The 120,936-nt window shown below is 38.2% G+C and overlaps 2 protein-coding genes across 3 annotated transcripts; one reads left to right on the top strand and one right to left on the bottom strand.

Moving 5' to 3' along the window:
* Positions 1-5,206: 5,206 nt before the first annotated feature.
* COL4A4 (collagen type IV alpha 4 chain) lies at positions 5,207-64,154 on the bottom strand. Its single transcript, XM_079315601.1, has 47 exons — positions 64,044-64,154; positions 60,752-60,935; positions 59,852-59,891; positions 58,194-58,271; positions 49,067-49,201; positions 48,126-48,170; positions 46,367-46,483; positions 44,509-44,577; positions 44,256-44,291; positions 43,465-43,527; positions 42,970-43,005; positions 42,761-42,802; positions 41,759-41,839; positions 41,082-41,135; positions 39,882-39,941; positions 39,223-39,267; positions 38,175-38,228; positions 36,746-36,815; positions 35,160-35,264; positions 34,455-34,619; positions 33,850-33,942; positions 33,359-33,522; positions 31,366-31,438; positions 29,990-30,096; positions 29,454-29,637; positions 28,790-28,858; positions 28,554-28,658; positions 27,912-28,130; positions 27,166-27,327; positions 26,362-26,532; positions 25,064-25,207; positions 24,589-24,696; positions 24,151-24,329; positions 23,020-23,083; positions 22,433-22,507; positions 22,191-22,298; positions 21,778-21,885; positions 17,890-17,961; positions 16,965-17,093; positions 15,067-15,174; positions 14,420-14,575; positions 13,863-13,961; positions 12,021-12,152; positions 9,921-10,037; positions 9,015-9,203; positions 6,949-7,235; positions 5,207-6,351 (listed from the first exon to the last, which is right to left on the bottom strand). The coding sequence occupies exons 2-47, from the start codon at positions 60,805-60,807 to the stop codon at positions 6,088-6,090; spliced, it is 5,037 nt and encodes a 1,678-aa protein (XP_079171727.1). The 5' UTR covers positions 60,808-60,935; positions 64,044-64,154; the 3' UTR covers positions 5,207-6,087.
* A 47-nt stretch (positions 64,155-64,201) lies between these two features.
* Positions 64,202-119,787, top strand: COL4A3 (collagen type IV alpha 3 chain). 2 transcript variants are annotated; one of them, XM_079315602.1, is made up of 52 exons: positions 64,202-64,403; positions 75,128-75,184; positions 77,833-77,922; positions 78,923-78,967; positions 79,442-79,486; positions 79,781-79,843; positions 80,549-80,602; positions 81,398-81,424; positions 81,971-82,048; positions 82,944-83,006; positions 83,482-83,517; positions 83,633-83,674; positions 85,023-85,100; positions 86,503-86,565; positions 86,819-86,875; positions 89,090-89,134; positions 90,488-90,541; positions 90,933-90,974; positions 91,663-91,750; positions 92,113-92,148; positions 92,466-92,630; positions 92,833-92,925; positions 93,652-93,747; positions 94,094-94,164; positions 95,352-95,540; positions 96,379-96,547; positions 97,426-97,518; positions 97,951-98,055; positions 99,403-99,500; positions 99,881-100,031; positions 100,148-100,261; positions 101,036-101,203; positions 101,515-101,604; positions 102,214-102,348; positions 103,048-103,146; positions 104,215-104,304; positions 104,657-104,796; positions 105,799-105,925; positions 106,201-106,281; positions 106,833-106,931; positions 107,840-107,890; positions 108,653-108,838; positions 109,490-109,620; positions 110,058-110,130; positions 111,411-111,482; positions 111,604-111,723; positions 112,512-112,610; positions 113,181-113,393; positions 114,046-114,223; positions 115,261-115,375; positions 116,675-116,847; positions 117,097-119,787. In XM_079315602.1, exons 1-52 carry the CDS (start codon positions 64,323-64,325, stop codon positions 117,179-117,181), a joined length of 5,013 nt encoding a protein of 1,670 aa, XP_079171728.1. In that variant the 5' UTR covers positions 64,202-64,322; the 3' UTR covers positions 117,182-119,787. The 2 variants fall into 2 exon arrangements, with proteins under 2 accessions (XP_079171728.1, XP_079171729.1); XM_079315603.1 differs by lacking the exon at positions 117,097-119,787 and having other exon boundaries at positions 116,623-116,761.
* The last annotated feature ends 1,149 nt before the right edge of the window (positions 119,788-120,936 follow it).

Here is a 120,936-nt window from a genome sequence, read left to right as displayed (position 1 = left end):
GGTCAGCAGTAAATGTGCTTGCCTTGGTGCAGAATGTTAGATTAGGTCTGGTCCTTTACCAAACCATTCTTTCCAAGAATCATTTAAGAGAGATTGGTGTGCAGCCATTTCTGTGAATCTGTTTTCCTTCCTTACCCATGGAACAATTGAAAGAATGGCCCCTAAATCTGTACAATATTAGTGAGTATGGAATGACCTCTTTGCTGACTCAAAAATTATGAAGTATTTATGTATGAAGTTCAGCAGCTGAGAAGGCTGCTGTGACATCATTTATGCAGAAATACAATCTGTCTGTGGCCAAAACTTCTGCAACATCTGGTACCATTTACTGCATCTATTTCACTTCTTTACATACATCTTAAATGTTTGAGATCAATAGAATTACAACATTCTAAAATATTAATTTTTTTTAGGTTTTAAAATGCAGATGTGCAGAGTCTAACAGACTACAGATACAACTTCCTCAGAGTAGCCATTCTTAATTTTTTACTTCCCATCAGGATTTTATTGATTTTCTATGACAGAGTTTAATCTTCACTTCAATGAAAGCACTCCTTTGGAGTGGTGTTTGTCATGTGCATGGAAGACTAAATAGTAGAAAAGTTCTTGTTTTCCTGTATACTGAAACTTGCCAAGCTGAACCTGATGTCAGTTTGGGACTTGAGTGCTTCATTCCCAATCTTGCTATAAACCAACCAGGAGTAACACACAGGGACACAACAGAGAGTCTGTAGGGTGGTACCTTACTGCAGGTCTTCTTTAGAACTTGGTCAGGATTTTGTCTCACATGTTCTGCATTTCTACTTCAGTGAATCTGTGGAAAACATTTAAATATGTGGAATTTCAAATCCCATGAAGCTCAAGGCTGTCTTTTGTGAAGCAATGGGACAGTGTGTGGTCAAGCACAAGGTGAGCTGTGCTGTGAGGTGTGTGAGCTGCTTCACATGGAGGAGCTGTTTGTTGGACAGGTTCACTCCAGAATGATAAATATGGAGTTGTTTTTACTTTGCACTTGTAAAATGTTACCTCTAATTGAACTTCCAGTACCTTCTGGAACATCTGGATGAAGCGACTAGGAAAGGGGAAAGCTGCTAAATATGAATATGGAGCAGCATCTGTTGGAGTGTTGCTGGGGATTTTTTTTCTCCACCTGGCTAGTCTTCCAGATGGTTCAGGTGGCAGAATTTCAGCAGCTGTTTTTGTTGTTTGGTCAGTTTAAAATGCTGATTTCTGAAATCAGATCCAGTCATGAAATAGATCCCCAGTTTGATGAAGCAATTGCTTCACCTGCTGGAAAGTTCTTACCAGAGCTGACAGATTTTTTGTTTTGTTTTGAAGACGGATGGGCTCTGTCCTTGCCTGACTGTGCTTCCACAGCTGGCCTTGGAGAGATCCTTTTTCTTGCAAACAACTGTTCCCCATTACAGCTCCTCCCCATGGCCTTGGCTGGTTGTTTTCGGTCTCGCTCAGTTCTAATGCAAGTCAAGCCTTAGAACAGAAGTCCTGATCTGTGCAGCATTTGTCTGTGGATGGCCACTGAGTGGAGTGACAAGTTACTGAAGCATTGCTTGTGAGCCCGGGCCGGGAGTCAGTCGGTCTGAAGCGGCCGTGTGGAATAGCAGAAACAAACTCCCAGATGGCTGTGGCTGTTCTGAATCTGGATGGTGGTACAAGGCAGAGCATTGCTCAGGGCAGCTTGTGTGGTCCCACATGTTGTGCTGGAGCACTAGCTCTGTCCCTGCAGGCTGGCCCTGTGTGCCCAGAGCAGGTGTGGTGCAGAGCACATTCAGTGTGCTCCAGGCTGTACTTTAAAGCTTTAGGAGGATTATTTTTCAAACAAGTGAGCTGCATGGTTAATGGATAAAAGGTTTGCTTAATTTGCCTGAAATAAAGGCAAAAAATGTAAGGAGTGTAGGAATTCTGGGGTTTGACTGTTTGATACTACTTTTGTTTTCCTCTAGTGATCATGAACCAGTCAAAGTAGGAAAGAGGTTTTTTTGGTTAAGAGTTTACTGCAGAAGAATTATTATTCTTATTATGTTGCACATAATAATGTGATTCTGGGAATGACACATGCCAGTGCAGGTACTCCCACAAAAGGGCTGCAGCCCAGGAAGAATAATGTCAGAGCACAGGAGAGTGAGAAAGAAGGTGCAGCACAGAGAAGCCACTTTGTACCTGGAACACCCACTCCAAGAAGCTTCTGGCTGCCTCCTGCCTCACTGAAGGGACTGACTGCACAAGGGAGCAGAGCAAGGCCTGGAGTGAGTTGACCCTAGGAAACTTGGAGCAAAGTTATGTTAAGGTTTGTCAGCTTTTTCCCCAAAATAATAAATTGAATTCCCTGAGCTGAGTCTGTTTAGCCCCCAACAGTACTTGGTAAGTGATTTCCCCATCTATATTCCGACCAATGAGTTTCCTCCTGTTTTCTCTCCTGTCCTGCTGGGGGGTGAAGCAGCAGGGCAGATGTGTGGCTGCCAGCCAGGGCCAGCTCCCCACCCTTGACAGCTCACAGCAAGGCCTGGCCATGGCCCCTGGGCTGCTTCTGTAGGATGTGTCAGCTCACACCCCCAGCCAAGCACCACCTCTGTCTGGAGCTGAAGCATCTTTGCTGAGCTCTCATTCTGATACCTGTTCTATGCATGTGGATTGTGGACTCCAAATCCAGCAGCTATGTTGTACACAGATGAATTTGAAGCACTCTTTAAAAATACCATATTTACAGCATAGCACCATTATGATAAAATGAGTGATACCTGTTTCAAGTTTTGCTTTTGCCTCTCCCTTTTGACATGCCCTCTATACACCAAAGGATGACATTCAAGAGACATTTTCAGTACTGGGCTTGTGCATCTCCTTCCTTGTAATGAAAAACATCAAATGAAGCAGAAATAGCCACATTTCTAGTGAGCATATCAGGTTTCAGGCCATGCAGTGTTTTTCTTCCACTTATCCTCTAGAGGAATTTGCCACCTGCCCCCAGGATTTGCCTTGAGTTAGAACCAGGACCTTCCCTGTCCTGGCCATGGTTTGCCAGGGTGATGGGCAAGCAAATCTCATTGGAAATCACTGGTTCTGAATTTAATTTCAGGGCAGTTCACCCTAAATGGCTCCAATTTCAGTGACCTCCAAGTGCAGCCAGCATCATTGTCTGTGTTGCTCTTAATATCTTGCCTGCTGTTGAGGATAAAATTTGCTTCTTGACCGGGCTTACAGAAGATCCAAACTCTATGGAATGCAATAGTAAGGGTAATTTGGACTTCAAGGGCCAGCACAAGGCCATTGCTTTTAGGAGTGCTTTTAGTCTTAACAGTTTCAGCAATGTCTTTTCACACTTAATTTCATTAATAGGTTCTCTATAAATAACTTACCAATTATTTTTCTGCTTATAGTCACTGGACACATGATTGCAGAGTTAAAGCATCTGCTGCTTTATACTTTGATCTATTGTACTTGCTGTGTAATACTAAGCAATTTATCTGCAATTTTGTTTTGAATTAGTAAAATATTTTTGACAAATGCCTTATGGAGCATGGAAAAGGGATTTACACGCTTATGAAATATCTGACCTCTCAGTAGTAGCCTAAAAATACATTTCCTATATAGGTTCTTACAGACCATAGTAAAATGGAACTGGCACTTGCAAAAACTCTGTATCAAAATGATACACAAAAATGAGGGGTTTGTGTGATGTTTTTAAAGCAAACAAAAGAGCAACATGCTAAAATGCTGTGAAATGGCCTATTTAAATTATTGGTGAGACTTTTTGCTGATATTTTAAATTTTGGTGCATTTGTTCAAGTTAGGTGGACACAGGTGCAATTCCAAAGCCCCTTTTTATCCCCTTGTTTTCACCTTTTCCCTATGACTCAGTTTGCAGTAACACAGTATATAGAGTTTTGCTTATTGTTTACCTCAGTGCAGTTTATAGCAAAAGTCCCACTTTGCTTTCCAGGAAAGCCACAGCCCCTCTCCAGAGTTTCTCACCTGGAAAGAGGCTGCAGATGAGTGAAGGAGGAGCTGGTGAGCACTGTCAGGTGAGGCTCATAAAGGAGACCTCATATGGAATCAGCTAAATCCACTCAGGAAATGGGGCATCACCTGAGGCACTGGGTGTTGGTTGCTGTGGCTGAGCAGCTGCAGCTTCCAGCCCCATGGGACTTTAGCTGAGACCTTTTTGGAAACACAGCTTGCACACCTTGGAGAACAGGTGGCCTGAGCACTGGTGCTCCTCTGCACCCTCTGCTTTCTTCCTGCAGGAAGCTGCTGAGCTGTTCAGCACCTCGGAGTCGAGGCTTTGGGGTTTATGTCAGACTGGAGAGCTGCTCTCCCCTGCTCGTGGGATGTTGCCTGGACCAGGAGGGGATGGAATTCCAAATCAGTGGCAGGGATTGGGCCCTGCTCCAGTGTCAGATCTGACATGTGCAGTCAGGATCCCAAGGTGTGCTCTGTCCCAGCAGGCACAGGACTAGAGGGAAATGTTCTCTGGCACAGGTGAGAATGGCACATGCCCCAGGAGGGCTCCTAACCCCTGCCCAGTGCCAGGGCAGAGTCAGTTGACCCCCATGTAAGCACAGCACATCAGAGAGGTTTGGTTGGTTGTGTCAGGAGGAAGTTGCACAGTCAGATGTATTTACACTTGACTGGACTTATCCTCTGTCTGTTTTATTTTCCTCTGACTGAGCCTGGAATGTCTGTGTTTCCTGCTCTTTGAGTTTGTGTATCCAGCTTTTAAATTGGCTGATCAGCCTGTTGTACTCGTGATGGCTTCAGAGAGAGTTTGCTTTGAATTAGAACCCTTGGATGAGGATGGCAGTTTCCTTGAAAATCCTTTTGCTGGGGGCACCTCACTGAACACAAATAGAAAAGAAAAATGCTGGAAAAAGCATCTGATTCCATTCTAGTAAAATGTAGCTTATTTAAGTGGTAGAAGGAGCATTTGTGGCTGTTCTGCACATGATGGATTCTCCATTTGCACTCTGTGTTTTCAGACGTTTCCCCATGATATAGAACCATGGAATAGTTCTGGTTTTACAGATGAATGAAATAGGTACAAATATATTTTCATTTTTTCAGAAGGTGATTAGTGCTTTAGGATATGAACATTTTTTTAAAATATAAAAAGGGTCTTCAGAGCTGTCATTCCATAAAGATCTTAATGGTGATGGTTTTTGGTTTTTTTGTGGTGTATTTAGAAACAAAGAAGTAAAAAATTAACACAATTTATTGTCCTAACACTGCTTATATTCATCACTTAGATAAGTTTTCCCATTTTATCACCATGTCACTGTTTCTTTTAATATTAGAAATTGCTTTGTTTCTTCAGCAACTTGGATTAGAGTTTAATAATTTAATGTAACTGCTCTTAGAAATTAATTGTAAATATAAATACAGGTTTTTAAGGATTTGTTATCTCAGTTAATTTTATTTTCTTACATAATCTGCTGTTAAATGGATTTGGAGCTTTTTGTTGCTTATGAAAGCCCGATTAACAGTTCTTTTAGAGTGTGGTTCAGTACTGCAGTGGTAAAAGACTTTGATCTTCATTATTTTTATTATTAGATTATTTTTTAACAATTACATTTTTCCCTTCCCTCGGAAACAGCAAGTGCAAAGTTTCTTTAGCTTGGGAAAATCAGCTACAGGGCTTTGACACTTGTATGTTTGCACATTTCTATTGGTATAGATAAATATTTTTAATAGGCCATGTAAATGCACATATTCTTTCTGCTGTAAATGCCATTTCTAACAAGAAATCCACTCTCTTGCACAACATATATGGTGCCCTTGGTCTTCCTAGCTTGACTCAATCCTCCAATCTCACCTTTTCCCTGTACTTTACAGAAGTGGACTCCAATGGGACAGAGTTTTGTATTGCTTAATTAATTATTTTACACGAGATTTTACAGCCTATGTGTGTACATGGGTGGATGAGGCTAAACAGATCCCTCATCTTTGAGTTTTCCATTCCAACAAAGAGAACAGTGCTGCACACTTGCACACAGATGCAAACATGAGTGGCTGTTTAAACTTTTAGCACGTTGCTCATCCTCCCACAAGCCTCTTTTACTGCTTTTGGTTTGCTCCTTAGCCATGCTTCAGGCATACCTGGCATCTACTGATTTTCTTCCTCTGCTCTTGTCCTTCTTTAAGAGTCCCTGACAGGGGGGCTGATGCAAACTGCAGCTCAGGCATCACAGTGGTCAGCCAGAAACTGTATTCATTAGCAAAGAACTGACACGTTCCCCGCTGGCCCTGGCACTCAATGAATGGTGCTGATCTGAAGTCTTCCAGGCAGCTTCCGGGTGACATAAGGGACTGTCCACCTCCCTGGTCACCAGATCCAGTGTGCTGCAAAGAACAAAGAGACAACTTGGTAACTGTGCATGAAAAATAGGTAAATTATGTTCATCTGTCTTTTTTTCCCCCTACTTGATTTTAACTGTGCTGTTTTTTGTAATTTTAAATTGGAGTAAGCTTCTTTTGCTGGAAAAAAAATCTTGATTTGCTCTGTAATAAATTTATCTCAAAGTCTAGAGCTGGCCACTTAATTTTCAGGTATTTATCAAACTGAAGGAAGGAGTAGTCTGGGTTGATTCAGAACGATGCTGTTATCCAAAACTGCTGCAAACGTAACTTGAGGATGGCATTAAAAAGACCTGGAGTTCTAATCCTGAAAATTATGTCTTTATACATGAAAATTCCATTGTTTATTATAGACAAGGAGGCAAAACCTTTGTAATTTTAGGAAATATGTATCTTAAGTCTCTGAGTACAATATATGTAGCTACAGCCAGGTTCTGCAATTTGTTTCTTGTGAATTTTCCTCTTTAATGTTTGCTAGACATTGAATAATTTACTTTTCAGAGCTGAAAATCCTTGAACCTTTAGAATACGCAAGCTGGATGAAAGAAGCATCTCTATATAATCACGCACCCACTTCCTTACCATCAGGAAAGAGTACCCTATCCAAAGGCTCCTCCAGTTGGGTGGGCAGGGAGGAATGGACTGGTCCTGGCTGTGCAGTGCCACTGCCTGTGCCGGGGCCTCGCACACGGCACACCTGCTGATGTAGGGCTGGATCTCCTCCTCGGGCAGCGGCGCCGTGGGCAGCGGCGCGGCGCTGGACAGCCAGTAGGACTTGTCATTGCGGCTGGCGTAGTAACACACCTGGTTGATGTTGCAGTAGGCAAATGGCATGGTGCTGAACACAGGCAGGCAGGATCCTGCCAGCCCTGAAATAACAGCAAGTGGTGCCACTTATTACACTTCCTAGGTAAGATGAAGATGGTATTCTGGCCAATGTTGCTATAAAACTATGTATTTTAGCAGGACTTAGGTAATCCACAGATGTGAAACCTCCCGAGCCCTTTACCAAAACGTCTACATGAAAAGCAGAGACCTGTTAAAAGTAAGTATCTTCCTTTAACCAGCAATATTTAATTGTGTCAATCTGATATTTAAACATGATGTAGTTTGTCACCATGAGAAACAGTTATGATAACAAATTTCTTAGCTGTGCTAACACTGAAAAATAAATTAGGCAAGAGGTGGTGGCTGGTTTAAAAGGAGATCAGCTATTTACAAACTCATTAGGAGCAGTGAGAAAGCAAATGACAATGCTGATAAATAGAAACATTTTTGTAAAGTATGACAAGCCGTTGCTAGCAGTGCATTAAGCTGAAATCTCAGCAGCTGTCCTACTGCCTTCCAGAAAGGTTTTACAGACTCCCAAAGTGAAATAAAAGGATTGAGGGATTTTGCAGAGCCAATCCTGCAAAAGTCTCATCAGGCAGACATCAGTGGGAAACAAGAAGTGACCAGTGCATACTTCTGTGGTGAACTTTTTCCAGAACTGAATTTAGAACAGTTTCATGATGGCCTATTTAGTTGGTAATAATCACTGCACAAAGTTCTGCCTTGAACCTGCTGTGTGAAGTGTTATTTCTGTAATGCACCCAAACCCAAATACCTTCATTAAAGACATGTGGCATTCTGTACAGAAGCCAGTTTTGTTTATCACTGATAATATTCCATTCCAGGACTAACAAAGGATCTGGAGCAGCCTAAGTAGGAAAAATGCCTGCAAAATCACACAGGAGACAAGGACTCTGTTTTCTCTGAATCTTATTTTCACTGCTGTTATAGAGGCATTCTGTTAGTAACTGGCTCTCCTGGGGAATGCCAAAGACACAATAGTGAAAACATTCTAAATCATCACTGCTATTCTAAAAATAACTCATTTTATTGCTCTTTTAAACACTTCTTTTTTGTTCAGCTTATTAGGTTCTTGATCTTTCCTCCTCAGAGACTTCTCTGACTCTTGTATAACAAGTCAACAAGAATTTAGGATTTTTTTTCTGTGCAAATTGCCACCAATCAGTTCCTCAGGCAGTTTATTTAGACATCTAATTTTAGTCAGAATTGTACAAGACAGGGAAGAGATGACCCAAGACACCTAAAGGAGCTGTCTCTGGAAGAAATTTGGCTTTGGCTTTTCCAGAAAGTATTAGCTTCTGACTCTGAAGAGCACAGGATTCTGCTGTGCACATGATGCATAATTTACTTGTAAAGCTTACTTATACTGTCCAATTTATAGTTACCCAACTTAACCAGCTCTTTCCCAAGCTGTATCTACAGTAGAAAAGGAACAGATCCTCCAGGGAGTTATTTCAGAGTGGCCAAATGAGATTTCTGACCTAGGAAAATCTCTCCAGTGACTTCAAAGACAGCCTAAAATGAGCTGGGATAAGTGAAATAAACCACTTATCTCTCCAACTTCAAGTAAAAATTACTCAGAAATACTTTTCTATTCAGTTGCAGAGCAGCAGAAACCCATTTTAAATGGGTGACAACAGGGCAGCATAACCAAGTTCATTATCATCAGTGTAAATTAGTTATGAGTCCATATAATAACTGACAGTTCTATAGCTTGCTCAGTGTGACTTGTCTTTCCTTGTACAGATAATACAGTACTATCCCTTGGCTGGAGAGCAATTATGTACAATACATACCAAGATCTTGATTGTGGGCTTTCTCTTGTCCTTCCAGGTACAGCAGACTATAGCCAGTCCATAACTTTGGCATCCCCTGTGGGCAGAGTGGTTCTCTGTCTGACTGACTGTGCAGGACGAGCAAGAATCCACTTGCAGATCTAATTTGGGGGCCTGGTTGTCCTGGGACACCAGTCTGGCCAGGTGGGCCTTGGAGAAAGGTAAAAGAAATGTACTTGTATAACATACAGTAAAAGTTCACACCAGCTGCATGTTAAATGTTCAGTAAGAAGATCCTAGTTGAATATACTACAACTTCAAGGCTGTCATAGGCAATAAAGACACAAGTAGACTTCTGTTATCCTTCTTCTGGGAGAGAAATGAACTAGATTACTACTGAATGCTTGGCACTTGGCTTTTCTATTGTGCCTCTGTCTTGTGCTGTATGGATTAAGAAATGAAGTGGGCAATGATTTCCCAGATTTACTCACTAGGATGAACAGCATGTCTGGACTGAATTTGAATCCTTGCAGTAACAGTCAATGCCCCTTGCCCACATAGGTATTAAGCACTTAATTTTTTAGAGAGCAGTCACAGTTAAAATACAGCTTTAATTACTGCCAGACAGTTGCCCCATTAGCCCTGGCTCAGAGATGCATGCCTATTGATATATGCCACCTGAGCATAGGTGCTTAATTGTCTTTCTGCTAAACACTGAATGCTGAGATAAATTTTCTTCCAACAGGTTTTGTTATGAAGTAATTCACAAATGTCACTGTCAGTGCTTGAACTGAGAGGGGGCAAGAGGTGTCATGGAATCTCAGGCTAGAGGTGGATGTATCCATGGGGAAACTGGGGGAGCAGAGGGAAAACTGAATCCCTGTATCATGTCACACATGTCCCCCAGAAGTCCTGCTCCATTCTTACCTTGTGGCCCAGCATATCCTTGCTCTCCTCGGCTCCCTTGGTCCCCTGGTGGTCCAGGTGCCCCAGGTAACCCATCCTGACCTGGCAGGCCACATGATCCTTCTTCACCTTTCATGCCTAGATAAATACGAAGTATGTGCTTTTCCTTCATAGGGCTGCATTCAAGGTTCTGCATTGTGCAAACACAAAGGGCCAGCCAGAAAAATGGACACTGGGACAGGGAGGTGCAGAACTGCTTCTGCTGGGAGTTATCTTCACCACTTATTCACCCCGTGACTATAGCAGTAGCTCTGAGACATGATTTAGGAACAGCACCTCCTGATAAGGTTTTCCATCCTCTCCAGAGATCTTGTGTGATTTACAGTTTAAATCAAAGTGCTCCCCATGCAAGCCTTGTGCAGAATTGCCATCAGGATTCGTACCATGGAATGAGTAGTAACTCCTCCTGAGGCAAGCCAAGCTGTTAGCTTTGAGAACCCCATTCACCAAAGTCTTTGAAAGCAAAGTGACCTCCCTTTGAGGTATTGGATGTATTGGAGTACTTAGAGATCAGGGAGGAACTGCAGAATTGGGTATTTATAGGCTCCTGATGGCCTCACCTTTTTATATTTCTCACATGTCCATGCATTTTATACATTAGCAGGAAAGGTGTGGCCTGACAGTAAAAGATACATCTCATGTAGGGTGCAGATAATTATGAGCCTGTTCACTGGCTACTTAAAACATAATCTGAATTGAACTAAGTAACACTTATCAGGTATTGTTGCACTTAGAAATGGTTTTCTCCTTATGAAAAAAAACAGGTTTCAGATGAGGGTATTTCTCTGGCACCCACCACAGTTGTTTCTCAGTAATGGTGTTTCATTCCTTGCATACTTTTATTTAACCTGCAGACTAAGTAATTCAAGGTTGTCTTGCAACATTCAAGCTTTCCCCTGTTGCTTTTTACTCCGAAGGTCTGAACCAGTTAAAAAAATTAACAGCTTTTCTATGTTGGTTGCAGAGTTATTCTGCCAAAGCTTAAGCATTCAGGGGTTTTAATAAAATCCATTGCTTTCACCAGTAAAACTTCTAGTTTGCTTTCCAAGCCAGGAAAAAAATTGAATTCTTCTATATTAATGAAGGAAAAAGCATTACTATTTCTTTATTTCTTTCATAAACCCACTGTAAATGTGCATATCACAGTATCACCTAGTTTTACAGAAACCCTTAATGACGTATACAATGGAAATGCAGCTGTGTAACCCCAGAAACCCCTTTTAGCTGGCAAATCAACTAAGATCCTAGAGAGTTAACTGACAACTGCATTGTTTCCTTTCATGATAGGAATGACTGCTGCAGGGAATCTCTTGGGAGATAATTACGGATTTTTTTTCCTCTGGACAAACTGGAGCAGCCAACACAACAAACTTTGTTTTCCCAAGTAGGAAATACCTAAACCACACAAGGGATTTCACCATCTAAACTGAAGATACTGTGCAGACTACAGCCTATGCTGTGTTTCCATGAAGGTGGCCTCTCTTTTGGGATCACCAGTACCAGCATCACCCTTGTTTTCTTTTAATCTGTCAAAAGAACATTTCGGACTTTCATCACATCCTCTTAAGACCTCTTTGGTCAGTTTTCTTTGGTGGTAACTTTTTCATGTTGTAGCAGATAAAGACCTCTGTTGTAGCTACTTCTCTGACTTCAGTCCTTTTAGGGCTTTGGGATTCATTTCTGCTAGATTTTAAAGCCTGCATATTTTAAACATCCTCCAGATAGGCCTAAACCACAGGGATGATTTGAGGCATTGTTTTATAATTTGGTGGGGAAAAAGGAAAAATACCACTTGAAGAACTTTTTTTTCCTCAACAGTGCCTTATGCTTTTGCCCTGCCTGGCCTAGGAAATGGGAATGCAGGGCAGGCAGGCTCAAACAGCCTGGTTCAGATACATTTATTCTCAGCATTAAGCAGCCCACTATGTGTTTCTGGAGACTGTTAGTAAGTGTTTAAGGAGAAAAGAGAGGGTAAAACAGAGAAGTAACTCTGACACTGACCCTTTTCAACTTGTTTTCTAAATGGCTGAGAACTTCTAAGCTTTCAAAACATGAACTTACCTTGGGGTCCAGGGTGGCCTATTGGCCCTGGTAATCCTGCAGAGCCATCCTCTCCTCTTTGTCCTGCTTCCCCAGGAGGCCCTGGGATTTTAGGGCATGAATCATCTAGTTTTCCTGGTTCACCAGGGTCACCTGGAATGTGTAATGCGAAAGTGAATTGCAAGACTGGCTAATATCTCCCATGCAAAAACTCAAATGTTAGCTGATTTAGGTCTTCAAGAGTATACTTGAAGTACTTTAAAATCTTGAATTATTGAGTCCTACTGCTTTTAATTTGAGTATTAACATCGTGGCAAGCTAGTGTTAGCAAGTGTATGTTAGCTGATATATGATCTTTGCCCAGGTGGGCAAGAAGGCCAATGATATCCTGGCCTGTGGCCAGCAGGACCAGGGCAGTGACTGTTCCTGTGCTCAGTGCTGGTGAGGCTGCACCATGAATCCTGTATTCAGTTTTGGGCTTCTCACTCCCAGAAAGACATTGAGGTGCTGGAGTGTGTCCAGAGAGAGGCAGTGGAGCTGGGAAGGGTCTGGAGCACAATTCTGGTGAGGAGCAGCTGAGGGAGCTGAGGGTATTTAGTCTGGAGGAGGGTCAGGAGGGACCTTATTGCTCTATTAGAGTTACTTGAAAGGAGCCTGTAGAGAGTCTCTTCTACCAAGTAACAAGAGGAAATGGCCTTAAGTTTCCTCAAGGGAGAATTATACTGGAATTAGGAAATATATCTTCATGGGAAGGGTTATCAAGCCCTGGAACAGGCTGCCTAGGGAAGTGGTGGTGTCACCATCCCTGCAGGTATTGAGAAGATGTCTAGATGGGGCACTTGGGGACATGGTGGAGAGATGGCCTTGGCAGTGCTGGGTTAATGGTGGGATTTGATATCTTGAAGGGCTTTTCCAACTTAAACAATTCAAAGATTCTATGTTTCACATATTTTATGTCTTAATGTGCCCCAAACTGATCTGAGTTAAAGCCTAAACTCTACCTACCCAGCTTCAGTGTAAACACCTTAGCACATGGAAAATTTTGCAGTATTTTGCCTATTTTGGTTCTGCAAAACCATCAATAGGCAGGCTAAAAACGCTGGCACATAACAGCCTTTTGAAGTAATTATAATACATAATAAAAAATAATAGTCACATTTGATATATTGGAAGTTACTGGCAGCTTTTGCCTGTTTGCATTTTGGATCAGCATTTAGTCAAACAGAGAGTTCAGTGTTTGTAGTAATCTTCAAGCTTTTGCTATGATTTTGGTTAGAAAGCATGTTGTATGAAAACAAAAAAAACCCAAATAAGAACTAGAAACAAGTGTTTCAGAAGTCGAACTGACATCCTAGCATGAGAGTTCTCAGCAGAGTATCCTCATGACATTGGTGCTGTTTATGTGAAATATGTATTAGAACTATGTCCTGCTAGCAGTACCTACTATTCCTAGAAACCACATCAAGGATACCTTCTAATAAGAGCTGAATGTTTCTATACATAATGGAGGTCCCGTGAAAAGAACAATAATCAAAAGTCAGTAACTTACCTATGAAACCTGAAGGATTTGAAAAATGGAAAGCAGATTGTGGCCATTGAGGTGCAGGTGGAAGCAAGTTTCAGGCATGTAAATTAGAGTAAAGAATGGAATGAGAACTGAAATCACTTACATGAGATGACATTAGAAACAAATAGTTCAGAAATTTTTAATCAAATGAGAAATCATTTAAGTTGGCAACTGCAGGGGTCTTTTTCCTGAGATTTTTTAAATTATTTGCATGCAAATTAACATTAGTATGATTATATATGAATAGAGGGATCACAGTTGCAGTTGAATGACTGAGTAATAGGTTCATTAAGTACCTGTGGGACCTCTGGGACCAGGTCTTCCTGGAAAACCTTGGTCTCCTGGTTGTCCTAAAGCACCAGGTGGACCCTGTGGGCCGTGGACCCCCATAGGACCTGAAAATAAAACCAAACAAAAGTAAAATGCAGTCTGGATGCTTGAGTAACAAAAAATGCTTGGGAATCCTCAACTTTGTTGTGACACAGAAAGAAATGCACATTTCTTCTTCTTTCCCTGGTCTGGATCTGACTTAAAACCCAAAGCTGTAATTTTTTTTGTAGAGATTAGAAGTGATTGGTGTAAATCTGATTTCTCTGCAGTGTGTGAAAGAAATGAGTATGTAGATTTCTGTTTTCAAACTAAAGAATCTGTTGAAAGCCCCAAGGTATTGGTAGGTGACAGATGTGAGACTCTGTTAGTTCAAACAACTGCATTTTCCATAGTTTCTCAAGACCCCTGAAGGGGAGTCACGGTTTGCTTATCTGAAAAACTCAAATGCTTTACTGGACACAAGGCTCAGTCACAGGGGATGGGCATTAGTGCAGACAGAAGTTAAAAACATCTCTGAGCATACCCTTTGGGCCTTCTCTTCCCTGGCTCCCTGGAGGGCCCCTGGCTCCCTGCTGTCCTCGTGGCCCAGGATTACCCGGTGCCCCCTGCATGCCGCTGTCACCTGGATCTCCTCGCACAAAGACAGTCTCTCCAGGGGGACCAGGATTCCCAGGATCACCTATGGAAAAGAACTTTATTCTTGCACAAAGTACAAACATCTAAAAATAACCATGCTAGGCTGGTGGGGTGTTTTTATTTTACTCTAGTGTGTGTTTTCTTTAGGATGTAGGATAGGCCTTGCATGTTTCTGGAAATAGTAGTGTTAGCCTTTGTCCAAGGAAGACAATCTTAGGAATAGTTCCCAAAGTTATTAAACTTCTCTGCAAGCAGAAGAGGCAGCAAGTTATTGGTACATTCACTGAAACACTGTTTCTCTATATTTATATGTTACAGATTCATTACTGAATTGCTTAATCTGTAGATCTGCACTTTCTCCTTGCTCTGTTCATCTACCTGGTGTTCACTTCTCTGTGTATTCACTGAGGTAGTGATGGCTTTCTTTATTCCCTATGCACTTCTATACATTGTTTCACAGACAGTAACCCCATTATTCCTAATAGTCTCAGGGATTTTTTACATTATAAAAGTTGGTACTTTTTGTTTTAATACCTCTGATTCCATCTAAACCAGGTAATCCTTGATCCCCTGGAGGACCAGGGGAAGCACTATCAGGAGATCTTCCCATAGGTCCAGTGGGTCCAACAGGTCCTCTTCTACCTAAGGGATCATGTTTAAAAAAATCTGAGGTTTTTTTTAGATTACAGACAAAAGTTAGTATGTAAAAGAATGCTGACATGAGAAGTCATGGAGGTAATGTATGCTCCCACTTGTATACCAAACATAACAGTCCCCAGGCTAATGAGCCATCTTGTCAAAGTGAAAATATCAGTTATCTTTTCAAATTTTAATTCTTCCCATAAAATCTATATAACCTGAAGAACACATAATCACATGTTGGCACATTGCCACGAATACCCACATTTTTCCTGAATTCCAACAAGGGAAGAAATGGTAACAATGTAAGGTGAGTGGGGACTATGAAATGATTCTGCCTGGGGCATGGTAAGTATTCACAGTGTGTTCCTAGCAAAAGGGAGATTCTTAAAAAAACTCAGTGAACAAGATGAATTTACTAGCCTTAAATGCATTTTTTTCCTAATCCTTTATCTGGATTTTTACACAATAAAATATTTATGTCCTTTCTTGTGACAGACAGAGTTACAGGTTATCATCCTCAATACAAAACTTTTGAACAGTTGCAGCTTGTTAACATGTGGGCTGCATTCTGTTGCCTTCTCTTTTCCAAAAAAAAACAAATCTAGTTCCTTCAGTCTTGCTTTTGACCCCCTCTTTCCATTGAATTTCTGGTGAGTTTTCTCTTATTTCTCAACCATCAGAGACCTTGCCTAACCTATGGCAAACAGTGTTAATACATCTCAGAATTAAACCTTCTCTTTTTTTTCCCAGCAGCACCATTCTGTTGACACCCTCGGTTCACAGACTAGTAACCAATTAAGAAAAATGATTGTGTCTTCATCTTAGAATAATTCACCTCACCAGGTTTCACCTCCTGCTATTTTTCTTCCATGTGTTATGTGACTGTGGCAAGGTCTGGCAGCATAAAGCTGATGCCACTTCTAATCACAGAATTGCAGAGGCTTGAGTGGGCCCCTGGAGACTTCCTAGACTAACCCTGCCCTCAAAGCAGGATCCACTAGAGGAGGTTGCCTCAGGCTCTGTCCAGCTGGAGTTCCAGTATCTCCCATGACAGACACTTCCTAACGTCTCCAGCAACCTGTTCCCATGTTCAATTTCCTTCACAGGGAAAATAGAACTTTTCCTTATATTTAAGTAGGATATTCTGTATGCCAATTTGTGCCCATTCCCTCTTGTCCTGTCACTGGATATCACTATGAAGGAACTGTCTCCAGGTCCTTCCCATCAGCTACTTATACACATTAATAAACTCCCCCTGAGCCTTCTCTTCAGGAGCCAAAGTAATTCTCCCTCTCTCAGCCTCTCCTCATAGGACAGATGGTCCAGTCTCTTCACTTTCTCAGTGGCCCTTCCTCAAACACTTGCTTTTTCTCATTTCTGTGCAGTTCCTATATCATCAAGCTCTAAAATAACCATTGCAATCCTGTGAAGCAGTTCTATCTTGCACTAAGAACAGTTGATAGATTTACTATCATTCTGGGAGTGCCAGATCTTCTGTACTCTTTTTCTTCAGGAATTTCTTCCACTTGGCAACCTACCTAGCAGTTCCCTGAGTCTATTCAAGTCCATAATTTTCTATTCATTCTTTCCTATAACATAAACCAGAAATTCTGGAGTCTCTGTATCTCTACTCAGGAAACATCAGCATGTTACAACAGAAGTGTTTTTAGGGAAAGAGTCTTCGGAATAATGTTCATATTAATCAGAGTAAGAACCTTTAGCAAAAGAAATTAAGTATGAGCTTAATTTCAACTCTGCAGAGCAGCACTTTGGAAAAAACCTTTTCTTACCTGGAAATCCTGGGAATCCCCTTTCTCCAGGGGGGCCTGGAATAGAAATACCAGGCCATCCAGGTTCACCTCTGTCTCCTTTTGGTCCAATTTCTCCTGAGTATCCTGGGGGCCCTGTCTCACTCTGACCTTTATAAGAAAACAATTGTGTACATAAAGCTTACAGCGAGTACAAATACAGATGTGCAGAACAGAAATACCAGTTGCAGATGTTCCTCCTTGCAAGGGCTGCCTAGTGCTGTTTTTCTGGTTCTCTCTTGGAAGCTGGATAGAGCTTTGTTGAATCTGGCCCTAATTCATCACTTTCAAAGAAAGTAATCTTTTTGCTTGAATGCTCTTCTTCAGGGGTTATTTTATATGGTGTCACTATTGTCTGTAACATGAAATGTAAACTGACTCTATGGTTTTACATTTAATTTTCTATCAGCATATATTTGTAATCTTTAGATAGATTATAAGCATTGTTTTTTAATACTGTTTTAAAAGCACTTTTTAAAACTTGCAAATACATCAACATGAGTGAAATCCATGTTTCTCTTTAAGTTTGAGGCACAACTCCCATAGACTTTAAATGGAGCTGGGATTTCACAAGTCTCCTTTTAATTTGCTAGTTCTATCTTTTATATATTAAGAAAAAAAAAAAAAGACTTGGCTCTCCTTTGAATCATCTGCTCTGAACTTTTTAATTTTATAAACAGCCTTGAAATGTTCCAACAAAACTATGTGAGTAATGAAAGTTTGAAAGTTTTCCCCACAAATAACTGCAGGTGTGCCATTAAGCATACTGTAGATTCTGTTTGAAGGTTTAGTCTGAGCCTTAATGATATCTTCTGGGCAAGGCAAACATCAAAATAACATGCACCTTTCCTTGCACATTCAGTCATGCAGGAGAAGACTTTGTGTTCCAGTTATTTCTCATCTTTACCTGGAGCTCCTGCAGAACCCTTTTGACCTTTCAGTCCATCCAAGCCATCCAGTCCAGGCAGTCCAGGAAGACCTGAGAGGTGTTACACAGGTATAACTGGGTACCACGACAATCCTCTACAGTCACAATTAAAAATCAAGCCTTTTTTTTTTTTTTTATCTGACAACACATACTGGATTCAAGATGGAGCATTTGCTTAATTTGATTACTGGCAACTGCAGATGAGGTCGCACTACAGTGCAGTCTTTTTGGAAAGGCAAAAGTGAAGAGTTTAGAAATAGCAGTCATAATACAGTTTCACATCAAAGCAATCAGAAAGCACAGCTTTTAATCCTTTAGGTACTTCCATCCTGCAGCCAGCAGATTATGGGCTAATCTATAGAGAACCTTGTGTCTGTGGCTGGACTGCTACTGCTACTCCAAAATTCACTGTGCTACTACTTCATGGCCACTGATGGGAATGCAGACAGTACCTAGGATAGCTGTAAAGCTGGAACTTCTTTACAGCTTTTGCTCAAAACAGAACTACAATTTAACCCAACTGCACCAAAAAGAGGCTAAATTTCCACCTGGCTTCTTTTCTCTGGCCCTGAAGATTTCACACAGAAAACTATGCTTTTTTGCATCACTTTATTACTAAAGCTCTTTGAACTGAGCAGCACAAAATCTTTGAAGACAATCTATAATTGAAACCTCTGGTGATACATGGTAGTATATAGAGCAGCTCTGGGACTAGTCATGTTCACTAGCATTGGCTGAGTGTTTGTAATAGATACAATTTTTGCTTTATAATTTGAGCTTTTTAAAAATTGCTTTAACACAATAAATAAAACCATAGATGGCACTTCTTAATCAATTTTCAAAAAAATTGAGCTAATCTAAGGTTGTGTTTATTGTTTACAGTCGAGGGTAAAAATATCTCCATGTCATCAGTGCTTTTTAGTTCCTAGGTTATATAAACTATCAAATGTGAGAACAAACACTTCCTCAATACACACAGCAGTCTGTCACTGTGATAGCAACAAGTCTGGCAAAATTGATGGGTCATTTGCGACAGGTTTCAAAGAGGTTTCAGAGAGAGAAACAGACTTGGGATGCCTCTTGCTCCAGAGGGGGATGCTGATCATCAAGGAGCTGAATGATACTGTCAGTGCTTGTTCCTGTCTCTATTCCACTTCTGCTGCTCATCTCTGCCTCCTTTCCTTCCCCATTAATTCCTCTCCCTGCCCTGCAGGATTCCCGGTCCACTTGCAGTAGGTTTTTCCCACAAGTCTGAATTATCTGTGTGTCTGTCTCTTTTCCTCTGGCTCCTTCCTGGCACAGATGATGTAGGTTCTCTGTTGGGTGCCTGTGCTTGATCCCAGCATGTCCTGCAGCTCATCAACCTGCCAAGGATCCAGAGCAGGGATCTTGGGAGGATTTATTGCTCTCCTTAAGCACATATGAATGGATATATTTCTTAAAGCTTATAAACTGGTCAAATTCGGCAAGGATGAATTGCTCTAGGAACAGCAACACAAATTCCCTTCATCAACTGCTTCACCTGCCAAATTTAAGTGTCCCTAGTTCAAAGATGGTCATCTGAGAATGAAAGTATAAAAAAAGCTCTAGAATTCTCTAGCAGGCACAAAAAAATATAATCATATAGCTTTGTTCTCAGAAACTGTGGAGTTATTTTAGTTAAAATTTAACAAAGGATGAATTGGAAAAAAAAATCCAGTGTGTAGCAAACACCAGTCTGGAAAAATTTTAAATCTAGATAATTGTTTGCAAACCTGCAAAACATTGGTAATATACCCTTTGTGTAATCCATAATATGGGACACTAGTAATCCAACCTGTAATATCTTCTATGACCTTAATTAACTGCTCTTTAACTTTTCATGACATTCTAGCTTTCATTCCTGCTTTCTGTAGCTTTCTTGTGGTTTGGATATGTTCCCATTCTAAAATTTTTGTAAGAGTTGCTTTTGGGGAATTTAACAGTGGTATTTTAAAATTATTAAGAACTCCTAACTAATTTTGGCCCCCAGGTCACCATTTTAAACTTTTTTTGATCTTTGGCTCATTCAGGCAAGATTGATAGCTTGGTTTTACTTGCTTTCCAGGGAATTTTTGACACATTTGCCAACAATCCATTACAATATCAGCACTTGTAATTCTAGATTTTTGGATTGCTATGGTCCCATATTTCTAGGTACAGCTGAATTGGCTGACCTGAGCATGAACCACTATTTCTGTGTTATACAGCCCAATTCAGCTCCTACTCACACAAGTCCTCCTGGTGATGGTCTGTGTATTACTTGCTCCATCAAGTATTACTCACACAAGTAAGGCTTGCCAGGCTAAGCCCTTAACTAGTAAAACTACTGTAATAGAGAAAATGGGATTATGCTTTGACAGATGATTTTAACTTTTTTTTATTAATCTAGAACTTCTTTAAAATCTCAAAGTTCAGGTACAGTACCTTTAATGTAACTGAGAACCAATGAGACTAACGAGATCATGTACTTAGCTGTGAATTATTAATTTAATTTCTAATGCTTGCACCAGCACTTGTTGAAAACAGCACCAAGATCTGTATATCCAGTTGAATTGGAATACAAATGCCAGTCAGTTTTCATTACTGGGTATAGTTTCAAAGGTATTAACCTTCTTTTCAGCTATGCTGGCAGTACATAAAATCCTCAGCTTAGCAGGCAACTCAGTCCCTAATGAATTGCCCTTTTGGACTGAACTTTTCCCTCTGCAGGACGTGTGCAGGACTTGGGATAACTTCTGCACAGTATAGTAAAGAAGTCTTGTGGCAAAAAGGAATAAGCCCATCAATTATGAAGAAGTTTTTAGCAGAAGAATGCTTTTTTTTCTTTTTTTGACCCCTTTCAGACATCCCTGCCACTGCAGATCTCAGCCTTTGTTACAGCAAATGTGTGCAACACTGAAATATTCTCTTGCACATTATGTACCAGCAGGGAATCTGTCATGACAGTTTAAATCAGCACTGCTTATTTACTGCAAGCAATCATAAATTGTTTCCATTTTTCATTTGGATTTTCAGTAATTTGTAAGAAACCTTCTCAATTTGTCCTTGAGCTGAATTTGAAAAAGTGGATCTATTGTCCTCTCTAACCAAATTTCTTAGCCTCAAGTGCTACTTTACTGTGGTTTCTGTACGTAGGTCACTAATCTTCTTCCAATTTGGGAACTGGTTATGACAGACACAGGATGGATCCTGAGCTGATAACTTTCTTTATGCAATATTAATAACTTTAAATTTCAATTCTAAGCATAGTAAAACTTAATAATGTTCTCCAACAAAAAACAATTGTATAGATGAATTGACATTCAATCTAAACACAACAGTAATTGCAAGAAGTGTAAATTAGGATTTGGAGGAATACTGCTCTGCTAAATACTCCAAATCAGACAAGCAGCAAGAAAACCAACAATAAAATACAACTCAAGTTATCACAATTTATTAAAAACAAATTTGGAAAACAAAGCTATCATAGCAGCCTGCTGGGTTTATAGAGTAACAGTGGCACTCCATGGTGAAAATGTAGAACACAGCATAACAGAAGGGAAACAACTGAATTACTGCATACTCCTTTTTCATTCCTAAAATTTTGCTATTGGTTACATCAGCTAAGCCAGACTCTGTTTCTACTTTCCTCCTTACTCATTTTAGATTGTAGCCCAATTTTCCTAAGTAGCATTTATGTTACTTCTTAACGGTAATGAGCACTGGCTTAAGTCTTCTAACAGTTTAAGAGACCAAAGAGTCCAAATCACAGCCACAGTTAGGCCATTTCCATTTTCACTACTGAAAGAGTATTTATGTCTGGTACTGTCACATTACCACTAGAATGGCACTTGATATTCTGTTTACCTTTTCTGCCTTGGAATCCAGGCAACCCTTGCAATCCTGGAGGTCCCAAAATTCCAGGTTTCCCATCTTCTCCACGTTCTCCTGGCAATCCTTGAGGACCTGTAGCTCCTGAAAGTGAAAGAAACCTCTATGAATATGCAATTCTATTATACTGTTGATTTTTCCCTCATGCTAAGCAGCATACTGTGTTAACAGCAGTGAAAGTGCTTGGGGATGTAGGAAGAATTAATGAGTCTTGCTCTCTGAGACTGAGCAGACAATTGCTGCTATAGGTACAGAAATAACTTTTAGTGCCCCCCTTCATATGATCTCTGATTTCTCCAGCCTCCTCACAGAGATGCCTCAACTGCCTTCTCAGTATCATATCTCTTTTGAGCTATTCCATGGCAGTGTTTTTCAAACTTTGGCATTACCTGGCAATCCAGGTGGCCCTGGATACCCAGGGTCACCCTTGGATCCTGGTCTTCCAGGCTGTCCTTGGATACCTGGTAAACCCTTCTCCCCTGGAAATCCACTAAATCCTTAAAGGGGAAAAAAAAAAACCAAACTCAAATGAATAGCTCAAAATGGACAGGGAGCAGAGCTCCCTCTGCTAACAGAATTTAGAGAAAATAAATTTTTAAGTCCAATTTTGTCTCCAAGGAGACAGAGGTACCTGGCAATCCTGGGTCTCCTGGAGGCCCTTTCCGACCGTGTGCACCAAGCAGAGGAGTTGGGTCCCCTCTCTTGCCTGTTGAGGTACAATGGCTTCCATTTTATACAAGCCTCCTTTCCATCCACAAAAGCAAAGCTGGACACTTTTTTAAGATCACAAAAGTCATTAATAGATATAAACAGCTGTAGAAGGGACTAAGAGAACACAAAATGAAAATTGCTTTGGCACATGCAAATTATCACAGTTCACTTTGATTGCATTTTCTCTTATTTGATTTGAAAAAATTTCCATATCCATAAGAATGGATTTGTACGTGGTTTTGATGGAATTTTTAAGTTCTATAAAATTTGACAGGAATCTATCTTCTAAAATAGCAATACCTACTTTTAAAGGAACAAGCTGTAAAAGAATATACTTAAATGCAACTTCTACCATCAGGTAAGTGAGACTTGTTCCTAATTACATTCATGTTTTATGGGAAAATAGGACAGAAGTGAAAATAATTTTCTAGTGAGTCTTCACCATCTATCCCACATACATCCTAACAATATTGCTCTTTTCAGAGCATATCTATATAAAGTCATTACCTTTACATCCTTTGGGGCCAATCAGTCCTGGATATCCAGGGTTTCCTGGTAAGCCAACATCACCCTGATTTTTTTTAAAAAACAAAATAAAAATGTTTGACATAGGATATGTGTAGTGGGAATGATCTGCAGGAACATTTGGTTCTCTAGCAAAACTGTGCCTTAAGCTCAATAAAAAAAAATCTTGTCTTTGTTACATGTCTAACACTGGCCACCAACAAGAAACTGTAGGTTAGACTTACTAATAATTTTGAATTTATGCTTTTATAGCTTATTCTCATTCTTGGCTCAAACAGCTTAATTTCCCCACAGATGGCTTGAATAATTTGCTTTAAAAGGTACCATAAAATATATCTCCAATATTGTTGTATATTACCCAAAATTTACTGTAAACATTAACCAGAACTATTGTGGTGTCACAGTAAAAATGTAGATTTCCTTGTTTTTCCTTTTGAATAATGTTCTTTAATCAGTAAATGATTTTAATTAAACAAAGCAGGTAGAATTATGTCCCTTTACCAAGAAAGCAACTGTGCTTTTTCCTTCATGTAATTTCACTGTCTACCTCCCCAGCATATGAGAAGTGAAGACTTATACCTTGCATGGAATGTTTGTGTGGTTCTGTCTATTTGCTCTTGAGCAACACTGCTTTCCTGGGTTCTACTTGGGGCAAAGAACACTTGCTTTGTCTTGTCTGATGCCTTGGTCATTTGACACAGCAGGATATGAAGAAGCAGCTACCTATTACCTGTATAATTGTGCTGCTGCTGTTATGATCTGATAAGTGGTTTGTCAATCTGTTCTTAAGGTTAATGTTAAAGACTTGACTGTGCATCTGTTTTTTTCCCCTCTATTTAGTGTAGTGAGCCTGGACTTCAACCATGTCAAAAGCACTATATCAGAACAAGCAGCTAAGAGAGATCCTTTCTTAACTCCAGCCACAGCTCCTGCTCAAACGTAACCAAGGCACAGAGGTGTTTCATTAGGGAATTTACAGCTCCTACTACACTGGCTCTCTCTTCCCAGAGGGAAGATCTGATGGGTGAGTACAATACAAGCATGCTTCGTCTTATTTCTTAAGGGCAGGAGATAACTGCAAAGTCCAGGACACTTCACTACCACTCTGTTTACCTGGTCACCTGGTTCTCCTTGAAAACCTGTAATTCCTTGAAGGCCCTTTGGTCCAGGCAAACCCCGTGATCCTGGAAACCCCATCACTCCAGTGTCACCTTGGTCACCTGGCAGTCCTGGAACACCACTCTTCCCTGGAAATCCTCGTGTGCCTCTGAAACCAGTATTGCCTTTTTCACCTGAAGTTGATTGCAGAACAAGATAATGACCAATCAAGTCAAGCCAGTGTTTGACACAGATTTTTAATATGGCAATGCTTTCACTCTTGGTGTACTGCCTCAGTGATAATCCAAAGATACTGTGTAGCCAGTTTAGGAATCTGTAAACGTGGTATAGTAGCTGGATGTTACTGCAGCCCTGAGTTCACACTGTGAAAACCACCAGTGATTTATGTCAGAGGAACGTGTGTGCATGCAGGGCTTTCATTTATGAACGCACCTCTTTCACCTCTGGATCCATGCTCACCAGGAAACCCTGGGTCCCCCATTTGTCCTTTCTCAAGACGGAGGTTGATGCAGCCGCTGTCTCCGGGGGGGCCCCTTTCACCTTAGAAGTAACATATGGCATGTAAATATATCCTCACGAGTGACATATCCTGAAAATCACTTTGAGTGGTGACTTTCCTAACAGAGAAAGCCTTCAAAGGCTTCTCAGTTTTTCCAGCAGGCTCACTGCTGTCAGAATTTGCAATCCTTCCCTTGCTTTTTTGTTAATTCAGTCATAACCCAGGTGATGTTAAATCAGAAGAATTTAGGAAAGATTGTGAAATTAGGAAAGACAGCAATTTTGAACTGCTTGTGATTGCACATGATTATTCTCCTTCCTATAAAAATTAAACAGATTTTTAACACAGTAGTAACAAAACTAATCATAGCAGCAATATAACTACAAAGTGAAGTGGATTTTTACAAACCTTTTATTCCCATATCTCCACATTCTCCACTAGGCCCAGGTAGACCCATTATTCCTGCTTCACCTTTTACACCAAAGATTCCCATTGAGCCTTGTATTCCTGGGAGTCCTGGGAATCCTTGGGGTCCTTGAATTCCTTTGCTTCCTGGTAATATTAAATGCTTTATTTAGATGTTAAGTCTGCTTATACTGTTGCTGTCATATTCTAAGGAGTAGTATAAAGCAAAAGCAGGATGTTCAGAAGTACTTCTTAGGAAATCAGCAGAACTAGAGAGCCAATAGTTGGAGCATGGCTTCATGCCATAGTCAAAGTTCTCTTGAAACCCAGATTCCACTGAAGCAAATTGCCTTCTCCTACCTTCACATTTAGGCTACCCTTACTCCTAAAGCAATTATCCCTATTATACCACCAGGCCTTGCATGTGGCTACTGGATTATGGCGGCTTTGTTCTGCTGCCTGTCCCTGCCCTCCAGCTCAGGAGGCTGGTACCCAGAGGGTACCATGGGCTGGCCATTAAACACTGAGGCAAAGAAGGCATTAAGTACCTCAGCCTTTTCCTCATCCTTGGTCACACAACTATGTTTCCCCCCCTCCCATCCAATAAGGAGATTCTCCTTACCCATCCTTTTGTTGCTAATGTACTTATAAAAGTATTTTTATTGTCTTTTACAGCAGTAGCCAGATTGAGTTCTGGCTGAACTTTAGGCCTTTTGATTTTCTCCCCCCATAACCCTAAGACACCCTTGTCTTCTTGAGTTGCCTGTCCCTTCTTCCAAACTTCACACACTCTCCCTTTTTTCCTGAGTTCAGCCAAAACTCTGTTCAGCCCAGCTGCTTGTCTTCCCTGCTGGCTCATCTTTTAGTGCATAGGATGACCTGTTCCCATGCCTTAAAAATTTCTATTTTGAAGAATGTTCAGCCTTCCTGGATTCATTTGTCCCTCAAGACTGCCACCCAAGGGATTCTGTTAACCCTAAACATATTGCTCTTATTATAGCATATTACAGCCTTTTACAAATAGTTAGGAAATATTATATAGAAATACATTAGTGTTGTAAAACAACTAAAGCACCAGCATGTACCAAGATGCACCAAACTATATTCACCTCTTCATTTTTATCATAAGAGAAAGAACAAGGGATTGTTCTATGGTTATTAACTCTACCCTGCTACGGTCTTATTCCTGAAGCTGGAAAGGGAGGTAGGTGCAAAGTAGTTCCTAACCTTAACAGCAGTAAAAAGGGCTTCCTCTACAAGAGAACTTATAGGTGAGGTGGTCTGCAGGATATTTAACATACCTGTTTCTCCAGGGAAGCCAATGGGTCCTTTATTGCCTGGAAGTCCTGGGGGACCTCGTGAGCCTGGAGGACCTGGGAGACCTCGTGAGCCCAAAGAGCCTTTGAGACCTTTGATTCCAGGTGGCCCAGCCAGGCCCCTGTCTCCCCTCTGACCTTTGAAGCCTGGTAAGCCTGACAAAGAGAGCTTTAATCTATGTATGTAAATGCAGGCAAAAGTTAAGCAATTGTGTATAAAAAGTAGAAAGTGATAGATTTGGTATAAATTTGAAGATCATCAAACATAGCAAAATAAGTTGAAATCTTTTCTTTACTATGCTGGAGTCCTGGCCCTGCCCAGATTTTTCAATTGGAATGTTTGTTTTCTTGTATTTCTTTAGTGACAGACAATATAAGAGCACTGTGAAAAATCCCTATTAATTTGTAAATACTTTTGATAGATGTGTCTCCTAGCTCTTCCTAAATAATACTTCCATTGAAGAATAAGAAAGATAAAAGGATCACAGTAATGACAAGAGCTCAGTTAAGTTACTCATAGGAAACAACTCTTTGTTTATTATTTATAGTGAACCCATTGTGATTTGGCCAGTTAAGGAACAGCATGGGAAGGGATGTTGAGATGCACCTGAGATGCACAGTCTACATTCATTGAGTTTAAAGAAATGTGCAAAACATAATGTACACCCCCAGTAATGAACAGCCCCCATGGAAACATTTGTCATGCCAGCCACAAAAATCATGTGATGCAATCTGGCAGAAAACATGTGCAAATCTTAGAGCTGAGGCAACCTGCTGGCTGTTGTGTACCTTGAGGTCCTGGCAGGCCCATGACACCTCTGAGTCCAGGTGGTCCTGGTAAGCCTGGGACACATGGAGAGCCAGGGAAGCCTGGACAGCCTGGTGCTCCTACATCACCTTCTGGGCCTCTAAAACCTTTGACACCTGGAAATCCTGGGGTGCCAGGTTGTCCTGGGGAAAAAAACATTGTTAATTCCATTACTCACTGTCCCTCAAAATTCCTAGTTTTAATTTTGAAATGTACATGTTTGGTTACTGTAGTATCTTGCTTATCCACTAGTCTTTGCATAGTTTGTGAAAAGTGATGCTTTTCTTCAATTTAGAATTGGCTGTTGTGGAGAACTTCTTTCTTTAAGTAACAAATACAAATCCAACCCTCATTTATAGGCACAGAAGGCAGTTTCTGATGTGTAGGAGCAGAATGGGAGTAGCTCACTGGCCTGCACTAGGTGCACAGTGCTGGCTCAGCTCCATAGGTGTTCCCTGCACTGGAGGATGGGAGTATCTGCTTAGGGCCAGGCAAAAGAAACACCCATAAAAGGAAACAGCTATATCCTCTATGGGATGTGAAGAATGTGGTGCTGTGGAGACATTACTGCAGCAAACAGCAACATGTAAATGTAAAAACAGGGAGTACTATTCACAGTCACCATTATGGATCTGTGTGAGAGGAAGTTTTCTCTGAACCAGGAGCACCTTTGCTCAGATTTTGTTCTTTGAACATGTAGAAGTGTTTCATAGAAACTGGCCCATACCTTGAAGTCCAGGAATGCCTGGATTACCCCTTGCTCCCTGTGCACCAGGGGGTCCTGGCAGTCCCCTGTTGCCTGGGATTCCTGGAGGGCCGTAAGTGGTGTCACCTGGAAGACCTTTCTGACCATCTATGCCAGGTGGACCTGGAAGGCCATTTTTGCCATCAATTGTAGATCCTCTTTCACCTTCATCACCAGGATCACCAGCTGTGCCTCGAAAGCCTGTAAATATGATTTTTAAATTCACATAAAGCTTAATTATTTCAGGAGGTGTTCAGGGCTTTTTTTGTTCTGTTTCCCCCCCTACCCCCAAACTGTGTGAAATATTTTAGTCCAAATTTAGCCAGATTTAAATTGTCACCTTGAAAAGAAAAATATAACCATAAATTAAATTTCATGTTTCTTATTTATAGCTAATGATGCATGAGGATTGAAGGAAGTAATTCCTGTGGGAAGCAACAGGGGTTTTCTTTGGGGCAGAATCTCTCTTGACTACTGTCACTCATGTCCAGTTTGGACACTCTGGACACTGAACTATTCATTTCAAATCAATTCTACTTTACACTGCCCTACCTTACCTTTCCCTGTATGTATGCATTACAGCTTGACCAGCAGCTCTCCCAAATTAGGAAAAAGACAATTTACCTTCTGGTCCAGGGATTCCTGCTCCTGGCCTTCCTCGATAGCCTTTTTGCCCATCAAAGCCAGTTGGTCCAGGATGCCCAGGGAGTCCTTTTAAACCCTTCTGTCCTGAAAATAAAAAGGAAGTACATAAAAAGGCTGTAAATAGTGTAGCCTTTTAGGACAGCCTCTTTTCTTTAATTAGCAACTTAAAACTCCATTTCAGTAGAAATCAAAAATTCTCCTATGCATAAACTTACCTTGAACACCTTTAAAACCTGGGGGACCTGGATATCCAGGATATGGTGATGTAATGCAGACAGTTTCACCTGAAGCAAGAGGGAGAAGAAACTGACTTATTTGATTTTAGATTAACTGGAGTCTGAACACTTACTATAATATTTCTGGGGAACTACCCAACCACATGTAAAAACGTGCAGTGACTGTTTATGCAGATTGTTATTTCCATATTACTGAAGTTTTGAGGGGGAATCTTAAAATATATTTTTCTTGATACTTCCTACAGAACATTGGTAATATTTCAAATTGTTGTAATGCAATTGTATTTTTTAAAGACAAAGAGTTTTTTTAAATTGTCATGGCAATTTGTTTTACAATACCCTCTATTGCAAGAAAGAAGTAATATTTTCATTTCAATTCTGTCTACAGATATCAGTGTCGATTTTTTTTTGTTAAGCATTTTTTATAATCAAAAGCCACACTAAGTTTTAAGTATAATTTGTGTTTTCCTATAGATTAGTATTATTTTCAGCCTAAATGAATAACATTATATCTATACACATAGACATACATATAGAACAATTCATTAATATAATATATAGTACATATTAAACCATAATGGACACTACCAAACATCAAACATGTATTTTGTTATTTCATTCTTAACATGACATTCAAAATTACCTTTCTGGCCTTTTGGACCAGGTGGCCCAAGATTACCCATATCACCAAAGTCTCCAGGGCTACCTCTGGCTCCTGGAGGCCCAGGAAGTCCCAAACCAGGCAATCCCATCTGGCCTTTTACCCCAGGAGTTCCTGGGAGCCCAGGGAATCCTTTATCACCTGGAACTGCTACTCCAGATTCACCCTGAAATAAAAAATTCTCAGTAAGAAGTAACAAGAGTTAATTTCTCTCCTGTCTTTGATTATGGAAAAGCATAGAACTACCTGGAGAAACACTTTCACAAGGGAAAGACTACATGGGTGACATTAGTACTTTTAAATATTCAAAGGTAATAGGGCCAAAGGGGTCTATGTATTTTTTGTTTCCTGACCTCGTAATATTGGCACACAGTATATGCAGAGATTATAATCAGGAATGCCAAAGCAAACAGTAATACTTACATGAAACTAATTTTTTAATGGATAAAAACTTTCATAACTTTTTATGAGATAATAAGTAAATTGAAATGGAAAAAGTCTGGGGAAGTCAAACATACCTCAGCTCCTTTTTCCCCTGGCAATCCTAGTTCCCCATCTCTGCCATCAAAACCTCTTTGGCCTGGAAATCCTTGAAGCCCAGTAGGTCCTCTTTCACCTTTTAATCCTTAAAATATTTTTTGGGAAAAAATTATATTTACAGTAATTTTAGGAGGAGGAGTTATTCCTGTTTAAGGAATGCTGGGTAACCATTGATCCTATCTTCATGATACTTCCCAGTCCTTGAATTCAAATTCCTTGGGCATTTTAAGCTTTTGAAGGCAGTTTGTAGTTAGATATCTGATGGAACAACTTGGTGTCTCCATAAAAGACATGCTCACAGGCACCACAGGAACATGGCTTTTGTCCATACTATACATAGAGTTAAAATATTTTGCTATTGAAACAGGTCACAGATTTATTCTTGATTTCAGTGAAGTCAGGATACAGCAGTGCCATATGATGCAGAATATTTGCTTCAATAATCCCCAAAGGTTTTTGGTTTTTCACCACCATTAATTTCTCTTGCACAATATTTATGAAAAAGTAACTTCTGCATCAAGAACAGTAAAACTGTTTTAACACAAAGACTCATTCTGCTGTGTCAAGAAATCCTTTGCAAATAGAAGCAAATGTTTTCCCCTGCTCCAACATCTGTAAAAAACCCACAGGCATCCAAAGCTAAGCTAACTTTTTATAAAGAATAAGAAGGACAATATTTTGTGAATAACTATTTTAGTCTTTCTAACTAAGCTTTGCCATCAGATTGCTGTAATTTATTGTTCTCTGTTTCTTTTGCTTTTGCAAATCATAACCATAACTGTGGGGAGGTTTTGATCTATTTAATTAAAATAATTCCAGTTGTGCAACTGGTGGTCTATTGTTTCTCTTCAATGCCTGGTCAAGAGTAATTTTTAGAAATGGAAGAGGAATTTGAATAGTCATTCAGACTGAGGTTTTCCCAAGAAGGATGTTGGTGGCCTAATTTGAGATAACAGCTGTGATGTTGGTATATGACACTTCAGGAGGTGGCTTCTGTTCGATAATATTTCTTCATGATTTCACAGTATTTGTATTCTGCTTAGTACAGATCTCTGGGAGACCCCCAAATATCAACTGCATGACATGAAAAGTCATTTGTTGGCATTAATAACATGCTGTTAAAACTGTTTTATGGATCAAATATAGAGAAAAATCTGACAAAACACTGTGTGTTGATCTTGTGTTTAGCAAGAAGAGATGGTACTAAGAGAGCAGTTTAGATATATATGCCCTCTAGATTTCAGTAACTTACTGAGCTAATGGATTTAATAAAGAGTAAATGCATGGTTTTTTTCACACTTTTGCTTAGACATTGTATAAGAAAACAGAAAGGTTAATGGTGAAATGTGTTTACCTTTTATTCTAACTCTTCCTGGATCTCCCTTCTCTCCTTTTTCCCCATGCTGTCCAGCAAAACCAGGAGTCCCCTTATCATTGACAAAGAAAAGAGTTGTCTCTTATTTCCAGCAAGGAATCAAAGTGGGAATTTAAGGGAAAATTAGATATCTATCTCTTGCATGGTTTCCCAAAAAAAAAAAAAAAAAAAAAAAAAAAAAAGACCAATTAAAGTCCAATTAAAAGGACACACTTGTCTCTTTTGATGGTCAAAAAGACGTGTGTGAATGGCACGTGGCCCTTCCAGCCTAACTCTGCCACATGCACAGATACACAACTGCAAGAAATTGTAATGCTGGAAGCACTGGGCCCATGGCTTCACAGAGGTGGGACTGCAAACATAAGAATATCAAGAGACAAATGAGTCATTAACTCTTCCCACTACAGATTTCAACCCACAATCCACTGAGGAAGGGAATCTCTGGAGGGTGATGTCTGCTGGATAAGACTGTCCTTCCAGAAGGGAACACAGCATGAGGTAAGTGATGCTTTTTTTTCTAAATGAAAACTCAAAAAGCCACCAATAAAAAAATTCATCTGGTTAGGTACATTATATTCTTAGATGAATATATGGCTCAACAGGTTTAGAGGGGAAAAGAAAAACTTTTCTATATTTTTATGCTGATTTTTGCTTTCAGCTATCCAAGTAGGGTGCAATTTTCATGTCATCATTGGTTAAGGTCTGATCTTGCAATAGTACATGTGGATCAATACACTTAACCATGTGAAATTTACACACAAGTAAAAGGCCACTAAGGTACAAAAACTGGTGTATTACTCAGGCAGCTTCCTCTGTTACTCAAGATCTTTCCCTTAAAAATAGGTGGAGCAAAAACAATTTAGAATGTGATTGACAATTTAAAATCAGGCAACAGACTTCTAAAAAACAATGTATCTGAAACTAGAAGTGACTATTTGTTACAATGTCCAGATCTTCAAGTGGGCAGTGATGAGTTATTAGTGTCTGAAAAGAAAATGGAATATTTGGAAAGAAAAGAGAGCAGAAAAATGGTCCATTAAACCAAAGCACTTCTGAATCGAAGTGAATTATTTTCTTCCAAAGTGATTACTTTGTCCTTGCTTCTCAATTTAGTAACCTAAAAACAGCAAAGCTCAGGAGAAGGCTTCAAGCCTTGCTTTGGAGCCATAAGGGCTAAAACATACTCTCAAAAGTAACAAAAACATCAGAATATCACATACACCATTCAGGTAATAGAATTCCAAGAAAAGAAAAGAGCAAATGTAAACCTTGTAATGAAATGGTTGGAACGTGAATGAGAGCCCTTCCACCTCCTTCTCTCAGACTCACAATGGATTTGTTTGCTTTTTTTTCTTTTGAAAAAATACACTCTGGAAATTTTAAAGTAATTTCTTCTGTGAATAAACAGTTCTGCTATTAAAACAAACACAGATCTCAAAAAATAAAACCCAACCAAGAACAACAAAAAAGGCACAAAAACCTTCTAAACATACCCCTCAAAACAACTCAAAAACATAACCATAATGCAACAGTTTTAAAGCAGGGTATATCTACCCATTTTTTCAAAGAAAACCCTCTCACATACAAGAGAGTGTATAAAAAAACACATTATTTTCAGCATCATTTTGGTATGCAGCATCCTGGATGTACATTCCATGTATCAGACCAGAAAAAGCAGATCAAAATCACAGCAAAGACAATAAATTATCATATAGAGTATTCCTAAAGCAGTTAGATGAAGTGGTGGTTTGAATTATTGCTCACTCTGGGGACCAAGATAAACTATATGAAGCACATTAAAGAAAGTAAGTCTGCTCCCAAAGGTAAAAGCTTGTTTCCCAAGACTATATTAAGCTAAAGTAGATAAAAGTTCCAGATAGTTTTGCAGGGCATTTTCTCCACCATTCTGCTTAAATGCCTCCTGAGCTGAGAGGTAACTTGATGTTTACTGAAGCTCATGAAAACTACTCACAGGGAGCCCTGGCAGTCCCACTGCACCGGACGAGCCTGGGTCGCCCTTTTCCCCGTGTCTTCCAGGGTATCCCATTTGTCCTTTCCGTCCTTGAGCACCTGCAGGTCCTTGCACACCACGGGGACCAGGAGGACCAGCACTGCATGAGCAGAAGCCTTGACTTCCTACATGAAAGTGTCAAAATTACATTGAAACACTAGCAAAATTAATACACAAAGAGCAATGCTGCCCTTTTTCTTTTCTGCTGCATAGTGCACAAACCGTTCTATCTCATGTTATCTCACCTGGAGAGGATTATCAGTCTGCCTTTACAGTGCTGAGTATCTCTGCACTAACAGTACTCTGCTGACTCAGAAGCCCCAGTTCCAACAGTGCAACTCTGTATTTTGATGGGCCTCATTCTCCAAGTTACCATGAATTTCTTGCACATTTAGATTTGACACTCCTGGCAAAGATTTCATACTCAAATTGTTGCTATCCAGCCAACTTACCCTTCTCTCCTTTTGCACCTTTTCTTCCTGGAAGGCCTATCTGACCTTTTGCTCCAGGTTCTCCAGGAATCCCTCTGTCAGTACAGATTACACCTTTGAAAAAACAAATTTTCCAGCCAGTATAAATCAGGTTCACAGCTTACCATGTGTCCTCCTCTCCCTTCTCTCGTTATTCTCACATGAAAAGTTAGAGATCTTAGTAAATGCTTTACAAGTTGTTGCTTATAGATTATACTGCAACAGACAGTTTGGCTTGAGTTGATGTTGGCATTTTGCTTCTCATTGTCACTGCTATTTTTTTCTACTTAGAACTTGGTTTGGGTTTCTTCCTCAGTATTTTTTTAACTTCAAGTAGTATACTCTTAATAGGATTTTAATATGTGTGTTACTTCTCTGTGTTTAAATCACTCCAAAAACTATGAAAATTTGAAATCTCACTGATCAGTAGCTAATAGGAAATACATGTTTTCAACATCTCATGTAAACTTTGAAATAGCTGTCAAAATTCACTTTTTATTTCTCTTTATTTGTAACACCAACAAAAGCAATGGATCAATTAATCTGCAGAATTATATTCTTGTTATATAAATTTCTATTGAACCTACTGGGTAGTCCAGGTAAGCCTTGTCTTCCTGGCTGCCCTGGTGGGCCTGGTGGTCCAGGAAATCCTGGTCTTCCTGGGATTAATTCACCTGTTCCAGGCAAACCAGGGTCCCCTTGAAAACCTTGAGGTCCTGGTGCCCCACTTACTCCTGGTAGGCCAGGAAGACCTGAAAAAAAAAGAAAGGTAAACAGCCCATACAGCATTAATGTGAGATGTCAAGGAGGAAACTCCAGACCATTCAGGACTGTCTTGAAAAACAGCTTCTATGTAACTAATGCTTGAATCCAAATCCTTAGGTTTTTCAAGATGCACAAGAAAATAGGTTTCTGCTGTAGACCTTCAAATGCTGCTCTTCCTTGTTCCCTCCATTATTTCTTTTCCCAGTTACTCCAGCTCCTCACACAGAGCAAAGCCATCCTCAGCACAGCCCTTTACATCTTTTTGAAATGGAGAACATTTCAGATGTTCCAGATACAATTATACCATGGGTTTACTATGGTAGTTACCATTCTCCTTAGTCTTCTGTCTTTCTGGTCATTCCTAATGTTCTGCTTGGATCATTTTGTTTCTTTTTCTGGCTATTAAGTGCTGAGTCAATATTTTTACTGAACAGTCTTTACAGTTGGTGCCTTTCATGAAGCAAGAACAAAGAACAGTTTTCTTTCTTTCTGGTGTATAGCTCACATTTATGTTCTAGTTCTCTTACTTGCTCCATCATATCCTGGTCTTCCTAGAAGGCCTGAAGGACCAATTGGTCCAACTGACCCCATTTCACCAACAGGACCTGGAAATCCAGGATCTCCACGTGGACCTAGAGAGAATTACAGACACATGTGAGCTGAACACCTTATGGAATTGACATCTTATATCTAAATTAAACTGCAACCAAAATTATAATTTGGAAACTACACAAGAGTAAAATTATTTATGAGGTATTTTAAAATGTGTAACAATTAAATTTTAAGGTGGGAGGATTTGGTTACTTTTTTATGGATTCCAGCCCATTTCATAAGCACTTTTTTAACTCTTCATCACTTTGTAGAAGTATCGTTGTGCTGTATGTTAAAAAATGCTGATAAAAATATTTGCCCAAAATAAACACATGTAGCATTTAAAATAAATATGGATTTCATGTTATATACTTTGGCAGTACAAACAGGGAGGTCATTTCAGGATCACCTTAGTTGAAATTATCTAGATTTTTTAAAGTATATTTTCAAAATTGTGACAAATAATGAAAATTTAAAATTGTAATTACATAGTGATTAGGAAAACCTGAATCAGATGTAACTAGCTTCCTTAAATTGGAAAGAGGAAATATTGGCAGTAGTTCTGTTCTCTATTGTGCTAAAGTCCTCTTTTTCTGAAGATTGTATCCATTCACACATCATTCACATGATTAAATGTTACTTGAGGTATTAAGCATGGGGTTGTTTGTTGTATGGGCTGGAAACTACGGAATTCTGTGGAAAAAATTAAATTTATTTTAGGATTAACATCCCTCTTTAATGGGGATGTTCTGCTGAACTGGGGCTTTTTTGTAACTTACTTCTGTGATCACATGAAATTTCTAGTGCTGCACTAGAAATACAATTTATAATGACTTCTCAATTGAAATGTTTCCACAATACAAACTCTCCAAGTATTAGATGCAAAAGCACAACCTTGTAGGCAGCAGACCTGGCTGTTCCCCACTGCTTCCTGCTATGAAATAAGAATTTCCACACATCTTTTTACTGATTGGATGAGTAAGATGGGGATAAAGGGAGCTGGGACATTAAAACTCAACCTCAGGTTTAGGGAGGAAGATAATAAATTGACAGGTATTTTGTTGGACTAGTCCCAGGACTTTGCCCCTGCTACGCAACAGGAAGCTTGACTGTAGTCTAGAATCTGTGTGCTGTGGCAATACTGAAAACAGGAATCCTTAATTACAGTGGGAAGGCAAGTTTTATTTGCTGTCCAATTACCAGCATGAGCATATTTTTCATAGATTTTTTGTAGATATGCTTAGGTCCAAACACGAGAGTCCTTCAGATCTAGTTGTGACTGCATGCATGAAGATCTTGCACACAAACATTTAATTTGACACTTGTATGTTTAAAGTAGTTCCAGGAAGATCAGTGAGACAAACAAACACAAAAACATGGCCAAACCCACAAATACAGCCTGTGGCCATTAGGAATGTTTTAGGATTCTGTCCCCTGCATCCTTAGTGACCACTTTCACACCCTTAGCAAAACAGGTCCTGCACTTCATACAGCACAAAGACTAGTCAAAAATAGATACAACCTTTAATAGAAGGGAGTGGAGTTCCAACTGCTCCAGGAGGACCTGGGGGCCCTTTCTCTCCTGGATCCCCCTGTAAGAGTCCAATAGTTAATTCTGTAATATACAAATATATGGTGTACTAGAATGTAATTGAATATTTCAGCAATGGGGTGGTATGTAAGGATTTGACCCACACCACCCAGGAAACTTGATTTTGACACTTTATAGCATTTAAAATCAAGCAAAAATATTTAAAATAATCATTATCTTTCTAGGATGCCAGTGGCTAAACAGAAATATACCCATCATACATATCTATTTGACTCTTCAGAACATGTGACTGTTGTATTTGATTTCATTAATTTTTTGTAAATAAGACTCAACTAGAGTAAATCAGTATCCATTCAATTGAGATATTTTAACAACCAATCTGTAATTAAAATTACAAAAATTCTATATCAGAATTAGGAAACTACTTCTATGACAGATAAGCATAAAGAAAAACAGTTTCATAGTCTAACTGCTATTATCAATGGTAAGAGAGACTCAAAGCTCTAAGACAGCTGTATTAGGGAAACATAAAAGTGCTTACTAATGGTGAGGAAAATTACTTCTTCTTGGAGGATTTCTAAATTAACTTGTATTTTGTTGCTTAGAATTGCAAGTGAAGGGGACTTTAGGGAAGACTTTTATGTGGCAAATTGTATTAGACCTTTTGCTTTGTAGATTAGAAATCAGCTTTCCTTTTTCAGCAAATTGGAACTGAGAAAACAAGAATGTCAATGTGGGAACTGCATAGTGAGGCTGCATTCCCAGGACTGAATCCCAGGCCTGTTTAGGACACAGACAAGGAGAACTGGGACTGCAAAACTGGATGCCCATTCTTACCCAAGTGAAAACAAGGCCTCTATGCCTCTTTCTTGTTTGGTTTTTTTTTTTTTTTTTGGTTTGTTTGTTTTTAATGGTGTCTCTACAGTAATCAGACAGTTCTGCAACTGACTGCTGCCCTCTTCATCTCTAGCCTATTTCCTTTGACTGTATCTTGCACAATGAAAAAATATCCTTGTGTCATCTTTGGTTCTTTTAAACATGATCATAAACTTGTCTTCCCTAATGACACAAGGAGCCTTTTGTGTGGCAGGAAAAAAAAAACCTAGCATTTTCCTTCCTCTGATAAATTTAGAAAGTATTTTGAGTTTTAAAATTAATTCAACGATGAAAAAAGATGAACAATGAAAACAGAATTCCCACTCTCACATGCACCAGCTAGGAATGACTTTTACATTGCTATTAACTACTATGGTGATGAGTAACTATAACTGCCATGAAAATAGCAAATCTTTAAAGAAATTATGACTATATGAAGGGAAATGATCTGACAAGTGGGTACATTTGAGAGGGAATATTGGCACAGAGGGGTGAGGGGTGTGAATATGTGGTCACTTTTTACCTGTATGCCTGGATAGCCAGGTTGTCCAGGAAAACCAGCAAATCCTGTTTCACCCTGGAAGGGATCACATAAATACAATTTGATTAATCTGTTAAGACCCAGTAAGGCAGTCATACATACTGTCATGTTATAGTTGTGTCCACAGCTTGTTTCAGAGAATTCACTGGGTTTGCACAGGAGGTGGTTTTTCACAGACTCCTGTGTTGGTAAATTCACAGCATGTATTGGCAGGTTATTCAGACAGTGCTCAGCAGATTCAGTGAAGCTGGGCACAGAATTAGCTGGAATACATACCAGCAGACTCTGATAGACTGCTTAATACAGCTGAAATTGGTTTGTTGCCTGCTGAATGACTCTCTTAAACTACTGCATGGAAAGCAACTGCACATCAGCTCTCTTCTCTTTTTATAATTTTCTAATATACTCATCAAGCCAGCACTCAAACTCTTTAGATAGGTAGGAGTGATAAAGTGACAAGTAGTTTTGCAGATAAAACAGTCACCTGGAACATAACTCTAGAGTAGAGGCAAATATTTATACATTAATGTGATTTATGTACCTCTACCTTAACTAGAGTTGGGCAAGATATAGATCTATATACCTACATCTATTGCTCTTCATTCCAGTAAGATGTTGTAAGTAGCCAAGTAAAATTCAGCAGACTTAGCATCACTGGAATTTCTGGAACCAGAAACTTGAACAAAACATGCATGCACCACAAAATTACACAAAAAGTGTCAACATAAAACACAAAGTTAACATGCTGCATAACTTTTTTGTTATGCTGTATGTGTGTCCCACTGACTTTTCCTCCTACTTGCAACTTCAGATTCCATTAGGAAATTTCAGCCAAATTTCAAAAAGTGGCAGAAATTCAAAGACACAGAGTTCATACAGCTTCTGTGGCAACAGGTAACAGAAGAGAAAAGAAGGAATGCAGTCTGAGCTGTGAAATATGTGGAAATTCTAAATCTGCACAAATCCACAGAAAACAAAATCTCACTGATCCCACTGTTCAGGGAGCTGCTTATACTTTCTGCCTTCATACCTTCATTCCAGGAAAACCTGCAAGTCCATAAGAACCAGGATGACCCTAATAAAAGCAAGTAGACTGTAAGCTGAAACAGTAAAATCTTATTTAAAATTAAACCTATCCATAACTGCTGATAGTTAATGTTACATAGATAAATATTACTTGGGGTATCTTACAAAAACTTTCCAAAGCTTTTGAAAATAGTTTCTGTGAGAAATGGACAAGAATTAGAACTACAGATCAAAGCAAGCCAGTCAGGTTTTCACTTAATATTTTTACCATATTGCATCAAGCACAGTAGTGGAATACTGCTCCATTTTAACACTGTTAGGCAAATCAAGCACAGATAAAGTTGCTGTAAAAAACTGCCATCAACACATAAGGAGAACATTAAAATTATTGTGTTAATACTGTGCTATTCCAGAGCAGCTTTGTGCTGGTCTAAATATTTAGAGGATAACCCTAGAGATTTTCTTTATTTCCAAGGAAAGTCTGTATGAGCTTATGTTTAAGTCTGAGACAGGATAAGTCCCAGGGCAAGTCTCCTAAATATTCAATACATAAAGCATGACAGATTAGTTTAAAAAAATCCTTAAAGTCTTTCTTGAAATTGCAAATTTAAACTGCCTAATTATAGTGAATTTTTGATATAATTTATTGTGCAACTTTCTTACCCGCAGTCCAGGGAATCCAGGAAGGCCTTTCTCACCCTTTTCTCCTCTCCCAAGTATGCCCTAGAGGAGTCAAAATACTTTTTTTAACAAAGATGCTCAGTGAAGTGTACCATAAATTTCAATTTTTGTGCATGTTTATTAAACGATGTATACATTACATCAATGGATCTTGTTTCATTCGCAAGGCTCAGTCACTGGAGCTGACTTCACACAGCACTGCCTAAGTAGCTCCACTTACTTGAGGAACCTGCTCTGGTCTCTTCTCTAAGCTTCACATTATTCCAGCATTTGAATTTGTTGTTTTCTGTTTTGTTTTTTAAGTTCTGGACATCATTTGAGCTGTTTCAGTTGATTTCCCTGTTCCTGCTTATGACTAACAGTACATGTATTATCATCTACACAGACAACTAGTACTGGAGCATGCATATAAAGCCCATCTTTTTCAATGTAAATCTGATAGAAAAAAATTTAGCTTTGTTCTCTTTTCCATTGCCAAGTAACAGTGGTCTTTTTATGATGGAAAATGAACTTCTGAAAAAGTGATGAGCTTACAACTCAGAAATATGATGTTTGTGCTTCTCATTTCTTCTCTTCTGCTACAAAGCTAAATAAGTTTTTAACATAATCTAGAGTTACCCTTTTATCTCCCATTATCCTCTGTTTGTCAGAGATTTGTCAGCTTCCTGCCTATGGATTTTCCTCTTCTGGCACTCAATGTTTAAATTGATCATGTTGACAGAAAGAAAAGAAAATGTAGAATAGGCAGTCAAGAACAACTCTTTCTCCAAACAGGTGACTCTGCCTACTCTACCCCTGAGGATATCCACAATGTCAAGTTAAAGTCTTTCCTCAACCTTCTGTGGTAATCATCATGCCCCATAAAAAACACATTCAGATAATCTCTCTTTCTCTTCTGGAGGAAAAATAATCTGTACTTGTATTTTCTTTATAGTTCCAATCCATTACATCAACAGCCCAACTGGCAACAACGACTTTTTGCTACCAGGCAACACTCAATAGGTATGTATAAAACAGACTCAGAGAGATTTTCCAAAGGGTTTTGAAATATTTTTGCTTTCACACTGATTTAGCTGGTGATTAAATTTCACAGCAAAAAATGCTGTGCTTTAGAAGTTTAACATAATAACCACAGAAGGATTTTGCCAGCACCATGGGAAAAAAAAAAGTTCCATTACTTACTTTGGGTCCACGTGGCCCTCTGTATCCTGTTACCCCAGGTAATCCTTTTTGGCCCTACATATAAAAGGAAAGTTTTTGTGCATATTAATATGAAGGATATGCCTATGTGCTGGTTAACTTTTTAAAATCCTACTCTGCATTAGAAGTGTTAAATAATAGCTTTTTAAACGACTGGGTGTGTTTCTTTCCAACCCAAACCATTCCATGATTCTGTGATAAAACTTCCAATAAAAGTTGACAACAAAATTGCACAGTTAAAAAGAGTGCCCTAGAAGAGTTAGTGTTAGTTCAAAACTGTAGATTAGAGTACAGTTGCTAGTGATATGCAAAATTTAAAGTATCAGTGAAGAGCCACAAAGAGATTCAATAGCACAGTAATAAAATTTGCCAAAATGCCTGAAATATGATTTGCCAATGTCAAAAAGTGAAGAAAACCAAAGCAAGGGCAGTATATCTTTTCTGCATCAAGACAGTCTTCCCTCTAGAACATGAACTAAAGTACACATGGGGTATTCTCTCCTGAAAGTTTGTAGGAAAGATGCTGAAAACAGGATTCTGCTGCAGCCGGTGGTTTCTTACAGAAAGATAGGTTTGTCTAATGCCATCCTTGTAAAAATTACATCATAGGATTGTACTTGCCAAATTAAGCACTGTTAAATATGATGACAAATTAGCACCTTTTGTCCTTTGAACAAGTGAGCTCCAGGAGGTCCAACTAACAGTGGTGACCCAGGTGGCCCAGGCAGTCCGATATCGCCCTGTGGAAGCCAAAGTAACAGCAGAGATGCTCCATGGAGTATTTCATTGAAACTCAGCTTGTTTTCCTGTTGTAAAACAGCACTACATATTTCTGTACTCACTGAAAATGTGTTAATTACCTGCAGATAAAGGTTTGCACTGAGATCTGTAAGCCTCTTTACCATCTGCCCAGAAGAGTAAGATTGGCAATCTAACCTCCTATTCTCCTGAATCATTAAATAACATGTTATGGCTAAGGAAATAAATTATAACGCCTGGCTCCTGCTCCAAATCTGCTGTGGAGACAGTAATTACAGGACTGTCAAATCTCTTATGTGTACATAGAGCCTCTCATGTTCTAGATCAAAGCCTTTGGGCACAAGACTTTGTGAATGTGAAATGAAATTATTGATTTGCTATGGAAACTTGCATGTGTTAGACACTTGCACAAATTCTAAGAACTGATTGGACCAATTAATGGAAAAAATATCAAATAATCCACATTGGTTCTATACATCCTGAATATGCTAATATAGGTAGAGACTGGTAGAGGAGCTATTATTATGTGCTTCTCACACATTTTCCTTGACATCTGTCCTGCACTTAGCAAGAGATGAAATTCAGGATCTGATCTGGTCCAGCCCCTGTCATTAAGTAATCACAAACACTGTTGTGATTACCTAGGCAGTGTCTGTTCAGAATGCATACAAATGCAAAGTAACTGCTGCTTTTCAAAATCTTCAGAATGTGCTTCTTCTTGCATGCAGCTCACTGAAGGAATCACTTCTGCTCAGAATTAATTGAGTCAATAACTTCTTCTGTTCTAACATGATTAGCAGGAGACAAAGCCACAAATGAACAGGTTCTAGGGAACCTAACAAGACTCTATTATTCTTCTAACTCTACAGCAATAATATATTTAATATTACTTGTTTTCTTACCGGCTCCCCCTTTTGTCCATCTACTCCAATGCCTGGATTTCCCTAATTGATAAAAAATGTACACAGTTTCAGCATGATTAGAAAATACTAGCATTAGAGTTTAATTAAGTAACTCTTTTGAAAAACTTGATAAAAAATAAACATAAGGAACATTTCAAATAGTTGTATAAATTATTATTCCACTAACAGCTTCATAAGTTGTTACCTACCTGTTCACCTGGCAAACCAGGGTAACCTGGAATACCCTTTAAAAGAGAATGAAGACAAGTTAATATGTCAGATTTAGAGACAGCTTTTGAAAATTATTTCCTTTTGCTTATAGGACCTAGAGGCAGAATTTTCTCTTAGGGTGTACCTATTCCAAAGTGCAATTTACTTTACTTGGTCCCTGCTTTCAGGAGGGCTGACCTCTGGTTTCCCCCTTTCCTGTATCCCACAGGTGGTCTTGGGAAAATGGATTTAAGAGAGCACTAGGAGCATTTCTCCATGACCAGACTGCCAGGAGGAAACATGTTCACACAGTCATGGGAAAGAAGAACATCTTCCTCAACTTTCAAAATCATAAGGTAAAGCAAAAATGTATATTATCACCTGCCTCAAAAATTACTTTTAGGCTTTGATTCACATTAAGGCAAGTTCTAAAATAGGTAGACAAGAATGAATGCATATTCTAAGGCAAGGCTGTACAAGTGTGGTGATCTTACAGGCAAGCCTGGATGGCCTGGGTATCCAGATGGGCCCATTGTACCTCTTGGCCCTCTAGGTCCCTGGAAAAGATGGCAAAAGGTATTTTTGTGAACAAAGAAAGAACTTGCCCTTTTCTACACAAACCCAGCCCCTCCAAAACACCTTGGACTCAGCCTACTGACCACTGGATTCCACCCATTGCCCAAAGCTTACACCATACCTGAAATCTCCCTGTGACTAGAGCAGCCCAGCACCAGCTCCTGGGTAATACTGGACAAGGCACAGTTCCATGTTATTAATGCACTGAGAGTTCACTTTGTCAGCAGTTGTGCTATGGTGCAGGGGCTTGAAACAACTCAGCACTGAACACCTTTTTGAAGGGTACAACCAAAGGAACACAAAGCTATCAATAATGTGATTCAGCAACAAAATTAAACACTCTTTTCTTCTTTCATACTCTTATGGCTGGAACATGATAGAGTGCCACTTATTCTTGGGACACCCATCAGATACTGCAGAAGATTATACATCTTGAATTTCACAGAGAAAACATTATGTGAGTAGCAGGGCAACAGCTGTTCCACACAGCTAATGCAGGTGAGGATGGTCTGTTTCTACACCATTTCAGCCAGCAAGAACTGGCCATGGGAACAGTCTGTACAGACTTGATGTGGCCCAGACTTTATTCTGGAATTTTGCTATTTAAGGCAGGCAGAGAGAAACCCCAATATTTCTTACCATATTAAGCTAAAAAAATTTAAGATCTTCATGACAAAAAGCAGATACAGAACCCACAGGCTGTACTTACAGGCATGCCAGGGGGACCAGGATCACCTCTCTCTCCCTGTAATGATAAATGAACCAGTTTAAGCTTTTTTGTGAATATTATGTAACTTTACAGATATTAAGATCATAAACTATCTGTTAAAGTTGTATATGTGTTTTTAATTTAGGGGTCTTTTACACTAAGTTTTATTAACTAGTGAGGAGTAGTGGTGCAATTACATTTACCATACAGGTTTTCCTACAATAGATGATTTTTTTCACAATCAGGTACTTACTGGTAGTCCTTTTCCAAAATGTGAAATATACACTGAATTTCCTTTTTCTCCTTTTTGCCCTGGAATTCCCTTTAAAGAAAAAGAGTCTTTTAAAACACGTTCCACTTACAGATATTCTACATTTCCAAGGAGGTTGTATGATAACTTCTCAGGCTGTGACTTGCTGGTGCCCCTATACCACAAGGTAATCCACTAGGATCATGAATGATCATTTTATCCAACAAAACCTTCTGTACAGTTGAGCAAACCAGCTTCCCACAGCTTCTGGACTCCTGTTAAGGTACTCCTTAGAACTTGGGTCCTTCAATATTCTACAATCTTAACAACTCTTGCCTTTAGTCTTTCTTTCAGGGAGGCAGTAGTTTCAAGTACTAGCACTCTGCTTTCCATGAAAGTTCATTGTGTGATTCAGAAGAATTTAAAGTTATCTTCTATATGACTTAGGTAAGGCTTTACATATAAAAATTGCTTTCTTATTTTCCAACAAGGTCAATGAAGTAAAGCCAATGAATATGTACATGGTGTTAAACAAAATGGACAGGACAATGTTATCAATAAGAACTAGATAAGAATGGCTGTGATGCACAGTCAGGTTAGTACCTAGTGCAACAAATCAATTTAAAAATAGACAACCTGCATAGAGAGGCACTCTTGCACACAAATGGTTACTATGTGTTGTTTTTCTGGGTAGCTAAATGAATTTGCACTGGAATTTTAGTATGCATATCCAAGGCTACATGCCTATTATGTATCCCTGTTTTTGTAGGTTGCAAATACTTTTCTAGGCCTGCCAAAGAGCATGCTCTTGAAATTGGTAAGATTTATGCTGTAATTTGTCCCATGTCCCATTTTTCCTTTATGTCACTTGTCTAATTATAAAAAATTAAACCTCTATTTTGAAGGCCATAGTAAGTAAGAAAATACAGATGAAATTAGAGTTTCAGCAGAAGTAACAAGTTACTTTCAGAGGTATAACAAATGAGGTTATTAGAAAGTTTATAATGTTGCATCTTTCATAGCATGAAACTATATTTTATTCAAATTGGTATTATCTTTGATAACATAATTACACTCTTGAACCCTCTCCACATCTTTCTAATAGCTGAATTCAGCATTTTATTCAGCTCTTACTAAACACATTTGATTTTTCATGTAAAGTGCAGCTGTTTTTATTGTGTTACTTAGAAAATTTCAGGGAAACTGTTAGACCAACTAATCAGTTCTTATTTATTCAGAACTAAAACTTGTTTCCACAAAAAGTCAATGACTGGTGACTAGAACTGTTCAGCAAAATTTCTTTGTAGATACAATAACTTATTTCTCTTAATGATAAGAATCTTTTTATCTTCGGTAGTCGAGCACTGCTAACACAGCTACTTAAACAATTTTAATGTGCCTTCCATTTTAACAGAGAAAATAAACAAATATTAAAGTGCTAATTTCAAACACTTTAATTGTAGAACAATCTCTGCATATACAGATGCATGCCCAGGCAAGACTAGGAGTGCTTAGAGCATATATATGTAAAAAAGTGGTACAAAATCTTAGAGTGTAACAGGACTTAGGCTTGTTGAACCTCCCACTTATTTTTAAGTCATGTCACCTACATCCCTACTAGTAATGCTTTTAAGAAATTTCAGGTACTAATGAATGGTATGGTGGTTTCAAACTACTCCTTCTCAGCTGGTGTGGGTAGATTCTGTTAAGGTAGTGTGTTTCACTCCCATTAACCTGTGTAAGCATTCCTGGGAATTCCCAGTACAGCACTGTTAAGCTGATGCCACAGTCCATGAGTCATTTCAGAGCTGTTAGCTTGGAGGGAAAATGCAGGAGCACAGGGGGAATGCCTTTCACATACATAAGGACCTCTTGCTCCCATGTAACCATTTTCTCCTGGAAGTCCTGGGTCTCCCCTCGAGCCATTGCAGCCATCCAAACCATGCTTGCCTCTGGGTCCTTCCCTTCCTGGGAGGCCCTGAAAGACAGTTTAACATTTTTTAGAAATACACTATAATTAATGGGGAATTACTTTTTAAATTAACAAAACAGAAACAAATATATTTCAGACATTAAGGAGATAACTTGTCACAGTGATGCTGGTTTCCTACTCTTTTGTATTAGAAATGTCTTCTATTCTGAATAGATTTTTTTGTGGTTTAGAACAAATGAGGAAAGTCTTTTATTTATTTGGGCTTTTTGATGCTTAGTAAATATAACAGGGACAACACTGGTTAAGAGGTCCAGACTGTGTTCTCACTGGAGTGAAAAATGTTCTGTCTTCTCAGACAATACATACACTCCCTCTATATCTATAGTCTTTCTTGCAGTTGCAAGGCTGAAAAACTGTCAAAAAAAAAAAAAAAGTCTCAAGCAGCCTCATGTTTTTTAATTGTTAGAATAGAAGAGGGCACAGCTTGACTCAGGCACAAAATAATTACATAGATTGTGATTTTTCTAACCTAGCAATAACTAACCAGTGTCCAGATAAGAATTAGTTCTACTAAAAATTAGGAACTGGCCAATGAAACAATGAGATTTTTCTTGGAATGATCTTCCTGTCAGAGGAAAAAACTATTTTTCGCAGAATTAAAGATTTTTGTAAGGACAAAATAATAATTTTGACCCAAAATTATTTTTGGTGGGGAATCTGACAAATCCTTCTGGTCATTTGCCTGTAACACTTTTGTAAATTCTACCTTCTTCCTGTCTGTAAATGCTTCAGCTTAATTTGTGGACACTGTTTTTAAATTAACATTTTTTGCAAAAAGAATATGCATTTCTTGGGAACACTTCTCTTTTTTTTCTTGTGTCAAATTTTGGGCTTATGACCTCTACATTATCCAGACATTTTGGCAGCAGTCCCACTGTCAAATGTGGACAGCTGACAAGCAGATGCTACAACACCCACTCAGCTTTTGGTTGTTTTCATTTTCAAAATTTAACTTTTTAACTTTGATTTTGATCCATATGAAAATGGTAACATCACAGGAATTCAGTTCTAGTAGAGTATTTTGAAAAATGCAGTATCTAAGATACTATTACACCAATTTGTGCACTGAAGAAGACATTCATAAAAATACATTATCACATGCTTATAAAGACATAACATAACATGCTTAGGATCCACTTTGCTTATTCAGTCCTTATTCAGGTTAAAATTACTGGACTCAGTGGTTGGGTTTCTTCCTGCAAAAGGACTACAAGTAAAAAGGTTTGAACAAAAGCCAGTGCATCATACGAGATATTTTCAGAGATGTTAAGAATGAACCAAGCAGACTACAGTCTGCTGTAGAGCCTGAGATAAGAAATACACTGCTTTTAAGCCTAGCTCTGACACATGCTCCATGGCCATGAGTAGTCTCTGCCTTCACTGCCCCACTCCTGCATGAAAATTCTCTACTTAACCTCATTGGGATTTGGTGGTGCTTGTTATCAATAGGAAACACAGTTGAAGTTAACCTAGTTATTTTACATATTTTTAAAACATGTAACTCTCTGAAATTATATCAGTAAGTATAAAGCCAAACAATTTTGTGAGTGTATTATTCTGTTATAGGACTTGCTATGAGTTTACAAAACGTTTAATTTTTATAAAGAATTATTTGTTTAATACGTACAGGAACACCATCTAAACCAGGAAATCCTGGGACTCCAGTTGGGCCCTAAAAACAGGTGATATGAAAAAAACAAAGTTGATGAGGTCATTAGCTCTTAAAAAGAATGAAAAACAAGAATATGTAGTACTATATAGCAAGAAACAAAAAACCAGTTGTGTTTTAAATATGAATCAAAAGCCACAGTTTTCAGAAATTAATTATTTGAAAAATATTTCTACAGACCTAGCAGAAGACTAGTGCAGTTACCCATGTAACAGGTGGTACAGCACAGGAAAAATGTCTAATACTCAGTAGGCATTCATCTTCCAAAGATTACAAAATAACAGAGAATTACAGTTGCCTGTAATTTATAAAATATTTCTGCATATAATTTCACAATCCTGTTCCTGTTTTGATAATACCAGCAGTATAATTTTTGTTTACAGCATTTACATTTCAGGTGTGCTAGATACTGCCATTAATGATTTCACTCTGAGATCAGTCAAATTAGATTATTAAAACTAATATGAAGTACCAAGAGCTAAGCATTGTACAGATATTAAAGATATTAATCTGATCTGCAATTTATACTCTCTAAGTGGTAATAAAATTCTGTTTAGTGCAGCACTTTTAAAAGCACTATACTGCTCCTTCAGCTCTACATTTCTACACCTTCTTTGAGGTTAAGGAGGATGACCTGATATGTGACAATCTGAGTCTGTCTGTTCATCATATTTTATGTCTTCTGACAATTCTAATTTTGCAATCCACAGCAAAAAATCTCCTGAAACACTTTTTCAATAATTAATTTTTTGTAATTAACATCTATGAGAATTTTGTGTGAGCAAGAGCATAGTTGCAAAAAGCAAATGCTTTCTGGTCATTCAGGTTCTGTTTTGCTTATCAACATTTAACATTACACACTGTAAACAACTAAAAGAGCTGTCTGTGGTGTTTCCTACCTTATCACCTTTTTCTCCAGCTGGCCCAGGCTGCCCATTCTCACCTCTCTGTCCTTTCTCCCCTGGCAGACCAGCTGGTCCTGTAGATCCCAAGGACCCAATTGGACCTTGAGACCCCAGCTCACCAGGTTGACCCTGAAAAAGAGTAAAAAAAAAGTGAATGACTACTGCTGTAACCCCCACAGCAATTCAGAAATTTTGTGGATTAAACAAGGCATACAATGTATAAATATTCATGACTGAAAACAGCTGCTGGACAGCCTGCAAAACTTTCCCATGCATTAGGTGCTGTAGGAACATGACCTTCAAGTTTATCAACTTGCTTAAGGTGATAATTTTTTTTCCACCTTTATCAGGTCTCCAAGACCACCTTTCTGAGATGCTTGGGATAACCTGCAAGTCTCCACCAATTTAAGTATCACCTTCTGCAAGCTTAGGACTCCAATGAGCATTGTGTTTTCTCATCAGGAAAATGAAGACTTATTTTAGACAAAGGGACTTTGAACATAATTAGAACGAATGAAGTGAGTTCCCTCTTTCAAGTCATGGTATGCCAATTATCTTAGGTTTTTCTAGCTCACATTTTTCATAATCACTCTCATATCTTAGTGCCTCATTTATAACTTCTTAAGTTTCCTGGAGAAAAAAATAATAGTTATTAGCTAACACATTCACAGAAAGTATCAATTTTAATAGATTGTGTTAAAATGGGTTGGGAAGTTGAATGTAATTTATCTATAAATGGCTCTTAATTGAGTATTTGTACCTTCATTACCATACAATCTCCATATATTTCTATGAACTTTTTCAAGGTAATATACATTCTCCTGAAGCCAAATTACTTCTCATGCCAACTGAACTTTTCAGTCTATAGCACTGGTCTGTTGTTTCAGATGTGTTGCAGTTTTTGTTTTGTGCTGCTCAACAACTATGCAATCATAGATTCAAAGTGCTGAATAAAGCAAGCTTTCAAACCAGGCTTTACTTGTGGGCTGTCTACACCCTACAAAAACCTATGTATTTGCAGGTTTTTATTTCTCTCACGTCTTTTTCATTTTATATCATTATCCTTGTTTACCGATACCTTGTTCTGTTTCCAAACTGAAAACTGTTTTCCTTTCTTTCCAGACCTCATCCATTAATTATAATAAATTATTATAACTACAATGAATTATATGAGTTACAGAGTATGTATAATCCATCAATAATTTTAGCATAAATTAATTATTATAATCTAGAATTTTAAAAGAGAGCAAAATGGAACACCATACATTCCTGAGAAAACCCTATAGCTTTAGGACCACTTGAGGGCAGTAAAAGATATTTCAGTAATCACAGAAGTAACAGACTCTATCTTCACTTTTATGAATGGATTGACAGAAGAAAAAAAAAAAGATGAAAATGAAAGATGATTGCAAGAAGATAAGTAGCTTCAGGAAGCAAAAGAATGCTTGATTCTCAGTGTAAATATTTCACCAGGCTGAATCTGTCTGGACAAAATCTTGTGAATTACAAGCAGGGACTTAAGCTTCTTTTTATTTGTTTTCTAATTGTCTTTTCAAAATCAGTATAATTTGACAGTTTGACAAGAAGTGAAAAAATCTATGGTATGCATCCTTCAATCAAATCTGCAAAGCAACAGAGAAGGTGATTTACTATGTTTGGACAGGAACATACTATAGGTTCATGCCACAGTGGAAGTAGGGCTGGATGACCACTGGCCCTTAAGCTATGAACAGGAACTTAATCCAGAAGCTGGAAAAAAGTCCTACACTTAGAAGTAAGGACCACCTGAAAAAAGAATCCTCATATGAGTCATGTTCCACTTTACTCACTCCTCTCATGGCAGCCTTGATCCTGATTCCAGAGAAGTCATGAGTAAAACTTCCAGGGCAGAATCAACATATTGTCTTCTCAGTTACAATTTTTGTGATTCCAGAATTTCAGCAGTGTTTAAAGTATCATGCAAATTAAGGGCTACTGGTATTAAAAGCTGATGATTCTGCATCCTTGTTAACAGTGAATGGGCAGTGGGGATTCTGGATGTTGAGTGCTTGCTTGCATGAACAGTTGCAGCCTCTCTACTGGCAGTGCATTGCTTATTCTATGTTTGAATGAATTTGGGAATTGAAGTACTTCTAAGGCAGCTATTATGCCCTTTAAATACTTGACTAGAAAAAATAATTGGACAACCACTTTAATTAAAGCATCATTTTCAGTACAAGTGAAATGAATCAGACTAAAAATAAAATACAACTGTTTGAACTATTAACTTTACTGTAAGTGGTATGGCTTTTTAGTTCTCTAAACTAGCTATTACCTTGCAAAATGCATCATTCATCAACAGGAAAAGGAAAGTGTAAGATGTTTTGCACTGTTTTTTAATGCCTTTGTCTTTTAATGCATTTTGTTGAAAACAGGTTTCTGCCTCAACTTCAGGGTTTTTTTAATTAATAGTGTATGTGCTCTGCATTCAAGAATTGAAAGAGAAAATTTTCAAAATATGTTATATCCTTTGGACAGTTAAGAAAAATTATTTTTATTGCACTCAGAAAAAAACCTGAGACACTGTAGGCATTCTATGGTAGTTATTGTACTTAACAAATAAACCCTTCCAGGACATGGAGTCCTTTAGGTTGATAAAATGTCTTCATTTGCTGCTACCCTGTGAATTTAATTGACTCCATGGTCTTCAGTAGAAGGTAGTGAAGTCATAGAACAGAGTCACTGAATTCAAAATTCACAATGGGTTTGGCAGCTGATACAACTTTAGCATGCCATGTGAAGCTGATGGATTCTCTCTCTTTCTTTCAGCTCAAAGACTGATAATGACTGGAGCTTTGTTAAGGCCAAACTGATACCATGCCATAACATCTATTATCACATCTATTATTTGTGCCCATCCAATGTGACTACCACAGCATTACAGTCTCAGGACAGCTGTAAAAATAAAGAGGATGAAGGTAGTCATGCTCATGTGGAAATGACAAATTAGCTCAGATAAAATGAACAGAATATTATGCCCGCTCTGCCATCTGATGCCAATAAATTCCTCTAGGTTTTCAGTGCCTTGTTAATTGTCTAGGTCAGGAGCTACCATGCCAAGACTACGGTCTGTTATTTTAGCATATCCTGGGCTTGACCTGCAGTAAGAAATTGACTTTAAGCAAAACAAGGCTATATTGTTTTTTAATTAACTATGCTTCCTAAGACTAAGACTGCAAATACTTCAGAATCATGCAACAAAACATTTAGTACTATTTGGAAAAGGCAATGGCCAAGGCTATCTGGAATTAATTTTTTTTGATGCATGAGACTGAAGAACACCTGATTTTGAGAGTGTCTTGAGCATTTAACTGTCTCAAGCACAATATTTTAAAGAAGTTTTAATTGGAAATAAAAAAACTTCATGCTACTCGAGTGAATTGTCTTGCTTCTCGTTATCAATAAAGTCAAAAGAAGCCCAGTTATCACCTTCAGTGAGGACAGCACCCTATGTTACAGGCTATGGAGATGTACCAGTGATCTGTGAAATTCACTTACCTTCTGTTCATAAGAACAAAAATTAAAATGTCCAGCAATTCCACACAGATTGTAGGCAAATAATACAGCAATCCTTTCCACTGCACACTGGACTCTGGCTTGTAACCAGTTTATCTCATTTCACCAGGAGCAGCACAGAGCAAGAAGGAAAGTAAAGCAGTCTGTGGCCTCACAAAAACATTTGGAGAGATGTTTTATTTTGTAATTTGCTTAGTGAGGTGGGGGCATCTGCTGCTGCTCTAAGCTCCACCCATGTCCTCTCCCCTTTTGAAAGAGCTGATCAAATACAGAGCAAAGCCACAGCTTCCAGGGCTTGGAGAAGTGTCCATTCTGGGTAGATTCTACTCCTCACTCAGTAAGACTAGAACCAAACTAATTTTCACTGTGAGCCAAGCTCCAAAAAAGCCCCGAGCAAACCCTCTTCCATGTATCAACCTGACTGAGATGAATGTGAGAAATCACACAATTTGGCATTAAATCCAGTCTCTTGTCCTTAATAGACCAAATTAGGTAATTTCTTTTTCATAGATTTTTAGCCAGGTAAATGCAATAATAATACTTAGAGCTTGACTTTTTATAGAATCATAGAATGGTTTGGGATAGAAGGGATCTTAAAGCAGTTCCAAACCTCTGTGTCATGGTCAGGAACACCTTCCATTGGACCAGATCACTCAAAATCCCATTCAACCTGGCCTTGAAACACTTGCAAGGATGAGGCATCCACAGCTTCCCTGGGCAACCTGTGCCAGCACCTCACCACCCTCAGAAGTAAAGAATTTCTTCCTCATATCTGATCTAAACCCTCAGCCTGAAGCCACTACCCCTGGATCAGTCACTACAGGCCTTTGTAAACAGTCTATCTTTCTTTCAAAGAACATCTGAACCATGCTCTAAACTATTGGAAAATTTGGGAACTTTATTACATTTTTCAATGATATAATATACTACAAGAATAAAACACCTGATGATGCAGCTTAGTATTCACAGTGATACTTCACAGAAGCACGACAAATCACAGTGAAGTGCTGAAGACATCATTCACAGTGTATACTTATGTTTGTGTTTTAACCCTGTGGGACTCTGAAAAGAAAGACTATCCAATAAGCCAGTGGGTGTCACTATTGTGCTAAACAAACTCAACAAATCAGAATGTAGCACTAAAATTCTTAACTGCTGATGGCTGAAAGCAGAGAGCTACATATACAGCATAGATATTGTAGAAAGACCACAAATAATTAACATCAGCTTAGCAATAAAATAAAATTGCGTTTTGCTATGCACCATTTTATTGAAACAAGTCACTGTTGACAATCTTTGGTTGATTCAAGTCTGTAAAAAAGAATGATTTTGTAGAGTTTTAACTTGCTTGATTTGGAAAAGCTTTGCAATCTGCAGCAACTGAGAAGAAACACCATATGGTAGGATAGGGGAACCAAAACTATTAATAAAAGAAAGATGCTCAAGAACAAAAGGAGGGATAATTAACAGGGTCAAAACTTGTGAAAATTTGAAAAATGTCTAATATGAAAAATTCTAAATTACAGATGTTGTAGCTGGGCATCATATATGATGAACAACCTCAAAGAGAATTTGCAGTGATTGGTGTGATTCTCCTTACAGATTGGAGTGTCTCTATTCCACATTCTGGTAAGCAGGATCCATTTCCTAGCAGTTCAAATCCTAACTTCTGCTTCAGATATAGATTTAGGGGTCTTATTTCTCTGGGTCTGTTTTATAGAAAAACATATGGTTCTCAGTAAATGTAAGTGAAATGTATAGCTGGTCTCAGGAATCTTCTGCTTTAAAACTTACAGCTAATGTACTGGGAAAAAATTATCAACAAGTAGGAGGCAAATAATGGCAGAAATCTGAATTTCCTCAGATGCCAATGTACATACATCTCTGATAGTGAATTTGAGACCAAGTAGCAGGATTTTACATATTTATTTCCTGAGTGTAACCTGAAAATTCAAATACAAGTACTGGATATTCCTTGTGAATGACTGGCTGCCACTGCATACTGACAGGCAAAAAAGGTGTGTTAATAAATGCCTCTTACTTCCCAAGACAGACAGGACTTGCACAATTTTCAGAGTTAGTGCATTTTAAATATGCTCACACTGTGCTGTAAATTGAACTCAGATAACCCATGGAACCTACTAAGGAAATTTGGCAATTCACAAGATCTACTGGGGAGATGTCATAAGAGAAGCAGTGCCAGAGTATTGACTTACTCACAGGTAACTTTGCTCATTCTTACCTCAGGGCAGTGCATTCTTGCTCTGCAGTGACTGATACCAGCTGACTTCCTAACTTACCTGTGACACCCAAGTGACTCAGCATCTCCTGTGAATGCTTACTCCTTACATCTGAAGTGTCAGAAAGAGTAAAACCCTCCTCTTAAATTTCTGTTTGCTGCATTTTCCCCTACACTAGGATAAAAAATAAGCCTTTTGTTTCATCTGCAAAAGAACGAACATTGGTCCTGCTGAGTTATATTTGTAATTCACTTTGATCCAGGCATTTCACGTGACCCCATAGAAGCCAGATCAGGTTGTGTCATGAATAGATGCTTGCTTCCCAAATCTACTTAACTAAAAACAAAGCCAATGGAATTGAATAGGATCAAACTCCGGGGTCAGCACAGGACAGGTTTACAATCGGTCAGTGCTAACTGCAAACATTTTTTTAACTATCTAATATCTATTAAAGCAGCCAGCACTTTTGGAAGCCAGTGATACAATACTGCAGGAGTTTTCTAGGAAACAACTTTCTGATGTAGAAAAACATGATTAAATAGTGTCTTTAATGAAAATTGAAATCACAGACTTTACAGCCTACAGAAAAGGAAGAGGGGAAAAAGAATCTAAGAAGTCAGGTAGAACACTTACTGCCATATATACTTTCACTAATGATGTTTTGCCTCATTTATCTGTTCTACAGTTCCAAAATGTCTAGGTATAATAGCACACAGTATGGGCAAAGAGATTTAGCAGCACATTTTAATGGTGTCCTATGGAACAAAGAGTCCTTTTGAGTTGTGATATAAGATCAAAAGATAAACAGTATCATGTAAAAAGTAACACTAACAAGACCATAATCCCAAGTGAACAGAAGTGAACAGAAAATTTCACTGTGATGTGAACAATTGTAATGATATACTTCTAGCAGTAGTGACTAAAATGTTTTTTCAGACAATGGTTTCTTGCTAATGAACAGGAGTGCAAATCTATTCATTGCACAGAGTTATATGTATTAGAAAGAATTCAAAATGACAGTACACAAGCTCTTCTAAAACCCAACAGAGTAATTGATGCATAGCTCTAATGGCTTTATTTAAATATTAAATGAAAGTTCAGCTATTTGCTTCTACTTTTCTTTCAAATTGCCCAGTATCAATACATTCAAGTATGGCCATGGCAGTTTCATTTTCTTATTACCATGGTCAGCTTTTCTCTAGCTAAACCTTAATTATCATTACCTTGTCCACTTAATAAAGAAGTCTCTTGATGTTGAAATTTAAAATATTTTCAAATGGGCTAATAGAAGGCAAAGTCTTAATACCAAAAGTTCTGAATATTTAGGCTTGTGTACTGTACAATGTCAGAGGTATTAATAACCATTTGTTTCTTACCATTTCAAGACAGGATTGAGAAAGATGCAAAACTCTGAGGAAACAGCTGCAGAGCAGGATTCAGACAAAAAAGCAGATAAAGCAGGTGTTTTGCATTCTAGAAAGCTAGCAATAAGATAAACCAATCTTTTATTTTGTAATATGTAGTCTCCACAAAAGCTTGGACAGCAAAGTTAGTGTGTCAGAGTGTAAAAGCAGAATACAGCAAAGTTTAAAAACCAGAAGAATTGCAGTACGAAAGAAAATATTAAATAATTCTATAGAAAATTATTCATCATCACATTAGTATAGAAAATACCTGCAGTAATCTATGTGAAGCAGTGTTTAGTTAAGCCCTGTTTCCCGTAGGGTTTGAAGAATACTTCTGTTTCTAATATATTGATTAATATAAAAGACTACATGAAATAGAAATTCATATTACAGTGGAGATACTTTATCCATTATCCATCAGGGTACTTACTTCAGAGCTTTTTCAGAAAATGGTACAATTCTCAGACTTGTAACTGCATAACAATATTCAATTAATTTTGAAATGTTTACTACACTTCTATTTGGCACTTAGATCCAGTTCCTTGGAATGATTTAGAAAACTAACTGCAAATGCATGAATCATAGTACAGTTTACCTGTGATGAGGACAGGCTAGGAAAGAGCCAGAACAACTGCAGGAGATATTTATTATTGACCAATTATGGCCATGTAATTCAGAACTTCCAGGCTACTGAGCGAGAACCAAAATCAGGGAAATTCCCCCTAGTCTGAAAGTCAGTTGTTTTTAAATGGCACTTCAGATCAGGTTTTTGGTATCCAAAACAGTCTGTTCAGTAGCACTGAGAGACACTGCAGTGGGACCAGTCAAAATACTTTTCCTGGGATGCCCTTTTGTTAGCACAGTGTTACAGAGATACACGCATCCTAGGCCTCTATTATGAAAATCCTACAGCATGGGGGACTTTCACATAGACATAATCCTGGAGGATTAGGATAGGATCCAAGGACACCAGGACAGTGATCATGACACAGCAAAGCGTGCAGCTAACTGCAGAAGCACAGGAAGAAAAAGGTGTGTTTTGCTTTACTGGCAACTCAGGTTGTATACAAAGAAATGGGACATATGGCTCTTCCAAAATTTATCCACCATATTCAACCTTCCTAAACCTAAACTTAACCATTAGTACTTTGGTAGAAAACAAATTTCATCACTGGATATTTTTCATTCCATCACCAATCAGGACATACATATACATGTGTATATAATTTTGTATATATAAGTTTCTTCCTCACACAATGTTTAAATTATTGGTGATCTCTATATAGAGATGTATTCTGATAAAGAACAGCAAAAATAAACTAGTCATCACTGGACGTATTTCAATTAGCAGTTAGCAAAATGCAGAGTTACTAATTTTGGCCTGTAATTTGAAAATGCCTTAGAGTTGTTTTATAATTACTCATAAGACAAAGAGAATTCAGGGATTTTTAAAAGTTAGTATCTTAAGTGAGTAAGATAAAAAGTGCAAAACAATGCAAACATTTTTAGAGTCACCTAACCCAAATAAGAAATAACTAAGTTCTCATACAGCTAGAGAATGGCATGAACATTTTCTTTCAACCACCCTTTATTAGAAAACAAGCACAGATTTCTATGCCTTACATGTATTAGGAATTACATCTATCTAATTCCTAGATTGATTTCAAAGAATCCTTAATACAAGAAAGGCACCATGATTAGTACAAACCCAATTAGAAACAAAATTCTTTACAAACAATCTTAGGTTTCTTCAATGACAGCTTGATACTGGTGACAGAATGATGCTAGTTTGTCAGATGTGTTTATGTCTGAATATTGATTTATTGATTTATCAACCATGTAGATTTTCAGGAACAGCAGTGTGCACAAAATGAACAGTATTTACAATAGTAATTATCATTAGTTCTAATCACCACTTACCCTGGATCCTTTTTCTGGAAAGCACCGACAAACAGAACAATCCTGTCCCCCACATGGATCAATATATGCATATCCTCCCTAAAAATTGAAAGGTTATGGATTTATCAATGCACAACAGACAACAATCCAACAATCACATCATCAAATATTGTCAGCTGGACATATTAGTTAATTAGATGATTTTCAAGGCAAAAGATCTCTCATCAACATAAACATGCTGGCAAGACAAGGTGAAGGAGCAAGTTCACTCAGAGATAAAACCTTGAATTTAATTCATGTATATTAAATGAAACTAAGTATATGCATGGTTTAATTATCCATTGCCTACTATTAATTTTCTTATTTCTTGTATTAAAAATTTCTATTATTGTCCTTCTAATAGCATAGAAGTGACTGCTTTTTTCATCAAAATGCAATTAGAAAAAAAATAATATTCAAGGGGGAATGAAAATACAACAAAATGTAAATTCAGTAGATCTTCTGTGTGGTAAATGAACATGATTTTATTGTTCTTTTCTTTTTCTCCAAATGTAGAAATAAACACAAATCATGTGCACTTCTAAACTAAGTTGGAATGCCCACTAAATAACGCTTTTTTCAGTAAAACCGTGTAAGTTATCAGGCATACTTTAAAAATAGTTTTAACAAGGAGGTAAAAGATTTAAGAATAATGTAAGTAAACAAGTAATTGGTGATAAAACAAGTATTTCCCCAGTGTGAGTTTTCACTATTATCAAGGTCAAGATTGTTTTGTTACTGGTTTTAATACCCAACAGAACACTATATACTCATACTTCAATGTTTCAAGGAGAAAACACTGACAAATATTAGATAAGGAGGAAAAATCCTGTTCTTTCTATAACATTTTTAGAATATCTGGAATTCCCAGACCTCAGAACAAGAGGGTATGATGATCTCTCTTACAGACTACCTGCACTACTACACACTGCATTTGCCACAAAATTACTAATCTACTCCACACTAGTCTCTCACGTAGTTGTTAGAATCTTGCCTCTCCTGGAATGTCAATAGAATACAAGTGTCCAATAACAGAACTATTAACCTTTCTTCTGATTGAACAGTTATTAAAAAAAAAAAAAAATCCATCTTCAACAGCTCAAAGGGATGAGTCTGGCATTAAAAGAAAAAAAACAAAATTACAAAAAAAAGAGCTTCTAAATATTTAAAAGAATGCAAAGAGGATGGACCTGAAAGACATTTCAGTGAGGGCATTGCAAACATAAGAGCAATATGAAAGCCAGTACAGAGGGGATAATAAAGTAGATATTGAAACTATATTCTATGTGAAATTTTGGCTTTAGAGGGATGGGATTGTCCATAGAAGCCAGTTTAAGATCGAGGCTGACATACAGAGCAGAATGGAAAGCTAGAATTGACATGTGCCATAATGCAGAACCATTTATGAGGAAGGAGACAGACTCAGTGAACAAGGGAGGGGTTTCTACATGCAGCTTTTCAAAGGCACCTCAAGAAGCCAGAATTAGCATCTAGGAAAATCCAGAGCAAAATATATAATCTGAGTAGCAGAAAAGAAAGTCTCACAGAACTAATGGTCATTGTAGTGCACGTGGTGCTACTTGTTTGAACTCTACCATTCTATCTCTCACTTGCCTAAAGTAATTATTAATGTCACTTACCCCATCAATTCCTTGAGTTGAAATAACAATCAACAGCCACCTGATTTAAAAGGAGAAAACTAAATTAAAACTACACTCACAACATCAAACCTTCACAAAAATTTAGCCTTTAGGAAGTAAGAAGTGATCAAGTGTACATATGATTATGTTCTGATTGGGGTTACTATGCAGTACTTTTATAACAGGTGCACATCATCAAGAAATGGCCTCCATGCTGTAAATATTTGTGGTTTTGGATTTGTGAGACTGAGGACAGACAGACAAGACTATGTAAAAGTCATTATAACTTCCCCTATTTCCAATCCCACAATTACAAAGGGCCAGAGAGGAACCATTCCAGACAGATTTCTCCATGGACACCATGAGGTGAAGAATGAGTAGAGACAGGAATGATCTTCATCTACCCTAAAATCAGTTAGCTGGTGCTGCTTTCTTTTGCTCTGAAGAAGAGGGCAAGAGCAAGTAGAGAGTAAAGCCACATTCAGAATAGCCACAATTCCAGAGCAGCTGCTGGGGAAGCCCAGCTCCCTGCCAACCATTGCTTGTAAAGTTTGCTTGATGGCTTGTAAAGTTTACCAAAAAATATATATATAGTAAAATAAAAAAGGTCACCCAAAATTTCAGCAGCAATACGGAAAATAAGAATTCTTTTAAAATATTATTAATTCTAATATTATTTTTACTGAGAACTAAGGTGCTTACTCATTATATGAAAAGATAAATCAGGTACAGCCATAGCACACAGACTGCTGTGTACTGTTCTACAGGCTACAGTGAAGCTTATTTCAAAATTACTCCAACTTTGCAAAATATCTAGGCATTTCTTATTACTGTTAAATTGATAGATGAGAATATATCTCAGTGAATCTGGTCAAAAATGTAGTGATCTGTAAAACTCACCAGGCAGCTGTGATAAGCCACTTAATCCGTTCAAATGAATCCTTTGTTAATGTCATTCCCGCTGATTGAGGATTTGTATATGCAGCACTTTTTTTTTTCTTTAAATGGCAGGTCTTCTCTTTCCTTCTGTTTGTGGATGGTCTATAAACACTGCTCCATACTGGTGGTGTTTTCCCCTCTAAACCTGTTCATATTAAGATATACATCCAATGTACACATGAATAATTACCAATAACCAAAAATAAGTCTTAACCATTTGTATGTGTTACACGGCACAGCTTTGTGTTGGCATTACATTATACTCTTCCTATTTAGGCCACATTTTATTTTATCAGCAGTCCAATTATTTCAAGGGGACTATAATGAAACTGCAGATCAACATAACTGGGGTACAAGATGGCAGCCTAGTAAAGATTCTATGTTTAAAATAATGAACAAAGAGCATCATGTATCACTATTTCTTAAAAAGATTTTATAGCCACCATTTTAGTTAAAGGCATTAAGACAAAAGATGTAATACCCATCTAAAGAAAAACCAAATGAACTTAAAAAAAACCCTCAAGAAAGTATTTGCTATAGTTTCAAAACCAGACTGAGCAGCAGCATCTTTTGCAAACTGGGATGGACCAGTCTGTGCTAGCATCTGAGCACAGGAAGACCATTCTGAATGTAGAATATAACATAAGTATTTCAGCTAAGAGCTCTGTTCATATGCATGGACAGAGGACAATCACTGGACACATCACCTAAAGTCTTTTAGCTTTATTTTAAAAACATTTTTTTCTACAGCTTTTGCCAGGATTTAGGAAGCTGGGAGCTCTGTGTGCAGTACTGGCCAGTGGCCTCCACCATCCCACACAGTCAAATTTTGCACACATAAATTGCATTATCCATATTATCAGAGGCTTCTGCTTTTTAGCACTCTAGTATTCCATATGTGGGAAATAATTTGGAGGAGACTGAACACTGACAAGAGTGAATGGACAGAGGTTTGCTTCCTTTGGAGAAGTCTCCTGAGCAGACAAAGACAGTTGCTGAGCAGGGAGTAAGGATGTGAAGTGCAGCAAACTCTCTGATAGCTGTTCAGGCAGCAGCCATATGTTTGTTAAACACATGAGGGTGCAGTTCCTGAAACACTGCTGCTATGCTCTCTAATATTTGTATAGTGTGGCACCTTTCTAACCAGAACTAATCTATAAATAATATTGACTCCTGTGTACTATGCAGAGTATATCCAAATCCCACAGGACTAAGAGGAGACTTTGGAAGTTGCTATGCACTGACTGATGAATAAATAGCCTAAAGGCAACCAGTCCATGCTGCAAGATCACTCTCTACATGTATTGTACAGTACTCCATTCATCTGTCAAATTCTTACAGTCTTGCTGTGCCCCAGTTCCCCCTCTGTAAGAAAAGAAAAAAAACAACATCCCCAATAAAAAAATAATATTCCGACAACAGTCCTACCTCACTGATTTTTTACATTAGTAATATAAACAATATAAGCAAAATTGTGAGGCAATAAAATATTGCAGGGACTGGTTGCCTCAAATGGAAAATCCAAGCCAGTCATAAAGTGTTAGACTTTGCAGAAATGTGTTCCTGTTTCCCACTATCCATCTCATTATTTAATTATCCAAACAGCTTCTGAAAATTAAGAAGAAAATAAAAAAGAAAATTATATTTGGTACATTTGCTTTGTATTAGCAGCAAAACTTCTATTTTCAAATTAAAATCCATTTTGATCCGACCCATTGACACAATTTGAAATAATACTTAATGCATGAGTGGAAGACTTGCAACCCTCTGCTTGTTATGTTGTCATGGCTATCTAAACTCCATCATTTTCTGAACAAGCTGAATTCTTCAGCAGTTAATACAATAACAGAAAGAATACAATCTGTTGTCTAGATTGATGTGTCAAATTGATCTAATTTCTTATGTTTTTGAAGCAATCACAACAGTTACCTCAATAAAATATCCCCAGGATAGCACACTTACTGCCACCAAAGGAACAGGTTTCATATGAGACCACCAAACCTCACCTCAGCCTCAGAAAACAGAAGGGGAAAATCTGGCACTATAACATAATCTAGATGTTTACTTTCTAGACAAGAATCAGGAGGCAAGACAGTTTCCTTCTCACTAACTCTGCTAAAGAGCAGTTTGAGGCAGACACAGTTACAGTTATTGAGGAAAAAAAAAAGTTAGAGCAGTCCTAATATATTTTCATCACATCCAAAGGAAGCAACAACATATGCAACAAAACCACACAAGTTGTAAAGTTAAGGATTCAGAAGTTGTCCAATGAAAAGAGGAGTGTGTGTTCAGTGCTAATGTGGTTCTTTTATGCATATAATTAGGACAGTCATTTTAAGTACATGAACCTATATGCTGTTTTCCATAGGACTTTTCCATAGGACTTCTGCCTCATTCATATGAGGCATGTTACTGAATATGACGTATTCAACACTCTTCCATCCTTTCCAATAAGTCTTCTTTTTTCATTTACAGTGTTTATAAAACTTTTATAATAATTCATACAACTTTAATGTTTCTCACAAAAATATTCCTGAAAACAATATTATCCTTTCTTTACCATAGAGAACCAAGGAAAAAAAACAAAGTTAAAATAATTAAGTACCAGTTACTATAAAAGACAAATTTCAATTAGTTGCACCTTTCAGTTGCTTTCTAGAATTAAGGTTGATCTCCGGTGTTCATGTACTGGTGCTTTTGTTGGATTTTTGGGAAGTAGCTCTACAGGCAGCTGCAGGTAGAGATTTTGGCACAACTGATGCTAAGCCTGCCTGCACAGGTGTTTAGACAGACAAGATTGTCTGATTTTGTAGCTCTCGGATAATACCATGGATTACAACAGTATCGGCAACACAGTGCGCAACAAGATTCCACAGGCTTTCTGTGGATGGACTCTTGTCAATTACGGACATGGTGAGCATGCCGCCTTTCCCGGTACCGCCTCGCTCCCGCCCGGTTTCACCGCGCCCTTCTCCCCGCCGGGACCCGGGCCGGCCCCGCTCGGCGCGGGCGCAGCCGGTGCTCGCTCGGGCGGTGACGGGGCTGGCCCCGGCCCGGCCCCGCTCCCCCTGCGCGGCCCCGCGCCTCGGGCGGGCCCGCCACCTGCGGGGGCCGGAGCCAGCGGGCAAAGCCGGGCCACCTCCCGCCGTCCCGGGACGGGGCTGCCCCTCGGCGCTGCCCCTCGGCGCTGCCCAGCCCCGTCCCGAGGAGAGCCAGGTGCCCCCGCCCGCGGCTGCCCGTCCGCGGCGCTCACCTCAGCTCTCAGGCGGGAAAGCCCCGACACCTCGCTCACTCCATGCCCGCTGAGGACGGACGGACGGAGGAGCGGCGCTGCCAGCGCTGCCCAAGGCAGGACACGGCGGGGGGGGGGGTGTGAGGGGGTGGAGGAGAGGGGTGGCCGGGGCGGGGCCGCGACCCGGGAGCGCTGAGGCGGGTGCGGAGCAGGAACCCTCAGGCCAAAACCCACGGGAGGGCGGGCGGGGGGCAGAGTCGAAGCGCCCCGGGAGCCGCGCAGGCAGCGCCGAAGGGGGGGATGGCCGGCGGGGGCTGCCCCGGCCGCCTGGCGCCGGTGCTGCTGCTCGCCCTGCTCTGGCCGGGCCGCGCCGCGGCGGAGGTGAGTGAGGGAGCGGCGGGACGGGCGGTGGCGCGGGTCCCGCGGGGGCGGCGGCGGGCCCGGGGCAGAGCGGGCTCGCCGCGCTCCTGCTGCCACCGCGCTGCCTTGGCCGCTGGTGGGGCAGGGCAGGTAAATGCGTGTGTTTCAAGTGATGCGCCTCGTATGCGCGCCCGGGCAGGGCGAGGCGAGGCGAGGTACATCTCGCCCAGCTGCCGGGCATCGCTACCGGACACCGGCGGGGGGATGAGGAGGGAAGAGAAGGCCGTGCACGGGGCACTGCGTCCCTGCTGTGCTCAGGAGCTTCTCGCCCTTCCAGCTGAGGGGACGGAGCGGGTGGGATGCGGGTCTGTCCCGCCAGCAGCCCGGGAAGCCGTGCGGGACCCGGCTGCGGGCAGAGGGACGCGGGCGGCCGGGACGGAGCGAGGTGCGAGGGGATGTGCCCGAGGCAAACGCCTCCGGAGCGGCACGCACCCCTGGAGCACCTGTGCCACCTGCGTGACAAGGTCATTGTACAGATTGTCTTTCACGCTTAATGATGAGTGCCCATCACCGTTTGGTCAATAAATTCTTCTAGATCGTATTGTAATCTTTTCCGCGCCTTTCTCCAGTGTCTGGTTGTAACATTTGGACTGTGCATTTCCATGGGAGAAGAGCAGTCAGCTGTGAGGGTACATGGGTCGGTGTAGCCCTCAACACTTCTGGCAGTTACCAAACAGAAAACTGACGGTTTCGGTAAAATTCTGGTAAAAATCAAACACATGAAATTGGCAGTTTTAAAGTTTCTGGCAAACCTAAAACACAAGAAGCTGCCAGTTTTAGTAAATTTCAAGTTATTTCTCCCGTAATAGTCAACAATGTTATTTTTTTCCTTGTACGAGTATGTATGAGTAAAGCTCTAACACCGTACATGAAAATCTTTACTGCCTCTCAAAACATTTTGAAGTTTACATTTTTAAGGAAGAAATCTGAGCTTGCACTTTGTTGTTGCTAAAACAGAGCTACATTTTGCTATAATAATCTGAATCAGTCTAATTAATAATGTTTTTTCTAAACTCATGCAGCTCTTTCACTCACCCATTCTGGGTAGAGTGTCTGGAAACAGCTTAAGTGCCTCACGCAATATGTTGGGTTTTTTTCATGGCACTGTAACTCGATTGGTAGTCTAGTTTAATCATTTAACAAAGATCTAATTGTTTTATTTATAATGGAATTAAAATACCTCTTAGTTTTTATGCAGAACAGAGGTACCAGATCTATTTACAAAGTACGTGTTTTCTGCAGAGCTTTTTCAGCTCTAGATCTGGATGTGGAAGATTATTAACTCAAGACTTGTGTCTCTCTTCTCAGTTTGCTGGTTTTTGTTCCATTCTCCTCTTCCTCTGCTGATACCTGCCATCCATTGCCCTTGTTGCTCTGAAGAGGTGCATATCAACATGTGGGTTTCTGAATGGCTTTTAGCAAGCACAGGCTGTGTTCCAGGAATGCCCCTCCTCTTCCACAACACACAGACACTTTTTCTAAGCCTCTCTTCTGGCAGCTTTATCTAAACTTCTAAATAAGTATTAGTGGCTACTGTAATTGACATGAGGTAATTGATGAATAAATCATTGCATCTTGTGTAAACTGTTCATTGAAAAGAAATAGGTATAGGCAATGTTCTAAAATCATGCTGCACTTTAATGTCAAAATAAATTGATGTTTGACCAGCAAGCAATACTTTTGCTGTTTGCATCAATTAAAAGTGTTACAAAATAGAAAATTTCAGATATAGTTTATTTCTGAAGAGAGGAAAATGAATTACTCATTTGTGCCTGCTGCTGTTTATACAGCAAATTTTAGTCCTAGCAGCTCTTCACAGAGTCCAGACTTCCCTGCCCTTAGGAGGCTGAACTTTCTGGCACCTGCTAGGGAGTATTATTTTCTGCATTCTTGGCCACTGGCATGTTCTAATCACATCTTCTGAAAACTCAGCAGAAGTAGCATCTTCCCATGTCAAAGGCTTTTCAGCTTCTTTGATGAGCTTCTTTCTTCTTCCTTGACTTGAAATTCTGGGGTTACAATTCTTCAGATTTTTCCACTATTCATTTAAATATTTTTGAGTCATCATCATCATTATGTTTTCACAGGATAAATGAGTCTTCCTATTAATTTCCTTTTCATTGCTTAATTTTGTCTAACTGGAACTGATAGTGTCTTGATGGAAATGTACAACTCAATTATTTCCCTTAAGTGTGTCCAGTCTTTTGATACCATTTATGTACTTCTCTTATATCTTCAAATTAAACACTAATCTAAAAATGTTCCTTGAACTTTGTTGTTTCAAATGACATGTAGTTTCCATTTTTTCTAATAGGAAAAATACCTTGGTCAGTTCATTAGTACTCAATTGATATTGTGGCACTGATAGTTTTCATGATGGCATCATGTTAGCATTTATTCAGAACAAAATAAAGAGAGCTTCTACCTGTGCAAGATTACTTGCTTGCAAGTTATCTGCATCTCATCTTACTACCATTTTTAATTTGTTTTATAAATACTGTTGCAATGTTTGTTAGCTCATAGGATAAAATTAGGTGCACCTTGTTATGTATTTGCCTCCATCACAACATTTCATATTTTTTATCATGCGCTGGTGGCAAAGGAGGGGACATAACAATCTTGGTGACAGTAAGACTTGGGAAGATCTGTTTTTTATCCTCTTCCTCACTTGTACTGTCTGTGACTAGCTGTAAGTGTTCATGTTTCACAACTAATTTAATTTCTTACAAATGTTAGAATTTGTATGCAAGTACTTGAAATTAATATTCTTTCCTTCCTAATAGCAGTATTTTTTTCCTAATTGTTTGCAACCTATATTGCTGTCACAAACAGATCTTTATACATGGCTCTGGAAGGGTAAAGTGATGTTCTAGCTCAACCCATGGCTATCTCCAAGGCTGGCAAGAATGGAATGCAGGTTTAGTTTGACAAGGAGTCAGAGTGTTGGAGGCACCAAGTGTCATGGTGAGATTGTTCCTTGTCTGACAGCCTTTGGAAGCACCCAGGTTCTTTGTTGCACAAGCAGCTGAGAAGGGAAGATGTGCACCTGAATATACAAGAGAGTTCACAGAGCATGTTAGAAAAACAAGTCTTTTGTGAAGTGCCCTCTTTGATTTGGTTAATGTCATCCCAGCTCTGAAGTCAAGGAGGATGTTACTCTGAGAATTGGCTCCAGCTTCTGCTGGACTGTTCTTCTCCTGATTGCCTCTACATTTATTGTAATTCAGACATCACCTGCATAGAGAAACAGGCCAACGTCACAGCACTGCAGAACAAGGCTTTTCCTACTGGGCCAAGAGAGGTAGCATAAATTAGCAGAGTTACCCTAATGTTTGTGCATCCAAATTGATGGAGTTCTGCTGGTTTGCAGCACATTGCTCTGATGGCCAAGAAATGTGTAGTCTGCCTATGTGTGTGCTGCTTCATACAACTCACAGATAAACCTTCTTGGGTGACCTAAGTAGACACCTGTAAAAATTAAACTGTCAAACTTAATATCCTATCTAGAAAACCTGCAAGACAAATACACATTTAAGCAAAAGTCTGTAGTTCAAGTTATTTTGCTGGCTGAATAATACCTTTAAAATTGTTAGAGTAGGCAGGCAAACACTGGTTCTTTCTTCACTGCTTTGCATTTCATAGAGATAGAACCATTTTACTTATGATCTGTGCTAGCAGTCTCTTCTGCAATACCTAGAGCTGATTTGATGTAACAGATCTTTGAAACAAAATACTTTGCTATTAAGTGCAGCTAGTATGGGATGTCCGGTCATCTGTTTTAGTGTCACATTCTCACCTTACTGCCTAACAAAGTAATGCTAGAAGCATATTGGCATGGATTACAGGAGTCTAGGAGGGAGGTGAAATGTGAAGTACAAAAAGACTTTTTCCTTAACTATTTGCAGCCCCAGTCTCTCACAGTCACACTGAAAAAGTTCAATTTTGTCACACCTAATATATTTTAGTTCCGTTTTCATTAATTGTTTTAGCAATTTTGTGATAGAGTACAAGTCTCACAGGTTTACATGTTTTCCATTTTGTCTGGTTTAGTGAAGACCTTTTAGCTAGGGCTTTGTACTGCATTTTTCCTGAAATTATTTTGGGGGAAGCTGCAGGAAGAAGTGACCTTTAATTTTTTTTAGTCTGTGAAATCACAGAGCCTTTCAAAGAAGGAAAAATCAAAGCATGTGCAATAAGCCTTCTCTGAACAAGCTACTGTTGCTTTCATTGCTATTTGCACCACTTAACAGAAGATGCACACCAGGAATTTTATGAATATACAAATATACAGGCCTGAGGAGACAAAAATTTTAGTGAATAGCATTCCCACACTTAACAGCTGGGAAGAAATATAAAATGTGTGAGTTAATGCTAACCATAGTGTGATAGGTAAGCAAAAATTCACTAGTTAAATGGTGTGTATTTGTTATTAGGTTGCTCTTTTAAGGTGATTGTTAGGAAGGAAGAGCACGGATGAATAAGCTGATTGAACACCCTTAAGAGTTTGCTACACAAAACAAAATTGTGTGGCCTGAATTGCTTAATCTTTTTTTCCTTGGAGAGAAGAAAAATATTTATTTCTGATGTCCCCATGTCCTCTTCAAGGTCAGGAGAAGAAACCAGCCCTGGAGATGGAGTTTATGGCTCTGTCTTTGGAGATTTTGCACATCTGGATGTATCAGGAACAATTTGGTTCCATATCTGATAGTCCTTACCACAGTGACTTCCACCCTAGTGAGATAATTGTAGAGTAAGGTACTGGTCATTATAAAGTGTCTAAATATTCTGTGGCTTAGAAGAAGAAGGAAAAGCATCGTTCTCTTTATCTAAAGAGAGAGAAATTCAGTATCTTCTCTTTAAAGACCAAAAGTAATTTACACACACACTCCTCCACAAAATAGGAGATTTGAGAACCTCAACATAAAGTTTTCCTAAACTGCATGCAATACACCAGTTCTTCTTATATAGATATGAATAATTGTAGGCAATGTCTACAAAATAGGCATTAGTGGCCATCACTCCAGAGCTCACAAATAATTTGTGTTTGTGAAAACTCAGTGTGCTTATTGTTTCTGCATCAAAACATTTTATCTGTTTTATCCTTCCCACTGACAGCGAGTTAGAGAGAAGGAAGAAGCCCAGTAGAATTAATTATGCTGTATCTGCTTGAAGAAGAGTGTGGTTGGCACCATGGGAGTTGTATGTGGAACACACTCCCAATGACACAGTGATGTGTTTTTCTTGATGAACATCTATTTTACAGTAGTTTCTTGGAACTTCTGTATGAGCAGCGGTTTCTTGGAACCTGTACAAACAGGTTCATTTGCAGAAAAAAAAAAGTTATGATGTACAGTAAGTATATAAAAAAAAAAAAAGAAGAAAGAGATACTAGAAGTTCTCTGAAAATTTTGTTTTCATCTGGCTTATACTTTTTAAGCTGAGGTTTGTGTTACTGCTTTTTTATTGTGCTGAGTGTGGATAATTATGAGTGAATTGTATAACACTACAAAAGTATTTGTTATACAAAGTTCTTATACAAAAAACTTCTTCAAAGTTTTTATACAAAAGCCAACAGGCTTTTGCTGTAAAAATTAAGAGATTTTTTTCTAAAAGATTTCAATCTCTGAATTGAAAAAAGGGGTTCATACACATGTTCTCCTTGGCATAACAGAAAGTTGTTTAAATGTTCACATATGAGGCTTCTTCTATTTCTCTCTACATGTAATTTAGCTTAGTTGGTTTGAAATGCCATTATAAATATATCTTTATATTGAATGAGCTAATTCCTTACAGAAGAACACATACCAGTTTAAAATTAAGGATTTAAGGTAAGGAAATTCTTACCAAGTTCAGATAAAATGTGCATTAACATCATGTGACCATGAATTATGTATCTCTAAGTTAAACATAAGGTCCTGCTTCTGTGAAGTGTTATGTTTTCCTATAACCATGAATGTTTAGGACTTCTCTCCTGCCCCTCACACTATTGACTAGGGTGTTTATTAGTTAGGTTACAGGTGTATTTCTTTATAATGGAAAGTCTAAATGAAATAATTTTCATCCTGTGCTAGGTATTCAACTGGTAAGCAAAATGCTGTGAATTGTGATAGTGTACAGAGGGTTGTTAACAGGAGTCTTCTAAGGTAGGAATGTCTGTCTGGCTGCCTTCCAGTTCACAAGTCACTACACAATGTTACAGGGTTTGGGAACTGACATATTTTCCTTCATCTCATCATCTCCTATTTCTGCTCTATGTTGTCTATACTTATTGAAGGCTTAATAATTTGGTTTTGTTGTACTGTTCCAGCAATCACTAAAAAAACACAAAGTTCTTCGTGGTCTTTGATAATTTTAATGAATTCATGTTTGATGCTTAGAATGCATGAAAAACTTCTAGTATACAGATTCTAATTGTGAGACTGGTATTTTGTTTTGACAGCAATGTTTTGGAGTGAGGGGACCTCATTCTCCAGGACCTTGCATGCTCCATGGTGATTTGCAGTTGTGCAACATGAGGAATATGCTGCCACAGTCACGTATCCACTGGCCTTGTCTAGCTAGAATTCCTGACTGTGCTAATCTAGATAAGTGTCTTAATACAGGTGCATCAGAAGAAAAATATTTTCTTTATGTAGCTTTTCTCACAGTGGGAACTTTTTCTGTAAAGCTCTGCTCTCAGATCCTCTTGTGCAGGTTAGGATAAATTTTCAAAATTGGAACTGTATCCATGCTAGAAACTTCAGCTACCACCATAAGGTTCTTCAGAAAGTGCAGCATTTAACCTATGTGCAGCATACCCCAACACAAATCTGCAGAGTAGAAAAATGGTAGAGCAAAACTTTCCACCTCCTGAAATCGCAGTGTATTACTCCCACCTTTATTATTAGATGCAATGGAAAACATATAATAGAGAATGAGTGAAATGGGCCTTTTGAAGTTTTAAGCATCATACTAACATCAACTATTGGAGCAGAGTTATTCTATGTGCTCAGTTGTGATTTATAGACACAGCTGGGATGTGTAAAGTGATTGCTCTGCACTGAGACAGCCCAGGAAGAATTAAAAAATCTCCATGTGTCAGCAACCCTTGAAAATTCATAATCAAGACTTAAGGGAGCTGGCTCACTGATACGTAATTTTTAGTAAGTTTTGGCATTTAAGAGAAATTACAGAAAACTGGAAATTAGCTGTTAAGTTACTTCTACTTAAAAAGGACCACTGTGATGACGTGCATATTTTTAGGCTGCTCAGGATATCATTAATGAGCAGATAGATGGAAAAAATTTTAAAATGGCATCACAGAAAAGTAGATATTATCGAGTAAGTCTTGTTCCACATAGTGATAGAGTTCTGATTTAGTGATTTTGTAAATTAGGAGATAAAGACCTAATGGCAGGATAGGTGAGATGCTAATAAGTATCCAGTTTAAATGAAAAATTAGTTATGCATTTTTAAAAATGTCTGATCAACTGTTAGAACAACCAGTGAAGGAAAGTGACAGCTTCATCACCCACTTGAGAGAAGACACCTGGGCTATTTTTACTGTCCACAATAATTAATGGGTATCACTTGCACTGCTTTTAATTCATTTGAAAATACCTCATGTTGTACAGTCATCTTTCATTTATGTTAACCAGGATTTACTTTGGGCATCAGTGGAGTTCATCCATGAAATTAAAGACCAGTCAGGCCAAAAGTGCAAACTTAAGACCCACTTCAGTCACTTTACTATATTCCTACACAATGCATTTAATTTCATCTCAGCTTACATCCTAATGTTTTTATTGCTCATCCTGTGTGGTCTTGGTCTGAAATATACTTTAAGAATATGGTTTTTGTTTGCTGCTGCAATGCATTTTGCTGCCTCTCTGTTCTGGGTGCAGGATTTTTGATACAAATATGTATTTTGAAATTATAGCTGAGCTACTATGATCTTCTCTAGTTCTGGAAAAACAAAGAAATACTCAGACAGTTTTGTCATTGTATATATGATTCCAAAAAATAAATCAATGGAGAAATACTGTATCATCCTCACTTTGGCTCTGTTTGTCTGTACTCCACCTTCCTGCCTTTAAACCATTTCCAGTATGACTACATTGCCCTACCAGTGTGACAGCACTCAGAGCCTGTGCTAGTGACAGAGTAGGAAGGCTGGCATTGCTTGCTCTTCTCCTTACATTAAGACTTTGTCACATCCTTTGGCATATTCAGGTTTGATAATGTCCCTAAATACATTCTCTGACATTCTTCATGTAACTAGTGCCACTGGCAAAGTGCTGAGAACTGTGTAAGATTCTCTCCAAATTGTTGCCACCACTGCAGTGGCTAAGTAGCTGTGCCATGCTCAATCTACATTGCCCTTTGCATGGGTGACACCATAATCTGGGTGTCAACATGTCTTTCTTTGAGGAACTATGTGAAGGAGAAGACTGGGATAGTTTCTAAGCAGTTGGTTACGTTACTCTCTGAATCAGGAGCAGGAAGAGGTCAGAGCTCTGTAGAATCCAATCCCGTTGGAGTGTAGGAAGGGCAGTTCAGTGTTATAGATGAGGTTGCACCCACTAAACAAAACCCACTGCCTCAAGGTAAATGTGCCTCAAGGTGTACTACTGGAATTGTGTATCTTTTTAATATAACACTGTAACTATCACTAAAAACACTTTGGAGAAGAGCTCCTCTGTAGATTGAATGCTGTGGGGTTTTAATTTTGGTTTCTTGGTACATTGATTTGATTTGGTATTCATATAATGATCTGGCTGTATCCTTTGACCTAGATTTTAGATCAAAAATATTCTTCATCTAAATATTTGAAAGCAATGTAGATTACTATTATGAAAATCACAAAACAAAAAAAACATGCAGTAAACCTGTGGCTTTGGTTAATACACTTACTTATGTAGATGTTATTGTGAGAATTTTGAATAAACTGGTAATAACTAATACTCAGATTCCTTATCTTATAACCTGGCAACATCATACTGATTTTTTTATGATCCTTTGGCATCTTGCAAGGATGTGAAAGCACCCAGCAGTATAAGTGAGCAATGATTTTTTGGTTCAAAGCCCCTGTACAGAAGGCATAATCTAATCTTACGTAAAAAATCATATGCCAAAACATTTAGTATTATCCAGCTAACTGACTGTGTAATGTTAAATCATCTTCAGTCTTTTCAGTTTTGTTTAAAGTGATATGTGTACACAAAAAGACCTAAATAGATCTGAAAGCTTACTAATGGCAAATTAAACACATTCTAAGCATTCTGACTTCTTGAAGAGCAAAGACTCTCTTTCTTTCAATAGTTTGTTAACTTAGATTAATTTTATAGTGTCATAATTTTCTACGTGTTCATGCATTTCTCTTCACACTGGATTGTCTTTAATTGTAAGATAGAAGGGTTTATTCTGTATCTGTACACATCAAATCTTCTGCAGATTATACCTGTTACAGGAGAATAATTTCATTTTTTTATTTCTCCACATGTCCTGAAAACTGTGCTTTGCATACAGATACTGGAAACAATCTGCTTCTAGTTTGCTTTCACAGGCAGAAATAAGGTACAACCCCATGAGGGTCTATAGAATTATGATGATACATGTTTGTGTATACATTTGCCTTGAGCAACTACCCTTTTTGTATTGCTTAGCAGACCTGTACCAATAATCTTTTTTGAAGAGAATGCTTTGGGATGCAAGGCACTGTCATTGAATAAGGAACAAGAACAGTTGTCTTATAAACTATCCCGAATTTATTTGGAGATATACATCACTTTAGCCTTTTGATTTGATATTTAAAGGCTTAAAATATCTGTCATATAAGTGAGTTGATTAATTTAGATTATCCAGTACCAGACCGATTGACCTCACCAAGGAGAAATCAGGATTATTCTTGTGTCTCTGGTGATTTAATCATATTGATTAATATAATAGTAAAGGTAGCTTAGTCAGATAGTTTCTGTTTTACGTGATCCCCTTGTTTTCCAAATTTCTGATGCAGTACTACTTGAATTCTAGCTGTCAGATCAGGGTGAGAGTGAGTCTTCTTTAAATATGACAAAGAATTAACTATTCAATGTTTGCAACTCTTTAGAAATCAGGCTTGAAACATCAAGTTTCAAGGACCTATTGATCTGTCCATAAATCAGAGGCAGACACAATAATTTCTTGAGGATTTGCCTTTCATGGTAAACTGATTTTAATTTTTGCTTTATTTTGGAAATAAATGTTTATGTATCTGTTCACTGGAGGAATGCTCCCTGCACCTGTTTTTAGATTGATAGATGGCATTGTCTCACCTAAGTTCAGCCACCTAAAAGACAAGCAGCAACTGTCAGGAATTGTCAAGTCCCTAGAGAGCAGTAACTACTTTCTGCATCTTTCCTCCGTCATAAAAGAAACATAAAAGTTACAAATTTGAAATACTGTGAACACTGAAACACTGAAAAACTTTAGGTGTTAGTTAATTCTGTCTGCAAGATCTCACAAATGCTCTAATTTGTATTGAAAGACAGTACAGAGGAATAATGAGCTCTTTGCCACTGTTGAGAATTGCCTCTTCACAAACATTTTTTTAAAGTTGTATTATCTGTGAAACAATTACTAAAACCACTGATATCTTACTTGCCTCTCTTCAAACAACTCAAGAAGAAAAATAATTGTATTACAAAGTTTGTATTTTTGTTTTTCAGAACTGTGTATGCAAAGGTAAAAGTCCCTGCTTTTGTGATAGCACAAAAGGTAGTAAGGTAAGAACAAATACATTTTCCTTTTTTAATATTAGCTTATATACTTGGAAATTGTTGATAAAGTACTTCAGTTGATACAGTGAATGAATTTACTGTATGATGGTATTTTGCCAACAGAGTCTACAGAGAATGATTACCTTTCATAATTCTGTTAACTTTGGGGAACTGTTTAACTAAGACTTTTCCACTAATTTTTTTTACTGCATTAGCATGTTTACAGCAAAGTATGATGTTTGGACACCAGCAGAACAACTGTCCAAAGCACCAGGTCTCTTTCATTGATTCCTAACAAATGCTCTTACTTTGGCAGCTGCTCTCCTGTTACAAATTTTATAATGCCATCAGGAGTTCAGTGCTTCCCTCTTTCCATCTCTGGACTCTGCCTGCCCCCCTTTCCCAGTTCCTGAAGGAAAGCTGCACACACTGGCATCAAACAGATAAACCTCCTGTAGATCAAACAGGGGATGAGTTTCTGGGTCCTAATCATAAACACCTTGCCAGCACTGAAGGAACAGCAAGTCCATTAGCAGTAACAGATCCACAGCTCTGCCTGTTGCCAATAGCAGCTTGGCAGAGGCTCTGAGTGGCTTTTAGACAAACCTGAATTACACAAATGCCAAAAATTCTTTGAAACTCCTGCTTGCAGTTGGAAAAACAATTGATTCTCAAATGAAAGGGGCATTATTGAGGAATTCATGGTTGTAGTTTAGGTGAACCATGAACACAGAAGTTGCCATACTAAACCTTATCAACAGATTCCAGACATCTATAAAGATCTAGGATTATGATTAGTCCCACTGATTGGTCCCATCTTCTTTTGTGAATCTGGAGAAAATTTATCTGGAAGTAAATATGTTCATTATTAAAATATATATTATTAAGTGAGAAAGGACAATACTAATATTTTCAGTAAAACCTCCCTGTTTATTTTTCATGTTACTCGTTGGTCTAACCTGACTTTGTCCTAAGCAGTGAAACTGAAACCAGTTGAAAACCTAGGAAAAAATAAGCTGCCCCCTAAAAGAGAAATATTAGTAAGAATGGACATCCACAACCGATCTTTATCAGTTTCATGAAAAATAATTGTGCAATTTGTGGGTAAATCATTGTTTAGGTTGATAAAACTTTTCACGCAGAAAATCAGGATGATTACATTAATCAACATGTTTTGATACCTATTCAGTGCCCAGAACTCTCCAACCTGAAAATCCTCTGATGTTGTTGATCTGCTGAGAAGAAAGTGTGGCTAAAATTGCCTATTTTGTAGAGGACAGTGAAGCTGTCAGGGGAGCACAGTGCTGCTCTGGATTCAGACAGGATCGCGTGGCTCTTGCCCAGGGCAGGCAGGTTGTGGAGTTTGGTTTTCCTGTGAGCTGGTACAGAACCCCCTCCAGCGGCTCATCCTGGGATAGCAGTCATCATCCTCGTGCCTTGGGATGCTGCTACATTAAATAAACTATTTTTTATTAAAAGCTATGCCGATTTATTATATAGATCTCACAGACTCTTTATAATGCAATTCTTATTTTCATATGTGTTAAAATATTGTGGTATTGCATTCTATCTTGAGAGGTATAAATATCTATAATTACTATTTTTTAACTTTTTATTTCATTCAGAAGCTATTTAAAATCTGGAAAATTGGTGGGATTTTGAAGAATGAGAATTGGTGCAGGCAAAAGCCAAAATATTTTGGATTTCCAGAGACATTTCTTATGTCTCCTGTCTTGTGCATCAAATAGGAAACTCAAACTTCTGCACAGCAGAATTTCACATGCTTTCTTTGTATAACTTTGTATGAAGCAATAGGAAAATTGTGTCTGAGAGGTTTGATAATCCCATTCTCTCTCTCCCATGTCATGCTGTGATGCAAAAGGTGTTGAACTGGCAGCTCTGCCAGTAAAACTGCACATGCTAAATTGCTGTTGTCTGAAGGGCTGAAACATCTTTTCCATGAGCTTCCAGGCTTGAAGCACTTCATTTAAACCAAGACTTGCATCTTCTATATTTAACTAAAAAACTGAAAATGCCCATTTCACTCTAGCTTAGTGAAATAAAACTTCAGTTTTGTTTCCTTTGCATAATTAATTTTAATTTGATGTTAAAAAAACTACATGAAAAAGTAATTTGGTGTCTTAATCTCTGAGATTCAGAAAAATTTAAGATACTTGTCACATAAAGCAAGGGTTTTTTATTCTGTCTGAATGGTTTTGTTGCATTTCATTCTCACTGTTTTCTTCCTTGGCTTTCATGAAGATACATTGGTGGTTTGGAACTGACCTTGCTGTACAGCAGAATTAAGTTTCTCAATTTGTGTTGCTAAACATAATACAGAAGTATTAACAAGGAATATGTATCAGCTGCCTTCTTCAACTTTTCATGCTGTCAGCTAACTTCTATGCTCTGCAAAACCCTGAGTACTATCTTGTGCTCTGATAATTCAGCCATATACTATGAGCATGTGGTGCCGTGGGGCCAAGGCAGCCCAGAGATGGACCAAAAAAACAGGTCAGTGTGGGCAAGGGCAGTGGGTCTGTCACAGCAGCAGGAAGCCAAGGGGTACTGAATGCAATGAATGCCTTAGAGATAAGCTATCAAAAGGAGAATCCATGGATATTTGAAGATTTTAATTATCTTAATGCTTACAGGGTGAAAAAGGCTTTCCTGGTGTTCCAGGTCCACCTGGTCAAAGAGGCTTTCCTGGTCCAGAAGGGCCTCCAGGGCCACAGGGACTAAAGGTAGGTATGTATGTGAGACAGAGAGATGCACTCAGAGAAGCAACTGTGCTTGATGGTCAGAGTTAGCTATGGCTGTGTAGATAATTGTTTTACAAAACCAGACCAAACCAAAACCTGTCTCAGAGTTTCCCATTTGGTAGGGATGTTGTTTGGTCACCAGCTGCAAGGATCATTTTGACTGCACCAGGGTAGGGCTGATATGACCATGGGCTTTTGTTGTCAGCTTTCCATTGGCCAGTGCTAAAGCAGCTGGACTGAACTGCCAGAGACAATGAACATGTGTCTAAACAGATTTTTGCAGCATACCCTCAGATTTTGTTATAGTATCAATTAACATCTTGACATTTGTTGCTGAAAAGAAAGTAAACATGCTACTATTGAGACAAGTATGAAAAGTAGATTTAAGCAAATTTGAAGAGAAAGATGTTTTTTAAGTTAAATCTTGATCTGTTTAGGAAATACCTGGTTGCTTGCAGTGTGGAGGGAGTGGCTTCAGTGACTTGAGCTTTCTTTCTTCCTTTCCTGTGTGGCTAAACTAAGGCTGAATATGAATTTTCAATAACACAGTTATTTGTTTTGACTTATTATGAGATACAGATATTTTTTTCACTATGAGGGTAGGAGGGTGGTGAGATACTAAACAGGTTCCCCATCCCTGGAAGTTCAAGGCCAAGTTGGATGAGGCTTTGAGCAACCTTTTCTGCCTGTGTCAGGGGTTTTTGAACTAGATCATCTTAAAGGTTCCTTCTGAACCATTCTGTGATTCTGTGACACATCCCCTGTAAACACTGAAAGGAAAGGAAAGGCACCACATTTCATGCAAGTTGTATGAAGTGCTTGTTTCCTCTATTGACTGTAATAGGCCAGTCATTTATTTATTTATATAGCTGGTTTTGTGTGCATGTATTGATATTGAAAATATTATGTGTCCTGTTGACATTCATGTGCTCTTCCTCAGTAGAAACATAATGAAAAGTATTGCTTTCCATTTCTGACCTAGGGTTCTCCAGGGCTTACAGGCTTAGTTGGACCCAAAGGTATACGAGTAAGTGTTTGTATTTTAAACAAAATTACATGTATTAAATGTCATGCTAATTGCCAACTTAGTTCAATAATTTGTGAAAATGGAAGCAAAACATAATGTCTGATTTCAAAGTATGATTAAAATTTATGACACTATGTAAAATATTATTTATTTTTAGAACTTTTGCCCTTTTTGTTACACCTTACATTCAAGATTGTTGCTGTATGTATTTAATATTTGGGTGTGCAGTAAAAAGTCAGAGTAGAATACCACAAAGAGTTGTTTGGTTTTTTTTTTTCTGTGGGCAAAATGAGTGTGAGTTACCTGTGTGTAACCATTATGCTTGATTCACAGTCAGAAGAGTTAAGGAAGTAATGATCTTTTAATAGAATCATACTTACATTCATCCTTATTATGACTTTAACCAAAGAAAAATTGCCTAATGAGCTTTTGTTTAATATTCATAATATTATTTCTCTGGTTTAATATCATTAGGGACTCCCAGGAATACCTGGATTTTCAGGTCCTCCAGGCCTTCCTGTAAGTAAAAATGAAACTGATTTAACAATTTCTCTCTTACTTCAGTCTTTAGTGCACAATTATCCTCAGCTCAATGTGCTCACTCTAGTCTCAACATCAACATTGTCTCTGTCAATTGGCCTAGAGATAAAAATCTTGGCATCAGCAATTCTTACTCATTGTAATGATTTAAGAACACATTGTAATCGGTCAAGTCTTGTGAAACATTGCTCCAATATAAACTCTTTCAGTGTTTCTGTAGGGCAATATGAATGTGCAAAAACAAAGCTTGTGTCAATTTTGTGCTTCTTTTAGGGTGAACCAGGAGCTGTTGGTCCCCCTGGGCTCCCGGGTGTTCCAGGATGCAATGGCACAAAGGTACAAACCAAGCTGAGTGTTCTGGAGATTGCATTTGGCTGTGCTTGGGAATGGCCAAAAGGTGTTCTAATTTCCCTCATGTACAGCTTCAGCTTGTTTTGGTTTGTGACTTTATCAGCTAGAAAAACTTGTGTCATGGGACCAGAGAAAGGAAAAGTGCTACTTTTTGTGCAAAATAAATACTTAAATAATACATTCTAATGGCCTTTGCTAAAAGACTAACGTATGATATTTTGCCAGATACTTTTTTCCATTAAATTCAGAAGACCTAATCAGTTTTTGTTCAACATCTGCTTTTGGTGCAATGGGTTATAAAGGAGATAGTTAATCCATTTTATTTTGTCAGTATCTAGCTTGCAATTGGCAATTCATAAATCCTGAAAGTAATTAAGAGAAAAGGATCAATGTTAAAGTAACAGATTAACCAGGTTTTCTTTGCTCTATGAGCATTCTGAAAGAGGGAGTCAGAATAATGCCTACTATAGAAAATCATAGATTTCTAGTGAAACTGTGAACTAATCTGAACAGTCTAGGATAGAAGTCAAGCTGCATAAAATAGGATGATCCTCTCCTAACAAAATACAATGGTCATGAACTCTCAGTGCATTTAGTATGATAGCATAAAAAACTTCCATGATCATTTGCCAAAATCAGGCCAAATAATTAACTGTAACATGCATTGACAATCACTGTTACTACTTTCAGGGTGACCAAGGATTTCCAGGTCCTCCAGGCCGAAGAGGTGCTCCAGGCCTTCCAGTAAGTGTGAAATTCATGACTGTGTGCATTCCCACCACATAAAGCCAGTCCCTGAAGGAGTGTGAAGCCACATGTTAGCTCATACTGACACCAGTTGAACTATATAGGTGTCTCCATTTTATTAGTATGAAAACTGTGTGATAAAGAGGCCAAAGTTAAAAATAATGTTTTACTGTCTGCATGTTGGGCTTCAACCTCTTAGCTAATGGATGAAATTCATTTACTAGAGTTAGGTCTCATGGGATAATCATGAGAATTTGCAACTTACATCCCTGAAGATGTCCAAGATATATTTAATAGATTGCAGTTTCAGTTCATGCATAAGTATCTTTGAGAAAATAATGGCTTTAGTAAGTCAGTAAGAACACAGGACTTCTCACTCTGGGTACACTGCTTTAATCCCAGGATTAGGGGTTTTTTCTCTGTAGAAATGTGTTTCAAAGAGAAACTTTTAAACACGGAATGCTGTGTTTTAAGTTCTGGTGGCTTCAAATCTAATAACTTCTAAACATGATCTTTGTTTTACCAGCTTTGCTGATTTTGTTTATTTGTGTATTAAGATCAGGCTTCAAAACTGTTCTGCTTTCACTTGTAGAGCTGTACCTGTGAGATTGACTATTTTTTAACAATATGCCCATTCTTCTTAACTTAAAGTCTGGCCCATTAAACAGGAACCTGGCTATGCACATTCTTCATGAAAATAGATCACCTGAAGAGCACCAAGACAGTATTTAGAATGTGTTATTTCAGCAGTCTTTTACTTTTCTGTTTCAATATGATTTTTCTTCTTCCTAGGGAGTTGTTGGTATCAAAGGAGAGAAGGTCAGTTATTTGCATCATATTATACAAAATATTCATGTGTATGTTTGTTTCTCTTAACATCTCCATTCAGATCTCCATCACCTTCCAGAAGAAGCAACCACAAAGTTTGGTGCTTCCTTTGTCCTAGTGGCATTCACCTCAAGTTGCAAAATGGCCTATAATTTTTTTCCCCTTAAACTTCTGTTACTGCATGAAATTAATTTAACTCTTTCAAGCACACAAAGAACTAAGCTCCTCCCCCAAATAGTTTATGAATTCATATGGAAATCTGCAGATACACTGGAGAGTACTTTATAGCAATAAAGGGTAACAAAAATTAATTGAAGGCAAGGAGTAATGTAGGTATATCTGAAAAGAAGACTACTCCTAACAGAGAACTGGAAGGCCTGTGAAAGATATAGTTGGTTTCACCTTTTTAAAGGTACAACTATCCATATTATGCAATTCTGATATTGCCTGTTTCCCTACAAACTGCATTAGAAGATTTGTTGTACTACAGAGTTCTGCAGCATAACTTCTTGTGTTTCTTTGTATCTAATTGTCCAGGGGTGCCCTGCAGAGGGATATAGCCAAGAGTATGGTGCAAAAGGTGATCCTGGATTACCAGGGATGCCAGGTCTTCAGGTAACTCAAAATAAGGGGTGGTGAGATAGATATGTATAAAATATATAGTAATATGTATAAATACATTATGTATAACACAAGTATGTATTAAAATTATTTTGTATTTTACATAATGTAAGTGTATTATTTATTTAATATACAGTATTTTTTACAATTGTGTTACTGATTTCTAAACCAAAACCAGTCAGTTTGCAGGCCAGTCAGATTGCAGAGAAACAGTACTTCAGGTATGGAAAAAACTGGTCACAGATCTGTGAATAGAATAGAATAGAATAGAATAGAATAGAATAGAATAGAATAGAATAGAATAGAATAGAATAGTTCAGTTGGAAGGGATCTATAATGGCTATCAAGTAAAACTGCTAAAATTCCCATTGAAGTTAAGACTGAGCAGGTTAGATCAGCTCAACTTCTGTGGACTGGATGGTCTATATTTCAAGAATGAGCATTAACAGAGGAAGGCAGGACTGACATATCTTTTGACTACTGGGATAAACAGGGAGCATTAAATTAAAAAGAAAAATGTTTAATTTTCCATTAGTTTGAAAATAAAGCTTCAAATTATAGGATTTATTGCATAGTATATTTGAAAGGTTGAAGGCTTATTGGAGGCATTAATAGGACCATATAGATTATGAGTCCACATTTCTCAGAGCACTTACATCCTCACTTGAGTAGTTTAGGTTTAGAACAGATGTTTTCTTGTGTTTCAAAATGTATGCCAAACAATGAAGCAATGAGGAAAAATTATACTTCTGTGTTCTCCTGAGATAGGAAAAGGAAATTCAGAATCAGGGCTACTCCTCTCTTTCTTATTCAGTTCATTGAATTTAGTGCTGTGTTTTGCTCATAATCTTGCTAGGAGATTTATTCCTGTTTCTCTTTTCATATGCAGGGTGCCCAGGGTGCTCAAGGATATCCTGGGGAACTTGGACCACAGGGCCCTCCAGGACCTTTAGTATGAATTTATGTCTCACTCGTTACTTTGACCTTTGGTTTTCCCTAAACCCTATGGAGTTACACAGATACAAGTATTTGATTCTCCCAAACTTATTTGAGGTCTGGACATATGTGTGTGTAAAAACTCTGTTGTTCTGCACACATCTGATTTTTTTCAGCTTCTTTTGATTTTTTTTATGCATGATAATTTCTATATTTTCAGAATCATCTCTTGGCCATGTAAGCATAAATTTTAATTTTCAAATAACTGTCCATTAATTCACTTAAAATACTAATGTGCATAACATTGAGAGATGCATGTTTGCAACTGGACTGTGTAAACCATCTGTCACCCACTGACAATGACTTGCAGTCGTAAAGGTGGAGGAAAGAGTAAAAATGTGATATAAATTCTGTGAAATTTGAGTACTTCAAAATATCAGAGACAAAGATTTTAAGTTTTTTAGCTGAGGATTTATTTTCTTTTTTTGTAGGGCATGCCTGGGAAACCAGGACCTCCTGGACCTAAGGTAGTCTCAGATTGGTAATAAAAATGAAAACTTCTGTTATGTGTAACATTAATTAACCCATGTTTAAGTGTTTATAAGATAAAAAAAAAAATTACATTTGGGGATTTTTTTTCAGGGTCTTATGGGACTGAAAGTAATAGGAGCCAAAGGAAGAAAGGTAATTTCATAAAAAGCTTTAAACATTTTAAAGGCTTTGTTTCTGTTTTTTGTATTTTTTTTATTTTCTAAGGTAAAATGTTGGGGTAAGAACTGTAAAATGCAAATTTTCAGTATGTATGTGGGAGTCTTTTGTTGAAACATGACAGTGCTCTCTAAGGTCAAGATGATTTCACATAAGAGCCAATGATATAAACATCTAGACAGAAGATTAGACACTGAAGAGAAGCCAGTAATTATTATCTATTAGCACATAGCATTAAATTACTGTATATACTTTGTGCTCCTAAATGCTATCTAAGCAGATAAACAGTGGTAAATATGTAGCATTTGTAGTCTCCTAACTTCTGTCCAATGTGTTTTCAGCACCAGCCCTTGTGATGTTAGCAAAACCTCCAGGTTTTGAATAAAAATTTGTTAACTTGTCTTTCATGTATTTACCTTGTATTCCATGTAATTGACATTAAACCAGGAATTGTTACAAATGCCCACGTTGTCTCCCTGCGCCCAGCCTGCAGTTGCAAGACTAGTTCAATTCATCTGAATATCCTTGCAAGATAACACAATTATGGCTAATTGACATGCACAGATTCAGTTTTGATTGATTTTAACATTGTAATCACTACCAGGAGTGTGCAATGCCTATAGACCTCATTATTCATTAGCAGTAGCTCAGGTGACCATGGAACATCTTGCATCCTAATGAAAGAGTGACACATTCTTTGCTGTTGTGCTGCAACTTCATCTAAATGCATTCCACTGGCATAAAATCACTGAAAATTGTGGCTATTTTTTTGTTGATCTCCACAGGAAAGATCGCACTGAGGACTTCCCCTGTTCTCAAAGATTCTTTATAAAAAAGTGCTCTTCACTGCTTATGTTGTCAGTGAAGGACACATGAAAGCTTGTTTTGTCTGTTAGCACCATGATTCTGTGATCTCCCTGGAATACCCAAACTGCAGTTTGGAGTATGTCACCACAGACAGTTCATGCAATTTACTGAATGACATATTTAAATAGAGATAAATAGTGTAATCAAGAAGATATTTTTGCTTGATTTAAAATAGTTTTGTAACAAATAAATAGGATTAAAATTTCAAATTGTATCTAGAAACTTTAACATAAACCAGCATACTAATTTTTATATTAATCAGGTAGGGGAAGGTTAAATCTTCTATAAGTCTTTTTTAATGGAATTTAAATAGCAAGCAAAGGGAAGTGTTAACTGAATTAATGACTGAGTGTAATGACAGAAGAATTTTCATGATATCAAAACTAGAGCAATAGTAATTTGAAATACCAAAAGCACACTGCTTGTAATTTGCTTTATTTTTCTTTTTTCTTTCAAGGGTGACACTGGGTTAACTGGACCCCCTGGGCCCCCAGGAACTGTTATTGTGACGTTAAGTGGACCAGACAACATGACGGTAGTAAAATTGTTAAATATCATGTTCAGAGAATCCATCTGACTAGGTTTTACTTTGAGAGGATGCTCTGATAACATTTCCTTTTACTCATCCTAATGTTTTTCAGACTTGTTTAATTATATTCTGAGCTCTCTTAGAGTGTAGAGCCACCTCAGCTGATGTTGTATGCTCACATGCACATCTGCACGATGCCAGTGCAATGCTTCTTGCTTACCAGTACCACACCTGCTGGGAATCCCTGAGGAATGGAGAGTAAATCACTTCTGCTTCACCAAATCCACATGGCTGTTCTAAATGGCTATCAAAGCCACAGCTGAGTTGACCTCTGGGCCTTGGCACTGAGAATGTCAGACTCTGAGCTATCAGAGTTTCACTAAAGCTTCCAACATGTTCATGTAAATTTTGTAGTTTGTTTTCTCATTATTTTTACTGAAATGTGAGTAATCGTGGAAAATGTTGGAAAGACAATAAATATGGAAGAAAATAATCTGATTCTGCTTTAAGTATTGCTTTGTGAATTAAAATTCTTGCATTGTATCCTTATATAGAAATTAAACAGCAATAACTGATAGAATTTTAAATATTCACATCCTAGCAGGACAAGTCTTTTATCTGTTCTTGATAACATTTTTATTATGGAATTTGCATCTAATCTGTGGAGTCATCCAAAGTCCCTCTCCACTATGTGCTAAAGTAAAAGTGAATTGTGCATCAAGACTGAATTGAGATAATTGGGAAGAGAAAGATTGCAGAAGCAAGGTTTAGCTTTTAGGCTCTCCCTGTTTAGATCAAATCCAGTGCACCTGAATCACTTTCCAGTCACAGCTGTGGTGGTTTATCATGAGATAATGGCAATTTTTCAAAACATTGGGCATTATGGTTTAAAAACCTCTCAAAACTCCTTACATAAATAGTTGGTGCATGAGTCTAACCAGGTAATAATTAGCCCTTAAAATTTGGGTTTACAGTGGCCCTGGGACATGGCCCAGTGATGCTACATTTTAGCATAATCTAATCTTGTACCCACAGAGACAAGGGTGTCATAGGTAGCCACTGCAATCATATTTTGAAAGTAACTCTAGTTCCAGTGAAGCAACTAAGGTTTGTTTGGGTTTTTTGCTTGTTGGGATATTTACTGCAGTCCCTTTGTATACAATCACAGGTAGATTGTTTTGACCTAGCTCTATTCTGAAATGTTCAGAAACAGTTTCTTTTTCAAACATCACAGACTTATGCAGGACCACTGATTGAAGTTTCTGTTTCTTAATCGTTTGAGTAAAATGATTTCTGCTCAAAGTATCTTGCTGGTGACAGAAGGATTTCCTATTTGTAGAACCAGACTGAAATGGTAAGCATAGAACAATTAAAGACACCACAGTAAGTCTTCTTTTCTGTGTAATAGGACTTGAAAGGAGAAAAAGGAGAAAAAGGATCAAGAGGACCCCCAGGGCCAATGGGGTTTACAGTAAGTGACCAGAAGTAAATCCCTTAAATCCAGGTGCTCAGGCAGCATCACCTAATAAATGCTACTCTTTCATACCAGTATTTGCACTAATTATTTTAACCTTTAATGACATAAATAGACTAATGAATAGAATAAAATACCTATTAATAGCATTCCAACTGTACTTTGTTTAAAGATAAAAAATTATAAAATGTATATTTAACCTAGAAAATGTGAGTTTCAAAACAGTATCCTCAGTGTGGTTTTGTTCCAGGGGCCGGTTGGTGACTCTCTAAGTGAAAAAGGTGACCAAGGAGAGCCAGGAACACAGGTGTGTGCAAACAGCTGAATACATATGTGTTAGTCCTTTCTGAAAAGCAATTTTCAATTAGTGTTGCTTTACAGTTTTTGTCTCACTGCTACTCAGAGCAAATTTGCTTAGATTCCAGAGCTCTTTCCTGCAGTAAACTAGACAAGAGCTGGAATCAAGTGACTGTACTTATATAAGTGAAGGTCAGTTGATTGTGAGTACACTTCTATTTCTTTTTTTTGCTATAAAGGTTCTCCTGTTGAAACAATAAAAAAGTGCTCTGCTAGACATGTACTGGCTTTATAGTGCAAGAGTATAAGTAGAAGAAAAAATAGTGAGCTTACTTAAGGCAGCACACTTAAATTAGTATGTTCAACCAGCATCTGTGTGAAGACATGAAGAAAGTTGCCTAAGAGTTACTCTGTTAAAAATATTTATTTGAAAAACATGCGTATTAAAATACAATTTACCTGATGATTTTTTTGAAAGATAATTAATGGAAAGTTTTCATTCAAATGCCTTTCAAACTTCAGATAAAAAATAATCAATGATAAATGCAAGGTCTTAATAACTAAAACTACTAATTCATAACAATTTTATGATATATATAATCAAGGGAGAATCCTAAAATAGTCAAAAAGTCAAAATTTTTTATGACATTTTCTAAATAGAGATTTTGGATACATTATGAAAGCAATATTAAGAAAAACAATTTTCAAATTAAGTATTTGATTCAGTCCAAATGTATACATTTTTGAAACTTTTCTCATACTTCTTCTGATTGCAATACATTTTCTTCCACAAGGAAAGATAGCAAGACAAGACCCTGGTACTACCTGAGGATTGTTCTTTCTTCAGTTGTATGTTGCTGTAACAATGATGTTAGATTTTTTTTTTTTTTATTATTCCTACACATAATGAAAATTTCAATTTGAGTTACTAGTGTAAAGTTCTAGAAGTTCTTGCTATCCAATGTGTGTTATTAATCCTCCATCTTCTGTGTTTCATCCACATTGTATTCTGTTTGCAAAAGCCTTGTACTGTCACCCAGTAGTTTTTAGAACTGTTCTTAACTGACTCTTCCTTGTGGAGGAACTGGTAGAGCACCCTTGCTTTTTTGTGTATCAATCTTGAAGAATGCTAAGGAAGTATTCTTAAAACATTGATTAACTATTCTAAAAAGAAAGCAAAACTTTTTTTGCCACTGAAATTACATCTGTGAGCACAAAATATCAAATTACTGTGGATTTTGCATTATAAGAAAGGAATACTATTTTGTGCAAGTAAGTTTTGAGCCTGCAAGGACATAATTCTCCTTCTTATCTTTTAAGTTCTAACATATTTTTTCTATTTTTTTCTGAATGCTTACATCCTAATTCATGTTATGGTCTTTTCAAAATTATTTTAAATTTCCTTAATTTATTCTGTGAGAAAAAAAATCTAAAATGTTCTTTATTCCCTGTTGTTCTGAGTTCATAATCTCCCCCCATCCTCCTTTTATCTTTTCACTGCCTTCCTCCTGTGGATTTTAATTTTCCTCATTTCTGCCTTCAAGGTGGCAAGCAAGGTATCCATATGATCATGTTTTCATTTCATTCTGTTTTTCTCCCCATTTCTGCCCTTGGTCTCCTTATTTTGCTGTTATGAATTGCCCAAACAGTTGTTTCTTGTTGCCACATAACAGGAACCAAGCAGGCGCTGCCAAATGGGCCGTGGAAAGCAGCAAATAGCTCTGGCATGCTGCCTCCTTCTGTTTTCACTTTTCCATCTACTGCCCTGCTTCACATACCTTTGAAGTGCACTCCTTTTTCATTAAATAATTTCTCCTCAAGTTGTCCCATACAGGAAATGGGGTTCAGAGAGTTTTCCTTCAGTTTCCTTTCAAGCTCACCATGAGAATACAGCTTGCTGTTATATTGTTTTATCATTTGTCTTATTTCTGCAATAACCTGATTTCTCACCAAGCTTTCTGCTCTTCCCTGGCACTTTGTACAGCTGGAGTCTGGCACAAATAATCCTCCACAGGAGGAGGAATGTTAATGGAATATCTTACTACCTGTTTTGTAGACTTTATGAACTTTAGTTAATGATTCATGAATACTTTAAAATAACCTTAATGGCTTTTTACAGTTTACACAGTTTACAGTTATGTGCACAGCATCAAGTTGCTGTGCTCTATGAATGCAATATCCTCACTTCAATTTTTTTATTGTATTTTACATTTTTCCTTTGTAGGGGAAGCCTGGAAAAGAAGGTGCTCCAGGTCCACCTGGTTTACCGGTAATGAAGGAAGCCTTCTAAATGTTTTCTAAGTTATAGTCATCTGTTTATGACAGTTCTTTCTGTCACAGTTTTTCTTTCACTGTGGAATATGTTTCAAAATTCATGCAGCTGGCCTTGGAAAATACCATATCCTCACAAATTTATATGGAGACAGAGGCTCAGTTCATATATGTCATTCTTTCTTTGCCTGTTGCTTGCTGCTGACTCTCTAACAAGTTTGAGACACACTCCAAGTTAAGCAAAATTAATTCTGCTGAGTTTTTTATGGTTAGTCACATTTAAATTTTTGCAAAATGAGTTATACCTTCCCTTTAACATAAATTGAGAAGAGAAATCAATAGTTTGTAATCACTGGGATCAAAGACATTGTTTTATGAAGAAAAGTTATTGTCAGGGTCATGGCTGTCTTAGCCTGGAATAAGATGACTGATAGCTATTAAACTGTCAATTTGTCAACATGCAGTTCTTAAAATATGCTGTTTTAGAAGCAAAATAGTCTTATTTGTATACTAATTTAGAAGTTGGAGTTGTTCAAATGTGTTTGAAATACTGTATTCAATTGGTTAAATATCAGTACTTTTTGCTTCATCTCTACTTTCACATCATTAGAGTCACAATGACTTTATAAATATCTTACCAAAATTCTTACTGCCAGAATAGCCCATTGCACATGTATCTACTATACCATCATCTTTGTCATGCTAAAACAACCTTCACAGACAGTTTAAACACATTCCAGTCTGGCAAAGAACACTGAATGACAGACTGCAAAACTCTCCTGCCTCAGTTAACAGAAAGTTTTCTGTCATGACAAAGGCAAGTCATTGCTCTGTTCCCATTTCAGCTTTACTCACTAGCAGTGCATTCAACTGCATGAGCCTCCAAGAAGTCCTTCTCCTTTGCCTGTATTCATTTGCAGAAAGCCTTAGTCTGCACTGTTTTCCCTGGTGCTGCTGACACCTCTTGAGATCAGCGCCATCCTGCAGACTGAGTTCTGGGGAAAGGTGTTGAATAGGAGAATCTTGTATTGTGTTCAGTTTCTCCCCTTCAGAAATAGTTTGCAGGGGGAGAACAGATCAGAGACTCCTAAACTTGTGCCATGCAGAGCAGCTTCCCCTTGGGAGTGTTGGAGTGTTCTGTAATCAGTGCAAGTTTGGATGGGATACCTGCAGCTTTTCCTACAAACATGGAGCTGTACCTCAAATTGTACCTTTCCCTGCAGTTTCTTCTCCTGGGCAAGTTGCATTCACTTTGCCATCAGCATGAAAGATTAAAGCTTTATATTTTAGATCTTACTGTTGTCAGTGCTAGAAGATCAATCCTTACAAAATTGTGTATTGTCACCTACAGGGACAGAAGGGTGAACAGGGCAAGCCAGGACTGGCTGGAAGGCAAGGAGCTAAGGTACTGTCCAATGATTTTTTTATTGCTTTTGAGGATGAGGTTAAGCTATGTTTGGGGGTTATTATGTAATTTTCTTTATCACTGTGTATATAATATGTTTCACTTGACCTAAGAGATGACAAGTAAGGGTATCATGGAATAGGAAATAGACCAGCTGAAACAAACCATGTGTTTGAACTGGTGTCCATCTATGTCTCTGAGTTCCTGTAGGTTTTGGTATATGCAGCTGAATAGTTGTGTAAGGATCAGAGACAGGGTGGTGAAGGACTGGTGAGGAACAGTTGCTTTTCTTTAATGTTTTGAGCAGTGTACCTGAAGTAACAGTGGGCAAATGTCATTCCATACCTATATTGTTTTTAATAAAAAACCCCATCTCTGTTCTTTGGTGAAGGGGATGAAAGGAAACCCTGGTCCACCTGGAGCTTGTGGTCGAGTAAGTGTAAATTACCTTCATATATAATTTTTCTAAACCATTAGAATAGAATAATCCAAGTTGTTTGCATGAGGCAATAGTGGTTGTCCTGTGAGGCTCTAATCAATCATGGCTTTCACAAAGTACTGGGATTCTCACAGAGATGAGATCTTCCTTCATATGGAATTGCATACAGTATCTGTGCCTGGTTAGACCTCATCTGGATCCAGCAATTATGGCAGGAGATTGGACTGTCAAAGAACACTGACAAAAATTCACAGGAGTTAATATTTAAACCAATTTCTAATCAGTTGCAGAACAGGGGACCTTAATTTTAAAATCCTAAAAACACTTTTTAAAGAAAGCAAGAGTTGGTATGAGTACTACTTCCCTGTCTGGTCATGCTGTCTCCCTAGTGGCTTTCCTAAAGGCCCCATGTGCACCTAATGGAAACCTGCCTAAATTGTTCAGAAGAAATAGCTTTGTAAAAAGCTGAAGTGTTTGTGATATTGACAACATACTAAAAAACCACTGTTGCTAATAACAGTTATAATTGCTGGTTGCTTGTAATTAGTAAGATCTTGTGGTGTCAGCACATCAAAATTATAAATGAGATCAAACATTGCTTTAATCATGTGTTCAGTGTGAGATACTGTGTTTCTTTCTTAATTCTTGCAACTCTTTCTTTTTTTACCACCTTTTTCCTGAGACTGAGTATTATGATTATGTGGTTGGTGAAAAAGGGGATGAAGGACCCCCTGGACCTCCAGGACCAAAAGGTCAACGTGGCATGCCTGGTGAGTGGGACAGCAAAACTATCATCCTGTTGCAAGAGCACTCCACTCAAAGGGTTTTTTGCAGACTACATTTTGAGCAACCTTCTTCTGCCTTTACAAGAATATTTCCTAAGCTCACATCTAATTGCTGACTTGAAATGTATCCTGAGACTCTGATTTATAGCATTATTTACCCTTAAAAATAATTTCTGGTATGCAACAGTTACATGATTGGTAGATGCCCACTCAGGCAAAACCAAGTTCTTATTTTAACATTTAAGTTTAAAATACAAAAGATCAAGTTTGTATTCAATGCTATTGAATAGTTACTTTGTAAAGTATAGAGTGTTTTAACTCAAGTTTTTAATGTCTTGCTTTTGCAGGGCCTCAGGGTCCCCCAGGAGCTGCTGGTAGACCAGGTATATGCAATAATAAAATACATTGTTCTTTCTGTCTGTTACACTGAATCAGCTTTGGCAAATATTCATTTCAGATGACTTTAAAAATATATCTAAGTACTATAAACCCAGGAGCTTTGATGGGTCAACTACTTAGATTAAAGATAATTTAAAAATGTCTGTAGATTCTCACTTTGATTCATATATTTCAAGATGAAAAAGGTTTGTGGGATGAACTTGATGTGTCTGTCTGTCATTTATCCTATTGAGTACTTAATTAGCTTTGAAATGCCATTTATTCTATAACTCTGTTTTTGTGTTTTTTCCCCTTTGGTTAGGTATGTCAAGACCTGGTCTGAGAGGTCCCCCAGGATTTCCCGGACCAAAAGGAACAAAAGGAGAGAGAGGACAAACTGGCTTGCATATTGTAGGCCCTCCAGGACTGCCTGGTATTACTGGCAGGCCTGGCTCTGTTGGATTACCAGGTCCTCCAGGAGAACCAGGTACTTCTAGTTGCAGGTGTTTTTCAGGATTTTTTCAGGTAGCTTACTCTTTTAAATGAATTTTTGACTATCTCAAGTTGGAAGAGACCCATAAAGATCAGAATACTGTTTCTAGCTCATTCCTGCAACTTTTTTCTCCCTTAGCAAGTAGAGAATTGTCTGATTAATATGTGATGTAATGCCATGCTCATTTCATTAACAGGTAGAGTAACATTTGGAGCTGGCCTACCAGGACTTCCTGGAGAGCCAGGGTGTACAGGACCTCCAGGACCTCCAGGAGATACCGGCATGAGAGGTCAGTTTCAGATAACTGGCACTCAGAAGTAGGTGGTACAATCCAGTAATCTTCACAGATCCTCATGAGATTTTTTAAAAATTTAATTTACCTTTTAAATCATTTGCTGAGTTCAGAGTTTTAGGAATAGTGAGATGTCTTCCTCCCCTTACATCAGCTAAAAGAGAAGTGATGTGCCAGTGCTGCACACCAGCTGTACAGACCTGTGGCAGGATGTAGATATTCACTGGAACAAACAGTTACTACAGATTGGTAGGGCTTTGTTCTCTCTGTTGCTATGTTCTTGCTGACAGCTGGTCTCTGAAAGAAGCTGCACTTCCACCCACAGGAGCTGCTGAATCTCTTTGTCCTTTGTTTGTCATTAGAATGACCCTGAGTGTTACAGATCTCTGTTACTTGGAAGCATGTGTCCCTTGCTTCTTTTAAGAGAATCCAGCTTATCAGTAAAGTGACTGTATCCATATTGTTTGCTAAAACTTGACTTGAAAAAAATCAAGAGATTTAAACCAAATGTTTTTGTCCTTTCAATTAATTGCAGTCAGATCTGATTGGCTTTCTGACCACAGGTAATTTAATAGTGTGTTAGAAGTGATCTTCCAACAAAATTAAGGCTATGATTCTACCACTCCTGGGTAAAAAGTGTTAGCTATAACAAACTAAGTAGCACATTAGTCAAGCTTGAAAATGACTTGCTGTGAAGCAACTAATGATTTATTTTCATTCTAGGTGATGATGCTGGTGTGTGTACTGATTGTAGCTACATTCCGGGAATGCCTGGTCTTCCTGGTTCTCCTGGGCCTCGTGGTCAGGATGGCATGCCTGGTAAACTCCCTTGTTCCTAACAGGATAGTAGGAGTGCAAATGATTTTGCTTTTAGCCTGAGAATCATGTGTGGGCATGTCAGCAGCCTGCAGTCCTTGAACTAGCCCTGAGGTGGTGTTGAGTGTGAGCCTGGTGCAGCTCCTTCTGCTGATATGAGCACAAGCCCTAAAAGATGGGAACTCGGAGTGCTGATAGGCTTTAGGTGCAGCCTGAGGCCAGCTAAGTCTATGATGAGTAATCAATGTAACAACAGAAACACTGAATACTGGGTGCAGTTATTGCAGCTTGTCAAAATCCATGTCCTTGTTTTAATTTTTCTTTACAAGATATACTGTTTCTTTTGCAGGTAGGGAAGGAACAACAGGTCCAAGAGGTTCTCCAGGTTCTCCAGGAGCACCAGGGTTTCCAGGGGCTCAAGTAAGACTGGTTTTTCAGATTAACATTCAGATCCCACAATAATTATTTCAGAGAAACCTCATGGCTACCTAACGTTATGTGCAGTGTCATACTGCGTGATCTTAACAGGTTTTTTCCTGTTGTAATGAATGTGTCAGCATGGGAGGCAAGGCAGAGAATATGGCTCGCACAACATTACATGAGCCTGGTTGCTGAGTGCAGCAAGTTATCCCAGTCAATGAGGCAGATGAATGAATACCTGTGTGATTAACCTGTGCTGCATTTCATGGTGCTGAGATTGCTTGTTCTGTCTGATATGGTTAGTCTATAGTTACCTTCTGTTCCTTTATATAATTCAATAATCATGGCAGTGACTGTAAAGCATGTACAGATTTTTGTGTGCTGTGATCTCTGTCAGACTTCTTACTTCTCATTTCCAACATACTCAGGAGTTGCTAAAGCCCCAGCTTTACAGAGAAACTTGCTTCTCCTCATAGCCTCTTCAGGGGTGCAAAGGACAGTCCCTTCTGGAAAGTGTTAGGAAAAGGGTCTGTTATGTTATGACGTCTGCCACCTGCTGCACACGTGTCATTTGGTTGTGCTAACTTGTGCCTGTAGTAGTAATTACGGGAAAGTACAGCCAGTGCTGTCCAATAAATAATCTTGCACAAGTATTTGTTGTGGTGGTTGCTATACAGATGCAGAATGAGTCTGCTAACAGGCTTTGCCAGGAGCCCCTAAAGAGTTCACGTGCCCAAGATCACGAGAGCCCAGTGTGCTTCCACTGGGATAGTGTACCTGCTTTGTAACCTGTTGGGGAGAGAAGGGAGAAGGAAGTTAACTATGAACAGAGCCAGCTATGGCACTTAGAGTGTCCCTGGGGAAACATTCCCATGTGGAGGAGAAATCTTTACCTAGGCCTTAAAGTCCTTCCTTTTGTGCCATGGTTTTACTCATTAAATTATGCTACATTATTCTTGTTTGTAGTGGCATAAATGAAATGGTAGTCATGTCAAAAGAAGTAAAGGCAGGAAAAAAAGAAAACACAAAAAACCCCAAAACCCTGTTAATTGAAGTGTGCCATTACAGAGGGTAAAAATGAGAATAGGGAGAACCCCTCTGAGGTATTTGATTTTAAAAATAAGAGAAAACTTGGAAACAGATGGCATACATCTAGCACTGAAATTCTTTTGATAACTCTATTTTAGGGACCTCAAGGTTTTAGAGGAGAGCAAGGACGTAAAGGATCAAAAGGTGAGCCAGGATATGTACATCCAGAAGGGCCAAAAGGTGACCGAGGAGATCCAGGAGCCATGGGAGACAAAGGAAGAAGAGGTTCAAGTGGATTTATGGGAAGACCTGGCTCTAAAGGATCCAAGGGTTCTAAAGGTGAAGAGGTGGGTATGCACTTTTTGCACGTAATATGGAAGTCATGGAAACCTAAGTCAGTATTTCATCTTGTACAACAATCTGTTGAATCTATGCAGATATTTCAGCTGATATCCCCTGCCTGACTGAGGGTACTGTCTTCAGCTGTAACAACCAATATGCATGAAAGGGAAGGAAATATACTGATGTAATACCAGAGAGAGATGAGGCCAGTGTAGGTACACATTGCTGAAAAACCTCAGCAGTCTAGTGAGGTGTTAATTTGGAGCATTTTGTTTGATTTCTACAATGGATAAAATCTTTTTTAAAAGTATTTTCCTGACTACTTATAATGCTTAATAATTCAAAAGTTCAGTCTTTATGGGTCAATCTTCAGTGAGAACTGACCATAAAACTAGAATTGTTAGGGCAGAACTCAGCAAAAACAAAAACTAACCATTATTTTTGTGTTATGTTGGCTTAAACTGTTAACATGACTCAGATATAACTGTCTCTAAACCTGACTCCACAGTATTCAAGGAAAGTCAGAGCTGAGGTGGGTTTGGTTTTTTTGCCAAATGTGTTTTAAAACAGAAGGAAAGTGTACAATGCAGCAACACTGTGATTGGAAAAAATAAATTGTATTTATTTGTAGTATTTCCCTCTTAATAGCCTGCTCTTTGTAAGCATTAATATTCAAATTTATATTAATTTAATTACAAGTAAATCAGAGGAAATTTTTTTTCTTAAATTATCAGTTACTCTGATACTAAAATAATACAAGATTATAGTCAGAAAAATGTGCATTTTGTTAAGAAAGCTGGTGTGGGAAGCAAGTAATGTTTGGTATATATGTGTAATCATTAGGGATTGCCTGGATCAAAAGGAGATAGAGGATTACCTGGATTGCCTGGTAGACTTGGGCTTCCTGGAGAAATGGGCCTTCCTGGACTGCCAGGTTATGGACCACAAGGAGTAAGAGGTTTTAAAGGCTCTAAAGGAATCCGTGGACCACCTGGATTACCTGGAGAAGCTGGTTTGTAACTTCCCTATTTTGCTGTGTTTTACCTGTCTTAAGGAGTGCTTGATTAAAATTGCAGAGAAAAATTGAAATCAAAGACGTAATTTATGAAATATGGGAAACCTCTCCTTGCCACTGGACTTCCACAGCATTGTCCCAACTTTGGTCCCCCAAAGATAGTAGCAAAAGTCTTAGGGTGATAAGATAATTGAGGTTGGAAGGGACTCTACAGTCTGAATTTCATCTCAGCACAGGCACAGCTATGAGACCAGACCAAATTATTCAAGGCATTATCCAGTTGGTCCTTGAAAATATCCAAGGACAAAGACAGCACATTATCTCTGGGCAATGTGTTCCAGTGCTTGACTGTCCTCACTGTGGACACCAAAAGTATTCAAATATGCATCTAGTCATCATCATTTGTGTAAACTGAGTCAGCAGGGTGAAATGTAAAGGGCATAATAATTTTTGACTGCTGGAAACATACCAGTGTATGTCTTTACAGGCAAGCATAATCTGGAAGAACTCAGCTGAATGGCAGACGTAGTCAAGGTTGCTTAAAGATAATGCCCATTGAGTCTTTATGACATGGAGTTGCAGATCTGAGCATTTTGCAGTTGCATCATTTTCCTGGTGACTTTCTGCTTCCTTTTCTGGGTCTCCACTAGACTGCAATAGGGGTGAGAGGAAGACTGCATGTGTCAATAAAATGATTTTGCTTAATGAAGTCAGGAGTGAAGGATTTTCAAAGCCTGTTCGAGTTTCAGAAATATGGAAACTGTAGAAGACTACATTTTTAGCCAAGTAGATTGTTCATTAATATTTTAAATGCTTGAGATTACATATTGCCAAACTATATACCCTTGTAATATTTTATAACGTACTTGCTGAAGGTCTGAAAGGAGAGACCAGTCAGGCAACTCCATTACCTGCATTGCCTGGACCTCAGGGACCACATGGTTTACCTGGACCCCCAGGAATGCCTGGTAAGTACACTACTAAATCAGTAAAACAGTTAAAATCAGAGACTGGTTAGTTGTTTGGGTTTTGTAGAACAATAGTCCTTAAAACTGTCCTGAGCAGTGCAGGACAGATTCTGTTTCAAGCCTTACTCCTATAAAGTGTGTTTGGAACCTCTCAAGAAGTGGAAGATTCATGTCTGCATGTAGCTGTTTCTAGGTGTCTGGAATTTGGCCAGATTGCATAAAAACTTAACTCACAGGCTTATACATGCTTTGGTACTGTGAATGCAATTAGCATTTTAACTGTGAAAACCTGCAGTAGAGAAATAGTGTCTAAATTTTAATACAATATACAGTTGTGTCCTTATTAATAATGATAAACTATAACACACATAATCTTACAAGTTGATGTTCTGTGGTAAGACAATTCACAGTTTACTTATTTTCTTTGTACAGGTAGGGTTGGAGCAAGAGGTCAGCCAGGTGATCCAGGACATTCAGGACCAACAGGTGACACAGGTTTTCCAGGGCTTGGGTTTCCTGGAAACCCAGGTCCAAAAGGTAAAATGCCTTTTTTTATCTTCTCACAAAAAAAAAAAAAAAAACCCAAAACAAACCAACCAACCAAACAAACAAACAAATTAAGTACACCTTAAAATAATTAGCAAGTTAAAAATATAAATTGATAAACAGATATAAGTTTTTATCAGTCTTGTAATTTACTGCCTTAGTGTTAGAAATTGCAAGTTTGAAATATTTTCACGTATTTCAGAGTATCAAATATCAGAGCTGACGGTAGGAAAATACTTTAAAAGATATTTTTGTTTTCTGGAATATTGCCCCAACTAGGTGCAGCTATCTTATCTGAGTGCTGCACTTAATTCAGGTGGATTCTCTTTACCTGGATATGTGTTACAGAGACAGAGCTGTATGAGTGTCTACTTTCTTTTCAATCAATTTTGGTTATGCTCAATGCAATGCTTGCTCTATTGTGCAGGTAATAGAAAGCATTTTCAATACTATAAATTTGGCCATTCCTCATGCAAAATTATAACTCCCTTTTAACACTAGAAATACTAGGAAATTCTCAAAATCTTGTAAGGACAGGACTTAACAGAAAATACTCGGATACTAAAATTTGTACCAAGCTGCTTGTTAAGGAGAACAGTAGGAAACTCACATCAGAATGGGTTCACTTAAAAAAAAGAAGAGTGGCTTGCTTCAAATTAGCTTGTAACAAATAGCATTATGAATAATGTTGACAAATAGTATTAGTCAATTTTGAGTCAATATGTAAACAAGATGCTGTGTGTCACATCAACTCTGAAATCAAGATCACAATCAGAATGACTAGGTTGGAAGAGGCCTTTAAGATCATTGAGTCCAACCCATGCCCTAACACCTCAACTAGACCATGGCACTGGGTGCCACATCCAGTCTTTTTTTAAACACATCCAGGGATGGTGCCTCCACCATCTCCCTGGCCAGACAATTCCAGTACTTCATTATTCTTTCTGTAAAAAACTTTTTCCTGATATCCAAACCTATATTTCCCTTGGCACAGCTGAAGACTGTGTCCTCTGGTTCTGTCAGTAGTGCCTGGAGAAAGAGACCAACCCCCACCTGACTACAGCCACCTTTCAGGGAGTTTTAGACAGTGATGAGGTCACCCCTGAGTCTCCTTTTCTCCAGACTGAACAACCCCAGCTCCCTCAGCCATTCCTCACAGGGTTTGTGTTCCAAGCCCCTCACCATCCTCTCTGGATGCACTCAAGTGTTTCAATGTCCTTCCTAAACCCAGGGGACAGAAGGTGCAAGTCCATTAGTGTCAGACGTTCATGACCACACACACACAAATACCCTTTTGTAAAATAAACCATCTGCACTGCCATTTAATTCCTTTTGCAGGAGACAAAGGACTTGCAGGAGGCAGAGGGCCACCAGGTTGTGAAGGAAAGACTGGAGATCCAGGCCGAACTGGAAACCTAGGACAACCAGGACAAAAGGTTTGGTTAGAAATACAGCACAGACTTTTCCATAGATCCTATTCATTAAATTTTATACTAAGCAAATAAATAAAGAATTGTAAGGAATATAGGAATTCCTTTGTTTCTTGACTAGTTATGCACAAACTATGAAATTAAATTCTTTCTATAAAACAGTTCAAGCCAAAATTTTAGATGCAAGTACAAGATTTCAGAATTCCAAGTGTTTGGGATGTTTTCCTACTTAAGCTTTCAGACCATTAGTAATTAGTGTGAAAGATCCAAAGGGAATAATGGAGAGTTACCCTAATAAAATGAGGTCATTATTCCTACAGTGGAGAAAGTATTTTGGCAGATTTGGAAAACAGAGAGGATTGTTTACATTTCTCTCTGTGTTGCAGGGTGAACCAGGCATAGTTATTCCTGGAGAGCCAGGAAGAATGGGTTCACCAGGAGGTCATGGCAGTCCTGGCTCAAAAGGTGAAGTTGGACTTCCAGGACTCCCAGGCCTACCAGGGCATCCTGGGCATGATGGTGATGAGGGACTAAGAGGTAATGTTGCCAGAGAAGCTCAGGGATCACAGCAAGTTGTTTTAAGCAAAACCAAGTCAAACAATGTTCACTCAAAGCCTAAAATTTGACTTTGAATCCACTCTCATGTCTTCTAGGAGATCGTGGCTCACCTGGAGTTCCTGGAGACCCAGGTTTTCCTGGGAGACCTGCTGAATGTCTTATTGGCCTGCCAGGTTTGCTGGGTGGCCAGGGAGCTACAGGCCCACCAGGTAGGACTTTCTGACCCAAAAATGCCGTTTGGCTGGGTGAGTGTTGGTTTTGTTGCTGCCTTCCAATGGACTGAGGGAGCTGAAATTGTTTCTACATATTGGTTATAGAATAGAATGCAAGAAAACATGAGTCCATTTACAAGATATTCTTTCTGTAGATTGGAAGAAGCACAGACACTGATGAAGATGGATTAAGATTCAGATTCCACCAGACAGCATAAAGAGTAATCACAAACTGACTGAAATTCCACAGGGAAAAGGATATTTCAGTCATATCTCCCCTGTGGGACTGAACTTAGATTCTGTGGTATAATGGGATTGATAAAAAAATAAAAGAAAGGAAGAGCCCAGATAGGTAGGAAAACAATTTAGGGTCCCAGAAGTACGTGCCTATACTGTATATGATTTTCTTTTTTAAAAAAACACAATCAGGTATGCAGCACATTCCTTCTGTATATGATCTCAAAAGGATTTTTTAAAAAAAGTTTTTATTAAGAATTAATGCAAAATTGGTGGGGTTTTCAGGTTTGGATTTTTCTTCTTTTTTTTTTTTTGAAAAGAACAGATTTCTCTCACTTTTTTTCCCTCTTTTCAAAAAACCCAACCTACAGCCCTTGTAAGATTTTCTGTATGTGTCTGTTGCTTTACAGATGTCATGTTTAGCCTCAAACAAGCAGAGTTCAATATGAGTTTCATGCTTATGATGTAAAGACAGAGATGAAGGTTTGTTTTTCAGACAGATTTACCATATTACACTGTCCTGCATTTTCTTAGGAGGAAGAGGTTTACAGGGTTCAAAAGGAAACCTAGGTCCTCCTGGTCTGAGTATTCCTGGAATCTATGGAAGGCCTGGGGAACCTGGACTAATAGGTCTCCAGGGAAGTACGGGATTACCTGGTCCCAAGGGACAGTCTGGAAGACCAGGAATCTCTGGTTTGCCAGGTAAGGATTCCCCAAGTATTTGTTTTTATGTAGCAATTAGGTGAGTCTGCAGAAAAGTGTTTAGTGAAAGGGTGTGCAAAAAGGTCATGTTTTTCTAGACTGAAGATGCTGAAATATTTTTCCCTCGAGAGTACTCATTTATTTTTGAGATATCTTTGGGAAAACTGGCTTGGACAGTTACAGAAATGGAGAAGAAATAAAATAAGCAATTAAACAATGACATGACAGGCATAAGTGTAGTTTTGTGAGGTAATGTTCTGTTTAACTGATCAAGTACTGACTAATATGTTCCTTTTGCTTCAATTCCACAGGTGCAAGGGGAGATCCAGGTGCAATGGGACTGTTAGGAATTCCTGGACCCCCTGGCATGGCTGGAAGACCAGGCAGTCCAGGAATCAGAGGCAAGTGACCACTCTATCTGGCTTCATTATTACTTAGAATACAGGAGTTTCAATGCTCAAGTTAGTCTTGTGATCCACTCTTGTGTGTATTATCCCTCTTGAGTACAGATGTTTTACTGGAATTTCTTTGAGTCTTAGTAAATCTCTCTTCTCTGCATATGTGCAGTCTGCAGACTGAATGACATCATCATATTTTTCAGCAGCTTTGACTTGTCACCTTTTCTTTTAATTTTTTTTTAAGTGGCTGGTGATTTGCTGAATAAAGAGCAGAGAGCCTTTTTGCTGTTTTGTTTTTTTTTTCCATCCTATGTGGATACCATTATTATATTTATTTAACAGATACAGAATTATGTTTATTCACTATAAAAAAAATAATTTCCACCTCTTGCCATAATCTGTATTTGTGTGTGTTTTATTGATGATTGGAGCAGGTAAGAAGCTAGTTTCAGCTGTTAATTTGGAATGTATATTTACATATCTAAATTAAAATTGCTCTTGAAGATTGGCATTATCTGGTTTCTGGTATCTGGCTTTATTGTCATTTCTGGGTTTTTTTATTATATCATCTAGTCAGGTCTCTTCAGAAAATTTCACTCAATTTTCTTGCAGGTTCTCCTGGCTTCCCAGGAATAAAGGGAAGAAAAGGTTTTCTTGGAGAAAAAGGTGAACCAGGTGCTAAAGGTTTTCCTGGACCATCTGAGACCTTGGTTGGTATTGGGGACAAAGGAGAGCGAGGTTTGAAAGGTACACATTCACTGTTCTGTCATTAAAACTAATCAGGGTTGTCATCTGCTTTTCAGTTCCAGTGGACTCTAAAATATGAAATAAACTGACTCTACTGCTGAGAGTACTCATATGGTTTTGAAATAATTATTGCTCAACACTAGAACTGCCTTCTTATTTATGGGATAGTTGGATATTATATTGATATTCAGTTCAATTTCAACAAGTCGTAATTCCTTTAAAAAGCTCTTATTTTAATGCTGTAGTCAGTAGTACCAGGAGGTTTCTATACATATATGAATTCAAGTTTTTACACATTTAGTATCCTGTGAGCACAGAAATGGCTACACTTGCCAACCAGATACTAGATTGCAAAGACATTAAATCTGCTCAGAAATACTTGACTTCCAGAAGAATTCCTTTGTTTGCAATATTAATATGATTCTCTATGTGAGCTGTACATGCTTAACTAATACTGTCTGGCTTTTTGTATGCATGTTTTCCTATGGAAGCTTTCAGGAACTTCCTATTGTCTGCATATGAAAATACAGAAAGTGTTAGAGTGCAGCTTGTGTTTTGCTTATATGTGTTCAGAGTGAAAATCCTATGCTCTTCTTCTGTTTCATTAGCTCAAAGAGTTATAAAATGTTAACATTTGTACAAAATTTCTATTCTAAAATGTTGTTTTGTAATTTTTTTTTTTATGAAACTTTATTTTAGGAGCTCAAGGCCGAATGGGTGTAAGGGGAGAAAAAGGAGATGTTGGTGTGCAAGGTCCCCCAGGTGTTGATGGGTCTGAAGGAATACCTGGTCTACCAGGTATGGAACATGTGTATTGAAAATTACTGTGCCATGTGGACAGGGAGATACTGCTGCTCCAGTGCACACCTCTCCAGAAGCAGCACTACAGTCTCTCTATTAGCTCTCAAAATTTCCTGAGAATTCTGAAACTGAGCCATTTCAAAAGCTACTGTTTGAAAGTCATAGCAGCTGTCACTAAATGATTCTTTGTTTTCTTTCAAATATAGACCATTGTTTGGGATAACAAATAGAAAATAATATTAAATCCCAAATAACAATAAAGTCTGAAAGCTGATGAAACCAATGAATAAAAATTAATACTTCTGAAAAGTAAAAAGAAGCTTGAATTTGCAAGATTATTTAAAAATTAATTCTAAAATATTGCAATTTTGCACAAAAAATATTTTAGGGTTTTTTTTAATTTCAGATTAATTGTATTTCCCTTTTCAAAACCTGCATATTTGACTTGTATTTCAAAAGTTAGCAGATTTCCAGTGAAAAGCAGGTGTAAAACTGTCAGGCATTGGCACACTGGAATTTAGAAAGACTGTTCAGAGAACATTCTAGATGCATCTGGATCTTTTAGTCATTAAACTAAGTGCTAATTAAGCTCAGTTAATCTCCAGATAAGTGAGTGGGGGAAGAATTTCTTAGGTCACACTTAGGAGCTTCTTGTTATGTACTAGTCATGAGAAATCCATAATGGATAAGTAATAATATGATTGTTCCATGCACTGAAACTAAACTGAACTGTAGTTCAAGCAATGAGAGTCCAGTGTGTAAATACAAATTCATGATCTTGATCTTAAATTCAGCTAAAATATATTGCAGTAGCTGCCCCTAGTGCTGTAGTCACAAGCCCTAATATTGATGTATAAGGTATTTGTTATTTCCTTGACTTTCTGAAATCAATAATGATAATTTTATCTGTGTCTGGGGCAAAAGGCTCCATGTTGATTATCTATGAAATAGTCACACAACACAAGAAGGTGTGTGGGAGAGGATTTTGTATCCATGACAGCTCTAACATCCAACCACTGTCTAAAGCAAACATGTGAAGATGACATTTATTTCTTCATCTTGCAGGAGCCAAAGGATTTATGGGTCTTCCAGGGACTCCTGGAGGACAAGGATTCCCAGGTGCACTCGGAAACCAAGGGGACATGGGAATTCCAGGTCATTTTCTCTCAAGACATATTACAAATTCATAGAGTTTTATAGAAGCAATTGAATAGGTCTGAGCTGTTATTGTCAGCACACCACACAATACTTAGACTGGGATTTATTCTTTAGTATCCATAGACTTACCTTCATCTCAGCATTTGCTTAACTTGCAGAATGTAAGTCTAAATTTTTTATTTTATATATTGTTACATGTAAGAACCTCTTTTTAGAAATAATATCACAGTTTAAATTACTTTAATGAAGAATTAATATCTCTCTATATAAGCAATAACTCACAAAACATGAGGTGTGAAATGCAATTATAATCCTTTTAAGAATGGTATCAGTATTCGTATTTTTCCAGGTCCAAAAGGCCAGAAAGGATCTCCAGGCTTTCCAGGACCATCAGGTGACCCTGGTCCACCAGGCTATGGTGGCTTTCCAGGTGACAAAGGAGATCCTGGGTACCCATCTGCTGGGCCTCCAGGAGAACCTGGTCCAAAGGTATAAAGGCAGTGGAAAAATTTTCTTCTTAGTCAGAGCCTTTGGCTATAGAAACAGAGAAACAACATGTAAGCAAGAGCTGCAGAGTTTGCAGAAATAGATGATTTTTTTAGTGGTTAGAAATATGAAAATTCTATTGTGTTATTAATCAGGAGAAATTTTTTATTTCATTATATTTCACTTCTTTTGTGCAAGAATTTCTTATTTATAAGGATGAAATATCTTGAAGTAACTTGCTTTCTAAAGCTCCTAATTCATTAAGAACAAGAATGTTAAAAGGTACATAAAAAACTCATCTTAGCAAATGCAAAAGTTTTGTTATCTGAATTTGTACTGTTTTATTTTGATAATCTGGTAATAACCTTTCACAAGATTTTTTAATTTTTTTTAGTAATGTGTATTATATTCAGTATATGTCGTGTTTGGTCATATATATATATATATTGCTAAGAAAAAAGCAGTATTTTTAAGTTAGATCAATTGGAAAGTTTAACTCCACATCTCTGGTTGTTAAATAACTGGAAGTCTTTTTACCTCTGAGATCAGATCATCTGAAATGTATGGCTGAGGTTGTAAATTCCACTATAAATCCTGTAATCTTTCTAAATGGTTTGTTTATTTGCAGTATCAGCTGGGTAGCCTCAGTGGGATTACTGTCAGAAAAGTTAGTAGGAATTCAAAGAAAAAAAAATTGCATTGCAGTATTTTGTATAGCTGCATATTACCTAAGGAATGGATGTTTGGATCAAAAGAAGAACTGGTAGAATAAAATTGAAGGGAAAAAATATCTAAAAACAATCTGGCTTGTAAAGGTTAAAAATAGATCTTAGTTATGGCTAGAAGAACAGTGGTATTATGAGAAGTCCTCGTATTTAGTCTGCTTTGTTTTTTGTCTGAAAATATTAATGAAACTTGATTACATGTACTTAACCTTAAAAATTGCATGTGATTTTTCTGTTCTTCACATGATTATTTACCTGTGTGTGTGCAACTGTTTCTCAGGGAGATCCAGGTCCCCGAGGAGTTTTTGGCAGCAAAGGAGAAAAGGGCTCCGAGGGTCAACCAGGACTTGCAGGAGTACCAGGACCATGTGGGATCAGAGGGGAAACTGGAGGTGCAGGAATCCCAGGTATGGGGTACTTTTGGAGGGATGGTGAGCTGGTGACATGCTTGTAGAAGAAGATAATTCCTCCAACTGCACAGAGTGCTGGGGGTGGCACACTGATTTGTACTGACTGCTGTAAACCTCAACAGCTCCTTTGTGGTCAGGGCAGCCAGGACAGCTTGTGCCACCTGGAGAACTTTTGCAGCTGGCCAAAGCAGAAACAACAGCAAAGCTCTTAAACTGAGTCTGGATCTAGGGGTGATGCCAATTCCTCTCTGCCACATTCTGTCTTCTTACAGGGAAGTGTGGACCCCCTGGAGATACTGGTGATAAAGCACGCCAGGGCCGCCCAGGACAGCCAGGAGTCCCAGGCCCTCCTGGTATGGTGTACAGCCTCTCTCCTAAATCACTGCCCTGAACAGCCCCTTGTCAATGTTATCAGTTCAGCTGAGGCAAAAAGTTTTAATTTTGTTTCACTACTGGAAAGCTTTTTTGCCTTTTTTTTTTTTTTTTTTTTTATAAGTACATATCCAAGGATCTCAAGATCCACAGATTTATAAGAAAGGCTTAGGTTCTTTAGGTTCTACCTCCTATAAGACAATAACAAACTAAGATTTAAGTAGATGAAGAGAAGAAAATTAACTGGAGTTGAAAGAGACAGACTTGTAGTTTTCTGCTAAAGCAACGGAACTAAAACAATTTAAAGTATACCTCGGGGCAGTGTGCATATGCATTGAAGACTTTATTATGTGTGTGAAAATAGTGGGAGTGTTAAATCCAGCAAAGTCCAGTGAGCTCAATACAGGCTATATGCTGTTCTATACCAACACAGCTACCCCATCTTTGAAGTAGCTGAGCTAATTAAATTTTAATAAAGGGGAGTCAAATCTTCTCACTGCAAAATTACGTTGTGGTCCATTGTAATTCACAGGTGCCACTGGAGTCCCAGGAAGACATGGAGTTGTTGGTGAAAGGGGTACTCAAGGTCAGGATGGTATGCCTGGTCCCCCAGGAGTAAAGGGAGAACCAGGTAACACCAGGGAAATGTTTTCATTCTACTTTACAATAGGGTTTTTTTCTGTGACTATAGTGACAAGGATTATTTGGGAGGGATTGCTAAGGAGCTTCTGTGGAGCCAAAGCTAAGTTTATAAGTAGAAGGCTATATATGTTTTTCTATGTAATTTTTGTACATGCTGACAAAAACCCAAGTGCTTTATAAATGCTCTATTCTACATGTGTTGTCTCCTAAAAATGGTCATGTCTGCAAGAGTCAAAGTACTGCTGTTAACAGTTTATGGGTTTAATCTCAAAGAGATTAAAAGAACCAAAATCCTTTCAAATGAGTCTTCTCTCCTGTATGAATATAAAGTAAAAGGAATCACAGTGTTTCCCTGGATGAAAAGTGAAAACTGCCATGACCTAAGCCTTGGGTTGTGAAACCTTTCATTTAAAAGTCACTCCTGATGTTTTCAATGTTCAGGTAGATTTAGTCCTATACTGAATTCTGACAGAATTTTGATCTAACTTTGCATGTTAGTATCAAGAAGATACTGAGGGGGCACCCATAATATTTAGAAAGTTTTTTCATGTTAACTTTAAAGTAATCACTGTTAACTGTAGGTATTTACATTTATTTTTCTATTTTTCCTAATAATTAAATTAAATGCAGATTTTTTTGTTTTCTTTCTCTGAAAATAAAGAAAAAGCTTCTTTTTGTAGAATGTACTTCAAGTAAGATGGACTAATAAGGGTTCCTCCTATAAATAAAAACTTTAAAATTTGTGGTTTTGTATAGAAGTAATTGAAATAATAAATTTTTAATTTGAATACAACTAAACTCTACCTTTCTGAAAAAATGTATGAAATATTAGGAAACTGTGATGTTTTCTAAAAAATTTTTCAGATTTTGAGTGTAATGTGACCTCATATTTTACAGGACCTCCAGGGAGAGGGATCCCTGGTGTTCAAGGTATTCCTGGGCGTAGAGGTGAGTTGTCTTTTCAGAAAACAGCAGCTTAATTTTTAAATGCCAGAACCATCATCAACTCCCCTCCTGCTTTCGGGTGCTTGAAATGGCACCAAGAGTGTCAGAGGAAATCAAGAGTGATTCTGTGCCTTTGATCAATGGTTTGGTCCTATACATTAAATGTCAAGAGTTGTTGCTTGTAACGTGTAGATTGTTGTAAAAGGGAAATAAAGAAGCTGACTTCTGTGGTCTTGTGAAGGAGACATACATATTCTAGAGCTTTTGAAATTTTATTGTGATATATAATTTGATTAACAGTATGCTTTTATGAAAACAAGATATTTCTGAATAATAAGCATACTTTGAGAAAGATGCAGTGGTTGTATTTTAATTTTGTTCATCTTGCCTTTTATATTTATAAACAGAAGGGACTTCCCAGTTTTTAGGTTTTACATTGTATTTCTAGTGCTGGTAGAAGCCCATTTATTTGCTTTACTTTAAAAAAGTAAAATTAAAGCACTCTAAGATTGACTTCAGAGCAATATCCTTTTTGGAGAGTCTCTTATTTTGTTGCATTCATATTGATGCTTCCAGCTGGAATTTAGTTTAAAGGATTTGTTAGTTCTGATGAAAAAAATAAGCATTTCTTCAACTTATTCTTCAATAAATATTCCCTTCTCTGATCTGTTTATCCTCCCTTTAAGTTTATTCAAGCAATCTGTGTTGTCATATCATCCTACTGCCTTGACAGCCTTCTCCACATGTAACATTCACACTTTGCAGGAATCAAAGGAGACATGGGACTGCCTGGTTTTCCTGGACCTCCAGGTGTGAAAGGCCATCAGGGAGATCAAGGACCCATTGGACCTCCTGGCTTAGTGGGGTTACCTGGAATTCAAGGTGCCACAGGCATGGCAATCACTGGCCAGAAGGGGAACAGAGGTATTCCTGGTGCACATGGAAGACCAGGTGTGTTGTTGGAACTCCTTATTTGTCTGAAAGGATATACTGATAATTGAAAGTAGAAGTCAGCCTATCCAGAATTAAAGGTTGAAAGGGGTATTCCCCCCAAGAGAGTTTCATAATTAAAAAGGTCCCTTTAGCAGTTAATGCAATATTACCATTACAAACAATATGATCTATGCAGTGGCATTTAAATTAAAATAATTCTATGCTTTCAAGTCTACCTTATTGCATTATCTTGCTTTCCTCCCATGTGATTGGTAGGGCATCTGAGATCCAGCTTTAACAAAGTGAGATACACAAGTGGCACTTAGGGACATGGTTTAGTGAGGACATGGCAGTGTTAGATTGTTTACAGTTGGACTCGATGATCCTAAAGGTCTTTTCCAATGTAAATGATTATGTGACTTTACTACAACTGGAGGATATTCAAAAACATGTAGTGTTAAAGAGTACTGTAAGTTTTGATCTTAGATTAAATTAGCAAGCTAGGAAAAACTTGGTTTTTTTAAAAAAGTGTGTATATTTTCTTGGAAATCACTCAGGTGATAAACATGAGTGTCATTATGAAGCCACTGAGTGTTGTACTGTGTTGTGTGTAATCTATGTGAAAAGATGTTGGCAGAAGTCTTCACTTACTCTGATGTTTCTGTATAGGTGCTCCTGGTTTTCCAGGCCTTCCTGGTCTTTCCACTCTCAGCATGAAAGGAAGCAAAGGTGTCCGAGGGGCAGATGGAATACCAGGGCCAAGGGGCCCAGCTGGTGACATTGGCCCTCCTGGTCCCAAAGTCAGTGAAAGGAATATTGCATCTTTATTACTGCACTGATAGGCTGCTCTTACCATGAAAATAGTACTCACTAAAATACCCTCCAAAATCTCAAAACAAACAACAAACCCAAACAAACATCCCCTCTTACCCATTTTCACAAAAACACCTTGTAATAGAGGAAATACCAAAATATTTATGAGAAGCAGGTTTTATGGACTTAAGAGAATCAATAAGAATTGGGTTTTTTAGTTCCTGGTATTTAATTTCTTTGGCTGTTCTGTATTATAGGATAATATGAACAATAATATGACTTTTTCTGACATGCTTAAAAGTGGAGCAATAGTTCTAGCTGCAGCATATTCTGTGAACATAATGTTTTGATTATTCTGAACAAAAATGTATTTCATTGTGTGAAGATGCTGCTCCTGTTTTATTATTGATGTCATGTTTTGCAGGGCATAGAAGGTCGGTCAGGCTATCCTGGTGATATAGGGCACCCTGGATTTCTTGGATTCCCAGGTGTAAAAGGTATTCATGTATTTATTATGTGCACTCCTGTGTGCCAAATACAACCATTTATATGTTGAGTTATAATAGTTTTTGTGTATGAGGAGCTCTAGAGACACGAGGCTTTGCCACGAAGATCGGGGTGTAAGTCAGGTCTAAATGAAAGCATTCACTAAGAGAGTTTTCACTGAGGTACATGCTCTGCTGGGTCCAAACTTACATTCAGGTGAGGAAGAGCTGACACATCAACAACCTCCATTTCAGGCAAATTCAAAATGAGTTTGTCCTTAGTGAGTGATGAGCTGTTAGGACTTTGGCACTGAGTCTGCCAATTGGAAATATCCTACCACTGCTAGAAAATGTGACTTTTTGACAACCTTTTAGCTACAGAACTCAGTAGCATTTAATCATAATTACAGTACTGGGTACTCTATTTGCTGTAAGAATAGTTCCAGTTATAATCTGATTTACAGTTTATCAGCAGATGAACTGTTAAATGTATTGGGCTTATTAATTTCATATTCCTGAGGGTAAGTTTAATCAGTAGCTGGCTAAAAATCCTTTTAATTTAGACAATTTTCTAGTGATTTAAATATGATGTAGGCCTGTATTACTCCAGTATTCTAATTTTTTCAATTGCATGATTTAAAGTCACATGGAATTGTCACTGTTTAACCTACCTGTCAGTGATCCATGATAACTATTGTGCATTTTAAATTTGTTCTAATTGGCAAAGTCACCACACAGACAGTAATCTTACTTTCTTAAACAACAAACTCATTTCACATATGTCAAATCTCCCAGCATGGTATTAAAAATAGCTTTTAGTTATTTTTTATGTTTCAAGCAGAACTGGGGAGCATAATCTGAATGTAACCTCATATTGTGCACAGTGAAAAGATGCACTTATCAAAAACTCTACAACTCTCTTAAAACCTTCAGCATAACTGACAGTAGGGTTAAAGGGAGCTGAATTCCACTTGAAGGCTGCAAATCCATTGACAAAATCATGTAAGATAGAAAGGACATAATCTAAAGTTGAGAATTTAAACTAGGTCTATGGATCAACCTTCATATAGACAGGCATGACAGTATCATTTTATAAATTAAATGCACTTGACCTCTAAATTACACAGTTGCAGCAGAGGTGAAGAAACCCACATTTCAAAGGAGTCTATAGACTTTACCTATGTGTTACCCTTTGGGAACTTTGCATGGATTGTGCAGGACTCTTCAATAAGCCTCTGAAACTTGGACAGTTGTTTTGACATTTTAAACCAATCTTCAATCTTCTCTTTTAGGAGAAAAGGGTAACCAAGGACCCCCAGGACCACAAGGTGCAGAAGGGCCAAGGGGACCAAAAGGCCAGCATGGTAACTAACCCTTGTCCTTCTAATACCAGTTAACTAAGGTTGATATTTTTGATTTGTTTTGTAGTTTGTTTGCTTTCTCTTTATGTAAAGCAATAGATCTTTATTATATTTTTGCTGCTAGGCCCACCTGGAGTCACTGGAAAAACATTCTCCATCCCAGGAAGCAAGGGTCCTCCAGGACTGCCAGGAATCCCAGGAACACCAGGTGATCAAGGAGTTCAAGGGATTCCTGGACTACAAGGTGATTTATGTTTTTACCTCTATTCATGTCTGCAAGTGCTGCTTAGCAGAGCATTTTGGTTTGGTGGAAAAACTGCATAGAAAATTGACATGTCTTTAGAAAGACCTCACCATATTTAAAATTAACTCTTTGTACCTTGTTAACACTCTAATATTTATAACCTGTCCCATTCCATCTTTCCTCCACCCTTGCAGTGAGTCAGTGAGTACATCCCTCATTATAAGCCTAAGGAATACAGTGGATGAAAATATTCCCCATTTTCATACAACCAGAACAATGCTCAGGATGTTTGTCATTTGTGGGGAGGAGGGAATTACCACCTGTAATAGAAATATTTGAGATTTGCTCCAGTGTGTTTGTGTCTGTCATAGTCTGGGGGTGGGAAGGAAAAGACTGTTGGCTTCTCATTGGCACCAGAAGGGAAGCCTGCCACAGCTGTGAGGAATGGGGAAGGAAGAAGTCAGGGTGATGTGGATATGCAGTGGGTATCTGGCCACCCTTCCCAGTACCACAGCTTTGCACCTCAGACAGGGAGCTCTTTGGAGGGCAGGCCTGCTGAAGTCATTTTTCTGCAGTATACTCAATATTTCCTTGAAATATTCCTGATAGGAAAGATGATGACACTTAACATCATAGATAGTCTGAAAACTTATTCAGTTCATGCTTTTATTCTACCACAGATAGATTTATGTGGGGTTTTTAATTTTATTCTTTACCAGTTAATAAAATCTATAATAACCACTGCCAAATGCCTCTGGGGTTTTTTTTTTTTCTTGATTGTAATTTAGGACCTAAAGGAGTAAAAGGTCTACCAGGACGTTTTGGTCATCCAGGTCATCCAGGATTGCCTGGTCCAAAAGGAGACAGGGGATTTCCAGGACAAAGAGGTACAGGAAAGCAGAATCTCTGTTTGACTGGTACTACTGAATTTAGAGATAAAGTGTACTGCTGATTTCTGTAAATCGTTCCTTTTACATGTATTGAGATTCTGGAATTTGCAGAACATTTACCATAGCTTTAGGGACACGTGTAAGCACATTCTTAGCTTTTAACACATGCATGTTCACAACTGAAGTAATAATTTACAGAAATATGCCTTGACTGCTCCTCTATTATTAATCACTTCTATTTAGTCACTTGAAATCTCTAAGTACCAGGGTGCCTTTTCATTACATCAAAATAGAACCATCAGTTTTTATTTAGGCATCACTAAATATTAAGCTTTTAACCTGTGATTCTTTAAAATACCTCACTATTCTCTGAAGCTATGCAGTGTAAAGCTGCCTGAGCTAGGTGTGAAGGAATTCCTACATCTGTAACAAATACAACCAGTTTTTAAGTTGCATGTTGTTATTGGTAATTTTTTGTTAGTTTTCAAACATTTTCACTAATTTAAAAGAAAAGAAAATTCAAACAAAATTATATTACTTGCAGACCTCTTTATTTCTCACCCACAGGACAACCTGGATTGATTGGCTTTCCAGGTCTGCAGGGGTTACCTGGATCACCAGGTACTATCGTTGCTGGGCCAACAAGAAAAGGATTTATCTTTACCCGGCATAGTCAGACAACAAAGATTCCTTCATGCCCACATGGGACATCCCAGATCTATGTTGGCTACTCACTGCTTTTTGTACAAGGAAATGAACGAGCCCATGGACAAGATCTTGGTACTGTATTGGTAAAAAATTGCAGGTTGTTTTCTTAAAGTCCAATAATGCTAAGTTATCATGAAACCAAATTTACAGTAAGTGTCTGAGATAAGCATTGGTCTCAACCATCTTTCTCCAGAGTGGTGTGGAGTGAATCCAGGAATCATGGTTTAAAAGGCACCTTTCTTGCTTGCAATCCTATAGTCCCTTGGTGATACCCCTAGAGCTTTTTGAGGAGGAAATTCAGTTACTTACAGATTGATGTCTAGTATAAACCTTCACAATATTTGCACAGGGCTGACAGTAACACCACAGGATGTGAAGGAGGATCTTGTAGGTTTTGGAACCTAAGTGCTTTAGGGTGTGCACAATGTCACCAGAAAGTTTTGTTTAAGCAGCTGAATCCCTGCCACACTGTGCAGGACTGATGCCATTCAAGAAGATTGTATTATTTTAATAGATTTGATTCTTAGCCCTTATTTATTATACAGACATTTTTGTATAAACCAGAAGCATTTTACTCTCAGATAATTTTACTGTACAGGCACTTTTTATAGTTACCGTTTGAATTCTTTCTACAGTAGATTTGGTGCCATCGTGTGTCTCTTCTGCTCACTGCACTAAATTTAATCTCCTATCTGTCACAAACCTCTCCTCTTTTGTCTTCTAGGAACAGCTGGTAGCTGCTTGCAGAGGTTCAGCACCATGCCATTCTTGTTCTGTAGCCCAAATGATGTTTGTAGCTTTGCTTCTCGTAATGACTACTCCTACTGGCTGTCCACCACAGTGGTGATGCCACCAGACATGGCACCCATTTCTGGCAGGGCACTAGAGCCCCAGATAAGCAGGTAAGAGGACAAGAATTTTAGCTTTTCTGCCCTGGAACCACAGAGGCATCATAAATTGTTTTAAGTGGCAAATCTTAGGCAAGACCTGCCTGTCTCAGCCAGTACAAGTACTGCCCTCAATGGTCTGCTTTTTGATTGTTCACCTACGTATGTCAAATATTCAGTGATATTCTCAAGAAAAGTTAGAGTAAAGCTAGGGTCCCACCACAGGGCCTATTGCTGCAGAGCCAACATAAGAAAATGGCACACTGTCCTATTGATTGCAGGGATTGTTTTCTTAAGACCCTTCATTATGGATATTAGAGACAGACTAAAATAAAATAAAGACTTTAGAATTATATCACAATTCAAGTTCTGCTTTCAATTCTGGATGATATATTTGCTGTAGTTGGTGAAGAACATTGTAAACTGAGCTGAAGGTTCTCAGATATGAAACACCCTTCTGCAGTGTGGCCCTTTCTAGTTGCTTAGAAGAGCTGAGAAGGATGAGAAACAACTTAAGAGAAAAGTTCTAAAAGCATGGAAGACCTACAGTAGCAGAATCCAAAGTGGGAAGGCAGGCTCTATACTCTTATTTTCTTACCCAGTTGTTGCATTCCAGTAGCTCAGCTTCAGTTTCTTCATTTAGGAAATAAAGATTACTTTTTCTAATCTTAGCAAATAAACATACAGAAATACAGAATTTTGAACTAAGCCAGAACAATATAAGGTAGTGAGCACATGAAAAAGGTAACAGTTTGCTCATTACTTCATTAAAGGCAAAATTAAGAAGCTTAAATGTTCTGGATTTACTTCCCATCTTAAAACAGTTTTAGTCTGGTTTTACTAGTAGAGATTGCAAAGCAATTGCAAGGTAAGGTATATGGGTTACCTTCAATTTACTTACTCCTCACAAAACACAGAAACCTGTGTGAGAAGTAGCATTTATAGCAAGGTAATCTATGCCATGAGGTAGCTACCACCCAGAAGGCAGAAGTTTGTCCTGCTTTTGTATTTTCTCTCATGTCTGCACTGAATGTACATGCTTTCCCTCACAGGTGTGTTGTCTGTGAAGGAGCTGCAATGGTAATAGCAGTTCACAGCCAAACTACTGTAGTTCCTGCATGTCCAGATGGCTGGATATCTCTCTGGAAGGGTTTTTCTTTTGTTATGGTAAGGATATAACAATTTGAATTATTCATTTTATGTCCTCTCATATTCATTGGGGTTCTCAGCTGTTCACAGCTCATTTTTTCTTAATAACTGTTGATTTTTTTTTTTTTTTTGCTTCTGCCAAGAAGTAGACAATAATTATGTTAATTCTTAAAGTTTTATTCAATTCCAAATGCACAGAAACAGCTATTCTGACCTGTTCACAAAAATAGGTGGCCGGAGGAAAAGTGGAAAAGATGAGAGAAGTACTAAAGAACTTTAGTCTGACAAAAATAACTGCATGCATTCACTTTCACATGTTATTCTAAGATCTAGGAAACAGTTTTGGGGAGTGGAGTGTTTAAACTGGTCTTGGATACAAAAACATAGAAATAAGTGACCAACTTCCATGCCAGGAAGTTCTTTTAAAAATCAGAATTGAGGCTGAATTGCACTGAAAGCTAAAATCAAAATAAATGCAGAACACTGTCTACAGAAGACTGCCTTAGCAATTTTGATGCCTTAATTAGATATGAATGAAGAAAGTTCATAATGTAACTGCAAATTGTGAACTGCTTAGGAGACTAACTGGATTTATAATAGGGGATGGAGCATTTCATCTTTCTTACCTATGTTTGTAGGATGTCATAGGGATGCCAACAAATGAAGGTAGAAGAATTTTAAACCCCTCTTTTTGCATAATGTCAAGTCTTTTAGGTCTAGGGTGAAATTTTTGCTTCTCCTGTGATTTGGCCTCAAGCAGTAACAATAATAAACTTGGAAAAAATGAGAGAATTTTTTAGCACTTGATTAAAACAATTTGCTTTTTCCAACATCAGCAAAGTTAGATGGTATTTTCTAGCCAATTTTAAACTGTTGTAAATTGTTTTAGAGCTACTTCTACAAGCATTTACCAACATCAGAGAAGGGAAATGCCTTTTCTGCTTTTTGTGTTTGGGAAAATGATCAAAAACTATGAAAACACACTCCCACCAATTTGGTTTATTTGTAGTGTAGTTGCTGTACTCAACTGGACAGAAGCCAGCCTTCTAATCTTTGTACTGGCCAGTTTCATGCATTTCATCAACCTGAAAAGACCTTTGCAGGGACTTAAAAAGTGCCATAACTGCTTGAATTTTCAGGAGGCTTCTGCGCTTCCTTGTAAGTTTTATCAAATGAATCTGCATTCATTTTATTTTTTCCAAGATGTACCACAGAACATATGGTATGTTTTAGAAAGAGGTTTGTTTTTGTTTTTTTGCCTGCAGTTTACTAAAAGCTGATGGACAAATTCTCATCAAAATGTTTTGGTGGTTACAGTACACAAGTGCCGGCTCAGAAGCTTCTGGCCAAGCATTGGCATCTCCTGGATCTTGTCTGGAAGAGTTTCGGGCTGTCCCATTTATAGAGTGCCATGGCAGGGGGACGTGCAACTACTACACAAATTCCTACAGTTTCTGGTTGGCATCATTAAATCCAAGAAGAATGTTCAGGTAAACTGTACTTCTCTGAATCCCAGTGCCCAAGGAGACAATAAATGGCTGCAAAACCTGTGGAGGCTTCCTCTGTAATCCCCTTTAGGTTAGGCACCCCTCTTTGTTAGGTGCAGGGTCATTCTCGTAACACACAGATGTTTGAGCCAAGAATGTCAAGGTTGTTTTCAGTAATTCCATATCCAAAGTCTCATTGTCTTTCCCTCTTTTTTAAGGAAAGAAAGTGAATGTTTGTGTTTTTTCTTCTAGGAGACCTGTGCCACAGACTTTGAAAGCAGGACAACTAGAAAATATCATCAGTCGTTGTCAGGTCTGCATGAGGAGACCAATCTAAACAGTGGCCACTCTTCACAGAACATGAAACTCTGATTTATGACAAAGAATTGTCTAACTCTGAAGAGCTATAATTTATTAAAGTCCAGCTGCATCTGGAAAGAAAATTATAAATTGCCAGTGCAGCACTGTGGTGAGGTAGGGCAACAGTTTGACTTTTTGTCTTTGGCAAATGACAAAGCACTTTGTTGGAGGAAGTCTGTAATGGCATCTGCAAGGGCATCTGCTGAACCTTGTCATTTCTGAGCCGCATCTTCACCATTAAACTACGACATCACCAGATCTTTAATGAAAGATGTCAATGCTGCCTTGTGTCATGTGCTTCTCAAAGGGCAAGACAAACTAAACGCTCCTGTATCAGCTTACATATGTTCAATGTTCCAAGTGGATATCATTTAAGATGACAGTCTGGCACTTATGAGAGATAGGGTTCAATAGGAAATATTTTCAGTGCACTTTTAACTATATAATGATTCATTAAGAGTTGTTTTGGTTTGGTTTTCTTGTCTAATAAACAAGTATCTCCCCACGTACCTCACCCTTCCTCTGGCTGGCAAACAGGAATACAAAGCTTTTTGTATCACTATGATGAAAAAGGTGCTTGACTGGCCAGAGAGGGAGAACAGCAGGCACTGGGCAGGCAGGACAGTGGTGACAGGCGCTGGCTGTGTGCTCCAGAGTGACTGTGGCTAAGGGCTGACTGAAGAAAGTGTTGGAAAGTTTTCGTTAGATTCCATGGCTTTTGACACAGTTAATGCAATCTTTGAGTTCTTCAAAGTTGGCAGTATTGGGCCTCTATTATCATCACATGCTTTTTTCTCTCCTGAAGAAAAATACTATTTACCATATAATTTGGGATTTTGTTAGAATTAACAATTACTGTATGGCTCAAGGGCTCCCATGGCATTGTCAGGTTATTGCACATCCCTCAGGATGTGATTCCTAACAAAATCTATATTTCCATTTTACAGCATTTCTTATTTAAATATTTATCACAAATTGTATTCTGTATTTAAATATTTAGCATGCATATCTGCAAATGAAACCATTATTCCATTCAGATAAATGTATGCATCCAGAATTTTTAAAAAGACTGATATTTAAATTGTACCATCTAAGCACTGACTTATATAAGAGAATCCAACTGTAAATGAACATAAATACTTGAAAAGCACTTTCATTTGCTGATATAAATTATATAAAATTGTAGCTCTGAGTTTTTTTTAATATTTATAACATTGCACTTGCAAGGCTATTTAAAATTGTAATGTTGACATTTTAAATGTTAATATTTTTTAATACTTGCACAATTTATCAGAATTTCAGTATTTAGTGTTACAGAAGCAGTCTAATTCATCTGAATAGTTCTGTAAATGCACCATTTTAAATGTAGGGTCTAGAAATTCAGTGATATAACCAGGATTTCTCATTTAGATGTTTTTTTAAGCCAGTGAAGTTTTATATTGTTTCTGTTAAAATACTTGCATTGTGTTTGTCACACTGTTTGAATTTTCAGTGTTAACCTGACTAAGAAAAGGTTTTGTCTGTGTTCCATGCCAGTTTCTTAAGATGGAGCTAACATGAAGATACCATTTACATGAACTGAATTGATCTTTAAAAATTATTGTTTGCTTGAACAGTCAAAGTAATTCTGTTTGCAAGGTATAATTGTGAATTTACAGGGTTTTATGAAGAATCTCTTTGCAGATGCACTACTGATAAGAAGGTATTAATGTCAAGTTAATATTTAGTCTTTCATTTGAGTCAAGCCTGGGGTTGGGGTTATCTTCCTTAAAACTATCACATATTAGACTTTTCCATAAACTCTGAAGTTTGCTTTAAATACTCAAAGATAAAAACCACACCTGTTGCTTGGTAGGTTGTTGGGGTGCTAGGGGTTTCTTTTTTCATTAAGGCTCTTTGCAATAATCCAAAGGTGTTGTAACAACATAGAATCAATGACTATGGAGACTTTAACGTAAAACTTGCTAGTAAAATGCAAATGTGAGTACCTGAGGCTGAAGTCTGCTGGAAATGTGTAAAGTAGAGAATAATGTGTAAGGAGAAGGGAATGGATTGTGGCTTTAAAGTCCAAAGGTAAGTTACAGATAATTATGTCTCATAGGATAGCATATAACTGGAAGCTTTGCCTCGTTCCTGGTTTTGGATTCCACTGCTCACATTTTGTGTGGCCTTCAATGAGTTACTAAAGAAAGATACTAAAGAAAGATAAATAGCTCTAGATTTTGAGTGCTCAAAATGAGTCTTTCTTTCAAAAGCAGGAAATACGACTGCAGGGACACATGTCCGTCAAGCTTGGCATAATACAAGCTAGACACTGGAAATCAAAGAAAAACTTGGAAAAAGTTGATATTAACTGCTCACTGAAGCTGCAGATCATTTTACTTCCCTACTGCTAGTGATTGTTGTGAGGATTAGTTAACTGATGTCTTTAAATGCTTTGGGAGCCTTAACAGGAAAGTGCTGATGAAGTGCAAGCTGTTAATATATTGTACTGAAAGAATGGACGCATGAGAAATTGGGAATAATGAGCAAATAATGGGGGCTGAATTCTGCTAAATGCAACCAAATAAAAATATTTTGACTAAATAAAAAACCCATTTCTATGTTGGTTTTTTTTTTTCCCCTTTCCAGTACTAATGATTTTGTTCACTACCTGTGCATACCAAAAACAGTGTAATCTGATTAAAACACAGGGGGTGGAGTTTGTCCTCAGAAAGACACTCACTCTGTCTGACCTGGACCACGCTCCAAGTTCAGCACTTGAGTGTAAATATCCAAACTGGGTCTCTACATGCCAGCTTTCTTCCTAAATATATTCCTACATGGGATGCTGTGATGAGCTTGGGTTTTTCTTCTTATCACCTGGTTCAGGGCTGTTCTGGATTCAGTATGAGAATTTAGATTGCTAACTGATAATTTATATTGCTAACACGCTGATGAATAGGTTGTTGCTCAGTAGTCTGGGCAGGAGAGGGATGGCTGTCACCCATATTTGGTGACAAATCTGGGAGGAAGCCTGGCTGGGACAGTGCCCTGAACTGGCTAAGGGGCAATTCCACACCACAGAACGTCATGCCAGTATATGGACTGGGGAAATTACCTGGAAAGAGGAGGCTGATGATGGATCAGGGACCAGCTTGGCATTGGGCAGTAGGGGGTGAGCCATTGTATTGTCATCACTTGTCTTACTTGGGTTTTATCTCCTTCTCCTTTTTATTACAATTAGTAGTAGTAGTGTCATCATTATTACTACTTTGTTTCAATTATAGAATCATTCTTTCCTCAGCATAAGTTCTATTTTATTTTCTTGATTCTCCTCCCATCCCATAATGAGGTGGGATGTGGGGAGTGAGTGAGTGGTGTGTGGTGCTTGGTACAATCAGACTGTATGCAGAAAGAAAATGAAAACAACCTAAAATTATTATCAGGAGTTCGGCATGAAAATAAGGAAAACAAACCATCAGAACTGTGTTGTATGCAACATGCTTGAGAATGGCCTTTTAAAGCAGAGATTAGAAATCAAGGATGGCTGCAGGGAAATCTGCAAACTGTCAAAGAAAGTTACTTGTGCAAGGACCTGTACACAATGCAAAAAATGAAAATAACATCCTGAGAGGAGAATGGACACAGCCTGATGCAATTCTGTCTGTGATGGGACAGATGACAGGGGCCAGGGGCAGTCGTGACCCTCTATTGGTAATTCATAATGTGATACTACACTAGAAATTCCCA

This window comes from Erithacus rubecula, assembly GCF_903797595.1.
Source record: "Erithacus rubecula genome assembly, chromosome: 11".
In the NCBI taxonomy this organism is placed as follows: Eukaryota; Metazoa; Chordata; class Aves; order Passeriformes; family Muscicapidae; genus Erithacus; species Erithacus rubecula.
This window is presented reverse-complemented; position numbering and strand designations above follow the sequence as displayed.

Excerpts from the sequence above, each read along its gene's own strand:
- COL4A4 (XM_079315601.1), bottom strand. The coding sequence starts at position 60,807 with ATGACATTAACAAAGGATTCATTTGAACGGATTAAGTGGCTTATCACA. Across the intron at positions 58,272-59,851 it reads CAACTCAAGGAATTGATGGG|GGAGGATATGCATATATTGA; the intron begins GTAAGTGACATT and ends TTCAATTTTTAG. Across the intron at positions 28,131-28,553 it reads AGGAATCCCTGGACCAGAAG|GCTTTCGAGGCACAGCTGGT; the intron begins GTAAATTGTCTT and ends TCATATTTACAG.
- COL4A3 (XM_079315602.1), top strand. The coding sequence starts at position 64,323 with ATGGCCGGCGGGGGCTGCCCCGGCCGCCTGGCGCCGGTGCTGCTGCTC. Across the intron at positions 83,518-83,632 it reads CAGGACCTCCTGGACCTAAG|GGTCTTATGGGACTGAAAGT; the intron begins GTAGTCTCAGAT and ends ATTTTTTTTCAG. Across the intron at positions 91,751-92,112 it reads AGGTCAACGTGGCATGCCTG|GGCCTCAGGGTCCCCCAGGA; the intron begins GTGAGTGGGACA and ends TTGCTTTTGCAG.